Consider the following 121,896-nt stretch of genomic DNA (forward strand, 5'->3'; position numbering starts at 1 on the left):
TGGTAAGGAACATTATCAAATAAATATTGGGTGCTATACTAATAATTTTTATTTCCTTCCAGCAAAACTCTTAAAATGTGCAATGACTGGAATTATATAAATCTTATTTCTAATCTCTGGAGTTTAATTTCATGAAGTTAAAAGAAGCTAATTTTTCACTCCCCCTAAGGAATGGACAGTACAGTTCATCCAGAGATCAGAGTCTCTTCAGAGATTTCCTATAAAACTTTACTATGATGCCAAAATCGGTTTGGCTCAGTGGATAGAGCATCAGTGTGCAGACTGAAAGGTCCCAGATTCGATTCCAGTCAAAGGCATGTACATTGGTTGCGGGCACATCCCCAGTAGGGGGTGTGCAAGAGGCAGCTGGTTGATGTTTCTCTCTCATCGATGTTTCTAGCTCTCTCTCTCCCTTCCTCTCTATGGAAAATCAATAAAATATATATTTTTTTAAAACTTTACTATGATAAAAGTTGGCCTTAAATACTTAAAAAACTGAGTCTACACCTCTAACTCACTCTAAAGAGATCTAAATAACGTATTTAAATCCTGTCTCTAACTTTAATGATTCAAGTTGGTCCGAAGGTTGTGTTGTGGGTTATTGTTAAGTTGATTAACTTTCATGATTCATTTTTAAATCTCTGTTACGCAGATATTTTCTTATGAAATCATGAACTTCCCCAAACAAACTCATTCTTTTGTGATGCCATACATATTGTATCTTCTCACTGCCCATTCCAGGTTGAAGCCCTAGGATAAGATTAACATGTGATGTTACAAGGGGATGATACAAAGAAATATGCAAAGGAAGAATGAGTTGTTACTCCAAGGTGGTAGGGCAATGCCTGGTGTCATAAAGGGTGTGGCCAGGTAACCTTCAAAAGAGAAGGGGAAGAATGTTGGTATAGTTCAAGATATCACAAAGAGAGGGGTAAAACTAGATGCTTAAAGGGATGGGCAAACTCTGAAATCACTAGAGGGTGTGGGAAAATAGTATTTCACAAGAGGAAGGAGGTAGAACCTATATCTGGGAAATCACTAATGTCAAAGATGGGACATCCTTCATTCCTTCAAGTATTACATCACATAAAACTGGAAAAGTTTTAAGACAAGGTCACAAACGGTGCCCAGGGGTAGACCCAGCCCATAAACATGTTTTGTTAGCCAATCTTTGGTTGGGTTGTTTTTTCCCCTCCAATTAGTTATCAGATAACCACAATTTCTGGCTTCTCTTGAAAATGTTGGAGTTCTGAGAACCCTTGACCTACATTCCTATTTGGCAGTGACTCACTGGAGCAGAGGAACAACTTCCGCCTTTGGATAGGGCAGATACTCTTAGTTTACCTGTCCTTACCTAGTCAGCTTTACTCATATCCACCTAGCATTTGAAGGCATTTAAGCTTGTGTCACTGTTTTGGGAATTTCATATGACAAAGAGGTGAGTTTATGTTGAGAAAGTATGTTGTGGGAGGGGAAGGCAATCTGTGACACCAGAAAGTATGCAGACCTTGGAAACTCGTTGTGATGATAGAAGCTGCAGGATTTTATATCCTGCCATTTTTATCCCAAGAACATTCTTGCTGATCCTGCCACTCTGAACTTAGAGCATTTTGTCCCTATTTTGTATTTGAGAACTTTGCAGTCTATGCATTAATCAAGGAATTAATTCATAAGATACTTTCCAAAAAATTCACTAATATTAGCCTAATTCTTATTATGTGTTTGTTTTCAAATATCCTTGGTATCAAACATCCCTGACCAGGTTTAAAACAAATCTCATTATCCCCAAATGGTATAAACCATTATTTCTTCGAAAGATAAGATATTTCATAACATCAACCAGCTATTTGTCCTTGGAGCATCCTATTCTCCTTACAGCCTGTATGCCCTAGCTCAGGCAGCTTCTTTTCTTAGAATCTCTTTCTCTCTCACTACATTCCTAGTCATTCTATAAAGAACAAATGGAGAAATCACTTTACCTAACCATACTCTCCTATCTTTAAGAAACAACTCCTGCCAGGTGGTGTTGCTCAGTGGTTGAGCTTAGACCTATGAACCTTGGAAGTTTTTGGTTCGATTCATAGCCTGGGGCATGCCCAGATTTCGGGCTTGATCCCCAGTGTGAGGCTTACAGGAAGCAGCCGATTAGTGATTCTCTCTCATCATTGATGTTTCAATCCCTCTCTCCCTTTCCCTTCCTCTCTGAAATCAATAAAAATCTATTTTAGAACAAGAAACAACTCTTCCCTTAGGCTGTCATAGAATTTTGAAGATATATTTAGTATAGAACTCCTTTATTACAAAACTGCAGTAGGTTTTCTTTTCTAATTTATTAACCTCCTTTGGTAAAATTCAAGAATGTGAGTTACTAAAAGAATTTTTGTATTTTAAGGGCCTGGCATCTAAAGACATTTAATAAATATCTGTGCATGAATGGTCATCAGCAGGTATAGAGATTGGCCACGTCGGAAGGTTATGGGGTGGGGCTGTGATGGGACATTCTATTATGCAATAAAAAACTGTCATAAGGGGATGGAGCAGAATATGATGTCATGAGAAAAATCTATGAAATTTTACCTAATGCCACTAGTCGGAAAGTGTTGGGTACAACAGGAAGGGGAGCTGGACCCTAGAGTGACACTATTTAGACCACTAGAGTCATACCAGTCTCTTGGGAATCCTCCCATGTCCAGATAAACATTAATATCCACCACAGTTCTCTCAGTTGACGACAACAATGTTGTCTTCCTATGTCAATACAACTTTGGGTAACATGTTGTATTGAGATGGTATTGGCTGGGATTCTGCCTGGACTGTAAGCCAGTTTCTGAACTGATATGCTTGGACTGGTCAACAGGTCAAATCTTAGATATGGGTCCCTGGCTATGAATTGGTTTGGCATTTTTCTTGGCTATGAAATAATCCTTTAATTGAAATCACGAGCTACGGCCGAAACCCGTTTGGCTCAGTGGTAGAGCGTCGGTCTGCGGACTGAAAAGTCCCGAGTTCGATTCTGGTCAAGGGCATGTACCTTGGTTGCGGGCACATCCCCGGTAGGGGGTATGCAAGAGGCAGCTGGTCGATGTTTCTCTCTCATCAACGTTTCTAGCTCTCTATCTTCTCTCTTCCTCTCTGTAAAAAAATCAATAAAATATATATTTAAAAAAAAAAAAAGGAAAAAAAAAAAAAAAAAGAAATCATGAGCTACTTCAAACCACAAACTGATAAAAATTCAAGGATAAAAGAACTAACCCCATGCTGGAGCCTTGATCTTGGACTCTCCAGACTCCATAACTATAAGCAATAGATTACTGCTGTTTATATGCTACCGAGTCTGTGTTATTTTGATATAGCAACCCAAATGAACTAAGACAGTGGTCAGCAAACTCATTAATCAACAGAGCCAAATATCAACGGTACAATGATTGAAATTTCTTTTGAGAGCTAAATTTTTAAAACTTAAACTTCTTCTAATGCCACTTCTTCAAAATAGACTCGCCCAGGCCGTGGTATATTGTGGAAGAGACACACTCAAGGGGCCAAAGAGCCACATGTGGTTGGAGAGCCGCAGTTTGCTGACCACTGGACTAAGAAAATACAAGTCAAGTAAGTTTAACTTTGAAGTTTTTATCTTGTATTATGCTCTTTAATATTTTGGAACAAACTAACACCTTACTAATGTTTATGGCATTAGTTCTCTCTCACGTAAATGAAATCAAAGTTGTTTTATTTTTAATATATTTTATTGATTTTTCACAGAGAGGAAGAGAGAGGGATAGAAAGTTAGAAACATCTATGAGAGAGAATCATAGATCAGCTGCCTCTTGCACACCCCCTACCGGGGATGTGCCCGCAACCAAGGTACATGCCCTTGACCGGAATTGAACCCGGGACCCTTCAGTCTCCAGGCCAACGCTCTATCCACTGAGCCAAACCGGTTTCCGCGAAATCAAAGTTATTTTATAATAATACTAAGATGTTATTTATGTTAACATGCAATGGATTCATCATTGCTAACTTTAAATAAATCAATTAAAATGTCTTTTTTTAAAAATGCCTTTAAAGTTTTCTTGGTTCAATTTCCAATATGAAAGTACAATATAAGTGTAAAGGAATCTGAAGATCAAAAATCTGAGAATTTCTACCCTGGCCAGTGTGGCTCAGTTGGTTGGCCACTGTCCCATGCATGGAGAAGTCCCTACTTTCATTCCTGGTCAGGGCACATGTCTGGTTTTCAGGCTTGATCCCCAGTGGGAGATGTGCAAGGGGCAGCCGATCTATATTTCTCTCTCTCCCCCTAAAATCAACAAAAACATATTTTTTAAAATCAAAGACTGATATTTCCTTTCTGGAGAGAATGTTGAAGAGAAACTAAAGGAAAAGCCGAAACCGGTTTGGCTCAATGGATGGAGCGTCGGCTTGGGGACTGAAAGGTCCCGGGTTCGATTCTGGTCAAGGGCATGTACCTTGGCTGCGGGCATATCCCCAGTAGGAGGTATGCAAGAGGCAGCTGATCGATGACTCTCTGTCATCGATGTTTCTAACTCTCTATCTCTCTCCATTTCTCTCTGTAAAAATCAATAAAATATATTTTAAAAAAAGAAACTAAAGGAAAGGCTAGGGTCAGAGGAGTCTCCAGCTATAAAAACTAGGTTTGGGTTGTTTTATGTTCAAAGTTGAGGGTAATGGGAAAAGTCAGGGAGCAACTGCCATGAGGGTACTACTACTACAGGGGACAGATAGGGAGAGGGAAGTTTAAAGATCTTTTTCTCTTTGCCCTGGCGGGTGTGGCTCAGTTGGTTGGGTGTCATCCTGTGCCAGTTCAATTCCCAGTCGGGGCACTTGCCTGGATTTTGGGATCAGCCCCCCAGTAGGGGGAATGCAGCCAATCATTTACACTCTCGCATCCATTACACTCTCCTTCTCCCTTTCTCTCTCTCTAAAACTCAATTTAAAATATAAATAAAGATATTTTTCTCTGTGTTCTTTCCACTTCTAATTATATTTTGATTTATATATTTGTGGGGGGTTTTTGTGTGTGTGTGTGTATGTGTTTTTTTAATATATTTTTATTGATTTTTTCACAGAGAGGAAGAGAGGAAGAGAGAGGGATAGAGAGTTAGAAACATCGATGCGAGAGAATCATCGATCAGCTGTCTCTTGCACACCCCCTACTGGGGATGTACCCGCAACCAAGGTACATGCCCTTCACTGGAATCGAACCCCGGACCTTTCAGTCCACAGGCCAACGCTCTATCCACTGAGCCAAACCGGTCCCGGCTATATATTTGTTTTTTAATATATTTTTATTGATGAGAGAGAGAGAGAGAGAGAGAGAGAGAGAGAGAGAGAGAGAGAGAGGGAGGGAGGGAGGGAGGGAGAGAGAGAGAGAGCAATGATGAGAGAGAATAAGTGATTGGATGCCTCCCCCACACTGGGGATTGAGCCCACAACCCAGGCATGTGCTCTGACTGGGAATCAAACTGTGACCTCCCGGTTCATAGATCAACACTCAACTGCTGAGCTACACTGCCAGGCTATATTTGTTTCTTATAATGTGGCACTCAGAGATCAGACCAACTCAACCAGTATGAAGCCTCATTCGCTCAACTAGACCATGTAAGATTGTTTTTGCTGGCTTACTGAAGTCAAAACACTAAATTCCTGATGTGGTAAGCATTCATTAGATGGTTGTCGTAGTGAACTGAATTGTGTCTACTCCAACTTTCTCACTTGATAGCAGCATGTTTCTGTACAAGTTTTCCTCTCTGGGCATCAATTTTCTCATCTGTAAAATCTGTAAAATTTACTTAAGTAAATGACAATTTGTAGGCCTATATTGAAAGATTACTCTCTCCCAGGTACTAAGTTTTACATCCACTGTCCTGTGTAATTCTTACAACAATCTGAAAGATAGTACTATTATTGTTTTCATTTTATGCATGAGAAATTTGCAGCACAAAGAGGTTAGGCATCTTGCTCAAGGGTTAGTGCCAGGATTCAAAGCCAGGTAGTCAGCCTCCAAAGGTCCCCTACCACTAACACTGTGATCTCCCCGTGGTGCCTAAACCAATTACAGCACCGTGCCCACTGCAGCTGAAAGGATTTTCTATGGCTTCTCTTTTGTTTATCATTAGCTGCAAATTCCACAGTTTTTAGAGTGGGAAGTGACTCAGCCTCCCTCAAAGTCTCGCCAAGGTTCCCCTAATACAAGAAGTGGGTCCAAAAGCCAAGCAGCCAAAAATACAACTGTCTGCTCTCACCGCTTGCTTTGTGGTCTTTTAAGGAGAAGGGAAAGTGTGGACTAGGGAGAGAATTACCTGGGCTCTGCCACTTACTACTTCTATGACCTTGGGCAAGTTACAAAGCCTCTCTGTGCCTCAGTTTCCTACCATAGCACATACCTCAAAGAGTTATTATGAAGATTAAATGATAATATTTATTTGGAAGGTACTTCTAACAGTGTCTGGCATATGTTAAGTGTTATATAAAAATTTGTGAGTAACACTGGCTGGTGTTGCTCAGTGGTTGAGCATCAACCCATGAACCAGAGGTCACCAGGTCTATTCTTGGTCAGGGTACATGCCCGGTATTGCAGGCTCCATCCCTAGTAGGGGGCATAGAGGAGGTAGCCAATCAATGGTTCTCACTCATGGATGTTTCTCTCTATCCTTCTCACTCTAAAATTAATTTTTTTAAAAAAGATATGTGAATAATCTCACCATCTAGCATATCTATTTTCAAGCAGTATGTTCAGAAACACTAATGCTAAGTATAAAATAATGTTATGAATTTCTTAAAGGAAGAAGAGTGGGGAGGGACATGGTATAATATTTTAATAATAAAAAAAAGGATGGGGTGCTGTTGATTTTCACCACCACTGCCTTCTACATTCCATAGTTGTACGGAACTTCTATTGAGAACACCTTACATCCTTACGTTGCCTGCACAGAGGATGGACACTTGTTCAGGTTCCATTGTAAAATCTCTCTACATAGCCTGCTTTGCTCTCCTAATGCTAAAGATCTGCTCCTTTGCTCCCTCCCTGCCCCCGCTAGCCATGCACTAGTGGGAAGATTTCCTAGCTGCCCAATGCCTGGCTTACTAACAACACAGTTCTGCCAAGCATGACTTCTGCCCTCAGATCACTCACAGACCAAGAGAATGAGTACTGTGTAATTCTGAAATCAGCTATTTTGGTTACATATGAAAACTTGACTTGCTTTCTTGTGGTTCTGTAGTTTAAAACCACATCTCTGACCATATCAGTCAGTTATGACTTGTGTCAAACCACCAGAAAAATAATTTCCTTAGAGGAAATTGTTATACCAACATCTTCTGTGGCTTATTTTGGTGCATTTTCATTTTGGTTTATTCTGGTGCAGATTCATTTAGATAGAATTTAAGTTGCATTATATTGTAGAAAGTATCCGTAGCTAGAAGTCAAGCATCATGGGAGTTTAATCATAGCTCTGCCCTTATGACAGAAGGGATTCCAGGCTCGATTCTGGTCAAGGGCATGTAACTTGGTTGCAGGCTCCTCCCTGGTCTGAGCCCTGGTCAGGATTCATGCAGGAGGCAACCAATCGATGTGTTACTCTCACACTGATGTGTCTCTCTCTTTCTCTCTCTTCCACTCTCCCTTAGAGTTAATGGAAAAATATATTTGGGTGAGGATTAACACACACACACACACACACACACACACACACACACACACACACTATGTGATGAAGAACTGTACTCTGTTGTTTGCTAGACCCCAAGCCATTGTGTGCCTATTGGTTACTATGTAGTAGCAAACAATAATAGGCTTAGTTAACAGAATTTTATTTCTTGAAGTGATTTACTTTGAGGGATTACAAGATTTTATCTTATGTTGTTGATTGTAATAAACTTTGAACAGCTTTAAATATTATTTGTGGGATACAGAAAATATAACTTTCTGAAAGATGAAAATGTTTTAATTTAATAATTCAACAAGACACTTAGCAACACAGAAAAAAAGGGGGACATTCAAGTGTGTTTAGTACTTAAGAATTATAACAGGACTAGAGGCCCATTGCATGAGAATTCATTCAATAGGCCTTCCTTCCCCTGGCTGCCAGCACCAATTTTCCTCCAACACCCGGGACCCAGGCCTTCACTGCAGCCGGAGGGGAGAAGCCAAGCCTCTTCAGTCGTCTTCATTCTTCAGTCTTCAATCAGACTGGAGCCTTCAGTCTTCACTCTGCACTTGCATATGCAAATTATCCCATCACCTTTGTTGGGTTAATTTGCAAACCCACTCCTGATTGACTTGTGGGTGTTGCAGAGGTACGGTCAATTTGCATCTTTTCCTTTTATTATTGTAGATTTCCTTGAGAGAGAAACAATAGGAATAAGTTTTCAAGACTTCAAGGTTTTTTTTTATCACTAAAACAGTGGTACTTAATTTTCTTCTGACATGTTGCACATCATTCTTGTGTAACACCACTCCTCTAAAGATTATAGATGAGTTTTAGTCTTGTCTACAATTAACTTTCTTTCTTTTAAAAAAAAAATATTTTATTGACTTTTTTACAGAGAAGAAGGGAGAGAGAGAGAGCTAGAAATGTCGATGAGAGAGCAACATCGACCAGCTGCCTCTTGCACACCCCCTACCGGGGATGTGCCCGCAACCAAGGTACATGCCCTTGACCAGAATCGAACCCGGGACCTTTCAGTCCGCAGACCGACACTCTACCAATGAGCCAAACCAGTTTGGCTACAATTAACTTTCAAATAATCCATTTATTTTAATTTTTCCCCTCAGTTTTTCAGATAAGCAAATCAAAATTTTCAAAAATAAGATTCTTTCAAAAGCTCTGCCTGCCCTTTATTTCAGCAAATTCAAGTCTGAATAAGGCTTCTAAATGGCCTCTGATTCAAATCTAGCCTTGCCTGTAACAGGAATGATGATGCTATCATGCTAGCCACCAGTTCAGAGTCTACCAGATAAGATGAGGTCTCCTAGCCCCAGAGAAGTCATCTACCACCATCTCTTCATCACCTCGGTTTCTCTTCCCACTCACCCAGCCAATTTCCCTTCAGTTCCCCTGCTTTGCTTTTGGGCTGCTTAGGACCTGTGTTCAACCACCCTTTTCTCTCTCTCTCAGCTTCAGTCTACCTCCAACAGGATACCTAGCTTAAGCAGCAGTTTAGCCAGTGCCCTTACTGGACCTGCTCTGGACTAGTGGAGGAGGGGATTTAGACACCCATTTTTACCTCATCCTGACCTCTGTCTAGGTATAAGGGAACAAAACAAAGGTTTGCTCCAGTCCCTAGATGTGTATGGAGTGCTTGGGCAGCAGGTATTAGGTCCTAAATTGGAAATTTATAGCCCCCAAAAGAAAAAGGGATAATAAATATTATTGATGAATCCCTGTTAAAAACAGAGGTATTCCTGGAAGTGGTTGTGTGTTGTCTGCAGCTTTGCAACGATAAGTGTGGTCTAGGGACCTAGAGAGTCAGCATCACCTGGGAGCATCTCGGGCCCCACCCCAGGCCTGAGAATCGAAATCTGTATTTTAAATAAGACAACTAGGTACTTTGTGTGCATGCTGTCTAAGGGTAAGTCTGGATTTATCTGTTGTTTCTTTTGAAAGGCCTCAGAATGACCAGGGCCTGAAAGACAGACTTGGACTACCCAAAATGCATAGAAGTCAAATGCTAATTTAGCCATCCACAGAGAGACACCACTGCCACAGGACTTGCATGCTTGAAGGCTGAAAGCCAACTCATTTCTCCCTGTTGGCAGACGTAAGCCAGGAGGCTAAGTCCTCCTCAGGTTGCCAGGTGAACTGGGAATGTTTACTCTCTCTCCTAAATGACCCTTCTTTCCCTAGGTACACGAACGACAGCTTGAGAACTCTTCGGTCTTCTTTGCTTCTGAAAAACAATATTATTTTCCTCATTTTTTCAAGTTTATACTCTGACCAGTTTGGTTCAGCGGATAGAGTGTCAGCCCAAGGACTGAAGGATCCTAAATTCAATTCTGGTCAAAGGCACATACCCCGACCATGCTGGAGGCAACCAACCAGCCAATGTTTCTTTCTCACATCAATGTTTTGTTTTGTTTTGTTTTGTTTTGTTTTGTTTCTGTTCCTTCCTCTCTCTAAGCATGTGAGAATTTAAAAACAAAAAAGGCAGAAACTGATATGATAAGTAATGTGTTCAAGGTCACACATTTAGTAGTAGAGGATCAGAATTCTAGCTGGTTCCCAAGCCTGCAATATACATGCCACCTGTTTGGCCTTATCCTCAGGCAAGCTGGGAAGCTGCTCTGCAAGTTATTTTCCAGATGAATAACTGATTCATTTCCTGGATCTTTCATGTGGTTCATGTGTCACGTGTCAACCTCTTCATTGTGATTACTGTCATTTTCATCATCATCAATTAACACTACAATTTTAATTCCCTACATGCAGTTTCTCCTCACAAACTCTTCCTTTTTAAATAATCACTTTGCTAAGAATATAGTATTTCCTTTTGAAAGTCTGACGAACCACAAGCAGGTGCTGAGGTTATTTGTTTTAGTGCTGGAAGCTGGAGAAAAAACATGAGCTTCGGTTATTCACCATACACAAAATTAGAACAATGGATGCCCTGCTTTCATACTTCATGCCTAATGGCTACAAAGATCAAGATAAATCCTTTCAACCAGAGAAACAATAAGTCCAAAGGAACTTAGTCTGTGGTCTATTACTGCTCAGTGTTGAATGCCTGTGCTTTTATTCTATTCTGATTTTTTCCCCCAGATTTCAAAATGCTAAGATTTATTGTTGAAATTTAGAATTTTGATGCCTAAATTTAAGATCATGGATATTTATATCTGTCAGTAAATAACAATGGAGAGGTAGCCAGTCCTATATTTGAATTTTAGTTAATACACTTACCAGCTGGGTCACTTCATGAATGCAGCTGGGTTTCAGTAAAGATAGAAGCAAAGCCAGAGTTTCTTTCCATGTTGGAGTCAGGTCCAGTACAGCATCAGCCTAGCTGCAGTTCATCAGTCCATTGCGTGTGGGGTCCACATGCTTTGTGGGGGAATGCAGGGAAGCAGGAACAAGAGAGCCTACAAGCCCAGTCACAGGAGTCCCAAGAAAGCCAAGAGAGCAATTCCTAGGGGTTTATATATATCCCAAATCTTTGCACCCTTGCAGTGGCCACACTCATTCTGACCAACCATCTCTGCCTCCAGGTGTGAGTGACAGGCCAGTATCTTCCCCAGTCTCCCCAACTTTACTGGGTCTGCATCTATCTAGTATCCTTCCCCCAATGTTTTGCAGGGAACATGCCTATAATGTCTGGCCTTCCCTTTGCTACTTTTCTGTTTTAATCCTAGTAACTAGCTAATTACAATGGTATCAGTGTCATACAGAATAGTTTCACTGTTCTAAAATTCCTCTGTGCTTTGCCAGTTCATCTTTCCTGTCCCCCTAACCCCAACGACCACTAATCTTTTTACTCTTTTCATAATTTTTATTTTTCTAAAATGTCATGTATTTGAAATTATGTTGTATGTAGTCTTTTTAGATTGTCTTCTTTCACTTAGTGATGAGCATTTAAGGTTACTCCATTTTTTTTAAGCCTTTATTTTCTCCATTTTTTTTTTAAACGCCAAAGATAGAGGATGCTTTGGGGCCACACAGTTTTGTGTGTATGTGTGAGTATGTAATTGATTTTTTTACAGAGAGGAAGGGACAGGCATAAAGAGTTAGAAACATCGATGAGAGGGAAACATCGATCAGCTGCCTCTTGCACACCCCTACTAGGGATGTGCCTGCAACCAAGGTACATGCCCTTGACTGGAATCGAACCTGGAACCCTTCAGTCTTCAGGCTGATGCTCTATCCACTGAGCCAAACCGGCTAGGGCTGTTTTTTTTTTTTGTTTTGTTTTGTTGTTTTTTTTTGTGTTCATTGATTTTAGAGAGGAAAGGAGAGGGAGAGAGAAATAGAAACATCAATGATAAGAGAGAATCATTAATTGGCTGCCTCCTGCATGCCCAGCAATGGGAGTCGAGCCCACAACCTAGGCATGTGCCCTGATGGAAAATCAAACCATAACCTCCTGCTTCATAGGTCGATGCTCAACCACTGAGCCACACCAGTTGTTCTTCATGTTTTTTAATGCATATAAAAAATACTCAATACAAAGCTGCACTTTTTCTGCGACTAGACTAAGGGAAACAAGATGTACTTCCATGGAAATAAAGTTTTCTACCATATTTCATCCTCCCATGGGGACCCCAGAGATGCTTCTTCCAATGGTAACCCAAGAGCCCTACTTCCACTGATAACAATACTATAATGATAAATGCATTAAATGCATATCATTATAAATTTGTCCAAACTCATAGAAAGTATAACACCAAGAGTAAACTATTATGTAAAACCGTGGACTTTGAGTGATTAGGATGTCAATATAGGTTCATCAATTATAAGAAACTAGAGGCCCAGTGCACGAAATCATGCAGGGGGGGTGTGTGTTCCTCAACCCAGCCTGCACCCTGTCTAATCCGAGATCCCTCGGGATGTCCAACTGCTGGTTTAGGCCCAATCCCATAGGCACTGCTGGCTTCTAACCGCTCACCTGCCTGCCTGATCACCCCTAACCACTTCTGCTGCCTGATTGCTCCTAACCACCTCTGCCTTGGCCCTGCACCCAGGACCCAGGTTTCCCTCCCTCTGGCTGGCCACAGGCACCCAGGACTAGGGGCAGCTTTGCCTAAGCTGGCCACAGGTGCCAGGGACTAGAGGCAGGCAGTTTTGCCCAGGCTGGGACCGCAGGCGGGTGGCTTCTCCTGGGCCTAGCTTTGTCAGGAAGGACGTCCAGAAGATGTCTGGTCTAATTAGCATATTACCCTTTTATTTACCACTCTGATGTATTTGTGGAGGCAGGGAGGTATATGAGAACTCTCTGCACTTTCTCAATTTTACTGTGAACCTAAACCTACTCTAAAACAAAATAAGTCTATTTAAAAAAAAGTTTATTCTCAATCAGAAAATATGCATGCACCCCTATGTTCATAGCAGCATAATTTACAATAACTAAGATCTGGAAATAGTCTGAGTGTCCATCCATAGATGAGTAGATGGTAAAAAAAAAAAAAAAAAAAAAAAAAAAAAAAAAAAAAAAGCTGTAGTACATTTATATTATGGAAAACTGCAGCAGTAAAAAAGAATATCTTCCCTTTGAGACAACATGGAGGGACCTGGAGAGTATCATACTAAGTGAAATAAGTCAGTCAGAGAAAGACACGTATCACATGACCTCATTTGCATGCATATATGCATAACCCATGGATGCAGAATATGGGGTGGTAAAGGCCTTGGGTGAGAGTGGGGCAGGTTGGAGGGTATCAATGAGAAAAATAAGGGAATATATATAATATTTTCAACAATGAAGACTTATTTTTTTTTAAAAGGTTTATCCTAACTCAGTAATAGACATACAAATTAGAACCACTGAAATGTTAGCAAAAACATCTGATTAGCAAAAAACAGGAAGTATGATAACATAGTGTTAAAAAAGCTATAAGAAAACAGACACTTGCTTATATTCCACTAATAAGATTGTCCAGCCGAAACGGGTTTGGCTCAATGGATAGAGTGTCGGCCTGCGAACTGAAAGGTCCCAGGTTCAATTCCGGTCAAGGGCATGTATCTTGGTTGCGGGCACATCCCCAGTAGAATTATAGATATAGATATAGATATAGATATAGATATAGATATAGATATAGATATAGATATAGATATAGATATATAGATATATAGATGTAGATATAGATAGTCCAGCTTTTTAAAATATATATATATTTTATTGATATTTCACAGAGAGGAAGAGAAAGGGATAGAGAGTTAGAAACATCGATGAGAGAGAATCATCAACCAGCTGCCTCTTGCACACCCCCTACTGGGGATGTGCCCTCAACCAAGGTATATGCTTTTGACTGGAATTGAACCTGGGACCTTTCATTCCACAGGCCGACACTCTATCCACTGAGCCAAACCAGTTTCGGTGATTGTCCAGCTTTATAACCCCAGAACAGTTTGGCAATATCTCTCAAAATTAGAAATCCTTTGACACAACAATTTCATTTTGGGAAACTAGCTTAAGGATGTGCTCTTCCATGTGTGAAATGATGCACATACAAAGGTATTCGTTGCAATGATTTTTGTGGAGGCAAAAGGTTGAAAATATAAAATGTACGTCATTAAATAAATAAATTACAGTTCAAACAAAACTGCCCTAAGAATGAAGACGTTCTTTAAGTACTGGAACAGAAAGATCTCCTAGATGTATTAATAGAAAATCAAGATGCAAAACTTCATGTTTATCTGTTTATAAAGAAAATCCACGAAGGAGAATATGTTCACATTCCTATGTATCGCCTAGATAAAGAGTACCTCTGGGCAGATACACAAGAAACTAATAATAGCAGTTACCTATCAGAGAATGTGGGAATTGAGCAGATGAGGGAGAAAGGAGATTTTTCTCTGTACACTTAAAAAAAAATTAAACCATGTGAATGTATTTCATATTCAATAAAGGAAATAAATACATAACCACAACAAAACAAAATATAGCCCATGCCCAAGCCATAAATATATATGCACTCCTAATTAAATGGAAAGCATGCCAAATATTGGTTTGCTTTTGTTTGAATTTTAGAGTTATTAGTTTAATACATGTGCTCACATGTGCACAGTGCATAGAGGTAGGTATTGAGAAAAACAAAAGCAGTTTCTGACATCCAGGGGCTGACCTGGCACTACCAGCTGCTGGGCCTTGGATTGCTGTGAGCTGGCCTAGCACTCACAGCTCCGTCTTGATGTTCTTTTTCACACGAACTATTGTATTTCACAGCACATCAACATTAAACAAGGCCACTCTGTGACCATAATGGATCTGGACAAAAGCAAGGCCACTCCATAATCATGTCTGAATACAGACAAAACCTGAACATTTTTCAAGTCATAAAATTCCACACATTTTGCTATCCTAGCTAATGTGACTGATGCTTTGCCAAGTACAGCTTTAGCCTCACTCTAGTCTTTCCTTCCTACAGATAGGATTTATTGATGAAATTGTCCCCACTTTCTAACAGCACCCAATCCAGAGCATACCTCCTCCTCTTTGTACCTTCCTCCAGATCACCCAACCAAAGCTCAAGTCCTAAATGAGTCCTTTATAACACCTTCTTACTGAGATGCCCTGTGGTTCCCTGTGGTATATGTTCTCTCCTGCTGCAATGAGCTATAAACCAAACTTGTTCAAATACAGGAGGGACCCTAGGTCTTCGGCCGAAGGTCATTGAGAGTATTTATGACATAAAGGTTAGATAATTTTTGGTTTAGCTTGGCATTTCATCACTAAACTCTAGGTCACATGTGTCAAACACAAGGCCCGCGTGCCAAATCCGTCCTGCCAGGCCTTGCAATGTGGCCTGCACCGCGCTGTCATCACTGCACTCCGCTGCGTTTCCATCACAATGACAGTTTATGACTGTTCAGTAAACCATTCGGCCCGCGATTTAGGCTGGATTTTAGATTTTGCCCCCTTCTCTGATTGAGTTCAACACCCCTACTCTAGGTAAACCTGAATTCAAATCTCTCCTAGCCCAGTCAGCCCAAGACCACCAGGAATAAGACAAAAGGTGACTGACTCCTTACTGTAAGGGAGATAGCACACGATACACTGAGTGGCCAGATTATTATGATCTCTGAACGCATAATAATCTGTCCACTCGTGTGTGTGTGTGTGTGTGTGTGTGTGTGTGTATTAGAGGCACGGTGCATAAATTCATGCATGGGTGGGGTCAGGCCAACCTGGCCAGGGGGAGGGGACATGGGCAATTGGTCGGCCTGCCTGCTAGTCGAACTCCTGGTCCAGGGGACAATTTGCATGTTAGCCTTTTATTATATAGGCTATACACTGAGTGCCCAGATTACTATGCATTCAGAGATCATAATAATCTGGCCACTCAGTGTAGAAACTATGGAGCATCTCACCAAACAGAGAAAACTATAGATTTGAGCAAAAGGCACACTTTTAGGTACAATTGAGGGGAGCAGTGTTTTGATGAGTTCAAAGTGAAACAGAGCTATTTGTCATAGGTTTCCATCAAATTTGGACTGCTAATGGACCAGGGGACCTGTTTCCTGGAATATTACAAAAGTTAATCTATCTACGAAATGTTTTAGACAGAATTTATTTGAAACTCCTCACCTAGCGTGGAAATCAAGGCAGGCTCTCTATATCGAAGTGACTTAAAACTAAGATATTTCCTTTTTACTGATAGAATTTCAAACAGCAAAGTTTCTGACACCCATGGCATATCACAAGTCAGGGGGATCAGCACAGATGTGGGGGTTCAGAGGGGGTGGGTGTTTAAATAACAGCTCAAAAGTGTCAAGATTTCTCTTTCCCATGCCGAAGCTGGTTTGGCTCAGTGGATAGAGCATTGGTCTGCGGACTGAAAGGTTCCAGGTTCAATTCCGGTCAAGGGCATGTACCTTGGTTGCGGGCACATCCTTAGTGGGGGGTGTGCAGGAGGCAGCTGGTCGATGTTTCTCTTTCATGGATGTTTGTAGCTATCTTTCTCCCTTCCTCTCTGTAAAAAAATCAATAAAATATATTTAAAAAAAAAAAAAAGATTTCTCCCTCCCTTCTCCCCCACCAATAAGGAGGCTCCAGTAGAGGCCCCTGAGGAAAGTCATAGATAAAGAAACTTCCAAGTAAGGCTTCTGGTCTAGAAATGCAGATATGCTTAAGACCATGGCCTGCCTGCAGGGGGCCTGGATCCTTGATTAACGCTTCCTTCAGAGACTATAGTATGCATCAAGTCTAGTGGGAACAGCTTTGCCCTGTGAGGCCTGCCAAGTAATAAAGCCTTTGTAACTGCCTGCAGTTCGGCCTGAAAAAATCACAGGTAGATGTTGGGCCAGGAGCTCACACACACACACACACACACCAAGCACTCATGCACACACACAAATACATATATTCACAAATACATACACACACACAATCAACAACCCCAATAGAAAAATGGACAAAGGTTGTGATCAAATGGTCCACACACACACAAAAAAAGAAAAGTTGAATGATTCTTAAATTCTTTTTTTTATTCTTAAATTCTTAAACACATGGAATGATGTTCAGTCTCACTCCTAATAAGAGAAATGCAAATTAAACCTTCTCTAAGATAGCAGTTTTTCACTTAACACACTGTGATGGTGAAGGAATGGAGAAAGAGACGCTCTCTTATATGAGGGGGTATACATCAGTACTGCCTCTACAGAGAGCAATTGACAACTTCTATCAAAATTACAGAAACAGATGTCTTTGACCAGCAAATATATTCTAGGAATTTATCCTGTAGGTAGACTAGCACACGTGGGGAATGACATGTACATAAGAGTTTGATTCACTGCCATTTATTTTTTATAATAGCAAAAGACTAGAAATCACCTGACAATAAGGGCCTGGTTAAACAAAATATAGTACATCCATACCTAGAAATACTATGCAGCCATTCAGAAGATATATCATTAGGTTTCAAAAGCAAATGCAGAACAGTGTGTGTAGTATACAGTTTGTATGATAGTACAGAGGAAATACTTTTAAAATTGATTTGTAGAAGGAAGGGGGAGAGAGAAACATCCAATTAGCTGCCTCCTGCAGGTCCCCTACGGGGCATGTGGCCTGACCAGGAATCAAACCGACAACCTTTCAGTGCACTGGTAAGGCCCAACCAGCTGAGCCACACCAGCCAGGATCATATGTATTTATTTATTTATTTATTTATTTATTTATTTATTTATTTAATAGGAGGGAACATAAGAAACCAATAGCATCAGTTTTCAGAGAGAAAACTGGGTGGCTGATAACAGGCATGAAAAAAAAAGACTTTTCATTGTATACTGTTTTAAACCTGAATTTTGAACCATTTTGAATGCATATCAATTTTAAAAAATAAGAAGAGAAAAGATAACAAGCAAACCAACCAACCACAAAAACACGGGCTCTGATGTCAGACTGCTTGGGTGTAATCCTTTCACCATTGCGAAACAGTTGTGTGACCTTAGGCAAATTACTTAACCTTGTTCCTTTCCTCATCTACAAAATGGGTATAATGGTATCATCAACTTCAGAGTTTGAGAATCAAGGGAGATAAGGAAGATCAAATATTTAGATTAGTAGCAGATACTCTGGAGTCAGACTGCCAGGGTTCAAATGCTGCTCCATCCCTCTCAGGTTGCATGACCTTGGGCAAGTTACTCAATCTCAGTTCTCCTTAGTTTCTTCATTTGGAAATGTGGATAATAATCAGATTGTGTGGAGACTAATTTAGTTAACGCTTGTAAAGTGCTTAAAACTGCTTTGTAATATAGTAAGTGCTATATCAGTGTTTGATGAATTTTCGATATTTACTAGCTTAACACAAATATTAGTTATTATGGTTAACTATAATCCTACATTGTTGAAATAAATCACACTTTCTAGAATTACCTTACCTACCCTCAACCATGCTCCTCTCCTATCTATAAATCTGCAAACACACTGCACCTGTTATGTGCTCATATTATTCCCACAGCCTGAAATGCCAATTCCAATTGTGATTGACTGATGAATGCTAACTGTTTTTCAAGATCCAATTCAAGGATCTCTTTCTCCCCAAAATGGGCTGCTCTCTCCTGTTAGCTTTCCCATCACTGACAGCTAGTCTTACCCTTTTCCTACTCTGCCTATGTCCCTTCTTCCCCTAGACCAGCAGGCTAAGTAGGTAGCAATTCAAATTTGTCTGGATAAATGGGTAAATGAAATACTGACGTTTTTGTACCTTCAAAGGAATAAAAAATTAAGTTTTCTGTTGTACCATGTTTAACTTCATTTTTATGTCCTCAGGTCTCAGATAGAGATGAAATAAAGAACTGTTCAGGGCCACTAAAGGAAGGTGGGAATAGAATAATTTGGAAATTAGAAGGGTTTTTTTTTTTTTTTTTCAAGTAGTTGTTTTGGTTTGGGGGTTTTGTTTGTTTATTTGTTTTCTTTTTGGGGGGGGAGGGTTGGTTTGTTTTTTATTTTGTTTTTGCCTTTAGTCAGCATGGACCTTGCTCCCCCTGCTGGATCTAAAGTAAAATGCTGCTTCAAAAATCCATTTATGGAAAGGCTGAGGAAGCAAAACCTGTAGCATATTTAACTTAGTATCCAGCCCTAGCTGATTTGGCTTAGTGGATAGAGCATCGGCCTGTGAACTGAAGGGTCTCAGTTTCAACTCCAGCCAAGGGCACATGCCCGGGTTGCGAGCTCGATCCCCAGTAGGGGGCGTGCAGGAGGCAGCTGATCAATGATCCTCTTTCATCATTCATGTTTCTACCTCTCTCTCCCTCTCCTTTCCTCTCTAAAATCAATAAAAAATATATTTTAAAAAATAAATAAATTAAATAAAATGGTATCTAGAGCCTTTCATCAAGCTTCTTATTACAGATGGCATAGTTGTAGCTATGACATTCCAGAATTCCTATAATGACTAACCACATAACAATTACAGTTACCTCCTATACATGGAAGGAGAGGTATGATATCTACATTCTGGACTACAGGCCAGAAACTCCTGAGAATAAATCCAGCTTTGATGACAACTGCAAAAAGGGACCGCTGGCAAATCATTTAGTTTGTTTTTGTGTTATTACTTTTTTTATTTGGGAGAGAGAGAAATATCAATTTGTTGTTCCACTTATTTTTTTTAAATATTTTTATTGATTTTTTACAGAGAAGAAGGGAGAGGGATAGAGAGCTAGAAACATGGATGAGAGAGAAACCTCCACCTACCGGGGATGTGCCCACAACCAATGTACATGCCCTTGACCGGAATCGAACCCGGGACCCTTCAGTCAACAGACCAACGCTCTATCTACTGAGCCAAGCCAGTTTTGGCTGTTCCACTTATTTATGCATTCATTGGTTGCTTCTTACATGTGCCCAGACTGGGGATTAAACCCAAAATTTTTGGCATATCTGGATGATGCTCTAACCAACTGAACTACCCATTCAGGGCTATTAAATTTTATCTTACCTTCTGGGTAAGGGCATAAGAATGCTACTAGCTTCTCATTACCATTGAAGCACTTGAATGATACCAATAATCAATTGAGTACCAAATGTCTCTTATGTGCACAATCACACTCAGGGCCCTGGGGGATCCAAGAACACTGTGATATTCCTGCCCTCAATTCCTTTGGGTCTTCAGGAAATGCGGAGGCTGTGTACAATCCTCCTAATGGTGCGTGGCATATATTATAGTAAGCTCTCAACAAACGTTCATACGCTTTGCCATTCCACCTCTGAATCTGGTTTCTGCCCAGGGCTGGAATCCACAATTCCAGGACTTATAGAACATTTCTGAAATGGATTCCTTCCAGCCTTCACTAAACTGTCAATGAAAACAAGGACCAGATCTTGTTTGGGCTCTATTCCTAGTGCCCAGAACTATGCCTGGCAAATGAAATGTGCTCAGTAACGCTTCCAAGGCAACATTCTATTTTTGGGTTACCCTCATTGTTTGAGAAGTGAGCCAATTCCACCTCCTATCACTTGCATTCACTGGTTCCTGTCTTGCCTAATCTCAGCAGTTCTCAATACATATAAACTTCCTTTCTACCTCCTCCTCTTGCTCTTCTGTCATCATTGCCTTCATGAACAATCACAAAAGACTATTTAAAATCCTTGCTGAAATCCACACACTACTAGCTGTACCTTCAGTGTTCTTCTAAGCATTAGCCAAATAATTAAAAACTCACAATGAAGAAATCCATCATAAAATATGGAGCAAAGAGGATTCAAAGCCTTTAAATGCGGTAAGGGATTGCAGTTAGACATGAGTAAATTCAGGAGGTCAGAAAAGGTACCTATTCTTATGTATGAAAGAGATGTTTTTGCAGTTCTTGGGCTGGACAATTCATTCATCATAAGACCTAGATGAAGCACAGTCCTTCCCTTCACAAGTTCAACCTCTAAAGGAGGAGACAGATAAATAGCAGGTGAGCTAATAAAATAAGACAGAAGGTGGTGTTATGAAGAAATAAAGCAGGAAGCCATGAGGGAGAATAATGAGGTGGGGTGGGTAGGGGACAAACGTCAGCTTTGGAGACAGTGGGGAATCTGGAAGCCTTTCTGAAGAGCCATCAAGAAGTTGCCAGTCAGGCTGAAACTGGTTTGGCTCAGTGAATAGAGGTTATGTATCTTGGTTGTGGGCACATCACCAGTAAGGGGTGTGTAGGAGGCAGCTGATCGATGTTTCTAACTCTCTATCCCTCTCCCTTCCTCTCTGTAAAAATAAAATAAAATAAAATAAAAAAATCAATAAAATATATATATTTTTAAATGTTGCTGGTCAGAAAGAACATTCCAGGCTGAAAGAACATCAGGATCTGAAATCCTTGGAAGAAGATTTGGCAATGAGCAGAGGGGTGGGGAAGAGCATAAGAAAAAGCAAGGGTGGAGAGGAGTTTGCACATGGATTGGCTAGATATTAAAAGCAATGGAGCCAAAACCGGTTTGGTTCAGTGGATAGAGCGTCGGCCTGTGGACTAAAAGGTCCCGGGTTCGATTCCAGTCAAGGGCATGCACCTTGGTTGTGGGCACATCCCCAGTAGGGGGTATGCAAGAGGCAGCTGATCGATGACTCTCATCAATGTTTCTAACTCTCTATCCCTCTCTCTTCCTCTCTGTAAAAAATCAATAAAATATATTTTTAAATAAATAAATAAAAGCAATGGAGTATAAGGAAAAAAACAAATTCCAATGCAAAATTAGCTTTTATGAAAAATATTCAATAATAGTATTCAAGCAAACTTCTAGCTCAAAATCTTTTGTTATTCCAAATGAGCATCTTTCTAAATATATATATATATATATATATATATATATATATATATGCAAATACATTCTCAAACATGTAACGTGTATATGTTCTCAAAAGGATTCAAAGCAACTTCTAAAAATATAGCAGGAAATAAATGGGTTAAGTAATTGTGGGGATGTCAGAAGTGAAAGCAAACAGGAGAGGAAAAATAAAGTCAACTATTTGGATTGGCTTATAAAAGTGTGTCTTATACACTTTAATTCAGTTTTAAACAATAGCTGCATCTGGGCTGCATATTTGATTCTGAATTTCCAGGAAGGAAATAATAGGAAAACATAAACAACTATGAAATGTAGTGTCCCTGTGATCAAAACAAAGTAGTTTTTAAGAGAAATGTAGCTTCCTGGTATAAGATCTGGAGAAATGTTCCTTTATGAAGTCACTCTGTGACATAATGGTAAAAGCCCTCAAAATATCCCTACAATAATTACAGCAGCAAGATTCCTGGGGCCATCTCTTAAACTAACTTTAATGCATAAATCCAAAATGCAACTCAATAAAAGCAATTCAACAAGGGTCCAGAGTCAATCCAGCTACAGAGTTTATTCTAGCAGCTGTAAATCAGAAATAAACTTAGAATGTCTAGAGAAATGGTTGTATTATGTATATCCTTCAAGTAATCCTCCATGAATAGTACTTCTTTCCTTTGAGCTTTTGAAATTAATAAATTCATTTTTAAAAATTACTTCCCAGATAACTTTATAGTTTATTTGCTGTATAAGTCTTTTGTCAGTAAATCAATTAAATATTGAAAGACATCTACCAAAAACAATATCTGAATGTCAGAAGAGCTGATCTCAAGCCATGCTTTCTGACAATAACTATACAGAAGAATTTTGTAATTGTTGCGGGATAATAACACCATATTCTCAGCATAAAGACAAATAATCATCTTTCCCTTTTTTATTTTATTTTATTTTATTTTAATATATCTTATTGATTTTTCAGAGAAGAGAGAGGGATAGAGAGTTAGAAACATCGATGAGAGAGAGTCATCGATCAGCTGCCTCTTGCACACCCCCTACTGGGGATGTGCCCGCAACCACTGTACATGCCCTTGACCGGAATCGAACCCGGGACCTTTCAGTTCGCAGGCAGACGCTCTATCCACTGAGCCAAACCGGTTTCGGCGCATCTTTCCCTTCTTAAAAAAAAAAAAAATTGTTGCCCGGCTGGTATAGCTCAGGGATTGGGCATCAACCTATGAGCCAGGAGGTCAGGGTTTGATTCCCGGTCAGGGCAAAAGCCCAGATTGTGGGCTCGATTTCCAGTATGGGGCATGCAGGAGGCAACTGATCCATGATTCTTTCTCATCATTAATGTTTCTCTCCCTCTTCCTCTCCCTCTCCCTTCCTCTCTGAAATCAATAAAAAAATTTTTTTCTAATTTTCATGCACTATGCTCACAAAGAGTAGTTTCAGTCCATTAAAAAGCACATTTTGGGCCCTGGCCTGGAAGCTCAGTTTGTTGGAGTGTCTTCCTGATACGCCAAGATTGCACCCCAGTCACTGCATATAGAAGAATCAACAATGATGCATAAGTAGAACAACAAATAGATGTTTCTATCTCAGTCTCTCTCTCTTTCACCCCCCTTCATCTCTCTCTTTCAAATCAATATTTTCAAAACGTAGCATAATATTATTATAGCAAATGAAATATTTAATATTTTGAGAACTATATTTCAATGTCACTGACTTCCAATTGTATGTTAGCTTTGTATGTAAAAACGTTATTCTGAAAGAGTAGTCTATAAACTTCACCCGAATGCCAAAAGGATCCATGGTACAAAAAAGGAATACCTTTGGGTTACTGGGTTTGACTCATGCCTCCACACCCCTTGTGTTTTTCCTTACTTACCCTCTTCAAAGGGGACAACAGTGGTGACAAGCATTCGGACTCATTGACATGCCATCCTCTAAATCAGCATGGTAGATGATTAAGAACTTGGGCACTGGAATCAGGTTGCCCTGCTCCACCACTTATTAGCTGTGTGACCCAGGCAAGTTACTTAACCTCTCTGTATTTTATGTCTATAAAATGGGAATTACAATTGTTCCTTCCCCCATAGGAGGTGATTGTGCAGCATAATGAGTTAGTCCATCAAATCTCTTAGAGTCTGACACCTATTATATTAAGCTCTCAGAACATGTTAGCTGCTTTTTAAAGTACCTGTCACTGATACTTTTTTTTCTTCTTCATAGTATTTACAGGGAGGGGAGAGGAGGGGAGAAGAGAAAAGAGTAGGCTGGCTCTTTCTTTTCTATTCTATTCTTTTCTTTCTTTCTCTCTCTCTTTCTCTCTCTCTCTCTCTCTCTCTCTCTCTCTCTCTCTCTCCTTTCTCTCTCTCTCTCTCTCTCTCTCTCTCTCTCTCTCTCTTTCTCTCTCTCTCTCTCTCTCTCTTTCTTTCTTTCTTTTAAACAGAAGTGGTTCTGCTTTTAGGGGAGAAGGTACCTGCCTTTTCTTTTTCTTTATTTTATTTTATATTTTTTTCCATTACCATTTATCCCTCCTCTACCCTTCTCTGCCTCCACCCACTTCCCTACACCCCTAGATTGGCTATTTCTCTTGAGTCATATCCTACAAATATTGTTTTTATGATGCTCACAATGTATATCCTTTTTTAAAGCACATGAAATAGAATCATCCAAAAGGGGGTGGTGGACCTAGGCTGCGGGGAGGGGGTGGGGGACAAAGGAAGAAAACACTTGATAGTTCTTCTTTGAAAAGTTTGCAACTGAACTTTATGTTTTATGTATAACTCTCCATTGAATCTTTAAGATACTTCAGTGGCAGTACAAAGGCTCCTCACCCTTGGTTTACAAAGCAGGGTTTTTTAAAAAAAATAATATTTGTCTTTCATAATTTATGCTCATTTTTAAAATCTTGAGGCTTGGCTATGTCTTTTTAACTGAGGAGAGGATATTAAATATAAATAGAAGGAAATGTATTCATTCATTGAACAATTATTAAGTTCCTGCTCTGTGACAGGCCCTGCTCTAAATGTAGATAAATTCGTGGTGACTAAATCCTTGCTGTCATGAGCTTACATTCTAGTGTGGAAGACAAGCTGTGAACTAAAAAGTTTCAGGAGTAATTGATAGACCATTAAAATAAATTGATGTTCTATACATAAGAACCAGATGATTATTTTAGATTAGATGATTCTCAGAAGGTGACATGTAAACAGAAATCTGAATGACAAAAGAAACCAACCTGTTTCTTTTTTTAAATCTTTATTTTTGTTGTTGTTAATCCTCACTGGAGGAAATTTTTTCCATTGACTTTTTTTAGAGAGAGAGTGGAAGGGAAGAACGGGGACTGGAGGAGAGGGGGAGGGGGAGAGAGAGATGTGAGAGAGACACATTGATTGGTTGCCTCCCACAGGCACCCCACCTCAGGTGGGGATGGAACCTGCAAACCAGGTATGGTGCCCTTGACTGGGAATTGAACCCGACTCTTCAGTGTGTAGGGCTATACTCTAATTGCTGAGCACACCAGCCAAGGTGCCAGCTTTTCTCTTTTCATTTTTCTTTTTTCTTTTCTTTTTTTCCTTTCCTTTCCTTTCCCTTCATTTCCTTCCTTCCTTTCTTTTTCTTTTTTTCCCTTTTTTTCTTTTTTTTTTTCTTTTTTTCTTTTTTGTCAAGTGCCATGCAAAGTTAATAGCTAGTGTGAAGTCATAAGAACCTGACTGAGCTTAGCTTACCTGTTCCTATCTGTTTAGGAGTGAAAAGAAGGTTACTGCTTGTTGTTGCTGGAACATAGTAGGCAAAGAGCAGAGCCATAAAGGAGACATAAACAGGAATCAGACAGTGTGAAGCGTTGCAAGTACAAAGTTTATTCTCAGTACAATTCTCAGGGGTAAGGTTACCTGATTTACCATTTAAAATCACTCTGCTGCATGGGGAATGAACCTAGAGGGGCAAGACTGGATATGGAAAGACATGTTAGACTGTGGCTTAGGCCAGGATTATAGCAGTGAGATGGCAAGGAAGGCCACCTTAGGTATTAGGGTATATTTTGGAGGTAGAGCCAGTAGAACTTATTGATTGGGATGTAAGGAAATAAGAGGAATCAAGATAATTCCTGCCTTTTGGCCTATGTAACTAAGCTGATAGTACCAATTGTGGAGATAAATCCTGGGGGTGATGAGGGTTTAGGTAATGAAGAACAGATATGAAGTTGTAAATTGAGAATACTCAACTTGTGCTCATCTTAATTTTGAGTTGCCTATAAAATATCCAAATGGAGATATGGGTTAGATAGTTGTATGAGTCTAGAGTTCAGAGGAGAAGTCAGGGTTGAAGATATAAACTTGAGAATCATCGGCCAAGGAATGGTATTTAAAACCATGGGTTCGATGAGCTCATCTAGTTAGACATTATAAACAAAGGAAATAAGTTGACGACTGTCTTAGAGTGCTCATAACTTTGAAAGTCTGATAATGGGGAAGTTGATGATAAAAGACTAAGAGGTAACCTGGAAAGCAGAAGGAAAATAAGACGGACCTAGCATCATAGAAGCTTAGAGAACAAAGCGCTTCTAGGAGGGAGTGATTACTAATGTCAAAAACTGCTTAGTGGTTCAGAAAGATAAAGACAGAGGTTGACCTGACTTTTGAAAAATGTGGTCAACACTGACTTAATTGGAGACATTTGAGTGTCTTGAGGGGATTAAAGCCCAGTGGGTTAAGATGTAGTCAGCAAGTATAGAAAGTATAGCTTTTGAGCTCTGCTAATAGGAAACAGAGAAATTAGACAAAAGCTGGAGGGGATGTAATGTCAAGGGAAAATGGGGAATTATGCATGTAGGAGGATTAAAAGGAGAGAGACAGATAGTGAAGCTGGGAGAAGGGAAAGCATAGATCTACTCTGGTTTCTGCCCTCAGGGAGTTTATGATTTTGTCTGAGAAAAGTTGAGGATAGCAGTGATATAAAAATTTTAGGCTTTGGATTAAATAAAACAGCATTTTAATGCTGAGTACAATGCCATACAGTAAAAACTCAATAGATGGAAGGAAGCTATAATTACAAAACAAGTTAAAAACACTCTAAGGCCCTGGCCAGTTTGGCTCAGTGGATAGAGCATAGGCTTTCAGACTGAGGGGTCCTGGGTTCGATTCCGGTCAAGAACATGTACCTTGGTTGCGGACACATCCCCAGTAGGGGGTATGCAGGAGGCAGCTGATTGATGTTTCTCATCAATGTTTCTGTTTCTCTTTCCCTTTCCATTCCTCTCTATTGAAAATCAATAAAATATATTTTAAAAAGAAAAAATATATTTAAAAAATTAAAATAATAAAAACACTCTAAGATTACCCAGCTGGTGTGGGTCAGTGGTTGAGCGTTGACCTAAGAACCAGGAGGTCAAGATTTGAATCCTAGTCTGGGTTGTGGTCTTAATCCAGGAGGTATGCAAGAGGCAGCCAATCAAAAATTCTCTGTCATCATTGATGTTTCTGTCTCTCTGTCCCTCTTCCTTCCTTTCTGAAATTAATAAATATTTTTTTAAAATATTATCCAACTGCCAAAACTGGTTTGGCTCAGTGGGTAGAGCATCAGCCTGCAAACTGAAAGGTCCCGGGTTCGATTCCGGTCAAGGGCATGTACCTTGGTTGCGGGCACATCCCCAGTAAGGGATGTGCAGGAGGCAGCTGATCAATGTTTCTCCCTCATCGATGTTTCTTTTTTTTTTTTTTTTTTTTTTTTTTTTTTTTGAACAGGCGTGTTTCCTTTATTGGAGGTGGAGTCACCCAGCACAGCGCCACCTTCGCCAAGACAGTGCCAACAGCAGCTCTTGCCACCTTTCAACGGGCATGGGGGCCTCCGGGCCCCTGGGCCCGCGCCGCCTCTGGGCCTCTCGCTGCGCAGACGCCACGGGCAGCAGCACAGGTGCCCCCGCCGTGCGGCGAGCCGGGCCGTCTGTCCCGCGGGCCCCGCACCCCGGACCCGAGGCCGGGGGCCGGGTAGGGCCAGCAGCAGCCCCGTCAGACTGGAACAGGGGGTCCTCGCCGTGAGCAAGTGGCTCCATCTTGTCCGGCTGCCGCAGCACCAAGCTCCCAACTTCCCGCCTGGGTCCTGCGCCGGCTCCTGCCTCCCGCACGCCCCGGACCTCCGCGCCGCTCCCGCCGCCGGAAAGCCCTCATCGATGTTTCTAACTCTCTATTCCTCTCCCTCTCTGTAAAAAATCAATAAAATAAAAATATTCTCCAACTTTTTTGGAAGGGGCCTTATCAGGCGCCTAACTACAAATGGACATCTGTCCCTGTCTCTGACACCTCTGCCTACCACAGACACCAGACACCTCAAGGATGAGAAGCCATTGACTTCAGCAGTAGATTGCTATCCCAAGAGACTGACAAGGCCTGGTACTTACGGATTAATGTTTAACTCAAACTATTTTGTTTGATTGTCTTTACTTGTCTGCCAATAATATTAGTTATAATAATACTTATGCTTGTTCTTTGGGTTTTTCTATATAGTACATTTGTTTATTATTACTGATATGTTATACCAGCTGCAAAATGTAGAAAAATGAGACATAGCAAAACTCCAATAATGATAGTTCACAGCATAAAAATGATCCAATGTTTTTCTCAATGAAATCCATAAGGCCTGGCTTCCATTTACCTGCCCCTCCTTTTTTTTGGAAAAAAATCAGTCTCAACTCACCGATGGTTATGGTATTGCCCCATTACCAGTGGTCCACCATTTCAACCACAAGACTTCCTAGCACTGTGAGACCATACCATCTAACCAAAAGGTTTGTAACCAATGCATTCTTCAGATTGATTTTTGACCAACAGGGGAAATTACGGGTGAAAAACGTGTTCTATAGAAAGTAACCTCACAGGGAGATCTGGTTATAAATTTGTAACGGTGAGTAGTCATACTCCAGGAATATAACTTTAATAAAACATTTATCTTTGCTGTAAGCAAGCCCTGTGCATGTAGGTTACCACAACTTTGAAATGCCAGTAATCCTTTTTTGAAACTTCTGGAAACAAAACCATCCTCAAGAGGGCACATAATTTTGTTAACTATCCTCTAATCCAATCCCTACCTTGCTTTATCCCACCTTCATGTAATCTTCCTTTGTTCCCTCCTTAATTCCAAATGCATAAGAAACTGCAAAGTGTTATTCTAAGAAGCATTTTTCTCAGTCTGTTGAGATTTTGCCTTCAGGTATATTCTGTTTTGCTCAAGAAAATTTTTATAAAATTCTCTACGGTTTGGACATTCTTACATGACAGATGTCAGTGGGAGAAGGCAAAGGAGAAATAGCTGCCAGCTATGTTCTATTTGGTTTCAAATGATAGCAGCACCAGCATGCATTTTCTCCTGGGAGTCTGTTTCTGTTGTTTATACATGAGTCTTCACGTGCCCATTGCCAGGCAGATAAGATATGCTAAGAGAGTTCAGATTTTTGATACCTGGCAGTTTAAAAGCTACTCTTTCGAGATCTGAAGAAACACCAAACCCTTTTTCTCCTCCTCTTCCTCCTCCTCCTCCTCCTCCTCCTTCTCCTCCTCCTCCTCTTCCTCCTCCTTCTTTTTCTTCTTCTCTTCCTCCTCCTCCTCCTCCACCACCTCCTCCTTCTTCTTTTTGCTTATAAACAATAGAAATTTATTTATCACATTCCTAGAGGCAGGAAATCTTATGAGTACCAGCTTGGTTGGGCAAGGGTCCTTTTACAGATCTAGTGTTAGGGGCAGAATAGAATAGCTACAATTATAAGAAATATGAATCATGCTCTGTTAACTGTGATTTTTCTGTTCTGATTAGACAAAACATATTCTAACCTGGCTGCGAGTTATATGCCCTGGGACATGGGAGCTAACATTGGAATGCAGTCCAATCTCCTTTCCTGAGAACTGCCTACCATCATGGAATGATTTATAACCTTGCGGCTGAAACAATCTAGTCCCAGAGGCACCCTCCAGCCTGTCCTTTGCAACCCTCAGCCCCTATGGCCTGTAATCTGGTGGTGGTGGTGGTGGGGCAGAGGTGCCCGCCCTCTACAACCTTCCCAACCTGCTGCCTTGCCTGTGACCTATAACGATTACGCCATGCCTACTTTTCCATGCCTGTATTTCTTACTTTCCCACAAATCTTTGTCCTTCTATCCAATATAAGCAGCTGGCATATGGGAAGGACAGAGCAGATTTTTGTGGATGACCTGCTGCTCTCCCATACTGCCAGCAGTATTGGAATAAATGCTCATATATGATTCAAACCACCTCTGCTTAATTGGCTCAAGCAGTGACAGGCAGCCCGGACCCCTGGGTTGTCTGATTACATCATCTGGCAACTCTGGTGGGACACAAGTGGGGAGTCCTCTTGGGTGACTACTGGGGATCCACTTGGTGCCTGGACTGCGGTTTCCCAGAGCTGAGGCATGGACTCTTCATTTTCAGCACTGCCAGGAATTTTCCTGTTTTGAGTCCCAGCAATCCCCATCATTTTACCTAAGAACTAGGTTGAGCCAAGCACTCTGTAATTCTGTAACAGGGAAGTCAGTTGTCTGTTACCACCCTCCATCCCACTTCACCCTCAGTCTCATGAGCCTGATCAGTTCCTAGTTGCAAATGGCCTCTCCTTGCCTTGGCCCCACACCTGAGCCTGATCTGCTCAGGGTTGAGACAACATTATCTGGCTGTGCACGGTAAGGTCTGGCTCTGCACGGTAAGCCACAGATGGTTGTCTATCTGTTATGTGCACTTGTAAATACTGTACATTAGGGTGCTTTTTGCCTGGTGTAATTTTGCCTGTAATCTTGCTTAAATTGTTCAAGGATGGGTGCTGGTTACTCAATCCAAAAAGACACTCCATTGGAATGGATCTTGTGGGGTTGGGTAATTGGCTGAAACAATCTAATCCCAGAGGCACCTACCCGCCACCCTGCATTACCTGTAACCTGTAACCATTATACCTTGTCCATTTTCCCATTCCTGTAATCTTACTTTCCCATGTAATCTTTGCTTTCCTACCCATATAAGCAGCTGGCTTATAGGAAGGGGCAGAACAGATTTTTGTGGATGACCTGTTGCTCTCCCATACTGTCTGCAATACTGGAATAAATGCTCATATATGATTCAACCCGTCTCTGATTAATTGGCTCAAGCAGTGCTGTAATGACTGAAACAACCAGTCGCTATGATGCCCAGTGTAGCCAGCCAACTGCCCCATCAGAGGGTGGGGCTGCCGGCCAATCCCCTCTCCCCCCCTCCCCACCAGCCCCACTCTTGATCAAACCCCCCCCCCCCCCCATAGGAGGCAGGGTGGCCAGCCAACCTTATCTAGCCCCACCCCTGGCTGGTCCCGCCCCCAATGGACCCCACCACCATGATGACCAGCAGCCCCCCCCCCCCCAATAGGGGGTGGGGTCCACTGGCCAATCGCCTAGGCCCCTTCCCCCAGCTGTCAGGCCTTGACTGGGTCCTGATTGAGGCAGGACAGCCAGTCTCCTACCATCTCCTCTCCTACTTCCCCCCTCCCCCACAGGCCCAGCCCCAATCTGCCCCAATGGGGACCGGGCAGGCTGGACCCCACCCGTGTAGGAATTGGTGCACTGGGCCTCTAGTAAGTAAATAATGAAAGTGGAACCACCAAGGAACTCACTCAAGCAAGGGTCCTCTGCTGTTGCAACCCAGGGAAAATATTTCTCCTAAGAAAATTTTAAGAAAAATACAAGTAAGTCAAAATTAATCTTCCCCCAAGATACAGTGTTCTCTCAAAGTCTCTTCCTTCTTTTCTGAAGGTACACTCTGTTCTGGAGCAGAAGCTAGGACACCAGTTCCAAGATAAATGGGGTTCCCCCTCTCCATTTAATCTTATGAAAGAGCTGCCAATTCTCAAAATTCCTCCTTTGATGAGAAGATAAAGTCGAACAATGCTGTGAAACTAAGGGAATTCCTAAGGGACATTCCTCTAGGGTGTGTAAAGCCTGCTTGGAAGTGTGTGTGCTTAGAGGGGGTTGGACAGTTAGGAATAGGAAGGGTGGTGGGACTGGAGTTGGTAGTCAGTTGCTTCTAAACTTTTCGCAGAATAACAACTCGATCCAATCTCATCTCCTGGGAGGTGTAGGCACAGCTATTACAGCAATTAGAGAACTGCATCCACTTCAAATCCTCAAATCCTCCCGGCTCCCCAACCGCCCCTCAAGAAAGAAAGAAAGAAAAAAAATTAGATTTCTTTCCTATTATGTGTTGGAGATAAGCTTCTCCTTATAGACTTCTCACAAATTTAGGGGGGGGGGGGGCGCTCAAACCACTGTACCACATTAGATTGTGAATATCTGGAAGGAGCAAACACCTTTCTCTTACGGTTTAAGGGAAATATCTTGTAAAAATGCTATGGATTGAAGTTAGTACCCAATTTGAATCGTGTCCCCCGTCTCATCATCTGTACATGTGGATAAGTTTCCTACCTGCTGGACATGGTTATGTAAATTTTGTCATCTAACATTTGAGGGCACACCGCTTTAGACGCATTCTCTCATTCAGTGGTCATAAGAAAGGTATTCTGGAGATTGTATGTGAAGATAGTTGGTTACGTAGAAAAGAAACCACTGGCTGGGACTTACTGGGCTTCTTATCTTTACCCGGCTGTGGTGAGGATTAAATGAGCACTTTATTGGCCCCCTAACCACACACCCTACCAGCACCCGCTCCGCCGTGAGAAATCAGTAAGTGTTATCTGGTCTGTTCCTTTCAGTCTTCCGACCGCAAACTAATCTCGGCGCGGCCCGGGGTGGAGACCGCGAATCCCGCAGCCGCCGGGACGGAGAACCAGCACGGAGTCCCCGAGAGGGCGCGGACACAACCGAGCACGTCCGCGGCTGGCGGGGCTTTGGAGGCCCGGCCAGAGTCCGCGGAGGCCCCGCTCCGCTCTCTGGGGCCGAGGCGCGAGGCGTCCAGAGTTCGCGCCACATTCCCGGGTGGAAAAGCCAGACCCAGGCTCCCACTCTCCGCGCTGGCACCTCGCAGGACGCGCCCAAGCCCCGCCCCGCTGCCTCAGGTAGGCCGTCCGCACCAGCCAATCCGCAAAGCCGCCCGACCGGAAGTGACGTTTATGCTCGGCTGGCCGCGGAGTCCGCCGAAGCTTTCCGCGGCGGCTGAGGCAGCTGAGCGGAAAATGGCTCGGATAGTGGCTGCGGAGGCTCGGGTTGTGGTGGAAACGGAGGCTCAGGCAGCGTGAGGTGAGGAGCGGCGGGGGCGGCGGGGGCTGGTGCCTGGGTGGAACCCAGCTCCGCCAGGGCGGCGAGGCCCCCCCACCGGGGATTCCGGGATGGAAGGGTCCCTGCCGCGGCCGCCGGTCCCGCGGCTGCCCGCCTCTTGACCCTCCATCCCGCCCTCTGGACGCTGCCCCAGCCCGACTCACCTCCCTCCGGGCCTGGCTTCCACCCGGGCCATCGCCGACTGCCCCGCCGAAGGTGCGAGGGGCCTGCGCCCCTCCCAGGCCCTCTGATCGGGACCTGGGGCGGGGGGCTGGGAGTTAGGTTAGCCCCAAAGGGAAGGAAAGGCCGCCCCTTGTCCCTGGGGACCGGGCTGGAGTGTCTGTGGTTTTCCTCAACGAAATGTGAAGTGGTTGAGCCTTGCGACTTGTGTATTAATTACACTTCTCGCTTTATGTTCTCTCCCCTCTCCCCCTTTTCACCTTGTTGTCCCTCCCACCTCGGGCTTTGAGGGCTAAGGATTCTTCTTTTTTTTTTTTTTTACCCCACTTCCCCGAGATTGCCCCCCCCCCCCCCCTTTTTTTTCTTTTTCCTTTTTGCGCGAAACCACTTGCTTGGGGGAAGACTGTTTATTTCAGTGTGTATTTAGCGCATCGTCTTTCTGGGAGGGCGGGCCGACGAACTTCCTGAGTGACGGAGGAACAATAAATAATTGAAGGGGGAGTGGGGAAGCGGCACATACTTATTTCCCTCACTTCATGGTTTGGCTTTAAGAGGAGGTTCTCTGGCTGTGGAATTCTTTTCGGAAGTGGCGAGCTGGGCTTGAGAAGGGAAATGAGGAAGGAAGTAAACTGAGCGAGGAGGAAAGTCTGGAGATAAGGAGCGTGGAAGAGTCTGCGGTAGTTCTTTCCCTGGAGTCTCCTGAGAGAAGGGGAGGCTGCAATTATATTTTTATTTGTAACCGTGGGCGTTGAGGGTCAGGAAAAGAGGCCTTCCTCTTTGAACCAGATTACCTATTAAAGAGATAGCCTGAAATCTTTCCAGGCGGTGTTAGGCAATTGGGAAGATTATTATTATTATTAATATTATTTATTTATTATTTATTTACTTACTTATTTAACAAATCGGGAGCATCCAAGCCATAGGTGAGAAGAGATTCAGACAAAAGAAAGCTGTTGGAAGAGGGGCGAAGACAGTTTAAAGGGGGAAGGCTGCACGTGAGGAGGTCCCGGAACACCGATTCCAGGAGAAGCTGTACCTTTGCCTCCTTGACTTGTGGCCAGGCCTCCCGAGGAGAGACTTAGCAGCTCTGCCGTAGCAGTTGAGGTTGGTGCTCTTATTCCTGGTGGCAAATTAGACCGAAGCGCCTTAGTTGAGGTCATTGAGCACTGAAAAGCATTATGACTGAATGAAAATAGAAATTTTATTAGCTAACTCAAACTTAATTCGAAAGTGATTTTTATGTCGGTACAAAGCACATACAGAGATTCCACAAGTTATTTTTTTGCCTAAGTTAACAGATTCTAGAGTAATTTTTTAAATGAAAATCTCTGAATCTCTGTTGCTATTTGTATGGTGCTTGCCATTTTTCTTGGCAAGCAATAGATTTTAATGTTTTCAACCATAAGTTTCACAGTTTTTTCTTCTGTTTTATAGAATATGAAAGTTGGCACGCTTGCAATTAGGAATTTTAGAAACTATTATGTAATTAGCTGTCTATTAACATATGATTGTTTCTCCCTTCAGCCATCAATGGTTCCAGAATTTTAAATTAATTGAAGATGGTAGTATCAGTTCCCAGGTGTAGGAATCTTTCTTTCATCTTGCACAATATTCTTACTTAATAAGCTCATTCAGTAAGCGAACTTATACCTAATGAGGGTGTTGGATTTCCCAAGAGCTCAGACTTCTTATCAGAGCATCAGACCAAACTTTTCAGAGCAGTAGTGCAGAGCATTTTTTTAATGCTTTATAACTTGCCTTGTTTTGATAATACAAATTAACCATTTTATTATAAATTTGCCATATTCTAAAAAGCACTTAAGACAAGTAAATGATAAAGGTGAATGTGTTAGTGCTGTGCATTCATATAGTACATGTTTTGATTTGTTAGCAGTAGGGCTGAAACTACTCTGTGAAAGATCTTATTGTTTTCAGGGGCCCTTTAAGGGTGCCTGGCACTCCAGTGGTTCCAGGGATAGAAAAATGAATGAGACAGTGCTCGTTCTCAAGTTCTCTAGTTTATCTGGGGGAGACAAACACCCAAATTATAACACTATGGTTTTAAGGACAGTAGTAGACCCAAGCAGTACTACTAAAAAGGATATGATCACCTGACTGGGAGATGGAGATGGACTGAGTACATTCTTTGTAAGTGTACATTTTACACTTACAACACATTTCATCTGGGACCATCCACATTTCAAACACTCAATAGTTGCACATGGTTCATAGCTATCATATTGGACAGTGCAGATCTAAAGTATAAAAATTCTGCTTTTCTATTTTAGATTCCTGCTTGAAAAGCAAAATGTGAAAGTCATTTCTAATTTGTAATCATTTTGATAGTATTCATCCATGATGCTTTTTTTTATTGGCATTGTGGTCATATTTGGAAATGATATTGCTGTAGGGTGTCTTTCAGGTTGTTCATATGGAACTAGAAGAAACTGTTTACCTTGTCTCTGTGAAGGAGTCACATTTTTTATATCTTTATTTTGTGCCTTTATATTTTGTATCTGTTCTTTACAACATGTGATGGATTCAAAATACAATAGGAGTGTACACATGGACATTTTAGGCAGTTAAGGAGATATATGTAATTTAAACGACCTTTTAGTCCAGCTAGCCCAGTGTTTGAGCTTCAATCCATGAACCAGGAGGTCACTTGGGTTTGATTCCCTGATCAAGGCATATGCCTAGATTGCATGATTTACCCACAGTTGAGGGCTTAAAGGAGGCAGCTAACAGATGTTTCTCTCTCATGGATGTTTCTATCCCTCTCCCTTTATCTCTAAAATCAATTAAAAACACCACCCACATATTAAAAAAAAAAAAACACCTTCCATATGTCTTAAAATTTTAAGTTCAGCTATTTAGTTATAAAAGGGAGTGAGATTTTTAAACATTCTTGATTTTTATTAATTTGAAGGCTTAGCAAGTATTTCTTTTTTAAGCATTTACATAAGATACTATATAATTAGCATCCTTACTCTTAAGCATATATATTAGTATTATATATTACAACAGTTCAATTATTTATGTAAATAATGTACAATGTTGATACACTTAATTTACTAATCATTGAGTTTGGTTTAAAAAGCACACACACAAAACACCAGAGCCTTATGTTAAACAAGTACCTATGACTAACAGTGATAAAGTAAATAATATCCTGGTATTTTTATTGATTACTGATTATAACTTATCTGATGCGTTTTACCTTCACAGACTTTATTTTCTGTGAGTAAACAAGGCAAGTCTTTTACAATTATTTTTTTTAAATTTTTATTGATTTCAGAGAAGAAAAGAGAGGGAGGGGGAGATAGAAACATCAGTGATGAGAGAGAATCATTGATTGGCTGTCTCCTGCACACCCCCTATTGGGGATCGAGCCTGCAACCTGGGCATGTGCCCTGACCAGGAATGGAACCATTACCTCCTGGTTCATAGGCCGATGCTCAACCACTGAGATGTATCAGCTGGGCTTTTTTCTTTTTATATCTTTTATTGATTTCAGAGAGTAAAGGAAAGAGATAGAGAGAAACTTCAATGATGAGAGAGAATCATTGATTGGCTGCCTCCTGCACGCCCCCCACTGAGGGGAGAGGGGTTGAGCCCACAACCCGGGCATGTGCCCTTGGCCAGAATTGAACCTGGGACCTTTTAGTCCGCTAGCCAAGGCTCTATCCACTGAGCCAGACCGGTGAGGGCCCAGCTGGGCTTTTTTCTCATTTTGTTAAAGAGGAAAACGAGGCCCAGTGAGGTTGTAACTATTTAGCATAATACATTAGAGGCACTGCTTAAACACTGTCTTACAATATTTTTTTCAGTGCATCTCTTCATATACTGTAGTACTTCATTGTTTAGTTGCATAGCACTTACCAGATTTTGAAATGTATAAAATAATGGATACTTCCTACCTTTTGGGAGTTTATATTCCACTTAGAAGAGACCATCTACAAGTAGTTATAAAAACTTTTTAATGGGAAACAAAAACTATAAAGGGATAGTATGGGTACTTTTTAAAAAGATGAGAGTTAACGAGGCAAGATTTTTTTAATAACGAATTTAGATTTTTTTAAACATATATTTTTATTGATTTTAGAGAGGAAGGGAGGGAGATAAAAACATCAATGATGAGCCAAAACCGGTTTGGCTCAGTGGTAGAGCGTCGGTCTGCTGACTGAGGAGTCCCGGGTTCGATTCCGGTCAAGAGCATGTGCCTTGGTTGCGGGCACATCCCCGGTGGGGGGTGTGCAGGAGGCGGCTGGTCGATGACTCTCTCTCATCGATGTTTCTAGCTCTCTACCTCTCTCCCTTCCTCTCTATAAAATAGCAATAAAATATATTTTAAAAAAAAAAAAAACATCAATGATGAGAGACAATTATTGATTAGCTGCCTTGAGCCTGCAACTCAGGCATGTGCCCTGACCAGGAATGGAACTGTGCCCTCCTGATTTTTAGTTTGAGGCTCAACCACTAAGCCATGGTGGCTCTGACAAGAATTTAGGTCCTAAAGGGTTGATGTAGGAAAAGGTGATGAAGTGTCAAGGACAGAGTTATTTCAATGCACAGAGAACAACTTGGGGGGAAATTTAGATAAGAGGAAATAAATAAGGAAGGATATGCAAGCTTTATTTGAAAAGATAAGGACAGGACATAGGTGAGGTAAGAGATGAGAATAAATAGACATCTGCTATAAAAAATTTAGAGGCCAATGGCACGATTTTATATTATCTGGATGATTAGGGAAATCTTAGCACAGGCTTTGAACTCGTGGCTTGAGTAGTATGGAAGACACGGTTAAGAGGACTAAAGGAGAGATCAGTGACTATAAATGAGAAGCAGAGTGTTGCTTGCTCCTATTGTGAAATAAGTAGGGATTTGATAAGGAATTTAGTTGTGAGAAGAGAAAGGAATAGTAGAGTTAAGAAAATTGGTTTATATTTTGCAGTACTGAAGCAGGCTCTTTAAAAAAAAGTATTTTCCTATAAAAACAAAAATTGGCAGTTTGCCTTCAGAAAATAACAGAAGAAAGCAGGACGATATTAAGTATTGTTACAGTTCTGCTGTGGAATGAGAGGAAAAAGCAAAGACAAAAATCCTTTCAAGATAAAAGGGTGCAGAGAGAGGACAATAGAGAGCAATCAGTGCAGGTACTTACATTCTGGTGAGGTGTTGGGGGAGAGGGGGTGGGGAGACATGGATGTTGATGGGGGAGATAGACAGACTTAGGAAAATACCTGTCTAATTAGGGGACAGGAAAACACTTTTTTAAATGTTCTATTTGCAGCTTTGGTAATTATGTGAAGCCCGCATCTTTCTCCCCCTCCCCCCAAAAGATAAGCACTAAAGGAAATCTAATTAAACCAGTCAACAAAACCATATTGCTATGAATGGCCATAGCCAAATTGATTTATTAAGTTACTTTATATGTGTTTCTAATGTAATTTATAACTGTTCTGACTCCTCTTTTTAGTTTAGTGTGTGTATTTTATTTTTTTTTAGATCATAGTGCATGACTTTCATGCACCGTGCCTCTAGTTATATATATAATTTTATTTAACCACACAACACAATGGCATGTGATCTGTTTACAGGTGTGAAAACTAAGACAAAGGCAGATAAAGTAGCTTGCATAAGATTACACAGAAGGAAGTGTGATATTTGAGCTTGGGTCCATAATTTTCTCTTATCACTGTTCTACAAAACTAGCAATTTCATGCAGTTGGTATGTGAAATCAAGATTTTGTTAACCATAGAAATTAATGGAATTTGGGGGCAAAATTCCAGAAGTGTTCGTATCAGTTTTTCATTATTATTATTATTATTCTCTATTTGGGGTTTCTCAGTTGCTACTCAGTTTTATTTCTTCCTATCTTAATTCAAGTTGGAATGGAGGCACATACCATAGGACCTAGCACAAAAGGTTTGTTACTTATCATGTTGGAATTGGGTGATGTTAGAGTGTATTTAGTTATTCATGTTAAATGAATGAACAATAAAGTAGTCCAAAGTTCAGCAATTATCTCCACAAAGCAGTACTACTTGGGTTGCTGAGTTAGAATGAAAACTACTTTGTCAGTAAAATGTCTTTCAACAGGAACCTCTTGCTGTGACTGTATCTCCCCTTTCCTTGTCCCACTCCTAAACATATACACATGTATAGATATAGAAAGTTATTCTGGATTAATGCCCTGGTTATGAATATTTTATGTGTGGAATGTTGCTTCAAAGGGTTGAAGGTAGTATAATGACTGTCAGTGCTAATTAGACAACAGTGTAGCTATTGCTTTTTCTCAAAAAGGGAGAATCAAGCCCTTTATTAATTGTTTGTAGTATTTGGGCAATGCATAATTTTATGTGTGGTGTGGAGGTTAAAGAAGGCAGAAATCACGCTAGACTCATCCATTTTTAACTTGTGAAAAAACTGAGAAGCCTCTTATGTCCAGCTTATGGTTTCAATTTCATTTTTTCCCTAATAGAGAAAATCCTGCTATCACTTATTTATCAGGTGTTGTTTTTTTTTTAATAGTAAAGCTTGCCAGTGATAAAATATTTGAAAGTCTTTTAAAGTTTAGATAATGAAAGGTAAACATACTTTCCACCATTGGCTTTTCCCCACTGCCAGTCATCCATTGTTTTCTTACCTTTATCACTTCAGTGTCCTAAGGTATCGCTTTCTTTACAAGTGTTTTCATCTGTGCTTCGGATTCCGTTATTTACCAAACCAGAATCTGAACTAGTATTTATGTCCTACTATTATACCTTTTAGTCTTTGTTCCCTGAATCCTTCTCTTCAACCTACCATGTGTTGAAGTTCTTTCCCACTTTGTTTAAGAATATTTTAAAAAATATATTTTATTGATTTTTTACAGAGAGGAAGGGAGAGAGATAGTTAGAAACATCTATGTTTGAGAGAAACATTAATCAGCTGCCTCCTGCACACCCCCTACTGGGGATGTGCCCGCAACCAAGGTACATGCCCTTGACCGGAATCGAATATGGGACCTTTCATTCCACAGGCTGATGCTCTGTCCACTGAGACAAACTGGTTTCGGCTGTTTAAAAATATTTTTATTGATTTCAGAGCAGAAGGGAGAGAGAGATATAGAAACATCAATGATGAGAGAGTCATCGATAGACTGCCTCCTGCCACCTCACACTGGTGATCAAGCCTGCAACCTGGGCGTGTGCCCTGACTGGGAATTGAAACGTGACCTTCGGGTTCATAGGTCTACACTCAACCACTGAGCCATATCTGCTGGGTATTTCCCACTTTAAGCAGTCATTTCTGACACTTCTTCCACTCTACTTGACCAAAAAGGATAATGTGTCTCTGAAAACCAATTCTGAGAATATTCACAAATGATTGTCCTGTCTGAGAGAAAGAAAGTAATGGTTTATTATTTGATATAGGTAAGATGACTTCCAAATACTTTATATATGTGTGTAAATATATATATATTTTACTTTTTACAGAGAGGAAGGGAGAGAGATAGAGAGCTAGAAACGTCGATGAGAGAAACATCGTTGATGAGAGAGAAACATCGACCAACTGCCTCTTGCACACCCCCTACCGGGGATGTGCCCGCAATCAACGTACACCCCCCTGACCGGAATCGAACCTAGGACCTTTCAGTCCACAGACCAACCCTCTACCACTGAGCCAAACTGGTTTCAGCAGATGGGCTTTATTTTTTTAGGCTTTAACATCAATGAGAGAACATCACTGATTGGCTGCCTCCTGCATGCCCCCTACTGGGGATCAAGCCCACAGTCTGAACATGTGCCCTGACTGGGAATTCAACCAGTGATCTTTGACACTCAATCACTGAGCTACACTGGCCAGGCTGAGTATGTTCTTTTGTTTCAGAATTTGAACTTCTTTGTTAAAGAATTGATGTCTTAAGTCCTCTAGTTGTTGGTGCATTCATTCAAGAACTTTGGCAGGTTTGTGAGTAGAGGATGAATAAAATAAGAATTCATGCCCTCAATGAAATTATAAACTTGCTAGTCATCTGGTAATAAAAAAAAATTAACCAGTAAGTTGATACATGTTATAACTAACTAGCAGTAATAACTATGTAATGGTAGAATTAAAAGAAACAACAAAATCTATTAGTGCATATAGATTAAGGAAGAAACTTGATATTTATAATGAATAAGGTATGTTTAGACACTTAATGATTCTCTAGGTAACTGTTAATATTAAAATATATCATAGTGAATTAGAACTGCCTGAATTTGAGTCCTGATTTCACCACTAGCTGCTATGAACTTGGGCAGATTATATAACTTGTGTGCTTAAGTTTCATTTGCATACTTGGGATAATAATAATAGCTACTTAATAGAATTTGTGAGGATTAAATTAGTTAATATGATGCTTAAAACAATATTTGGCCTGAGGTATATGTTTACTACAAATTTTTTTTTAAATACCTAAGGAATTTTTTTTTTTGAGAGAAAGAGAGAGAGAGAGAGAAAGTGGAAGAGATAGGGAAAGACAGAGAAATATTGATGTGAGAGAAACACATTGCCTTGTGGCCTCCTGCACAAGCCCTGGGCCTAGGCTGAGCCTGCAACTGAGGTATGTGCCCTTGACCATAATCAAACCTGGGACTCTTTGGTCCATAGATGGACTCTATCCACTTGAGCCAAACTGGCTAGGGTGCTACAATTTTAATAAATACTTTTCATAGTTATTATAGTCTTCATAAATTTATTTTTAGTGGTGGCATAATATTCAATTCCAGGGAGGTACAAAGATTTATTTTTTCTTTCATTGTAGACAAGATAGATTTGTATTGTTGAACTTAAATAATTGTTTCTCCATATTCTTAGATGTTTGTTTGCTTTTTAATTTTAAGATGGGAGAGTATTTAGATGGATAGCAGGGCTGGCTTGCTTTATTTTTTTCCTGAGATTTAAATTTAAATTCTAAATGAATGTCTACCACAGAAGAAGCCAAGAGCTTTTAAACTAATTCTTTTGGTATCCAAAGTTTAACTGAATAGCTTAATTGCCTCTTTTGAAGAATTTAAAGTAGCTATGGCCTTGAGTTCATTACTGGGTTACTTTATGTTGGGAAATTTTTGGCAGATGGCATACAGTCATCATTCAAACACTACTTATATTGTCTTTCCCAGTTTGAGTTAGGAGAACATTAGCATTGACATTTTCATTTTGAATTAGCATGCAGGAAATTATTCCCTGCTAAATGTTTGTCATCAGATGAAGTTTCATTTTTAAAAATTAATGGAGCATGTCAGTATAGCAGCTCCAGGAAAATAGCTGAAGCACAGAATTACTTTTGGACAATTTTTAAAGTCCTTTTTACCACTTAAGTATTCATATGGAAAACTAAAGTATAGTAATTTAGCTGCTAATAGATCACTATCACTGAGTTGAATTTGCTTTAGAATATACTTACTTTTGCATACTATTTTGTATACTTTAGCACACTATATTGGGTTGGAACCAGGGATTGAGCAAGCAAATGAATTGATAATGTGAAACACCACATTCATTATTAAAATATATTTCAGACTATTTTATACTTTTGTTAGTAAATGAGCAATAACACTAATTTGAAATACTTGCAATAAGTATATGTTCTCCATCGAATAAACTGTATCTCAAACTCACTTAAAAAAATCCACATCCCATTTCAGAACTATGTAATATTATTATCAAATATGGGAGCCAGGAGAATACTTAAATAACAGCGTCATTATGCTTGTGAAAGATGAATCTTTATCTCTTTGTAAATTGTTAATTTGTTCTTATCCACCTGATTTTGTGTGTGTGTGTGTGGGGGGGGAATAGGCAATGTGTTGTGGTGTTCAGTAACAGGCAATTTACACTTGACTCATTTTTACAATAAAGCCTCCATACTCTTGTTTTATCTGAAATTCCTTTTTCAATACTTTTCATCAGTCCTATTCCCTCCTGTTAACACATATTCATTAAATTTAGTTCCAAATTTATTAAGCAAGGTGATTTTAAATGTTGTAGGGAAGAAAAACATGAGCAAAGTAGGCCTCTGTACCTCAGAAGCATATTTTAGTCAGTTAGGTGAACATGCATATTACAGATTCTGTGTTAATAAAGATATTTTTGGTTATCATGGCAGAAAGTAATTTTAAAGTAGCTAAAGCAAAGAGTTATTGCCTCACATAAATGAAAAGACTGGCCTTGAACATGGGTTAGATCCATATACTTAATGTAATATCCAGAATCTGCCTCAATTATCTTTGCTCTCTTCTGGCTTGGATACACATTCTCAGGTAGCATCTCCTCAAGTGGAGGCAAAGATAGTGACAGCAGTGTTAGGCTTACACCCGTTCAGCTTAGCAACCTCAACGATGAGCTTCCTGTACAAAGTTTCAGAAGTCCTGGGTTTAACTCTGACTGGCTAGTCTTGGATCCTCTGGAGTGGTTGGGGTGTAAGTATGGTCCAGCCCTATTCAAACTAGATGGAATAAAAAGGAGATAAGTAGTTTCCAAAAAGGACATTATAGATATCACTACCAGAAGAAAGGATGCCAAGCAGGCAAAAGCAGCATAAAGTCTGCAAAATAAAGATTTGAGTTACTAGTAAAAAGATGAATTCTGCATTAAGAAAAGCTTCAGGCAAAAAGCTATACTTGAATTGGGCCCTAAAGGACAAGTAGATTTTTTTCTAAGACAGAATGAGTAAAGAAAGGACTTATTTGAGAAGTTGGGCCCTGAAAGGAGAAAATGGAAATGGAAGCTACTGGAGTCTAAAAGAGAATGTTGAGAAAATTTCCCCTCAGTATGGAGAAAATTTGAACACTTTCATGGCAGAGGAGCAGAAAAGCAAGTAAAGGAGAAATTAATAATGCAAAGGAGGCAATCATAAAGAAGTAGGGAATTTAGTGGGATTAAGGATAAAGAAAGGGAGCAGCTTTAGAAAGGAAAAGGGAACTGTTCATTCTCTGAATTGTAAAGGGAAGGTAGTGGTGGTAGCTGTCCTGGTTAAAACAGGAATTTATTGTTAAATAGGTAAGTAACTTTAGTTTTGTGTTCTAAAAGTAAAAATAAAAGGTTTATCAGTTTTTATTGCTGTGTAGCAAACCATTGCAAAATGATATTGTGGGTTAGCAGTTAGGCTGGAACTTAGGCTGGGTGGTTTCTTTTGCTGGTCATGCATGTGGGTCACTCATGTGGGTGTGGTCATTTGGACTATGGATGGATGGTCTAAGAGGGTGACTTCACTCACATGTTTGGTGGTCAGTGCTGGTTATTGCCTGGGCCTCTCTTTCCTGGCTCTCATTCTTTATAAGTATTCACATGGCAGTGGCTACACTCAAAAGAGGAAGAACTGAAGCACTGGCCTTTTATGACCCTAACTGAGAACTCCCACAGTGTCACTCATTTCTTTCATATTATCTTAGTCAAAGAAAGTCACAAAACCAGCTTAGATGAAGTAAAGAAGTAGACCCCACCTCCTTATGGGAGGAGCAGTAAAGTCACATTGCAAAGGGTAATGTATACTGGAATAGGAGGAATTTGTGTCTGTTCCCTCTGCACTCAGCATTTTACAATATTTGGGAAATATTCAATAATCTAGCTAAGTTGAAACAATTTCAAAGTGACTACCAGTATACCTACCACCTAGACTTTACTGATAACATTTTCCCTACTTCCCTTATCACATATTCATCTATTATCTCTCCATTAATCAATTCATCTTATTTTTTGATGCATTTCAAAGTAAATTGTAGATATTAATACTTTCCTCTAATTCAGTGGTTCTCAACCTTTTTAATGCCACGACCCTTTAACACAATTGCTCATGTTGTGATGACCCCCAACCATAAAATTATTTTCGTTGCTACTTCATAAATGTAATGTTGCTACTGTTAATGAATCATAATGTAAATATCTGTGTTTTCCAATGGTCTTAGACTCTTCCATTCTCAACCTTGTGACCCACAGGTTGAGAACCTCTAGCAGGGTTGCCTAAAACTATCGGAAAACATAAGATATTTACATTACGATTCATAACAGTAGCAACATTACAGTTGTGATGTAGCAACAAAAATAATTTTATGGTTGGGGGTCACCACAACATGAGGAACTGTAAAAGGGTTGTGGCATTAGAAAAGTTGAGAACCACTGTAATTACTTTGTGCATATTTAGCAAGAGTCAATATTTATGTTCAGTTTTTTTCTTTTGATAAAATATTTACATACAATGAAGTGTACAAATTTTAAGTGTACATTGTTCCTAGTTTGTGGTCTACCAAGAAGGGAAAAACTTGGAATAGCTTTCCAGTGAAATGCCTCAAATTCAGCTATCCGACCATTAGATCAATCACTATGACCCACACTGACCATTAGGGGGCAGATGCTCCGATTGGTAGGTTAGCTTGCTGCTGGAGTCTGACTGTTTGGGACTGGGCCAGTAGGGAGACAAGTCAGACACACCCTAGAGCCCTCCTATGGTCCCTCCCAAGCCGCAATCATGCACTTGTGGAGTCCTTCGGCCTGGCCTGCGCCCTCTCACAATCCAGGACCCTCAGGGGACCCTCAGGCCAGTTTCCCTATCTCCCGCAGGCCAGGCCGAGGAACCCCACCAGGCCTCTAGTAATTGTATAAAAGAATTGCAAAGGATGTCTTCCTTGGATACCTCTTTCTTCATGTTCTCATCACTAATACTTTTTTAAAAAAAATTTAGTATTACCTCAACACTTAGGATTTTCATTTGTGTTATATTAATTTGAATTTGCTTTGGGTATTTTTCTATGTCCTTTCATTAAATATTTATTACCGTATTTTTCGGACCATAAGACGCACCGGACCATAAGACGCACCAGTTTTTAGAAAAGGGAAATGAAGAAAAAAAGATTCTGAAACAAATAGTGTCCTAAAATATTTTATGTGCATTAAAACCCAACATCACAGTCATAAACACATGTAATCAACCCTGTAAAGTAAACAGCAGCATTTAGAACCATTTTAGAGCCGGGCAAGCACACAGAGACCACACAGAGCCGGGCAAGTAAAAAAACTTTTTTTTAAAAGTATATGTGTAGGCTATATTTGGACCATAAGACGCAGGGACTTTTCCCCCCCACTTCTGGGGGGGAAAAAGTGCGTCTTATGGTCCGAAGAATACGGTAAGTGTATACTGTAGACAGGCACTATGCTAGGAAAAGGGTGTAAGCAGGAACTCTCTTGCTTTCTAAGTCTTCAAATTAGGTATATCTCATACTAGATTAGATCAGTAATAGGTGTCATTTATTTAGTGCTTATACTCAAGGCCACTGGTAAATACTTTGAGTTGCAGTGTTTCATTTAATCCTTATAATTTAAGAAGTAGATACTTTTTTCATTTTAGAAGTTAGGAACCTAAAGCATGGAAAAGTTTTCATTTGTCCAAGGTCTTACCGCCTCATAAATCAAGGTGGTCTGACTCCAGAACCCACACTTAACACATGTATTATTTTGATTAGAAGCATAAAATGTGTCCTCTGTTGCATAGTAGATAACTAACCCTTTAATTGATCCTATTCACAGGTAATCTCATCTGAATTAAGTGTTTCTCTTAAACAGAGAAGTATAAATTAAAAAAAAACTGATCTTTGAGAAAGTTTAATAAGCTGTCTTCTGAATAAATATTTTAGCAATTTGAAAAGGAGAAATTTTAGTATTATAACTATTTTAATTAAAGGTAATCAGAATAGAAGTATGATAAAAACTGATAAACTTAATAGTTTTTCATATGCTATTTTGATAGACTGTTAGTTTCTTAATTTTATTTACTAGGTATTGAGTACTTTTATTGCTAATTGGCTTTTGAGTAGTTTAACAAATAGCAAAAGATGAAATTCTCTTTGATTTGCTATTTACATAACAGTAAAACCTGTTGGAATTCTTGCAAATAGTGACTAGCATTTAAGCCATTTCATGTCAAGAATTCTGGCAGAAGTTTATGGGTAGCTATTGTGAAGCTGAAGTGAAAGCTTGTTGAGTTCATTTATTGTTGTAGCTTTCCCGGGAATGGGGCAGTCGTCTATGTCTAAATATCTTCCCTCATCTAACAGTGAGTGTATAAGAAATTTTAAGTGTTCTTTCACCCTAACTTCATTTTATTTTATTTGGTAATGTGTTTGTACGTGGCTTTAAAGCCTAACTAAATTATATGAACTAGATTAAAAAGAAAACGTGTTTAAAAATTTTAATCGAGTATTATGTTTATTTTTGTGTACAGGTCTTGCTTTTGGGAGCTACAAGAAAAAAACAGATTAGAGGAAGGTTGGTCTGTTAAGTGGATATGGCTCAGATATCCAGCAGCAATGGATTTAAGCAATGTTCATCTTCACATCTGGACCCAACAAGAACAAAAGATGTGGACAAAGAAGAAGCGTTACAGATGGAAGCAGAGGCTTTAGCAAAACTGCAGAAAGATAGACAAGTAGCTGATAATCATCGAGGCTTTGAGTTGTCAAGCAGCACCACACAAAGAGCACAAGATTATAACAAACAGGATTATGACCTCATGGTGTTTCCTGAATCAGATACCCAAAAAAGAGCAGTTGATATTGATGTAGAAAAGCTAACTCAAGCTGAACTGGAGAAACTATTGCTAGATGACAGTTTTGAGACAAAGAAAACACCTGCAATGCCAGTTACTCCTGTTCTGAGCCCTTCGTTTTCAGCACAGCTGTATCTTAGACCTACTATTCAGAGAGGACAGTGGCCAACTGGTTTATCTGGGCCTTCCACTTATACTTTACCTTCTATTTATCAGTCAACATATAGTAGTAAACAGACTGCATTCCAAAATGGCTTTAATCCAAGAATGCCTACTTTTCCAACCACAGAACCTATATATTTAAGTCTTCCAGGACAGTCTCCATATTTTTCATATCCTTTGACATCGGCCACACAGTTTCATCCACAAGGAAGCTTACCTATCTGTCGTCCAGTAGTCAGTCCTGACATGGCAAAGCTGTTCGACAAAATAGCTAGTACATCGGCATTTTTAAAAAATGGAAAAGCAAGGACTGATTTGGAGATAACAAATTCAAAAGCTACAATAAGCAATCTACAGGTATCTCCAAAGTCTGAAGATATCAGTAAATTTGACTGGTTAGACTTGGATCCTCTAAGTAAGCCTAAGGTGGACAGTGTGGAGGTATTAGACTATGAAGAAGAGAAAAATGTCCCAGGTTTGCTAGCAGAGGATCCTTGGGATGCTGTTCTTCTTGAAGAGAGATCACTAGCAAGTTGTCACCTTGAAAGAAAGGTGAATGGAAAATCTCTTTCTGGGGCAATGGTAACAAGAAGCCAATCTTTAAATATTCGAACAACTCAGGGCCAAATATCTCAGGTACAGTTTTTTGTTTGTTTGTTTTTAAATTAACTTACCAAATTTAGTAGTAACACAAAATTCATATTTGTGTGCATAATTTATTAGGTAAAGTATTTTTCATTTTGAATCTTATTTTCTTGTTCTTAAGTGTGCTGTGACTCTTAAACTGTATGGTAAAGGATTAAATGTGTTTTGGTCAATTGAAAGATTGCTTGCTGTTACTGTTATTTTTTCAAGGATTATAAATTGAAAGAACTTCCAATCAAGAATCTGACTATCACTGATAGGCATTTAAAATGATTTTTATCTGTTTCTCCATGTCTTCTTTTATGTGGTCCTACTTTTCCTTATCTCTTATTTTTTCAATGTAAAACAAGGAATTGTGGTTTTAACTCCATTATAAAAATTCTCATTTTATTTTTTATATTGTTATATTGTTCCTCATTATATTGTTTTATCACTTTTAACCATGAATGAATGGCAAAAGAAAGAGAAAGAGGATAACCCCGGAGAGACAGGAGAAAAGCCATTTAAAGGACTCTCTTTAATCACCTATATAGATAAAAAGGAGGAGTGTAAATATAATCTGCTAGAGGCCCGGTGCATGACATTCATGTACAAGGCTGGGGTCGGGGGGTTGTCCCTCAGCCTGGCCTGTGCCCTCTTGCAGTCAAGGATTCCTTGAGGGATGTCCGCCAGGGGTCCTTAGTGCTGCCTTGGAGGCAGGAGAGACTCCCACCATCACCCTTGCACTAACCAGGCCAACCATAAGCCCGGCTTCTGGCTCTGCTCCTTCTGTGAGAACACATTGACCACCATGGGGCAGCTCCTGCATTGAGCATCTGCTCCCTGGTGGTCAGTGCACATCATAGCAGCTGCTTAGTTGATTTGCGGATTATTCGCCTTTTATTATGTAGGATTATATGATGTAGTTGTTGAATTCATATAGTCTTACTGTATTGGAAAAATTATTAAAGGGTGGCTGGGCAGGATGTCTTCCCTCAGAAGAGAGACAGCACTGTTTAGACTTTTCCTTTCCAAATATAATATATCTAATTGCAGATTTGTATTTTGCTTTTATAATTACAATTTGTTTTTTAAATTTTACAGAGAGGAAGGGGAGGGGGGGAGAAAGAGAGAGAGAGAAGAGAGGAGAGAGGAGAGAAAGAGAGAAACATTGTTTAGATGCCTCCTGCATGTGCCCCAACCTGGGATCAAACCTACAACCTGGGTATGTGCCCTGACAGGAATCAAACTCACTACCCTCTGGTGTATAAGGCTATGCTCTAACCAACTGAGCTACATAGCCAAGCTCATAGTATTCTAATAAAGATAAAATAGTGATATACTAAAATTTTCAATACATTATATTAAGCATGTTACTTTGTGCTACATTAAATAGCAAGCATTGTGTTTCATTTTAATAGAGACAAGTGATAGCAGGTGCTGAAAGTTAAATATTTTATAGAAAACTTGAAAATTAAGCAAATCTTATTTGTTTATATATTTCTCTGTGAATTGAGAAATTCAATTTAGTAACTTAATTTTAAATTTTATTGTCCCTAAAAGTAAAATAAGGGAAGAAAATACAGGGAGGCAGGTATTATAGGTAAATGTCAACAAAGGTATTTATAAAAGTAGCCAATAGGTTGTTAATGCACAATTACTGAAGGCCTTCAATCAGAAGTTTGGTGTGCACCTATTACAAATGCTGTAAAAGGATTTCTATATTTAAAGAAAAATTCTAAGCCCTTTTATTAACACAAGATTTTATCATTTTCTTTATGTATAAGAAGATAAAGTTTGGTTTCATTTAGGCCAAAAAGGGGAAGGCAAATAGAACACTAGTAGTGTTGGAAGTTTGTGGTACAAATATTAGATGGAGCTTTTAATTTTTCATACACTATTCATCTCTAATTAAAAGCTTTCCTCTGAGGTTTATATTTTTTGTTGGGAAATAAGATTGTGAAGTCTGTTCTTTTTAGTTACTTTATGTACTTAATTACACTTTTGAAAGCTGTTAGAATTTTATGCTTTGTGGTGAAAACTCAGAAGGGTGTTTTCTTCTTACTCAGCAAGCTTACTTCCTATTTCCTTTAAGTGTCTTGTTTTGTTAATAATAATCTAAATACTTTAGTTCAAATGTTTTGTGAATAAAACCAAGAAAAGGAATACTACTTAAAACTGTCTTATGGCAATTTAAATTTAAATCGGATTTTGAGTTAATAGCTATATATTTAGCTATTTTGAGCACATTTCATAAATTTGAGTAATGAATTAAATTATTTTCATAGAAGTGGTTCTGCAAAGTTCTGATATTTACTCATTCTAAAAGTTAATTATATTAACATTATAAACTTATATTCCCATTGTCTATTATTAATTTTAAAGGTGAGGGAAACTTGAACAAAACATGATTTTCATTATCTACTGTAGTTGAATGTAGTACTCTACTTGGATAGGTTACTGCAGTCTTTTCTGTAACAATTAAAAAAAAAATTTCAATAAGGAAGTCCAGCTGGTGTGGCTCACTGATTGAATGTTGACAAATGAACCAAGAGGTCACAATTTGATTTCCAGGGAGGGCTCGATTCCCAGTGAGGGTGGCCAATTAATGATTCTCTTTATCATTGATTGTTTTTATCTCTCTCTCCCCCTCCTTTCCTCTCTGAAATAAATAAAAAATACATTTAAAAATAAAGGATAATAAAAAATCTTTTTTTTTTTTTTAATTCCAATAAGGAAGCAACCAAGTTCTAAATAGTAACTGTTATATATATTTAATGCTTTCGGTATATTTATTAAAAACTTAGTATTGTGTTTATCTAATTTTGGGGTAATATGGCATGAACCTTGGACTTTTGTAGGCATAAAGCTTTCCCATTCTTATAACTGCTTTACAATAATTCACAAAATGATTCACAAAATCATTTCACTGCTTTTAAATGATTCACAAAAACTTATCAGTATATACTGTACTGATAAGTTTTTGTGAATCATTTCAAATCTTCACTGCTTTCCTTAATCCCCTAATTAACCCTTTCTACCACTCTTCTAGTAAATGACCTCATTACCTTTTTTTTTTTTTTTAATGTTGAGGTCAAGGCTATTCTTTGTATGTACTTCCCCATCTCAGATCTGTCCTTCTTTCTGGATTGAGGAAAGAGATATTCCTTCCCTTTCCTATTTCCTCCAAGTATTTTCTACCATTATTTTTTATAAGGGAATTTGTACTTAACTGCCTTTCCAGTCTCTCTTTGTCCTCTATTGTTCCCATCATATTGCAGAAACTTACTTCTGGTAATATGACTATTCATTGCCAATCTACTGACCACATTCACTCTCCACCCCTTTTGTTTCATTTGCAACAATTGACTACATCCTTTTTTTGAAACTTCTCTTCTGTTGCCCTAGTCATGCTTCCTACTTTTTATCCTATAATCTTTGACTCCTTTTCTTTGTCTAGCTTCTAAACTTAGGCATTTGCCTAAAGTTTTGTTCTTGGCTATCTTTAATGTTTGTTACCTGTTTTCTCTTGTTCAGTGCTTTATTCTTTGGGCTCCAAGATACAGAATTTAAAAACTACTGGTTTAGACTTTCATAGTGATGTGACTTTGTGGGTCATTATGGTTGAGAGGCTGTGATGATTAAGTTTATGTGTCTACTTGACTGTGCCATGGGGTGCTTAGGCATTTGGTCAGACATTTTGTGTGTCAGGATGTTTCTGGACAAGATTAATATTTGAATCAGTAGATTGAATAAAGGCATATTGTCTTTTTTAATATCATGGGACTTGTCCAATCAATTGAAGTCCTGAATAAAACAAAAAGGCTGATCCGACTGCCTTTGAGGAACTCCTCCTATCTAACTGCCTTTGAGCTGGAACATGGATTTTTTTCCTGCCTTCAGATCCAAATTGAAACTTCGGCTCTTAATCTTTGGCCTGACAGATTCAGACTGGAGCCTTTGACTCTCTTGGATATCCAGTTTGCCAACTGTGGTCCAGTCTTGTTACTCTCTATAATTCTATGATTTAATTTCATATAATAAATCAATCAATCTCTTAGTGTGTGAGAGAGAGATGTCCCAGCTTCATTCCCAGTGAGTGCAACCCTTAGCCTTCTAAAGAGACTGTATCCTTTTGATGGAACTTGGACCCAAAACCCCTTTGGCTGGGATATTGCCCTCTCAGTGCTCCTGATGAGGCTGACAGCGATTAGCAGACATAAATATCCCTGTAGGAAATTGCAGAAATTGGATGAAAGATCCTCAAATCTAGATCTTTAGCTCTGGAATAGAATTTCTAGAATAAAATATTTCTAGATTATGATAAAAAATTTCTAAGCCTAATATATTTACTAGAGGACTCAATATCTTCCACAACATACTTTTTTTTTGTTCCATATATTGGATGATAGCATTAGCAGTTATTTTCTTATTGATTATCATTTGTCTCTTTCATACATTGAAAAATATTTGAGGCTATACCTTGTGAGGTTTACAAATATCAATCATTTGCAGACCTCATTCTTCTTCTTTTTTTTTTTTTTTTCCAGACCTCATTCTTAAAGAATTTGAGTTAGAAGAGGGAGACAGGCTGTGTGTACATATAAATTGCAGTACAAAATACAAAGCCTTGAGTGCCACATAAAAGTGTGCAAGATCAATGGAGAAAAGAGATACTTTGATGCTTAGGTAGGTTGTTTGAGTAGAGTGGAGAGAAGAGTTGGGGCAAGAGCTAAGAGACTGTGTGTAAAATTGAAAAACAATTTTTTAGAAAGAGTAGAGAGCCCATCTGGTGTGGCTTGGTAGCTGAGCATCAAACCTATGAACCAGGAGATCTGGTTTAATTCTCAGTCAGGACCCCATGCCTGGGTTGTAGGCTCAATTCCCCAGTAGAGGGCATGTATGAGTCAGCCAATCAACCATTTTTTTTCATCATTGATGTTTCTGTCTTTCTGTCTCCCTTCCTCTCTGAAATCAATAAAAAAAAATTTTTTTTAAAAAAAGAGTGAAGAAAAACAAACAAAAATGCTAATGTTAATGTATGAGACAAAATCATTGGCAACCCAGCTATATTTTACTTTGTGGACAGAACTTTTGAGTTAACTTTCCAGAGCCTATTATTACCTTAATGTATGACTAGAGAGTTAGTTATTATAATCTATTTCTGTCACTGTCCATTGAAACTTATAACCTGCTTGAAAGAAAGAATCTCATTCATGAATGGCACTGTAAAAAATGCAACATTTGATTTTTGAAAAATCTAGAAATGTCGCTAAGGATTCAAAATCTGTTAAGTAAAACATGCAAAATAGTTAAAGAAGGAAAGATGACTATTGGGTCAAGCAAAAATAGAGGTTTTCTATAACATTGCTCCTGCAAAGGTCATATGTTTTTCTCATTGCATTGATTTTTTATTTATTTTTTAATTTTATTTATTTATTTTTTTTTTACAGACTTGAGAGATAGGTTGGTATGTTAATTAAGTATGTGATTCTGAAGCCAGGATACCTGGGTTTAGCTTCTGTCTCTGAATATATTGGTTGTGTGACCTTATGTGAGTTAATTAACTTCTCTGAACCTCATTTTTTAAAAATCTGTAAAATGGGGATAATAGTACCCTCCTACTTGGACTTTGTTAGAAACAAATATTACATACATATCTACCAGTAAATTGCTTACAGCAGAGCCAGACATGTAATAAATTCTCAATACTCGCTAAATATTTTTTCAATTGTGCTAAAATACAAGTAATAAAATTTACCATCTTGGTCTTTTTTAAGATTACAGTTCAGTGTTATTAAATACATTTATATTGTTGTGGCAGTCATTACCACCATTTATCCTTATAGTAACTCTTTTTACCTTGTAAAACTGAAATTCTGTACTCATTAAACAACTTCTCATTTTTCTTCACCCAAACTCTTGGCAACTACCATTAGATATATTGTCTTTTTTATTGTTGTTAATCCTCACCTGAGGATATTTTTCCATTTATTTTTAGAGAGAGAGAAAGACAGAGAGAAATATCAAATGTGAGAGAAACACATTGATTGGTTGCCTCCTGCACGAGCCCCAACCAGGGTCCAGGCTGGGTAGGAATCTGCAACCAAGGTACGCGTCCTTGACTGGCATTGAGCTGGGACCCCTTGGTCCACAGGCTGATGCTCTATCCACTGAGCCAAATCGGCTAGGCCATTTTGTCTTTTTGATTTTTGAATTCTCTTAAGTGCCTCATGTAAGTGGAGCCTTACAATATTTTGTGTGTGTGACTAGCTTATTTCATTTAGCATAATGTCCTCAGGTCCATCCATATTGTATTATATTTACATTTTAAAACAATCAAGAACAGACTTTCTGGCAAAGAGAAAGTATTAGTAATATAAGAAAATATTAAGGAAAACACTGAAAATCTTGCTGAAGTGTTATTTAGTAAAAATGATAGTTGGATAAGTAGCTTTAATAATGGCTTCATATTCCACAATGTTAAGCTCTCTCTGGTGAAGCAGTTAATACATTAACTGTTGTGAAGACATTTTCTTTGCATTAATAACTTTGTTTATTGAAGAAATCATAGTCTAGATGATATAAGTGAAGAGGCAGGGACTCCAGGATAATGCTAGGTACAAATTCAAGTGGAGACTTAACTGTACTAGTATTTTTTTTTTAAATATATTTTATTGATATTTTATAGAGAGGAGGAAGGGAGAGAGATAGAGAGCTAGAAACGGCGATGAGAGAGAAACATCGACCAGCTGCCTCTTGCACACCCCCTACCGGGGATGTGCCCGCAACCAATGTATATGCCCTTGACCGGAATCGAACCTGGGACCTTTCAGTCCACAGACCGACGCTCTACCACTGAGCCAAACCGGTTTCGGCTGTACTAGTATTTTATAAGGTTTTTTTTTTATTGTGTTAGTTGGGGTTTTGGTTATAAAGTTACAATGATTTTGAGTAATCAGCCTTAACTCTGTTTTTCTCATAAGCTTTGTTATTTTTAGTTGCAATTTTCTGGAATTCAAGACTTGTTTGTTTGTTCCCGAAATGCTCATATCACATTCTAGTAGAAAGGGCTCTGCCACATTTTAAAAAAGAAGAAAATTCGTGAAGGAATTTTGCCCTAAGTTTTCAGTTTAATTTTCTGACAAAATGTTTATTGAAAATTATTACAACTCTTGATATTTATACCTGGTACTCTGATTCACTTACTTTTTAAAGAAAAAAATTTTTTTTTATTGATTTCAGAGAGGAAGGGAGAGAGAGAGAGAGAGAGAGAGAGAGAGAGAGAGAGAGAGAGAGACAGACACGGGGGGGAGGGGGGGAAAGAGAGAGAGAGAAAAACATCAATGATGAGAGAGAAGCATTGATTGGCTGCCTCCTGTATGCCCCCAGCTGGGGATCAAGCCCAAAACCCAGGCATGTGTCCTTGACTGGAATCGAACCCAGGGCCCTTCAGCCTGCAGGCCATCGCTCTATCCACTGAGCCAAACCTGCTAGAGCTGATTCACTTAATTTTTAATTGTGGAATGTTCTAATTCTAATTTTAATGGAAATTTACATTTGAAATTTGTGTCAAATTAAGTATTTTTATGTAATAACCAAAATGCCTCTACTTATGAACTCTGCTATTTGGCTTTGCTTGGGTAGTGAATTTATCTCCTAAAAGTTGCACACAAATTTCAATCAGATATAACCTTAACTTTTGAAGGACTATCGGGTTGTTTGTATAAGTTTATTATCACAGAAAATGTCCACTGGTAGGTCTCATTTTCTTGTATAAAAAACCAGCTGCTTTGTTGGAATTGAAGGCCTAAGTTTAAATACAGAGTGGGGCAAAAGTAGGTTTATTGTCGTTTGGATGGAAAATAATACAAGAATAAACTCTGTTTTGTGTACTCACAACTGTAAACCTGCTTTTGCACCACCCTGTAAATAGAATTCTGATTTACTAGGGAAGTCTCAAATAGGGTTCTCTCTTCGTTTTAGTGAAATAAGGGCTAGTCCTTTAATTTCACTCAGCTATTAAATTAGTATTCGTTTCAGTGAAAATAATTTTAGCATTCCATTTTTAAAAATATATTGTTATTGATTTCAGAGAGAGAGATGGAAACATCAATGAGAAACATTAATCAGCTGCCTCCTACTGGGAATCCAACAACCCAGGCATCTGCCCAATAGAACCGGGGACCTCTTGGTTTCTGGGTCAATACTCAACCCCTGAGCAACATTGGCCAGGCTAGCATTCCATTCTTACTAATCAACACAAAGAACAGCATCTTTCTACTTTTTGAGCAAATAAAACCAATGAATTTTAAAATAAAACTTAGTTGGCATTACTTTTCTGGATAGAAAAGTCCGTAAATTAAAACTGTTACTAATGTCACTTATTTTAACTCCATATCTTTACAAAAATGTGTTTGTACTGTGCTGCTATTTAGCATTTTGGGGATCTTTTACTTTTAAAATAAAAATACTGTTTTGATTACAGAAAGACCCAAATGGGACCAGTAGTTTGCCAACTGGAAGTTCTCTTCTACAAGAAATTGAAGTGCAGAACGAGGAAGTAGCAGCTTTTTGTCAATCCATTACAAAGTAAGGAAATTTCTTTTCTAAATGAAATATTATTTTTTACTAAATGCTTGCTTAAAAGTTTATTGAAAATTAACTTAGAGCTAATAATTCTAAATTCTTTAAGTTTTTAATCATTTTATCCCTGTGGTTTAAAATTTTAATTGGAACATAAACTACAGTTGAATCTGTATTCTTATCTCTTATGTTTTTGAGTATTTAGAAGAAAGGTTGAAGTCATGCTATAGATGTCTGATAATCTATTAACCAATGAAACTATGACTTAAACATTCAAGTTTCAGTACACTTAGATAATGCCTTTTTTGTTTTGTTTTAGGGACACTTTATTTTGCTACAAATTTTCTACCATTCAAAATATTGTTATACATTTATGTAAGAGATAACAGGCACCATTAGAAGAACAAGTATATTTTCTGAATATTAAAAAATGCATTTCTAAAACGTTCTTTTAATCTTAAATCTGTCTAATATTATTTATAGATGAGGGAATTGAGACTCAAGAGAAGTTACCTACCAAGCTTACCAAACTAGTCCTCCAGGTTTCTTTTGCCTCTGGTTCAGTATTTTTTCTTTCCATTATATCACTGGATTAGCTGGACTTCCATTATCCTATATAATAAAAGGCTTATATGCAAATTGTCCCCTCGAGAGTTTGACCGACTGAGTTTGACTGCTTGCTATGACATGCACTGTCCACCAGGGGTTGGGCGTGGAATGAACGAAGGCCCCAGCTGTCTGGCAGCCAGCAGCTGGGGAAGGAAGGCCCTGATCGACCCTAATCACTGGCCAGGCCAAGGGACCTTTCCCATGCACAGATTTTGTGCACCGGCCTCTAGTAAGTACTAAAAACCCATCTCAAACTAGTTTAAATCAAGAAAGATTATGTATTGGTTTACAAGCCAATATAGCAGAAAGAGTAAGGATGGGACAGAGCTACTAGCAAATGACAGCCAGATCTAGGAATTCGTATACTGAAAGGACCCTCCTCCCTTTGGATTCTGTTTTCTAATTTTCTATCCTATTTTCCTTTTCTTCCACTGCAGATGAGGTTGTTGTGAAGGCAGGAAATACAACCATGATAGGTTAGATTTCACAATCTAATGGTCTTACTAGTAAAGACAAAATGGAGTTCTCTCAGCCAACAGCAGATAGAAAAAAACCCTGAAAGGGAAAAGTGTAAGTGGCTAAGGGCATGAGATATGTTATCAAAAGAAGGGAAAGTAGATCACCATCATGGGAATTTATTCTGAATCCCATATTTTCCCCAGTGTGATTTACTTTAAGCAAAGCAGAGTTTGGGATTTCCAGATAATTTTTGAGTAGGTACATTATTTTAATGTTAATTAATAGATTTAATATTCAACTAGATTTTCTAGAGTATTGGTAATATTTCATTAAAACTGCCTTTCTTTATGTTACCTTTTAACCAAAATTTCTGTTCTGCAGAATACGGCGGGGAGGGGGGGGGGAGAGAAGAAAAATATCAGTAGAGCCACCTTTTCTTCCCTGCAGAGATTACTATTACTCTTAACTGGATTTTTAAAACTCGTATTTTTCACTGGGCATATAAAATAGGAGACAAGCCCTGACTGGTTTGGTTCAGTGGATAGAGAATCAGCCTGCGGACTGAAGGGTCCCAGGTTTGATTCCAGTCAAGGGCATGTACAATACCTTGGTTGTGGGCACATCCCCAGTAGGGGGTGTGCAAGAGGCAACTGATCAATGTTTCTCTCTCATAGATGTTTTTAACTCTATCCCTCTCCCTTCCTCTCTGTAAAAAAATTATATATATATACACATATATATATATGTGTATATATATATGACACTTTGGATGACTTAGTATGCAAATTGCATTTATTAGATTACCTATGCCATTATATTATTATGTTTGTGTGGTTAATAATTTGGGAATAATCTTTTACTTTAGTGGTTTGGAAATGCTCTGTTAGGTGTTCGTCTAGTCCCTTAATTCTCTCCAGAAGTCCTATGTGTTTTCTATGAAACTGTTGAATGACTATTGCATTTAATTTAAGAAATTAGGCTCTCTGTGATCTACCTTTTCTCACTACTTGAATCTTTGAGTAATTTACAAAGACTACCAGTAATCTACAATGATTTTTTGGGGGGGGTCAAACATTTATTTATTTATTTATTTATTTATTTATTTATTTTAAATATATATTTTATTGATTTTTTACAGAGAGGAAGAGAGAGGGATAGAGAGTTAGAAACATCGATGAGAGAGAATAATCGATCAGCTGCCTCTTGCACACCCCCTACTGGGGATGTGCCCGCAACCAAGGTACATGCCCTTGACCAGAATCAAACCAGGACCTTTCAGTCCACGAGCCAAACCGGTTTCGGCATTTATTTATTTATTTACTTACTTATTTATTTACTTATTTATTTATAATCCTTATCCAAGGATATTTCTCAAACATTTATTTGTTTGTTTGTTTGTTTGTTTATAATCCTCATCCAAGGATATATTCCCACAGATTTTTAGAGAGAGGGAAGCACAGAGAGAAACATTGATGTGAGGAAAACACATTGATAGGTTGCCTCCTGCATGCTCCCAGCCTGGGGAGGAACCTGCAACCAAGGTATATGCCCTTGACTGGAATCAAACACAGGACCCTTTGGTCCGCAGGCCCACGCTTTATTAAAATGATTATTTTTTTATTTATACACACACAACACACACATACACACACACACCCTGGCTTGTGTAATATGAAACCCTAAAATGAACTAAAGAAAGAGTGAATTCTTCTTGTAATTTTATTTTCTTTAATAGAGTATGATTCCAACAAATATTTCAGAGCAGTAGAATGCAGACGTGCACTTTTTGTGTTTTTAGGCTTCACAAGTGTGTGTGTGATCCTTGGACAAGGGCCATGCTAATCCTCTATGTTTTAGTACATGTGCTGCCAAAGTGAGCACTGAAATAGAGGTGTTTTTGAAACCATTTCTAGGAACTTCTCTTGTTCCCCTGTGACCTGGGAGGTTGAAGTCAGGAGGAGATGTCCCTTTAAGAAATGAATGGCTCTTTTTTCTCCTGTGATTTAATTGTTTTAATCTCTACAGAAGCAAATAGGCAGCACTTCCAGTATTCATTTCATTTATACTCTGTGAAAAAGTAGATTGGAAGATTGGAATTCATCTTTTAATTTTCAGAAAAATGTTGAAAAGAAGTACCTTAGTTTAAAGAGGGCATCAAATCCTCTTTTGTCTTCTGATAACAGAAGTACTGTCTGGAGATGAGCTGTACACCATGCTCATATTTAAATTTAAATGATATTGCTCCTTTGAATATCTATAAATGTTATGAGTACTTTTATAGGAAATTCCCTGTGTTTTAGAAATTACTTTGAGGAAATCAAGGCCTCATAGCACTATGTTTGTGTTTGTGTGTCTGTGTGCTTTTAAATCATTGTCTAACAACCAGAAACAATGTGTAGGAAAAAGAATCTTAGAAAAAAAAGATGTTTTAAAAGACAACAAACCTTTTATTCCTCTGGCAGTTACAATTTAAGGCTACATCACCTATATTATCAGTATTAGTTAAAAATGTACCATTTTGTGTAATTATACTGTGTAGCAAAAGAATCTGAAACAGAGCACCTCATTTAATGCTATGTGTCCAGTTAATGTTGATAATGCTACCAAAGACATCCTGGCAGTATTTAATCTCTTTCCTTGAATTCCTTTGATTTAAAAGGCAAATTCTGGTATTTGGAGTTTTGACAGGGGTCCATTCATTGCAGTTCTCATGAGCTGCTCTAGAATTGAACAAAGGCACAGAATTGAATAGCTGTAAGCATGCAAAGCCTTGTTCAGAGCTCAAATAAATGCAGCTTAAAAAAAAAGAATTTAATTTCTTCTTTCTTGTGAACAGATTAAAGACCAACTTTCCATATACCAATCACTGCACAAATCCAGGCTATTTGTTAAGTCCAGTCACAGTGCAAAGAAATTTATGTGGAGAAAATGCTAGTGTGAAGGTCTCCATTGAAATTGAAGGATTTCAACTACCAGTTACTTTTACATGTGATGGTAAGTTTGTAGTTCCAACCATCCTGTTTTGCTCTGATTAGAGAGGAAGTGTTTAAAATGTTAATAATTTTCATTCTCTTAAGAAACCAACTCTGTTATTAGTATTCTTCTTAAAAAATGTGTGTGTGTGTGTAAGGTAAAATACTTAACATTCATTAGTTACTCTTTCAAAAAGTTAGCATTTCATTTGGATACTTTCTTGGTTAGGACCAGTGGGAAAACAGTTTACCTTTGTAACGACTGTACATATTTCTCTGAAAAATGCTGATTAACTCTGGTTAATGAGTGGCTCTTGGCCAAGGCCCAAAAACATTAGATAAAAAGGCCAATCGATAGCTAATAAAATAGAAAATCAATTTTTAAAATATATATTTTATTGATTTTTCACAGAGAGGAAAGGAGAGGGATAGAAAGTTAGAAACATCGATGAGAGAGAAACATCGATCAGCTGCCTCCTGCACAACCCCCACTGGGGATGTGGCCGCAACCAAGGTACATGCCCTTGACCAGAATCGAACCCGGACCCCTCAGTCCGCAGGCCGAAGCTCTAGCCACTAAGCCAAACCGGTTTTGGCAGGAAATCAATTTTTTAAAATTTTTTTGTTTTATGGCAAGAAGAATGCTTGCTTATAAAAACTGTCAGTAAAATTGAAATTCCAGTTATCTTGCTCAGCTCCTCTCTTCTAAGGCAGTGATTTTCAACCTTTCTTCATCTCATGGCATACATAAAAATATATTGCCAGTCTGCAAAAAAAAAAAATGTATAATTTTAATTCATTCACTCCAGATGACTATTGTGTTGGTTGTTGTCATTTTCTATTTTTTCTTAAACATTTTTTATTGATTTCATAGAGCTGTGGTCGGCAAACTGCGGCTCGTGAGCCACAAGCAGCTCTTTTGGCCCCTTGAGTTTTTAGCAAAAGGCCAGCTTGGGAATACCCTAATTAAGTTAATAACAATGTACCTACCTATATAGTTTAAGATTTAAAAATTTGGCTCTCAAAAGAAATGTCAATTGTTATACTATTTATATTTGGCTCTATTGATTAATGAGTTTGCCGACCACTGTCACAGAGGAAGGGAGAGGAAGAGAGAGAGAGAAACATCAAAGATGAGAGAGAATCATTGATGGGCTGCCTCCTCCACGCTTGCTACTGGGGATCGAGCCTACAACCTGGACATGTGCCCTTGACCAGAATCAAGCCCAGGACCCCTCAGTCCGCAGGCTAATGTTTTATCCACTGAGCCAAACCGGCTGGGGCATCATTTTTTAAATTGACAATTTAAGGGAAAAGAGGTCAGTGCCTCTGACTAAATAGTCAGGTATGGCATATTTTAAAAATTCTTGCAACACACCAGTTGAAAATCTCTGCTCCAAGTAGAAGATATTTTTCCTTTAGTTCTAAGTCTTTCTTCAAAATTTGATATAGGAAATTTTTTGTTATAGTTTTAAAAACTACTTTTATTTTCTTTCATAGTTTATTGCTTTTCACAATGTATATTATTTTAATGGGATTCCAATAGTAGAATAAGATCCTGTATTTCTATAGCACTTTAGCCTAAAAATTATGCTATTTTTTTCTTTAATGGTTATAACTCAGAATATGTCTAATATTGGATACTTTGTAGCTTTGTACTTTTCAAGGCCCTTTGAAAAAATCATTATTAGCCAACTGTGAACAGTCATTATTTAATTTCTAAAGGAAGAATTATTTTAAAATATGCCTCACATTTTGGTTAGAAAAAACATTTAACTCTAAGTATGCAGTAAGAATTAATACTAAAATTGAAGAAAATAAAAAGACAGTAGGTCTCTTGATTGAAATAAGCATGAGTATCAATGCTTACACATTGATAATAAATGTTTTAATTTGTATAACATTTTGATTTGCTATATCAAGATCTGATTGCTTAAAAATTTTTCAAATGCCTAATGTTTGGTTCTTCATAGATGCGCACATTTATAATGTACATTTCTGTAAAGAAATGTAACTATATTATGATACAAATAGTTTTATGTTCAAATGATACATGTTACCACATACTTAACTATTCAGAAATGTAGCCATTATATTAGATAGAGGTTTTATGGCCTTTTCTGTCAAGCGGATAATTTTCATGAAGTTTATTTATTTTATTTTTTATTGATTTTTGTAAAAGTATCTTCTCTAGTCTTCTTTTAAATATATTTTATTGATTTTTTACAGAGAGGAAGGGGGAGAGATAGAGAGCTAGGAACGTCAATGAGAGAGAAACATCGGCCAGCTGCCTCTTGCACACCCCCCCACAGGGGAAGTGCCCGAAACCAATGTACATACACCCTTGACCGAAATCGAACCTGGGACCTTTCAGTCCGCAGACCGACGCTCTACCACTGAGCCAAACTGGCTTCGGCAATTTTCATGAAGTTTTAATGTAATCAGTGTCTTCTAAATCAAACATAGGAGCTTGAAGTATAGACATAGGTTTCTTTAAAGGCTACCTTTGTTTTAATGTGTTGTGATCTTAGTATCCAGCTGTTGCCCAAAATGATAATTGAACAATTCTTTCTACTTGCTAGATTTTTATTCCTTATCAGAAGATTTACCAGGCAAATGTCAAACATTTAAAATGGTGATTCTTTTTCTTAATGATGGTTTAAATTAGGGGTGTCGAACTCAATCAGAGAAGGGGCCAAAATCTAAAATCCAGCCTAAATCGCGGGCCGAATGGTTTACTGAACAGTCATAAACTGTCATTGTGATGGAAATGCAGCAGAGTGCAGTGATGACAGCGCGGTGCGGGCCACATTGCAAGGCCTGGCGGGACGGATTTGGCCCACGGGCCTTGTGTTTGACACATGTGGTTTAAATCATTGTTTGCTAGATACTGCTAAATGCCATCCTTTTTGGAAGTGTCTGTAGTAGGGAGATAATTAGCTTAGCTTAGATCTGCCCTAAGATAGTAATCAATAGCCACATGTGGTTATTGAGCACTTGAAACATGATTAATTTAGATGTGCTGTAAGTGTAAAATACACACTGGGTTTTAAGAGAATATAAGATATCAGAAATGTCAAAATCTGGATATATTAGGTTAAGTAAAATATGGCTTCACCTATTTTTTTTTTTTTTTTATCTTTTTCATTGTGGCTACTAGAAAATTTTAAATTATAGATGTGACCTGCATTATAGTTTATTATATAGTGCTGTCTTAGGGAACAAGAAATACAATCTGAATTAATGTATACTTAGAGTTAAATAAGCAAAATGAAAATGATGACTAACTCTTTTACAGTGAGTTCTACTGTAGAAATTATTATAATGCAAGCCCTTTGCTGGGTGCATGATGACTTGAATGAAGTAGATGTTGGCAGCTATGTTCTGAAAGTTTGTGGTCAAGAAGAAGTACTGCAGAAGTAAGTTTATTCATTTAACTACTGAGCAACATCATTGGAAATTACATTTTTAACAGCTTAAATTAGAAAAATTTCAAGTTCAGTTTATAATTCAGTAACACATTGGGTCCTACTAAATTGATTAATTGTATCGATAAACTTGTATGAGATTTATTTTTTCTAAGAAATCCTGTTGGGCTAAGACAGTGGAGGGATTTCAGAGATAATTAAGACATGGTATTTCCCTTAAAAAGCTTATATTTTCAGCTTTGGTGGGAAGCTCAGTTGGTTAGAACGTCATCCCAATATACCAAGTTTGTGGGTTCAGTCCCCAGTCAGGGCACATAAAAAGAGTCAAGCTGTGAGTCAATGCATAAATAAATGAAAAAATAAATCTGTTTTTCTCCTCCCCCTATCTAAAACCAATAAGTTAAAAAAAATTTTTTTTAAAGCGCTGTAGTCTCAGATGGGAAGAATAGTGGGCATTTGGTTGATAAGTGAATTTAATGTTTTCTTTCAGCAAAGGGTCATATCATTATAGACTCCACTTTCCTTTTGTAGCATGCATTACTTATACACAGTAGTCTACTGTGGTTTCTTTTTTTATTATATATTTTTATTGATTTCAGGAGGGAGAGGGAGAGAGAAATAGAAACATCAGCGATGAGAGAGAATCTTCAATAGGCTGCCTTCTGCACGCCCCCCACTGGGGATGGAGTTCGCAACCCAGACATGTGTCCTGACCAGGAATTGACTGTGACCTGGTTCATAGGTTGATGCTCAATCACTGAGCCACACTGGCTGAATAATAATATTATTATTACTGAAATAATCATATGAACCAAGTAATTATTGCATCTGGAATTTAGTCTAGTTAGTTATATTACAGATTTCATTCTCTTAAGCTACTAAAAATGTCCTGTCTTTATTTTTCTTATTTTCTTCATCTTTCTTTTTTGCTTTGATTGTCCTCAAGTAGAATTACTCCTCTACTTAAATGCTCACTCTGCTTAAAAAGCTTTCTCTGTATTTTACCATTCTGTTTAATTTCTGATGCAGATACAACTTTGTATTTTACTCTCACCTCTATAATTTCTAGTTTGAAGAAAATAACATTGATGAATCATTAATATATTTTAACAGTAATCATTGCCTTGGAAGTCATGAACATATTCAAAACTGTCGAAAATGGGACACAGAGATTAAACTGCAACTTTTGACCTTAAGCGCAATGTGCAAAAATTTGGCCCGAACAGTAAGTGTTTACCTTATAACTGTATTGCATTTGATTAAATCTGAATAATTCTGCTAATGAGCCAATTTGCAGTTTGCATATTCTCCAAGATTTCTGGGTTGATCTGGAAATGATGAACCCTGTATCTCAACAGATGTGTGAGATTTTTAATCATGGAGGTGTAGTAGCATACTACTCAGAATGGGGGACCTATATGAAAATCAAAGTGGAGAGATTAAAAATTTGATTTGTAATCGTTTTACACAAGAATGAAAACAGTAGGATCCAGCCAAGGAGAAATGAGGAAGAAGGAAAGATTTTGAATACTAAATACGGTTTGAGGGGAAGGAGGGAGGGAAGTAGAGATTTATATTGACCTTTGCATCAAACTGAAAAAATTACATTATTTTTCACCAAATAAAAACTAATTCTGTGTTTTAAAGTACAGTTAGGGAGAAGAAGATAGTGGGAAGGGCATGTGAACAAAAGCACACAGATGTGACACATGTGCTGGAAGTATAAGCAATTATGTAATAGAGTACAAAATGTGAAGTGAAGATGACATTTGGAGAAAGCTAGACATAATTTACGATGTTATTCAAATAGCATGCAGAAAATGAGGCCATTTTAATACTGTATATACACTTGATGAATTTTAATGTCTAAGGAGAATTATTCATTTGATAGAATTTGGGGTGGGAAAATAATCAGACATTTCTACGTTCTCTTCTTTATTCTCTTAAATTCTACTGTTGTGTTAGGTAGAATTGATTAATTGGGTGTAAATTATTTCACAAAATTCAGTACATTTTAGCAATCATTAGTAACTTATCTTTTCAGTTTCTTAAGGAATGATATTCTTGAGTATATTTGCATAATAAGGACTTATTGTAGGAGAGACCAGTATTTCATTTATTGGAGGGTTAGGTGGAAGGAAACTTGATAATCATTAGAAAGAAAATGGAGAAATTCAAAGATCTCTTCCCCATCTGGCTCTCTCTCTACCTTCATTTGGCTGTCAGCCATCTTTAAAAGTATTTTTAGCTTCCTAGTCTCTGTATAGAACAGAAGTAGTTTTTGCTTTGGGAGCTATTTATATATGAAAAAATGAGACTTAAAAGAATTTGTTTATCTATTTAAAAATGTTTTAGAGAGTTGCGGGGGGGGGGGGTGATGGAGACATTGGAGGGATAAGGACACTTATGTAATACCTTAACCAATAAAGAAAAAAATGTTTTAGGGTATTGATTCACTGTTTTGGAGTCCATTATAAATAATAGTTTAGCCTCAGTTCTGAAAAATCACTTTAGTTTCAAGAATAGTACATTCAACCATATTTAATTTGGCAATAGAAAGACCAAAGAATGGATTTGATTTTTTGGTAAACATTTGTGTATATATGTTTGTTTAGGCAGAAGATGATGAAACACCTGTGGATTTAAACAAACACCTGCATCAAATAGAAAAACCTTATAAAGAAGTCATGACAAGGTGTGACATCTAAAGCATTAATTGCTGGTTTTTAAACTTTGCTTTTGAATGTGAATACATTGATTTTGATAAATAAAACAGTCATTTTTGTATATAGTTTCCTTCAGCCACAATAACTAACTGTTCTTTATTTTAGGCACCCTATTGAAGAACTCTTAGATTCTTATCACAGCCAAGTGGAGCTGGCTCTTCGAATTGAAGTACGTCTAAATTCACAGTTCGGCATGATGAGTTAAAGATTCTTGTCTCTGTTCTCATTTATTTTTTATTTATTTTCTTTTTTTTTTTTCTGTCCTCTTTTAAATTCTAGTGTTGGCTTTGGATGAAATGTTTACGAAGAGCTACTTAAATTATACTCTTGACGTTGATGTTCAATGACTTGTATTCTGACCCATCTTATTAACAAAAGTTGTTGATAATGCTAAGTCAACATGTCTATTCTCACTTCAGCTTTATTACTAAGAGGAACCTTCATTTCAATTCAAACCATTTATTGAATGCTTACTATATGCTAATTATTGGAGTTATGAAAATGAAAGACCTAGTCTCCATCTACTAGGGATTTGAAACTAGTGATGGGGGATTTAAACAAAATTTTAATATTATTGTAAATATAAAATAGAGGTATGGGAGATCAGAAAAGGACATGTCTCTCTACTTAAGGATACAAGGAAGGCTTCTAAGAAGGGATGTTGCCTGAGCCACCTGTTAAACAGCATGAGTTAGGGAGAAGAAGATAGTGGGAAGGGCATGTGAACAAAAGCACACAGGTGTGATACATGTGTTGGAAGAATAAGCACTTATGTAATAGAGTACAAAATGTGAAGTGAAGATGACATTGGAGAAAGCTAGACATAAGTTACTACCTTATAATACATGCTAAAGAGTTTTACTTTATCCTCTAGATCAGAGGGCTGTATCTAGTCTACTTCCTGTTCTTATAAATAAAATTTTTTTTGGAACACAGCCATATCCATTTGTTTATATAATTTTCTATGCTTGCATCTATGCTCAGATACTAGAGTTGAGTAGTTACGACAGAGTTTGTATATCTTGCAAAGCCAAGACTATTTAGTTTGTCATTTTACAGAAAGATTTTGTTAATCCCTGCTCTAGCCATTTGTGGTATTTTTAGCTGGGAATAGGAAATGGGGTGGGGTGGAATAGGGTGTGTGACATGGTTAGTCCTGAATTCTGAAGTCACTCAGGCTATACTGTAGAGATTAGATTTAGGGTTGGCAAATTTAGGAAAAGTATAGGAATGCTACTTAGGAAGGTTTTGTTTGTATAGTAGTCCAGAGAAAAATAATGACTATGGTGAAGGTTGAAAAGGAGGGAACTGATTAATAATTCTTAAGAGATACAATTGATAAGGTTTTTTTTTAAAAAAATGCATATTTTTATTGATTTCAGAAAAGGAGAGAGAGAAATATCAGTATCAATGAACAGAAAGAATCATTGATCGGCTGCCTCCTTCATGTTCCCTCTCCCCATGGGGACTAAGCCTGCAACCTGGGCATGTGCTCTTGACGGGAATGGAACCCGAGATCCTTCAGCTCTATCCACTGAGCCAAACCAGCTAGGGCAGTAAGGTTTTGATAGGTAATGAGATATAATAAGAAGAAATAGTGTCAGATATCTTTCATATTTCTAGCTAGTAGTACATTCTTATCAGCATACTAGAAGCCCGATACACAAAATTTGTGCAAGAGTAGGCCTTCCTTCCCCTGGCTGCCAGCACTGTCTTTTTGGCGCCCAGGACCTGGGCTTCCCTCACAGGCCCGGCTTCATCCAGAAGGTCGTCAAGAAGGACTTCCTTGTCTAATTAGCATATTATGCTTTTTTTTAAAAAATATAGATACACATCTTTATTCAATAAATGTTTAATGAGTATCTCATTGCGCAGAACTGTTATAGGAACTAAGGATTCGGGAGTGAACAAAAGAAACTGTAATCCCTTCCCTTTAATTCTAGTTGGAGGAGACAGACAATAAAATATACTAACAAAGTATATGTGATATCAGGTAGTAAGTGATACAGAGAAAAATAAAGGAGGAGAATAATGTTGCAGTTTCAAATAAGGTAATCAGAGAAGGCCTCCTTGAAAAGATTTGAGTAAATTTCTGAAAGAGTAGAGAAAGAAATTACTGGTTATCTGGGGGAGGTTTTTTTTTATTTATATATATATATTTAAGGTCCACCAGGTCTTTATAGCTGGAATAGAATGAGAGAGGAAGGCAAGAGTAGAAACAGATCATTAAGAAAATGTTTTGTTAGCCTCGGGAAAGATGGTGATTGCTTGGACCAGAGTGTTTATAGTAGAAGTGGTAAGAAGGGGTTGAATTCTGTGATATATTTTGAAGTTTATGCTAGGATGATTTACCCAAAGGTTGGATGAGGAACATAAGAGAGAGGGGAAGAGGGAAAGGGAAAGAGGGAGGGAGAAAGAAAGATTGAAAGAAGAGAGAGCGCACGCACAGAGTGAGCATTTGGAGCTTTGGAATTGCCTTTTAGTGAGATGTTGAAAATTATAAAAAGAGAAGTTTGGGCAAAAGATCTGATACTCAGTTTTGGATATTATGTTTGATATGACAATTATTCTTCCAAATAGTGATGTTGGATATAAATCTGAAATTTAATGGAGGAGGTCCAGGCTGGAGATGATGATAATTTGAGAATCATCAGACTATAAGTGGTATTTTTCAGCTATACGACTGGATGAGATGATCATTGCAGGTAGAGGTGTGGGGGCGGGGGGAATAAAAAACAAGCTATAGGACTGAGTTCTGTATATCTCTCCCATCTTGAGTAAAGTCCACATTTCCCTGCAGCAGCCACTCCACTTCTCTGTTCTCCTTGCAGCAGAACTCTTGAAAGTTAGTCTGTTTTGCTGCTTTCACTTCCTCTCTTCCCATTCTCTTACTAACCCTCTCCAGTGAAGCTTTCAATCTCAGGACTATTACCTCTAGATTGAGGAACAGTGGGTAGTGAAGGAACTTTAAGAACTTATGATAGAGCCTCCCCCCAACTTCATAATTTATGGCTGTCACAGGAACACACAGGTAGCCTATGGCAAAGAAACTTGCCTGAGTTGTCAGATTGGGAGAGTTTGGCCTGAGGGTGCCTGGTCTTTAAGGATCACTGAGCCACTACCCTGAATTTAAAAATGGAGGTCTGGAACCCTGATGAGACCTTCATGCTGCTATTGCCTGCTAGTGTCCCTTTGGTGCCCTCTATTGACAAATCCTAACATTGTTCCAGTTGGCAAAAAGTGTTGTTTATAGGGTCTAGCTCCAGTACCACAAAGGAGACCATAGAAGAGTGGATTTGAGACTAATATATAACAATTTGATCATTGGGACATAAAAAAATGATGAAGAATAGTATAGGAAAATGGCACGAGCCTCAAAACTGGAAAGGTTTTGCATGAAGGTGGAGGAATAAAAGTAAGCAGAAATATAAATAAGTAAAAATAGGGAACTAGATAATAGACCTTCAGCCCATGAGGACTGCCAGGTAATCGGGTATTTGAGAAAATAAGGTGGCTTCATTTAAGCATGAAAGTGAAGGGAACATTCAGTTTATGGTAGCCAAGCTTCAAGAGTGGAAAATTTTAAATTTTTAAGGGTGGTACAGTACTGAGTTTCAGTCCATTCTTACAGTACTTGGCATGTAAGTTTGGCATAAATGTTTGATGAATTAATGCATTATATAAGAATGTTTCTTAATGAGATAATGTACTTTAAAACAACGATGGGGGAGTGGAGAAGTATTTTTAAATCATTAACATCAGGTAAATGATTTTATTACATATTTGTACACATACTTTTGAATCATGGTGAATAAACTATACTTGAATATAGTTCATAGGGATTTTCCTCAAGGAAGTTGTTCCTTCTAACGGAATTTTTTAAATGATGGTTTTATAAATGCAAATGATGCTTTAAAATTGGCTAATTTCTAGTAACTGTTGTTCAGTGTTATTAATATGTAACCAGCCTGTAAAGAACTTGGTTTTTTATACCAAATTTTCATAGGATGGAGAGAAGGGTTATTTTTTTTTTTTTATGTGGAAATTATTCCCAAAGAAAATAAAAAAGATCACTTTTTTTTTTAGAGATTTAGTAATTTGTTAATAATTTATTACTATTATTTTTATTCTAATATGAAACTAATGGTATTTGCATATAAATAATTGTTAGGCAAATGAAAACTAACCAGGCCTGCTTTTTTCTACTTTAAAGTAAACTATATCATTGAAATGCTGGTTTGTTTGTTTTTTCTTTTTCACCACAAAAGAGTAAAGAATATTTGTTCTTAGGTACATCAGAAATATCTAGTTTCTGGCTTCATGTCTGAAATTGATCCTTTAAATTCTATGTACTTATGTTTATTTTACTTTTTTTTTTTTTTTTTTTTTTTAAGAACCAGCACCGAGCAGTAGATCAAGTGATTAGAGCTGTAAGAAAAATCTGTAGTGCTTTAGATGGTGTAGAGACTCCGGCCATTACAGAATCAGTAAAGAAGCTAAAGAGAGCAGTTAATCTTCCAAGGAGTAAAAGTGCTGATGTGAGTATTTTTTAGTAACTAGCATTTTATTACATGCAGATATGTAGTACTTAAGTGATTATCTACTGCTTATACTGGCAGGTTTTTGCTTCTACTAAAAATGTTATTTTAATTTTGGCTTTACTCTTTTTTGTGTGTGTGTGGGGGGGTTGTTAATCGTCATCTGAGGATATTTTTTCCATTGAATTTTTATTTTTAGAAAGAGAGAGATATGAGAGACATCAATAAGTTGCCTCCCACACACAACCCACCAGTGGTCTGAGATTAAACCTGTAACCCAGGTACATGCCCTTGACTGGGAATTGAACCCGAGACTCTTTGGTACACAGGCTGACACTCTAATCACTGAGCACACCTGCCAGGGCTTTGCTTTACACTTGATTGGGTGACTTACCTGGTAAGGTAGGAATTCCTAAGAGGATAGGGCTGCCTTGGAAGTTTTGTGACAGCTTTCATAGAATAGGTGGATGCCAAACTGTGAACCTTTTTTATGTAGAGCGGGAACTCTCTACATAAATGATTTGGTTGGCATGAAGGACCGAGATGGTAGAAGGTACCATTTCTCCCTTTGGATGGAATGTTTATGACTGCCAATGGGGGAGTCCTATTTTGGACTATATCTCCTTCTTGTTGAGAAGACCCAAATGTCTCAATAATACTGACTTACTATCTCAGTGGAAACCGGGTTAGGTTCCCTCTTTTGATAGGATACTGTTGCTTTTAGTAAAAGTTCTCCCCAGCCTCTCTGTTAATAGGGATGTTCGTAGCTTTTACTGAAAGGATGAGAGAAAGTTGATTGCAAGACACAATAAGTTATGTTGATAGTTAAAAGTTATGTTAATAGTATGCCCCTCAACATATATCTAGGACACATGTGTCAAACACAAGGCCCGCGGGCCAAATCCGTCCCGCCAGGCCTTGCAATGTGTCCCGCACCACGCTGTCATCACTGCACTCCGCTGCGTTTCCATCACAATGACAGTTTATGACTGTTCAGTAAACCATTCGGCCCGCGATTTAGGCTGGATTTTAGATTTTGGCCCCTTCTCTGATTGAGTTCGACACCCCTAATCTAGGAGTTAGCTCAATCCATTTATTCTCAGAGATCTTGTCCATATGGTAAACAGAAATTTGGGTATATCCAAATTTTCTTATGTGCTTGTTTTAAAAAATTTAAAAATAAATTAAAAATCACTTAGAGGTGATCAACTACCATGGTCTTAATGTTTGAAGTTTCTGTTTGTTATATTAATGAATAAAGAAGCAAAGAGTATGAGGAGAGCTCAATTTAAATCATTATAAGAGCTATTTTGAGACACTATAGTTTCAGTTTTCTTTTTATATTTTTAAAATATATACTTTTTAATTCATTTCAGAGAGGAAGGAAGAGGGAGGGAGAGATAGAAACATCAATGATAAGAGAGAATCACTGATTGGCTGTCTCTAGCATGCCCCCACTGGGGATTGAGCCCAAAATCTAGGCATGTGCCCTACTGGGAATCGAATTGTGACTTCTTTGTTCATTGGTTGGATGCTCAACCACTGAGCCATGCTGGCCAAGTGAATTCTAGTTTCTTTAAGACTATTCTTATCATGCTAATAATAGAGCAACTAATGGAAAATAAGATACTGTATTAGAATATTTATCACTTTGGGTTTCAAATTTTAATCTAGTTTAATGAGGCAGATTTTGTTGAGTTTATATATTTTGCAGTAATTTTCAGTTACTCTGAATTTTTTTAATTGAATATATTAGGATGACATTGGTTAATAAAATTATACTATGATTTTCTTGATACCAAAAATTATCTGTTATTTGGTTGGAAGATTTTACTTTTAAAAAATATATATATTTTATTGATTTTCTTTATAGAGAGGAAAGGAGAGGGATAGAGAGCTAGAAACATCGATGAGAGAGAAACATCGATCAGCTACCTCCTGCACACCCCCTACTGGGGATTTGCCCGCAACCAAGGCACATGCCCTTGACTGGAATCGAACCCGTGACCCTTTAGTCCGCAGGCCAACACTCTATCCACTGAGCCAAACCAGTTTGGCAGGTTTTACTTTTTTAATTTTTTTTAATTAAAAAAAAAAAAAAAAATATATATATATATATATATATATATATATATATATATATTAATTGAGTTTTTACAGAGAGGAAGGGAGAGGGATAGCTAGAAACATTGATGAGAGAGGAACATTGACCAGCTGCCTCCTACACACTCCCTACTGGGGATGTGCCGGCAACCAAGGTACATGCCCTTGACTGGAATCGAACCTGGGACTTCTCAGTCCGCAAGCCGATGCTCTATCCACTGAGCCAAACCGGTTTCGGCTACTTTTTTGATTGATTAATTCTGCAGACATTTTTGGGAGGTTTCCCCCTGGGAAAGGTTTCTTTGATATAGCATTTAATGTATTGAAGTGAAAGGTAAACATTTTATGTTATGTCATAGCAATTGTTTTACTAATTTGTATGTGTAAACAGGTGACTTCTGGAAAGGGAGACCCTAATAAGAGTTCAACTAGGGGTATGTATGTCTTTAAGTTCTTTATATTTTAGCAATAATTATTGCTTTTTCAGAGAATTATATTAATAATTTTTTTACATCTAGGCTCACTGAATCCTGAAAATCCAGTTCAAGTAAGCATGGGTCAGTTAACTGCAGCAATTTATGATCTTGTGAAACTCCATGGAAATTCTGGTAGGAGTTCTTTGGATTGGGCTCAGAGTAACAGGAACACCAAGGAAGCATGGACTGCAACAGAACAGCTCCAGTTTACTATTTTTGCCGCACATGGAATTTCAAGTAACTGGGTATCAAAGTAAGTAACTGTTTAAAAGAATATATATACAGCTTTACCTAGAAATTAGTTCTAGTCTTGTAAAATGTCAGCATCCACTGTCATCTTGGTATTTACATGGATGAAAAAAGAACCACCAGATACCATAGTGGATTTTATAAAATTACAGGGATTTTTGAAGCTATTCTATTATAGTAAAAAAATATCACTCTCACTATATGCAAAAAAAAGGGGGGGGGGTTTAAGAAAATGTTTAAACTTACTAGGGCAAATGTTGATTAATAAATTGGTCTAACTTATGACGAATTCTTTTGCCTTTCCTTTAGAACCACGATAATTTGGAACAGTGTAATGGGATTAGACTTTTTCTTCTTTTTAGTAGTTTATTGATTGCTAGACTTTGAAGTCAGCAAGAGCAGATTTCTTAAAATTTTTTGTTTTTATCTCACTTGAGGACATACTCATTGATTTTTAGAAGGAAGGGAAAGGCGGTGGAGGAGATATTGATGTGAGAGAGAAACATCAATGGGTTGCCTCCTGTACATGCCCTGACTGCAGATTGAGCCTGCAACCCAGGTGTGTGCCCTCACCGGGAATGGGTGTATGGGATGACATTCTATTTAATTGAGCCACACTGGCCAGGGCTCTATTTTAATTTAGGTTTTTCCTTTCTGATTTTTTTGTCAATCCCATGATTGACTAATTTATTTGCAAATGACTAATAAATTGAAAAGTCTGAACTGAATATTTAAAATTAAATTGTTTCATAATAGCTTAATTTTATAAAATAAGGTAAAACCTAGTAAAGAGGTACCAAACATATGCCAAAACCGGTTTGGCTCAGTGGATAGAGCGTCGGCCTTCAGACTGAAAAGTCTCGGGTTCAATTCCAGTCGAGGGCATATACATCGGTTGCGGACACATCCCTGATACGGGGTGTGCAAGAGGCAGCTAGTCAATGTTTCTCTCATCAATGTTTCTAACTCTATATCTCCTTTCCTCTCTGTAAAAAATCAATAAAATAAAATATATTTTTTTAAAAAGAGATACCAAACATAAATTCTGCTTAAGTTGAGCTTTATATAAAATAAAAAAATGAAATATAAAAAAATAACAAGTTGAATGTGGTATATTAATTCATTCAAGAAATATATACTGAGCGCCATCTCTGGGCAGTGTTATTCGTACTACTAGAGATGCAGCAGTAAAAAGGCAGGCAAACCCTGCCTTCCTGGAACTTGCATTTAAATGGGTACTGCCATGCCTGGGTATTTCAGTTGGTTAGAACATTGTCCCGATATGCCAAGGCTTTAGGTTTGATCTCTAGTCAGAGCACATACAAGAATTAACCATAAATAAGTAAAACAATAAATCCATGTTTTTCTCTTTCAAAATCAATCAATAAAATAAATACTTAAGAAATAAATGTATACTATTGCTGTCTGAAGATATTTCATTCTTTTAACTAGTTACAGGGATAATACCCTCCATATCTTACATACACACACAAATAAATTTAGGGACACTATTAAGGAGAACAAATACTTAGTAGAAGACAATACAGAAAATGACAATGATAATTAAGATAGAAATAAATGTAATAAAGTGGTATGAGGTTGAGAAAAGCAATCAAATCATTAGCTTGGGATGTTTTGTGAACCAATGAGATTAGATTTAAAAAATATTTTATAGCCCTGGCCATTGTGGCTCAGTTGATTGAGCATTGTCCCGCGCACCAAGAGGTCACTGGTTCAGTTCCTGGTCAGGGCGCATGCCTGGGTTGTGAGCTTGGTCCCCAGTAGGAGACATGCAGGAAGTAGCCAATCAATGTTTTTCTCTCATCAGTGTTTCTCTCTTCCTCTGTCTCTCTTTCTCTCTTTTTCTCTCTCTGTAAAATCAATAAAAACATATCTTTAAAATGTTATATTTATAATACATATATTAACAAAATGGTTAATGTCTAAGCCTGTAAGTTAGAATACTAGTACAGTAGTTTTATTGAACCTAAGACTTCTACAAGATTGCCTTATTATATGTAACCAGTTACTTGTGGCAATTATGAGCTAAATTGTTGCTATGTAATTCGAGAATATAACAGCATCTGTCTGTCCCCATTGATAGAAGCCTTGTAATAAAGACTGACTCAGTGCAAGTCAAACCAATGCACTGTTCATATGCTTAACTGACTATTTCAGTGCCTTAGCCAAGGAAAATGGCAGCTAGGGATGATAATGTTTGTGCTCTGTCTTCCTAGAATTTATCTAGAAATGAAGAATTGCTCAGTCATTCAACTAAAATCTAAAGCTTATAACTAACCGAGCACAACATTTAGATAAATTTTCCAGCTGGTATCATTTTGCCCCCTTAGACTGGCAGGTAGGGATACATGTTCCCTTCTGTATATACTTTGCTATGCCTCTATTTTACAGAATTTGTAGTAGTTAATTTCAGATTCAGATTTTTTTTTAAAAGTTCAAATGAATGATGACCAAATTATTTCAAATAATAGTCATTTTTAGGAAGGATGGCTAATTCGATCTGTATTATCAAGTAAACTTTATTAGTAAATTAGTTAACTTGATCTGTATTATCAAGTAAAATGAAATTAAACTTTTTTCCCCCTCAGTTATGAAAAATACTATTTGGTATGTTCCCTGTCTCACAATGGAAAAGACCTTTTTAAACCTATTCAATCAAAGAAGGTTGGCACTTATAAGAATTTCTTCTATCTTATTAAATGGGATGAACTGTAAGTAAAATTTCTGGCTTTTTATTTATTTTTTTTTTAGTATAGCCTGTCTACTTTTTTTTCCATGTATGCATCCTAGTTTTTATTTCAATTTTCATAAAATGCTTACTGACATCTTAAAGTCTCTTCTAGATATGATTCTGTAGAACAGACTGAAATTCTGATTTCAAAAATCTGAAATACTCTTTCAAGTCTACATGCTGTTATATTGTAGAAATACGCCATTCTTCCTAGACTTTGTCAAGTTAAAAACATAAATTTATGAGTAATCCTAGAAAGGTGTTAGGTATGTTATAACATTGCTTAGTTTAGTATTTATTCTATAACACTGTATATGAAGCCTTGTTTTTGGTTAACAGATAAAATTATCTTGAGTCAATGTATAAGATGATATTTGCACTATTAATATTTTTTAAATATTAAGGAAATGCTTTTTATTACTTAGGCAGATAGGCCATTGCAGAGCTTTCTATTTTTTAGTCTGCATTTATTAAATGTTTTCCTATTCTTTTATTTTTTTTAATTATAAAAATAACACACATCTGTGAAACTAATCATATAAAACAAAATGCATATAGGTGAAAAATTTCACTTTCTTTTCAACACTCAACCATGTCATGGCTCCTCAAAGTGACTACAACTGACCTTATGTGTCCTTTTAAACTAAAAAATAAAACACCAAAAATATTGGTAAACATCTACATAGTCTGTTTATGTATGTATAGGTGCACACATATATCCTGAATCAGAAATACTCAATATTTATCTGCTTTTTCCTAAAGGAAATAAAAATGACTTACTATTTTGCCTAGAAATTAGTATTGCAAGTCTTAAATAAAGGTGCTAACAAATTTTTGAAGAAATAAATGCTATATATTTGAAATTTTAATAAAATTTGTTCAAGGTTTTTATATAGTATATTTTGGCCAAGCTTGCTACTTAAGTAAAGGAGACTGAGGATTAAAGATTATTTGATACATCAAATAAAATACCTAAAATTATCAGTTTTATTAAAGAATTAATCTTCATGTTCAATCTAATTTATTTTTTTCTATTAATACCTTTTCCTCCCCCATAGAATTATTTTTCCCATCCAGATATCACAATTGCCATTAGAATCACTTCTTCACCTTACTCTTTTTGGAATTTTAAATCAGAGCAGTGGAAGTTCCCCTGATTCTAATAAGCAGAGAAAGGGGCCAGAAGCTTTGGGCAAAGTTTCTTTACCTCTCTTTGATTTTAAACGGTAAGTGTTACTGAGTTGTGGTGGTGAGTTACTGCAGACACATCTGCAGTCTCAAAATTGGCTAGAGAACAGGGTGGGGAATAATGAAAAACATGAGATAATGAGCTGCCTCAATTTTTTCAGTGTGATAAAAGGAGGTCAGATAAGAGGAAACCAAAGTTATTCTACTATGGTTTGATCATATCTATATGGGTATTCATATCTATTTGTCATTCATTGTTTAGGATAAAAGCGACAATCAGTTTACTGTCATTTTATGCAAACACTATATTATTAACATAACTAGTGGCCCAGTGCATGAAATGCATGCACAGGGGAGGGAGTGTTCCTCAGTCAGGCCTGCATCCTCTCCAATCTGGGACCCCTTGGGGGATATCCGACTGCCAGTTTAGGCCCGATTCCTGTGGAACAATCCGGGACTGCTGGCTCCTAACCAACCGCTCACCTGCCTGATTGCTCCTAACCACTCTGTCTCTGGCCTCGTCTCCACCTGCTCCTCCTCTCCCCCCCCATCCCCCGACAGCCTGATCACCCCCAACTGCCCCTACTGCCAGCCTGCTCGCCCCCACCTGCCCTCCCCACCAGCCTGCTCACTCCCAACTACCCCCCCCCCCCCACTCCCGCATGGCCTGATTGCTCCCAACTGACCCCCACTGACGGCTTGCTCATCCCCAGGTGGCCCCCACCCTGCTGGCCTGCTCACCCACAACTGTCTTTCCCCCCAACCCCCTCCAATCACCCCCAGTGGCTCCCTCCACTGGCCTGATCACCCACAACTGCCCTCCCCTCTTGGTCCTTGACTGCCACTACCTCGGCCCTGCCACCATGGCTTTGTCCAGAAGAATGTCTAGAAGGTTTCCTGAAAGGTCTCTCAGTCTAATTAGCATATTACCCTTTTATTAGTATAGATAGAGGCCTGGTACATGAGTGGGGGCCAGCTGGTTTGCCCTGAAGGGTATCCCAGATCAGGGTGAGGGTTCCCTTGGGGGGCAGGGCAGCCTGAGCGAGGGGCCTATGGTGATTTGAGGCCGGCCATGCCCCCATTGGTGTGGAGTCCCGACTGGGGACGGTGCTGGCCTGTGCGAGGGGCTAGGGCAGTTTGCCACTGAGGGGAGGGGAGCGTGGCAGGCTGGGTGAGGGGCTGAGGACTGTTTTCAGGCTGGCCACACCCCCTTTAGGGTGGAGGTCCCTGCTGGAGTGCCTGGCCAGCCTGGGTGAGGGGCTGATGGCTGTTTGCAGGCTGGCCATGCCCTCTAGCAGGGACCCTCACCCTGATAGTGGTATGGCCAGCCTGGGTGAGGGGCTGAGGGCTATTTGCAGGCCTGTCCCTTGGCCACTGGCCTGGGTGACCCAAGCCTCCCGCCCTGTGCCTGCTGCTCACAGGCCCTTCCTTCAGTGGCTGGCCCAGGCAGGCGGGAAGCTTGGCTTTCTCCGTCGTTGGGGGCAACCCAAGCCTCCTACCCACTTCTGCGGGCTCCGTGGCCACCACCATCTTTGTCCCACTCATTTGCATATTCTCTCTTGATTGGCTGTGGGCATTGTGGAATGAGGGTCAATTACCATATTTCTCTCTTATTAGTATAGATACTATGGTCTTTTCAGTATGCTTGCTATTACTAAAACAATTACACTTTCCTCTTCTCATCCCAATTCCATACTTCTAAAATTTCAGGGAGTTTACAGCTGAACATTATTCCCTTCTCTTTCCCTATCTGCCTGACTGATATATCCTTACTGCTATGTGCCCCTGGTCTTTAATCACCAAAGGTTCTACATGGGTACAAAAACTTAGGGGAAAGGAATTCCTTTTAAGCTTTGTCTACTAACAGTCAGTAGGAATAGTGTAATTGACCTGACTTTTCAGCTGACAATTTTAATTATGTTTTAAGTAACAGTATGTTTCATGAGATCATAAAGAGTCTTCCTAAATGGGAAAAAAATGAATTAAATAAAGTTTGAGATATGTTTCATACAATACATGGTAAAATTTTGGAGAGCGATAATGCATGTTAGTATATTAAAGCAGAGACTTTGCCAAGCAGTGTAGTCTAGGTAGTGTTAGTACTTAACATTAAAAAAATACTCAGAAATTAAGAGGGAAGAGGATTTTATGTTAATACATACACCGAAACAAAGTGTCAGTTCTTTAGTTCAGTTAATGTGCTATAGTATGGTAATCAGAAATCCTGGTCTTGAAATTATTTTTAAGTAATTTGTGTTAAGGTGCAACTTGCATACAACCTGATGAAGTCACTGTCATGAAAGCCAAGTGACTTAGAGGCATTTCGGTCAGCCTAAGTAACAAATGAGTTCTTAACTAATTTTTAAGTAAACAGGCATTTAACTTGCCCTTCCTTTACAGATCTCAGGGTTACAAAATAATTGATGTGAGAATGTGCTTTATAGAAACATCTCAGCTAATTATTGCAGAGGGAATGGTAGAATATCACAATTTTGCAACTCTTACTGAAATAATTTAGGTCAGGGTTAGATTTAGGTCCGTCTTGGCACTACTGATATTTTGGGCCAGATAATTGTGGGAGATTGTCTGGTGCATTGTAGGATGTTTGGCAGCATCCTTGGCTTCTGCCCACTAAATGTCAGTAGCACCCCAGTTGACAACCAAAAATGTCTCCAGACATTGCCAAATGTATACTGGGGACAAAAATCACTCTTGGTTGAGAACCATAGATTTAAGTAGGGAATATGAATGCCTGCTTAAAACCATTAAGTGATTAGCTTTTCTGGAACTTTATAATGGATGATTTAGACTAAAAGCATCTAAGTAAACTGATTATATTAACCCCAAAGAAAAAAAAATAAACCAAGCATGTTTGCCTGTTTATTTGAGGCAATAGAAAGTAGTATACAATACCACCTATAGAGTATTAACTATTCTTGCCAGATAACTACACCTGAATCAGATCAAGCCTCTCTAGATCTAACTTTTTTTTTTTTTTCTCACCTGAGGATATTTTTCCATTGGTTTTTAGACAGCGTAGAAAGGAGAGAGGAGGGGAGAGAGTAAAACATCAACGTGAGAGAGATGCTTCAATTGGTTGCCTCCTATTCACACCCTGACCAGCCTGGGAATGAAACCCTAAGCTCTTTGGTCTGGGAGCCAGTGCTCTAACAACTAAGATAAACTGACCAGGGCTACAGAAAATATGGTAAATGACCAGAGTAATGCAATTAGTAAAATTCAGGATAAGGAAAATTCTCAGAACAAAAGACCTGGTTTCTTCAACAAACAGCAGGGGGAAGAAGATAGGAAGAATGTATAGATTAAAACAAGAATTGGCAAACTTTTTCTGTAAAGGGGACCAGATAGAAGTCATTTAGGCTTTGAAGGTCATGTAGTCTCTGTCACAAAGGCAAAAGCAGTGATAGACAGTATGTAAGTGAATGTGTGGCTTTGTTATAATAAAAGTTTATTAATGAAACCAGATGATAGGCTGAAGTTTCGTTGACTCTTGAATTAAAAGATATTTAAAAAGACATTATCAACCACATGCAAGTGTTGGACCTTGCTTGGATTCTTACTTGAACAAACCAGCTATAAAAAGAACTTTGAGACAGTCTGGGAAATTTGAATACTAGATAGCTGATTATTTTTTATTTTTGTTTTTTTAAATTTCTTTATTGATTAAGGTATCACAGATTTGTCCTCATCCCCCCATTCCCATCCTAAACCCCTCCACACGCATGCCCCCACCCCCTTGTTGTCCGTGACCACTGGTTAGGCTCAAATGGATGCACACAAGTCCTTTGGTTGATCTCTCCCCCTTATCCCCACCCTCTCCTACCTTCCTTCTGAGGTCTGACAGTCTGATCTATGCTTCCTTGTCTTGGGTTTGTTCTTCATTAGTCTATGTTGTTCGATAGCTGATTATTTTAAGTAGTTATTGTTAATTATTATAGGAGTGGTAATGGTATTGTGCTTATTTTATAAATTTATTGGGTGACATTGGTTAACACGAACATACAGGTTTCAGGTGTGAGTTTCTATGTTATAAGATCTGTATATTGCACCATGTGCCCACCACTCAAAGATTATACTTATTTTAAAATAAAGCTGTTTATCATTTTGAGATTTATAAAAGTATCTGCAAATGAAATAATGGGATAGCAATTTACTTTAACCTAGTTGGGGATGAGAGTGGTTCTAAAAGAGACAGAATATAATGTGTCAGAATTTTAAAGGTTAACCTGTAAGAGAAAACATTAGGACTAGAATCTAGCTTTGGAAAGGATATTTGCTATTTTAATAAAATGAACAAAATTTAATGCAGCTTGAAGTTTTCTGCTTTTATATATACTCATGTTAGCTTTCAGATATTTCTTCTGTGTAAAGATACGTCAGTATCTTCATTGCCATAAACTGGTTGTCTCAGGCAAATGTCAGCATACTACAGTTTACCTCCTGCTTTTTGTAAATGCAGTATTGTTAGAATACAGTGCACATGTTTGTTTAAATGTCGTTCATAGCTACCTTGCACTATAATAGCAAAGTTGAATCTCTGCAACAAAGATTGCCCATAAAACACAGGGTATTTACTGTCTGGCTCTTTAGAGGTAAAGTTTGCTGACCTCTGGTCCAGGGCACTGATAAAAATTCTCAAATGATTGGTGCTGTCACAAAATAGGTACTGGTTTTTTGGCATATATTTTTGTTCTTATGATAAAAGTCAGGGCACAGCTGAGTAATACAAATTTCCTTTGTAAATGATCTTCAAAGAGTAGCCTTCAACCCTCGTATTTATAGAATTGTTTTGGAGACAGTACGTTCTGTTTTATCCTCAATTCCCCCTTAGATATGTTCATTCTCTCTTCCTTTGTTCTAATTCCCACACTTTAACTCATTTACCTAAAGATTAGTACACTATGGAAAGTGATTCCTCCTGATAAGTTTTTAAAGACTTTTTTTATATAGAACATGATTAAAAAATGTTTGAATACTAACATTTCAAATTCATTACTATGTGTTGTGAGTTTTGAATTTTTAAAATAAAAACCACAGTATTCTTCTATTTACATTGTGTAGGTTTTTAACATGTGGAACTAAGCTTCTATATCTTTGGACTTCGTCACATATAAGTCCTATGCCTGGAACAATACCCAAAAAAGGATATGTGATGGAAAGAATAGTGTTACAGGTAATGGTATTATTGTTATTTTTTTTAATCTTCACCAGAAGATATGTTTGTTGACTTTAGAGGATAATGCTACTTTTTGATATATGGTGAGGTTTAAATTTAAATTTCTTTATAAAAAGTGTATGTATACCATGGTATTGGTTGTTATTAAAGAACCCTAATCAATCTTGTTTCAACTTTAGAGTCTATTTTAAATTTAAGTGTCAATAAATCATTTCCTATTTCTGAGAAACAGTAAAATATGCCCTTGTACCCATCCCAAGCAATATAGGTGCTATTGAGAATTACCAACAATGGTAATCACTTTCAGCTAAAGGACATTGATTTACAATATACAATCTAAAATTCACCCTGATGGCTAAGAAAAAATAATTTTTTCAAAAACAAATTAATTAATGTGGTAAATATATATATGTCCTATTCAGCTGTAATTTGATCAACTTCTATTTAATTTTTAAGGTTGATTTTCCTTCTCCAGCATATGATATCCTTTATACCAGTCCTCAAGTTGACCGAAGTATTATACAACAACACAACTTAGAAACATTAGGAAATGATATAAAAGGGAAACTTCTTGATATTCTTCACAAAGACTCATCATTTGGGTATGCTCCTTTGATTCTGGTTATCTCTTACAATGTAAAGCTCAAGTTAATGGTTTATAAAGTGTCCTGATTTAGTTCATGAGTTAGCAATATTTTTGGTGTGGAAAGATTTCTATATCTGTAACAACCTGGGCATGTGCCCTTGAGCAGGAATCGAACTGGCAATCTTTTGGTGTGCAGAACTATGCCCAACCTATTGAGCCACACTGGCCAGGGGTAGGTTAATTTTCTTAAATGTATAAAGAATCTTTTCATACCAGTAGAAAAACAAACAACTCAGTAGTAAATTAGACAAAGAATGTTAATAGGTAATTCTTTAGAAAAGAAATACAGCCAAACTGGTTTGGCTCAGTGGATAGAGCATCGGCCTGCGGACTGAAGGGTCCCGAGTTCCATTCCGGTCAAGGGCATGTACCTTGGTTGCGGGCACATCCTTGGTAGGGGGTGTGCAAGAGGCAGCTGATCGTGATTCTCTCTCATTGATGTTTGTAACTCTCTCTCCCTCTCTGTAAAAAAAAAAAAAATCAATCAAATATATATTAAAAAAAGAAAAGAAAAGAAATACAATAGCTTTTAAACATTTTAAAAATGTCAATTTCTCAGTATGTGGAGAGGCTTAAATTTAATCAAGGAAATGTAAATTAATACAAGATACCATTTCATACACATCAGATTGTTGAAATTAAAATGTCCCATCATAGAAAGTGTTGATGAATATACAAACAAGGGATTATATTGTTGGTGGAATTCTCAAGAGCTTTTGGGGCAATTTGGCAAAATCTATTAAGGTCACAATGTGTATAGTCTGTGACCTACCAATTCCATTTCCAGTTAGTTATATATATTAGAGGAAAGAAACACTTTTATATTTACTTATTGAAATAAGGATGCTCATTGCATTTTAATTATTATAAAACTGATAGGGAATGTCCCATCAATGGGGGTCAAATTATGGTACATTTATCTAACAGAGTATTATGTAACTATTAAAAATGAAGTTATAGCCGAAACCGGTTTGGCTCAGTGGTAGAGCGTCGGTATGCGGACTGAAAGGTCCCTGGTTCGATTCTGGTCAAGGGCATGTACCTTGGTTGCGGGCACATCCCCGGGAGGGGGTGTGCAGGAGGCAACTGGTCGATGTTTCTCTCTCATTGACGTTTCTAGCTCTCTATCTCTCTCCCTTCCTCTCTGTAAAAAATCAATAAAATATATTAAAAAGTAATAATAATAAATAAAAAATAAAAATGAAGTTATAGCGGGGGGCAATGGTAAGATATGTACACAGATAATAATTTAATTAAAAAAAAGTGAAGTTATAGCAATGTACTAATATGTCAGATGTGTTAAATGAAGAAAGCAAGGATATAGTATAATATGTTACCATTAAAGAAAAAAGATCTACATACACCCATGTAGATGCTTCTATATAAAAGGACTCTGATAGAATATTCAAGTATAGGCAGTTGCTACTGGGAGGGGAATTAGAAGAAGGGAGACCCACTGTGTACTTTTTTTCAATATTTGAAATTTTTTCAGTATTCCATATTTCAGTGCGTGTATTATATATACAAATGGATGGGTAATAAAATAGTGAAATTATTCATTCACATAAACATTTGTTATTAGTGTTAAATTGGAATCTCCAAAACAAGTCTTTGTCTTTTTAAATATTCCTCAATTGAGCTATATAATCAACTTCTAAAATTTTATAATGCATTGGGTGTTACATGACATTTCATTTTACTTGTATAAAATGGATAAAATCCTTGCTCATAGGGCGGATTTTGCTTATCCAACTCTGATTTCTAGTGCATGGCATCTGATTAGAGCTTAATAAATACTTATTGTACTGAATTATCCTTCATTTTCATAAGTAAGACTCTCTTATTAAGTCAAAATGATTTCTTTCTATTCCCCAATTAGGGTAAATTAGTGGTGTTTGTTGTACATTGTGTTTTTCTATCCCAAATTAGTATTAATGATGCTACCAAGAAGTGGCCACCCTAAAATAAATGAATTTCTCCTTTGCATTTTAAATTGCTGAAACTATAACTATTATGATATCAGTGAGGAGTAATGTAGTTCTGTTATCTATGCAGACTTTCTAAAGAAGACAAAGCTTTTTTGTGGGAGAAACGTTATTATTGCCTCAAACATCCAAATTGTCTTCCTAAAATACTAGCAAGTGCCCCAAACTGGAAGTGGGTTAATCTTGCCAAAATTTACTCATTGCTTCACCAGTGGCCTCCATTAGACGCACTGACTGCATTGGAACTTCTTGATTTGAAGTAAGTCAACTATGAATTAATTTATTTGCTTTATTTATTGTTAATTTTTTCAGTAAAGTATTATGTTGCAGGAATACTTCCCTTTGTTTCAGCATGAAAGCAATTCAATACAATATAAGTGTGTAAATGTGTATTTCTACTAACATACCTTTTCATTGAAGTTATTAAAAAGGCATGTCATATTTAAAACTAACCTAAAGAGAGGATAAAGTAAATTTATAATAATTCATTACATTTTATGATGTGGACCAAAATTAATTTTCATAAGCTTAAAGTTTCTAAACCAGTCCCCTAATAAAATTTCAATAGCATGGTTTTTTTAGGAAGATTTTCTTCCTAAAAAAAGAAGAAACACATTGCTTTTAAATAAAGAGCTGTTTTTGAGCATTCATTGTCAGGAATAGATTGAGATTGTGTTTTCAGGAAATATAGCTTCATTAGAAGTTACCGTCAAATCTTGATTTTTGTTTTACTTTTCTAGATTTGCTGATCAGGAAGTGAGGTCCCAAGCTGTGACCTGGATAGAGGCTATTAGTGATGATGAGCTGACAGATCTTCTTCCACAGTTTGTACAGGTGTATTTTTCATTCCGTTTCCTACTCTCCCTACTCTTCCCCCCCCCCAGTTTTTATGAGTAGGGAACTTGCTAAGGGATTCCCTTTTCTGTTTGGATAAAAAGTACTTCTCGAGACCGGTTTAGCTCAGTGGATAGAGCATCAGCCTGCGGACTGAAAGGTTCCAGGTTCGATTCCAGTTGAGGGCATGTACCTTGGTTGCAGGCACATCCCCAGTTGGGGGTGTGCAAGAGGCAGCTGATCAATGATTCTCTCATCGATGTTTCTAATTCTCTATCCCTCTCTCTTCTCTGTAAAAAAAAAAAAAAAAAAAAAAAAAAAAATCAATAAAATATATATATATTTTTAAAGTACTTCTGTAGTAGGTATGTTGAGGTACATTACATTTGGATTTAGTATGAATTTTGTTTCTACTATTATCAGCTGCTCCACTTGAATATTTTATGCACACACACACACACACACAGAGTGGCCAGATTATTATGATCTCTGAATGCATAATAATCTGGCCATTCAGTGTACTTCTCTTGAGTACCCATTTATTTGGTATCGAAGTCACTATAAATCATGCACCTGATCCAGTTTTCCCCTTTGCACTGGCTGAGGGCAAATAGGTGGTTGATCTCCCACAAAAGTCTAGAATACTTTTTTGTAGTGAATCCCTTTCTTGTCCCGCATGGTTCAGGATTTGGGCTCTGGAGGAGGCCACATGCAAATGAAAGAGACTAGAAAATATTAATTTGGAAATTTTGGGGGCTAGGTGGGAGCCCAACTCAAGGGGAAGGACTCCACCCCCCTCTGGCCTTGCTATCCCCTTTATTAAGACTATGAGATACACCCATAGCCTTTAGTCAGGCAATTCCAATAATAGCCAATCAGCAAGAAATTACATTAAGACTAAAACGTGGGCCAAAACCGGTTTGGCTCAGTGGTAGAGCGTCGGTCTGCGGACTGAAAGGTCCCAGGTTCGATTCCGCTCAGGGGCATGTACATTGGTTGCGGGCACATCCCCAATGGGGGGTGTGCAAGAGGCAGCTGGTTGATGTTTCTCATCGATGTTTCTGGCTCTCTATCTTCTCTCTCCCGTCCTCTCTGTAAAAAATCAATAAAATATATTAAAAAAAAAAAAAAAAAAAGACTAAAACGTGGATGTTGCTTTAGCTATCATTGTCTCAACTAGACAGTGGGTGGTTGGCTCTGACCTTTCAAAGCTTCAACGTTGACCAGCCTTCCAGGTTCCTTGTCCACACCTCTCTGCCTGTGAGGACAATGGGTGGCTTCCAACATCTTTTGGTACCCATTTGAAATACAAATACACTGAGTGGCCAGATTATTGTGCGTTCAGAGATCATCATAATCTGGCCACTCAGATTATTAAAAATCTGGATTTTTAAAAAATAAGTTTTTGATTTTTACAGAGAGGAAAGAAAGAAACATCCATTGGCTGCCTCCTGCACGCCCCCTACTGGGAATCAAGCCTGCAACCTGGTCATGTTCCCTGACCAGGAATTGAACCAGTGCATGGGATGGCACTCAGTCCACTGAACCACACCGGCCTGCCTGTACCTGGATTTTTAATTGTTTAACTTTTTAGATTCTCAGAATAAATTAGACTTAAACTTTCCTTTTTCTTTCCTGGCCATTTAAATACAGCTAATGGAAGTAATGCCCAGGTATATACTTTTCTGATTGACTTTATTAATTTAGCCTAAGTTAATTTATATTTCATTTTTGTCAGTATCATTTTTCATCAGTAAGAATAAACTTTATATAATTTCTTTTTTGATAATTTATTCCTAACAGTGTAGTATGTGTTTGACCACTAGTAATTCTTATTTTTCTTTTATGGATAGGCTTTGAAATATGAAATTTATTTGAACAGTTCATTAGTACGCTTCCTTCTGTCAAGGGCGTTGGGAAATATACAAATAGCACACAGTTTATATTGGTAAGATTTACGTTTTCTTTAGTACTTTATTTCCATTCCTAGTATTTATACTCTGATAGAATGGTATGACCAGACAGCTTACTATTGATGCCAGATGTTTTATAAATGCATTATTATAAAGAAGCTAAATATTTATGTTCTTAGAAATAAAACAACAAAAACCAAACTAAGATATTTGGCATGTTAGAGCTCTATGATAATGAATGAACTTTTACTTGCTTATATGACTTAAAATAAATTTCTGGATGACTAAAATTGAACCTGTTGAATTGATTTTTGAGAGATGTTCATCCAGTTTTCAGAAGTGGCTGATAAATATTTGCTCTGTTAGGCTCCTCAAGGATGCCCTGCATGATGCACAGTTTGGTGCCCGGTATGAACATGTTTTGGGTGCTCTCCTCTCAGTAGGAGGAAAAGGACTCAGAGAAGAACTCTTGAAGCAGACAAAACTTGTACAGCTTTTAGGAGGAGTAGCAGAAAAAGTAAAGCAGGCTAGTGGATCAACCAGACAGGTATGTACCCATAAGAGGGAACATAAATATTCTGATATTAAAGGATCTTTACAGTGCTGATAAGTGAAGTTGTTATTCTTTGTCAATAAATAGCCAATATGCTCTTTGGGGCAGATGAGTTTCAAGGTACTTTAGGAAAAGATTTCACAACCTAAATAAGAAAATCAGTGCTTTTTAATTCCCATGCTTATTAATTCCTTCTGGTTAAAATTGCTCTCTCGAGTTTTTCCAATTATTTTGCTTTTTAACTTTTGTAACTGTAAAAATAATAAAACTATGACTGGGTGCCATTGTTTAAAAAATCCAAATAATGAAGAAGTTTTATAGAATACAAAAATTAATTTTTTTCAGATTTATTTTCTCCTTGTAATTATCTATTTTTCAGTTTGCTGTGTTTCCTTCTTGATCATTTTTTTTTTTATTTACACATATATACACTTAAGTATATATAAAATTTGGGGGGATTAAAAATACTTTTACAAAAATATGTGTATATATTGTTGTTGAGGTGAGTTTTGCACAACATAAAATTCACCATTTAACCATTTTAAAGTGTATGATTCATTGACATTTAGTACATTCTCAATGTTGTACGATTATCACCACAATCTGATTCCAGGACATTTCCATGTACCCACTGACTACTCACTCCTCATATGGCATGAGATAAGGGTCCAACTTCATTCTTTTACATGTGGTTGTCCAGTTGTCCTATCACCATTTGTTAAAAAGGCTATTTTTTCATTGAATGAGCTCAACATACTTTTGAAAATCAGTTGACCATAGATAAATGGGTTTAATTCTGAACTCTCAATTTTGGTCCATTGATCTATATGGCTATTTTATGCCATATTTTCTTTACTGTAGCTTTGTCGTATATTTTGAAATCAGGAAATATGAGTTTTCCAACTTAGTTCTTTTTTAAGATTGTTTTAGCTCTTTGGAAGTCTGTAGCAATTCCATATGTATTTTAGGGTCAGTTTGCCTATTTCCGCAAAAAAGCAGTTAGAATTTTGATAAGGATTGTGTTGAATCTGTAAATTGATTTGGGAAATACTGCAATCTTAGTTTCAATTCATGAATATGGGATGTCTTATTACTTAGATTTTTAATTTCTTTCAGCAATTATACTTTTTTTTGTGAATTGCTCTTTTTACTTTATCTTGGGGAATTCACGTCAGTACATAAATATTCATGTTTCTTAATAGGTACACAATATTACAAGGTACCTGTAAAATAAATTATGAACCATTAATTTCTCTTTGTAGGTTGTTTATATATTTTCTTTTTTTAAGCAGTCCTGCAATGCACTTTAGTGTGTTAAGTTTTTGCCCTTTGCTAGTATTTCTATCTCCCTTTTGTTTAATTTCTGTTCATTTGGCTTGTAGTGAGTTTTAACTAATATGTTAAATATGAATATACACACTTTCCCTCCTATGTTTATAACTTTTGCCCATTCTAATTTTTTTTTTTATAGTAAAAATTAAGCCTCTTAGCAACGTTTTACAAATGGGCATTTTAAAAATTAGGTCTGCTTCTTAATTTTGTGTCTTAAAAATAGGCCTTCATTTTCGTTATGTACATACAGTATCAATCTCTTTTTCCTAGGTTGTGCTCCAAAGGAGTATGGAACGAGTACAGTCCTTTTTTCTAAGAAATAAATGTCGTCTCCCTCTCAACCCAAGTCTTGTGGCAAAAGAATTAAATATCAAGGTAACAAATAAAATACTTATGTAAGTTCATATTACATTTCAAAATATGTAAGAAGAGAAATGGGCAGGTATGCTTAAAGCAAATGAGTGTAAAACCTGCATAGATTGATGTTTTTATTGATTTTTAGAGAGAGGGAAAAGGAGAGGGAGGGGAAAAAGAGAAACATTGATGGGTTGCCTCCTGCATGTCCCCTACTAGGGATCAAGTCTGCAATCCGAGCATGTGCCCTGACCAGGAATAGAAACAAGAGACCTCTCGGTAGACAGGATAATGCTCAACAGGCAAGGGCTTTAAGCACTTTTTAGAGCCATGAAAAAATAATTCAGTAAGCCCGGTCAGTGTGGTTCAGTTGGTGGTTGAGTGTCTTTCCGTGCACCAAAGGTAGCCAGATTAATTCCTGGTCAGGGCACATGCCCAGGTTGCAGGTTAGATTCCCAGTAGGGAGCCTTCAGAAGGCAGCCCATTGATGTTTTTCTCTCTCCCTCTCCCTCTCCCTCAAATCAAGAAAAACATATATATATATATATTTTTTTTTTATTATTATTTTTTTTTTAAATTAAGTAAAGTTCAGTGGTGGTCAACCTTGAGTAATTGTATTTTGAACTGGGCTAATAGTAATACAAATAGTGGCTTTTCTCTACCATGAGTTCAGCAAAAGCAACCAATTCATTCATTCATTAGAGTTTGTGGTTTTGAAAGGCCACACGGTACAGCTATCCTTAATGAAGTTTCAGAGTTGAATTTTTGTTTTGTTTTAGTTGACATGGCTACTCTTCATTGAAATTTAACAGTGAATGCCTGACTTGTATAATTATGTCTTTTGGAGACAGAATGATATTTTCCCCTTTGATTTTGTTGTATTGTTTATCTTTAAGATGGGCTCACTGTCTTTTTTTTTATTTTTTTTTATAAGATATATTTTTACTAGAGGCCCAGTGCACAGGTGCACAGATTCATGCACAGGTGGGGTTCCTCGGCCTGGCCTGCAGGGATTGGGCCCAAACCAGCTTTCTGGCATTTCCCAAGGAGTCCCAGATTGCGAGAGGGCACAAGCCTGGCCAAGCGACCCCACCAATGCATGATCAGGGCCAGGGAGGGACTGCAGGAGGTTGGCCAGCCAGGGAGGGATCATGGGAGGGCTCCAGGGCATGTCCGGCCCATCTCTCCCAGTCCCAATTGGCCAGACCCCAGCAGCAAGCTAACTTACCAGTCAGAACATCTGCCCCCTTGTGGTCAGTGTGCGTCATAGCAACTGATCAACCAGTCGAACGAATGGACACTTAGCATATTAAGCTTTTATTATATAGGATTGATTTCAGAGAGGAAGGGAGAGAGAGATAGAAACATCAATGATGAGAGATAATCCTCAAATTTTTAATAATAATAAGTTTAAGTTTTTGTCTTAAGTTATTATTATTTTTAATCCTCACTTGTGGATATGTTGAAAAAAAGAGAGAGAGATATGTAGAGATCAATGTGAGAGAGAAACATAGATTGTTGCCTCCTGCATACACCCCGGCTGGGAATAAGAATCCACAACCTAGGTATGTGTCCTGACTGGGTATTGATTTTATAACCTTTTGGAATATGGGATGATATTTCAACCGAGCCCATGCCAAGTGCTGTCTCAGGTTTTTAAGATTTTGCTTCTCTGCTCAAAAAGTAGTAAATAATCTTTTACTCATATATGCTATGTTTAAGTTTCAGAAAGTATTTTTATATGCCGCTTATCTGCCAGATTATCTAAAAAGCAAGTCTCCTGTGTTACTTCGTTTGCCATAATTCAGAGAAACAAATGAAAGGAGAAATGCCTAGGCAAATATAAATCTTACACTATTTTTATTCCATTGTTATATTTCTAATACTCAATGTGTTGCATTTGTAGTCGTGTTCTTTCTTCAGTTCTAATGCTGTGCCCTTAAAGGTCACAATGGTGAATAATGATCCAATGGGGGAAGAAATTAATGTCATGTTTAAGGTGAGCAAAATAAGGTTACTTTATTTTTTTTCAAATTCCTTTTCCATAATTACAAAAGTAATTTTGTTTATTTAATATTTAATTAACTTGAATAAGTATGTGTAAGATTGTCACTGACATAAACTGTTCCCAAACAGATTTGGGAATAAATGTATCTGTAGGCTAGAGCTGCTGCTATTCTGGCTGAGCACATCATAATCCCAGGCAACGTCTTTCACACAGACTATGTGAATGGTACCCCTAAAGCTGTGTAGTGGGAAACTGCAACACCATGAGCAGCCGGGCATGTGCCCCTCACCACAATTGAACCTGGGACCCTTTAGTCCACAGGCCGACACTATCCACCTAGTCAAACTGGCTAGGGCCATATTTCTCTTTTTAAAAATTGAATATAATTCATAAACCATAAAACCCAACCTTTGAAGTGTACAGTTAGGAAACTTAGACATGAAGAATTTAAGTAACTGTCTCTGAATGCTGCAGAAAAATTATTAAAAGGCAGTTATGCTAATCTCATTCTTTAAAAAAAAAATATTGTTGAAAATATTACATATGTCCCCTTTTCCCCCCTATTAATGCCCTCCAGCCCCACCCTAGAATCTTCCCTTCACCTCAGGCCTTCACCACCCTATCATCTGTGTCCATGGGTTATGCATATATGCATACAAGGTCTTTGGTTGATGTTAATCTCATTCTAAACCCTTTTCACTATTCTCCTCTCCTTTATAGTATGTGAGTCTTTCAGAAAGGTACAAGTTTCATTTTGTTTTCTTGATTTTAAGGTTGGTGAAGATCTTCGGCAGGATATGTTAGCTTTACAGATGATAAAAATTATGGACAAAATCTGGCTTAAAGAAGGACTAGATCTGAGGATGGTGATTTTCAAATGTCTCTCAACAGGCAGAGATCGAGGTAAACTTGTTAGCTGTGTCCTGGTGTTGTGTTTTTTTCTTCATGAACTTAACTCAGTGTCCCTTCCCTAAGGAATCTGATGCTGGTGCACTATGATCTGTTATTTCTTACGTTAATTTAGTGTTTTTTTATTGATTCATTTGCTCATGATTAAATAATTCAGTGAGTAGCCCTAATAAATGCTTTGCAGTAACCAAAGGTGTTTATTTGTTGACCCAGTAAGAACTTTATGGTCTTTAGTTTTTGACTTATAATTAAGGCCATGTCTAAGATAAGCCAACTTTGATTTAATTACTACAAAATGAAATAGTGGTTACAAAGTATTTTTCTACTAAGAAGAAACTTCATCTTATTATTTCTTGAATATGTTTTCCTTTCCACATATGTTAAATGTGAATAATAATGGTATTACACTCATAGAAGCATTGTGATAATTAAATGAGATAATGAATGTAAAATACACTAGTATCTGATGCATATTAGATTAATAAATCACAGCTATTATCATTATTCTTATTCAGCAAATGTTTGTTGTGGATCTACCATCTGCAGAATGCTATTGGCAGGTAGTGCTTATATTTTAGAGGGAAGCAATTGAAGACATGCAAGTAATTAGAAAATGCTTTAATAAGCTAAAAGCTCTAAAAATAATTACAGAGGCAATGCTGTGGGTTTTAAAGGAGAGAAAGCTCACCTATGGTTAATGGAAATGAGAAATGCTTTTCAGATTCTAATCATAGCCACTAGGGAGTCACTTGAAAGATTATCTTATTTAATCATCTTTCTAATATTGGCCATTCAATTTATGCCTATAGTGAAGGGAATTCACTGTATTTTAAGATAGTCCATTATGTCCTGGGTAGCTCTCATAACTGTAAAATTCTTCCTTGTATTCAGATAAATGGGAACTGAGTCCTGATTTCCTCTAACCCAGTTCCAGTTCTATTCATAGGCTTTCATGTAATCCTTCTTGGTGATGACCTGTTGTGATCCCGAATTTCGAGTTCTTCAGCGATTTGTTATATGTGACTTTAAAGTACTTTATCACCTTGTTTTCTTTGTAAAGGGCTCAAGTGATTGATTTATAGTCTCTAAGAATGACACCTAGATTTTGTAAAATGCTGAATGGGGGCAAATTGTTACTTAAATGGAGCTTATCCTGTATAATAAAAGGCCAGAGGCGTCATGACGGAAACGACCAGAGACAAGACCACCACGGTTCCTCACAGCCTGGGCCCACCCCCCCTCAAGGAAGTGGTTAGGGGCAATCAGGTGGGCAATCAGGCAGGCAGAGGGGTTAGGGGAGATCAGGTAGGCAGACAAGCAGTTAGGGATGTTCAGGTAGGCAAGCTAGTGGTTAGGGGCGATCAGGTAGCCAGACAGTCCCTTGCAGGGCTGGCCCCCCCAGCAAAGGAAGAGGGAGGCCCAGGTCAGCCAAGCCATCACACCCCAGCCTGTCCTCTGCAGAGGGAGACCACCAATGGCAACGGCGGGGTTGAGGGCAGCTGCTTGCAGCTGGGGGAAGGAAAGCCCCGATAGGCCCTGATCTCAGGCTACATCTAGGGGTCCTACCCAAGGGGTCCCAGATTGTGCGAGGGTGCAGGCTGGGCTGAGAGCCCCCTTCCCAACCCACCCCGTGAACAAATTTTCATGCACTAGGCCTCTAGTTAACTAATAAAACCATCTCCTCCTAAACCATGTCTTAGCTATTCTGCTCTTGTACATTTTTATTCTTAGACCCAAGTATAGGACATTCACTATTAACTTTCTATTATATTTGATCTATTACTTTTCAACCTATTGTTTCTTTTTAAAATCTGAGTTTTGTTATGTCATTGAACCTCTTAGCTTGTGTTATGAATGGATTTGAAGAACAGATATTTTGTTGCTTTTGCTAAGTCATTTGAAAACATGTTTACTAAGAAAGGGCCAAGCACCAGCCCTTGTGACAGAGTCACTAGAGATTTCCCTTCAAGTGATTGCTCAATCTGTGGGTATTATATTTTATTTGGTTACTTACTGATTTGGTTGTGGTGTCAACCACTCCACATTTCACCATTTTATCCATGAGGGCCACATGAGAGCCTTGTAACTTTCCCCCCTCAGGTTAGGATGTACAAATTTTGTCTTGTCAAAAAGGAAATCCAATCAATTTAAGAATTCTTGCTGTTTGTTTTTCATATGTCTTGTAAGATGGAAATTTTATCAAGTAAAATTCTTCAACAATAGCCTACCATCTTAGTATATTAGTTTTTCTGTGACACACTTATTGCATATATGTGAACCTCTTTCTGTTTATGGAATTCCATGTAACTTTGGAGACAATCTAATTGTTCTTATTTTTTTACTAGAGGTCTGGTGCATGAAATTCATGCACTGGAGGGGGGGTGCGGGGTAGGTGTCCCTCAGCCCAGCCTACGCCCTCTCGCAGTTCAGGACCCTTACCACCCACCTGCTCACTGCTCCTTACCACTAGGCTCGTTGCTCCTTATCACTGCCCCGGAGCAGCTGCCCTGGAGGCAGAAGAGGCTCCTGCCCCGACACTACACTCACCAGCCTTGAGTTCAGCTTCTGACTGAGCAGCGCTCCCCTTGTGGGAGTACATGACCACCAGGGAGCAGCTCCTGTATTGAGCGTCAATTCCCTGGTGGTCAATGCACATTATAGCAACCAACTGCTCTGGTCCTTGCACCATAATGCTCACTTAGGCTTTTATTATATAGATATTGTTTCTAAGAAATGATTGAGTGCTTACTTTGTGTTCTGCTCTGTGCTACGCTTCTTAAATATATGTGGTGTGTGTGTGTGTATGTGTGTGTGTGTGTGTGTGTGTGTGTGCGCTCGCACGCGCGTGCATTTTAAACAGGAATGAGGGGAAGAGGGGAGAGGGAGAGATAAAAGCATCAGTGTGAAAGAGTATTACCAATCATCTGCCTCCTTCATGCCCAGGGATTGAGCCAGTAACCTGGGTGTGTGCCCTCACTGGGAATCAAACTGGCAACCTTTCGCTGCATGGGACGATGCCCAACCAACTGAGCCACACCAGCCAGAGCTGAAAGCTATAAATATTTTAAAGGCTTACTTTTGGAAGATATTTTCACATAGCTTAATGTTTTGTTGTTTAAGGCATGGTGGAGCTGGTTCCTGCTTCAGATACCCTCAGGAAAATCCAAGTGGAATATGGTGTGACTGGATCCTTTAAAGATAAACCACTTGCCGAGTGGCTGAGGAAATACAATCCCTCTGAAGAGGAATATGAAAAGGTGATTAGCTTGTCTCCTTATTCTAAATAGCTTTGTTAAAAATGTATTACATGGGTCTTCAGTGCTTTTCTTTTCAGCTCTGGTGTCAGCCATTTAGTCTAAGGTATGAAACAGTATATATTCTCTAAGTACAGAGAAAAATATAAAAACAGAATGCATTTAATGACAGGAATTTGAGTGAATTTCCCAAAAAACTTTCCAAACATGTATTTAGAGGGCAGTAAGACAGCTATTTTCATAAGCCAAAATGTTATATTTCACAGAGGTTTTGGGAAAAGTTATGGAAATGAGTAGAGTGGCTGCATCATGTGGTCATTAGGAACAAGATTATGGGTCAGACTTTCTGGCTTGAATTCAGGTCCCAGGTCACTCACCAGCTATGTAGCCTCGGGCAAATTATTTAACCTGTTTGTGCCTCAGTGATATCTCCTGTACAGTATTATATTTTTGTGGTATTATAGTATGTATCGTGGCTGTAATAAAACACCATAGGTTATTATGATAACTAAATGAATTAAGATATATAAAGTGTCGATAGACTACATTCTATAACTATAGCTGTTATTGGAGGCATGATTTTTTTGTTTTAGTATGCATTTGTTTTACATAAGAGGAAAGGAAAATCTCTTAGGACATAAGGCCTATAATGATCCTAAATTGGCTAAAAGAAGACTCAAGAATACTTTCAATGGTGATGTAAGAAGATCCCAGTTAATGTAATTTGCCTGCTTAGTTTATGTCAAATAATTGCTAAATCACGTTTGCAGATAAATAGCTACAAACGTTATCTGTTGACTAAGAAAGTAAAGTAGAGGAATTTAGTTGGTCTTTTAAAATGTCTAAAAACACTTTCTTTTCTCTATGGGTTGGGGAAAGCAGTGCATCAGATGCCAGTACTTGTTTATGGTAATGCTGGTTTTTTGTGTGATTCTGGGTAAGTTGTTTGACACAAAATAATGGTCAAGTAACGTATATTGAGTGTCTTTTATGCATTTGGCTCTTTTATTTGGGGAATATAATATAGTGGAGTCACATTGCCTGGGTTTGAATCTTGGCTCTGCCACTTAATAATTATATGATCTTGGGTAAATAACTTCTCTGTGTTTCCGTTTCATATGTAAAATGTAATAATAGTCTCTACATCACTGGTTTTTAATGAGTTGATGTACACATCCATTCATCCATACATACACATATGCACACGTATACTGTGAGTGTGGCGCAGGAGGAGAAAGAGAGTAGTGCAGTGCCTGGTTTGTGATAAGTGCTATGTAAACATTTGCTATTATCATCACCATCAGTAATGATTTCTTGGTGGTTATGGAATAAAATTAACCACATGGCACTGGCCTGTATTGCTCACTGGTTAGAGTGTCGGTCTGTACACTGGACTGATTCCTGGTCAAGGGCATGTACCTGGGTTGCAGGTTTGGTCCCTAGCCCTGGTTGGGGCATGTGTGGGAGCCAACCAATCAGTCTCTCTCTCTCTCTCTCTAAAGATTAACAACAACAGAATTAGCCATGTGGACATGTAGAAGCAAATGACTGCTTCATTGAGAAATGTTGTGTTTTGAGAATAAACTAAATGCACACGCTTTAGATTAAAATATTCGTTGTGTGCATTTTGCTGTATCCTGTAGGATATTATGTTAGTAATTTAATCCCAGAAAAGGCAGGACTAGTGTCCAACTTTGAGAAATGTAACAGATGAACATAAAGAGTTACCAACTGGGCAACCAAATACATTAATTATATTATTGGATGTTTAAAGATATAAACTGACTCTCTTTACACATGCCCTCCCTGGAAGCTTCCTCCCCCTCAAAACACACACACACACACACACACACACACACACACAAGAAAAATATTCTTTTGTTCAGATTAATCTTTGTGTAAGCAGCAGAGCCTGTGAGGAGCAGGGTTCCACAAACACGATGCTTAAAAGATGTTCAAGGGCAGTGCATATCCTACATATGTCCTGCTGACATCTCTGCTTGTGACAGGGCAAAGCTTGAGAGAAGGGGCAATAACCAACTTTAGAAGGGTGTTTCTGTTTTTTGAATTTTTGAAAAACTGGCCTTTTTTTTTTGAACCATAATTAAACTTATTGGCTGTTTAGAATGTGGATTACAACAGTGATTTCAGAGAGGGATGAATTACATTAATCTTTGTAACCTTGCCTCTTTTAAAAATAATTTTTTTCCCTAAAATAATTTTCTATCTTTATTATAGGCTTCTGAGAATTTTATCTATTCTTGTGCTGGATGCTGTGTAGCCACCTATGTTTTAGGCATCTGTGACCGACACAATGACAATATAATGCTTCGAAGCACAGGACACATGTTTCACATTGACTTTGGGAAGTTTCTGGGCCATGCACAGATGTTTGGTAGCTTCAAAAGGTACTAATACTGTTACCGTTATTACTGAGGAAAAGAGAGCCACTTCCAGTTTTACAAATTAATGTCCTAAGCCTTCCTCTTTTCTTTCTAATCTTTGTCTTGTAGCTCTTTTTGAGCAAAACTAGGGCCGGGACCAGTTTGGCTCAGTGGATAGAGCATCGGCCTGCGAACTGAAAGGTCCCGGGTTGGATTCCGGGCAAGGGCATGTACCTTGGTTGCGGGCACATCCCCAGTGGGGGGGTGTGCAAGAGGCAGCTGATCGATGATTCTCTCTCATCGATGTTTCTGACTCTCTATCCCTCTCTCTTCCTCTCTGTGAAAAATCAATAAAAAATGTTTAAAAAACACACACACAAAAAAAAAAACTAGGGATAAAAAAGTCCTAGAAGAATGAGTGTGTATAACCTTTGCTGAAATGAATTAGTTCTATTATATTTTATTTTGTCTAGCTAGCTATACCTAATTGGAAATGTTCCCATTTGTATCATGTCAATGAGTACCAAGTTTTTTTCTCTGTATGTTTATAACTATAACTATGTTTGATTTCTGAGTGTGTGGATTTATAAATATCACCTTGGGAAAGATTTCATATATAATTTCTATCTAAGTGATGAGGTTAGATTATTACTTTCCTGAAAATGTGAATTTTTAAGAATTAAGGAAATTCAAAACTGTTTTATACCAAGTTTGGAAATTGCTATGGCTCAGATAGCTTAGTTCAATAACCATGTAATAGCAATAACACTATTTGACTATCTTCTATAAATAACACTTTGTATGTACTTTCCTTTTAAATAGGGATCGGGCTCCTTTTGTCCTGACCTCTGATATGGCATATGTCATTAATGGGGGTGAAAAGCCCACCATTCGTTTCCAGTTATTTGTGGACCTCTGCTGTCAGGCCTACAATTTGATAAGAAAGCAGACAAACCTCTTTCTTAACCTCCTGTCACTGGTAATTGTTCTTTACAAGCATGTAATTACTTTTACTAGTATATTAATATTTCTGTATTTCAGTAACTACAAAAAGAATATAGTGATTTTGGAGTAAAATTTACTATAGTCTCACATGTCAGATATATTATTACCAGCATATTTAAAAATTGCTACAGTGTGAAATATGCCAGAGATCCTTGTTAGAAAATATTTTTTTTAAAGTCGCAGGTTACTTTGCAAGTGAGGAGTAATAGTCACAGAAAGGGATGCTGGTAGATGTATTGTGTCTTATCTGGGGGTGTTCAGATTGTGAATATTCATTAAGCTGTACATTTAAGGTTTCTGTACTTTTCTGGATATATGCTGAGTGGCCAGATTATTATGATCTCTGAACGCATAATAATCTGGCCACTCAGTGTATATCCTATATAATAAAAGGCTAATATGCAAATTGTTCCCTTGACCAGGAGTTCGACCAGCAGGCAGGCTGGCCAACCGCCCATGTCCCCTCCCCCTGACCAGGCTGGCTGGAGCCTACCCATGCACGAATTCATGCACCGGGCTTCTAATATATATACACACATACACACACACACACACACACACTAGAGGCCTGGTGCACAAAATTTGTGCATGGTAGGGGTTCCTCTGCCCAGCCTACACTATCTCCAATCTGGGACTCCTAAAGAGATGTCCAACTGCCCGTTTAGGCCCAATTCTGGTGGAATCAGGCATAAATGGGCAGTCAAACACCCTTCTCACAATCCGGGACTGCTGGCTCTCAACTGCTCGGTTGCCTGCCTGCCTGCCTGCCTGCCTGCCTGCCTGCCTGATTGCCCCTAACTACTTCTGCCTGCCAGCGTGATCAACCCCTAATCACTCCCTTGCCAGCCTGATCAACACCTAACTGCTCCCCTGCAAGCCCAATTGCTCTAACTGCCCTCCTCTGCCAGCCTGGTCACCCCTAACTGTCCTCTTTTGCAGGCCTAGTTGCCCCCAACTGCCCTCCCTTGCTGGCCCAGTCACCCCTAACTGCCCTTCCTACCAGCCTGGTCACCTCTAAACTGTCCTCCCCTGCAGGCCTGATAACCCCTAACTGCCCTCCCTGCGAGCCTGATCACCCCTAAATGCCCTCCCCTGCGGGGATAAGGGCCTTATCCCTCCCAATTGCCCTCCCCTGCAGGCCTTGTCCCTCGCAACTGCTCTCCCCTGCAGGCCTGGGTTGTGTTCCTCCCCCCCCCCCCCCCCAACTGTTCTCCCCTGCAGGCCTGGTCATGCCTAACTGCCCTCCTCTGCAGGCCTGATCTCCTCCAACTGCCCTCCCCTGCAGGCCTTGTCCTTCCCAACTGCCCTCCCCTGCTGGTCTGGGTCCCCCCCCAACTGTCCTCCCACTGCAGGCCTGGGGCCCCCCCCCCAACTGTCCTCCCCTGCCAGCCCGGTCATGCCTAACTGCCCTCCTCTGCAGGTCTGATCACCAACTTCCCTCCCCTGCAGGTCTTGTCCCTCCAACTGCTCTCCCCTGCAGGCCTGGTCCCCCCAATTGTCCTCCCCTGTCCTAACTGCCCTCCCCTGCAGTCCTGATTGCCCCCAACTGCCCTTCCCTGCTGGCCATCTTGTGTCCACATGGGGGCGGCCATCTTGTGTGTTGGAGTAATGATCAATTTGCATATTACTCTTTTATTAGATAGTGTGTGTGTTTGTGTGTGTGTGTATGTGTGTGTATATGTGTATATATATTATTATGCATTCAGAGATCATAATAATCTGAGTGGCCATTATTATGCATTCAGAGATCATAATAATCTGGCCACTCAGTGTATATTAAGTAAAAACAAACCAAAAATACCACTATGATTATTGTGATTGAAATTAATATAAAAAGAATACTACACAAAATTGTCTGGATTTTACAATTTATATTCCATAAACTGACTTTGTGAATTCTAATAATTAACTTCATTTCCTCAATTTTTTTCAATAATAAAAGAGACTCACTTAAGTTTTAAATCATAAACTCCCCAAAACTGTGATTGTTTTTGTTCACTTTAGTTCTGATTACCTGGATAGCTTTTAGGGAAGAATGGGGAACAGACTTTTAAAAACATTAACTCACAGACTTTTTTCCCCCTTTCTATAGATGATTCCCTCAGGGTTACCAGAACTTACAAGTATTCAAGATTTGAAATATGTTAGAGATGCACTTCAGCCCCAAACTACAGATGCAGAAGCAACAATTTTCTTTACTAGGTAATTCATGCTTAAATATATTAGAGAAGGCACACAATTTAGCTTTGATTTGTTTTCCTTAGTATAAACAAATGCTATACATCAAAATTCTGATTTTCAGGAGAAAAATTGATTCACAGTATTAGCAAATAGTAGGTTGTCAAGTTTATTTACTGAATAAGTATAAAGGATTTGCAACATTAAAAATAAACTTATTTCTCTCAAGGTATGATCTCAAGTTTTATTTAGTATATGATTTCAATTATAAAAATCCTATTTATGAACTATTTCTGTGAAGCATATTTTCTGCAGTGCCAAATACAATTTTTATGGGTCTCATAAGTGCTTAAAACAGCATCCTCTGCAACACTGCTGTAGTAAATTGTTTGATAGCATGTGAACTTGTCATTATTGCTATAAAGACAAATATGTTCTAAATGTCTGGTGACCAGGTTGGTCAGTTCTCTCCTTGTTCTCTTGCCTTCTTCCTCTCAGTGGAGAAGAGGTAGAAAACACTGTACTGAATTTCCTTAGTATCAAGAGTCTGGGCTGAATTGAATTGAAGGAAACTGACTTTTGTATAGCCTTCTAAACTAATCCTGATAATTTAGGTATTGATGAGTTTTATTTTTTTAAAGAGTTTCGTAGGCTCCTCTGGGTAAAGCTATACAGCAGGCATATATTAGTCTGCTTGATCTGCTTTGGCAAAATACCATAGGTGAGGTAGCTTAAACAACAGAAATTTAATTTCTCATAGTTCTGGAGGCTGGGAAGTCCAAGATCCAGGTATCAGTTGATTTGCTTCATGGTAAGGGCTCTAGCTTGCAGACTACTATCTCATCACTGTTTTCTCCTGAAAGAGAGAGATAGATTAAAATAAGATTATGAGAAGAATAATCCTGCCCTGACCGGTTTGGCTCATTGGAGAGAGCGTTGGCCTGTCTCAAGGGTCCCAGTTCGATTCCGGTCAGGGGCATGTACCTCGGTTGCGGGCACATCCCCAGCGTAGGAGGTGTGTATGAGGTGTGTAGGAGGCAGCTGATCGATGTTTCTCTCTCATCAATGTTTCTAACTCTCTATCCCTCTTCTTTCCTCTCTGTAAAAAATCAATAAAATATATATCAGGGCCCTACCTTTAACCTTAATTTCTAACTCCATAAAGGCCATACCCATTGGAGCTTGAACACATGAATTTTGGGAGACACAATGTTTAATCCATAGCAAGGCAAACATAAAGATTGTGAGGTTTTCTCATTTCCCTATTGAATCCTTTTTCTCTTTCTGGATTCCTTTATTCTGGTTCTGAAACTTCTTTTTCCTTCGCTTGCCTACAATGTTTTATCCAGGTCTGCCTTCTGAATTGATTCTCACCAAACTCTCCATCCTGTCAAAACTTATTTTCCCACCCAATTGAGGGAAGTCATGATTATCTGAAGGACTGTGATAGTAGATTCTACTATTTGATAAAAGAGATTTATTTTTTTAATTTGAATTACTCTGGATTCTTCCTCCTATACCTGTTTAGCTGTCACTGTCCAGATTTATTACAAGGGACTAAATAATAAAATCATCTTTTGGCATTATACCAGTCATCTTCTATCACTAAAAGCTTTTAATTAGTATTGGACCCCAGAAGGCTCAAGAAATAAAAGCATCATTTCTTGGAGACAATGGGATTGAGATTCTTGTGCTAACATTTTTGTTGGGGTGAGATGTATTTTAATGGGTTTTTGGCTTATAGAACAAAGAGGATCTTTGACAGAGTGAGAGTCTGCTTAATATTTTAAAAGGAATGAAAATATTTTTCATCTTTTATTATGTTAAAAGAATTGAGCATGTGTTCTCATGGACATTTACTGTTAACACATTTTCTGTTTATTTTGTAGGCTGATTGAATCCAGCTTGGGGAGCATTGCCACAAAATTTAACTTCTTCATTCACAACCTTGCTCAGCTGCGTTTTTCTGGTCTTCCTTCCAATGATGAACCTATCCTTTCATTTTCACCCAAAACATACTCTTTTAGACAAGATGGTCGAATCAAGGAAGTCTCTGTTTTCACTTACCATAAGAAATACAACCCAGATAAACATTACGTAAGTTTGGTTTGATTTGTAGAGACTGGTGCCTGCATTATTGTCCTTTTCCACTTCTTTCATTGACTCTGCTGAAGTTTCAAGCATTTGTTCTTTTCATACTTCTTTCTTCCATGGATGGTCCAAAAATAAATAAATGTACTTGGGGCTTCCCTAATTGTTTTTTGGTATTTATTTCTTGGTAGATTTGCTCCAAAACCATGAGGGACAAATGATATTCTTCTTTTCAGAGACAAGACTAAAAGGGTAGTGCTTTTTCTCCTTCCTTATCTTCAATTCGTTCTTAATTTCAAAGGTAAAGCTTGCTCATTGTAACAAATTCAACCAATATAGAAGCATGTAAAGTTAAAATCATTTCTAAGTTCTTATCCTACTCCTCAGGAATGATCAAATGTTATCACACACATACAGTTTGTTTTTTAAAGGCAGTACTTCAGTGTGCTTCCTCCCTAATAGTATATAGCACTATCATCATTTTACTGTTTTATTCACACTTGTGCTAATAATTTTGTTGGGTAAAACTTTGTGGCACTGTGAGTCTTTAAATTTTTGACAGATTGATAAATTTCAGAAAGCAACTTTACTATTATTTAAATTTTAAGCTATTTTATTAATTTTTGTATGTTCACTGGTCATTTTACCCTAACACCATTTATTGAGCAGTCCTTCCCCTACCCCCAATGATTTTTCATGCCACCTTTAAATACACTAATTTTATACATATTTCTTCGGTAGCTGTAGCTAGCTCTGCACCAATATTTTGCTCTCTAAAGTACTCTGATATAATAGTTTAAATATCCAATAAGATATGTTTTCCCTCATACCCTAGCTGTCATAAATTTTGCTTTTTTTCTTATTTACTCTTTTAAATGAACTTACTAATATTTTCATTGAAAATGTACTATATTTATAAATTTGACCAATAAATTTATTTTATTTTATTCTGGAAATAAAATGACTTCACTTTCCAGTTCATGTTTCTATAAGATCGCTCTTAGAATGTTGTTAGATGTGCTATAAATGAGTTTTATATTTGCTGTTTTCTATTGAGGACATATATTAACAAGCTAAAAGCACTTGGATTATACACTAAAGAGTCCAGATTATTATTATCTCTGAACGCATAATAATCTGGCCACTTAGTGTGTTTGTGTATATATATATATATATATTTTTAGAGGCCTGGTGCATGAATTCGTGCTTGGGTGGGGTTCAGACAGCCTGGCCAGGGGGAGGAGACATGGGCAGTTGACCAGCCTGCCTGCTGATCGAACTCCTGGTTGAGGGAACAATTGCACATTAGCCTCTTATTATGTAAGATATACACTGAATGGCCAGATTATTATGTGTTCAGAGATCATAATAATCTGGCCATTCAGTGTATAAAATGATCAAACTCTTATTTTCTTTCTATCGGGAAAGATTTTATGAATCTAATGTGTTTGGGTGTGATTTCTTCAGATTTATGTAGTCCGAATTTTGAGGGAAGGACAGCTTGAACCATCATTTGTGTTCCGGACATTTGATGAATTTCAGGAACTGCACAACAAGCTCAGTATTATTTTTCCACTTTGGAAGTTACCAGGGTATGTTCCTATTCATGTACATTAATCCTTTTTTATAGAAAATAACTTATTATTAAGTGTAGGTTAAAAGTTTTGTGTTAATACTTAGTAAGATACTATGAACCATATGTGACTTATTTTCCTTTTATATCACAAGAGCCTAATACAGTACTAGATTAAAGCAAGGAACTGTAAGTTTTTTATTAATGAGTTAACAAATTATCAAAATCTGAAATTGCCCTGGCCAGTGTGGCTCAATTGGTTGGGCATTGTCCTGTGCAACAAAAGGTTGCCAGTTTGATTTCTAGTCACATGCTCAGGTTGTGGGATCCCCTGCAGAAGGCAGCCAATTGATGTTTCACTCTCGCCCTCTTCCTCCTTCCTCTCTAAAATAAATCAAAAACATATTTCTTAAAAATAAATCTTAAACTTAAATTTTGGGATTTTCCAGTTTTCTAATTATAACGTAAGCTTTAAATTTGCTATCTCTACCATAGTAAGCAACATAAGATAATAAATTTTGGAATATTGGTGTTCAAGAAACAGATTTTAAATAACTGCAGAAAAAAATCTGTTATGATCATACGGAGCTCATCTGGATAAAAAAGAGCTAAGGCACTGAGATTGTTAGTCAGAATCTTAGTGTTTAGTTTTGTATCTGATACCGTTTAGAGACCCTCAGTTTTAATTTAGCTGAGTTTATTTCCATGTGCAATACTAGATTCAAACATTTTTCCACTGCCACCAAACTAAGCAGTTAAGATTATCTTGATATGGGGCCTTTGTCGTTGGTGAATTTTACTGGTCTCTACAATAGCTGTGGCTGGTTAATGATTATTTTAGAGGTTAAGATCTGCATAAAATATCTGTGAATGATTAATCATGAGAAGAAATAAGTAGAAAATAAGTTTAAAATACAGAAATTAGAAAAACAACAAATCTTTTGTGCCAGGGTTCTTAAAAGAATAATGGAACTGTTTCATCTCCAGTACTTTGAAGAGAAATCGCAAAATTTACTTTATAGTGGATTAAGAATCCAGTTTGTATTTAAGTATATAAAAAAGTGTATTTCTAAGTAAATATTGAACTTGATTCCACAAATACTTCCAGATGAAATAATTTAAATCCCACTTATTACTGTTTTTCTTTTGTAGCTTTCCCAATAGAATGGTTCTAGGAAGAACACACATAAAAGATGTAGCAGCCAAAAGAAAAATTGAATTAAACAGTTATTTGCAGAGTTTGATGAGTGCTTCAACGGATGTAGCAGAGGTGATTGTCCTAATTGAAAAATAACATACATTTTTGTGCTACATAATGCTTAAGCTAATGGATCTTTTTCTCTTCTTTCTTAGTGTGATCTTGTTTGTACATTTTTTCACCCTCTACTTCGTGATGAGAAAGCTGAAGGAATCGCTAAGTCTGCAGGTGAGAATATTGTTTTCTCTTTATTGATAGATCACAGCTTCCTATGGCCCTCAAGTCTGTAACTAATCCGTGGATGTGGTGGAATCATGGTGGGGTTGCAAGCTGTAGTCCAGTGTGATGAGAGGAGGTATTCTTTCTAAGCCAGTCTGTTTCTAGATAAACTTAATTTTCCTAATAGAATGTAATTACTAAAGAAATATAGATCCTATGGCCTACCAGGTTCTTTGCCCTTTGTTACTGCACATTCACATGGTCCTGGAGTTAAAGCAAAAATTTTTTTGTTGTGGCTTGATCCACTGCAAGCAAGATAAAAATATGGTTAACATATTTATATTTTCAGGTGCGGGACCCTTCAGTCCTACTCCAGGCCAAATAGGAGGATCAGTGAAATTATCTGTCTCTTACCGAAATAGTACTCTTTTCATCATGGTGATGCACATCAAAGATCTTGTGAGTGATTACAAATACTGGTGGTTGTAGAGGAAACCCATTCCTTGGTAGGAAGCATTACTGTTAAAGGAATGCTTTTCTTTGTAGGTTACTGAAGATGGGGCTGACCCAAATCCATATGTCAAAACATACCTACTTCCAGATCCCCACAAAACATCTAAACGCAAAACCAAAATTTCACGTAAAACTAGGAACCCGACATTCAATGAAATGGTAAGTTAAAATCATTTCTAAAAATGTCCTTGATTTGTTGTTTTGAGATTTTAAACTTAAAATTTTTAGGTATTGGTTGTTATACTGGTAAAGTAAATCAGTAGCAGCCCAATGGTATTGAACAAAGTGGTGCAGCCCTAGCGGTTTGGCTCAGTGGATAGAGTGTCGGCCTGCAGACTGAAGGGGCCCTGTTTCAGTTCAGGTCCAGAGCACATGCCTGAGGTGCAACTTGATCCCCGGTAGGTGGTGTGCAAGAGGCAGCCAATGATTCTCTCTCATCATTGATGCTTCTCTCTCCCCCTCCCTCTTCCTCTCTGAATCAATAAAAAGTTGTTGTTTTTTAAACCCACAAAATGATGCAGAATTGAACCCTCAATCATAGACCCTAGGTTTTAAGAAGATCTTAGGGGCCATTATTCAACTACCCTTCTAGCTTGAACCCCTTCTACATTTTCAAAAAGGGGGGCGGGCTGTTCAGTCTGTACTGAAGTACTTCCAGTTTGGGGCAGCTCCAACGCTCAGATTATTTTTTATGCTGAGATGAAATCTTCCCTCCCTAGAGTTTGCACCTGTGGGTCTCACCTCTCGGAACCACACAGACTATTCTTTTCCTCCTACATGGCAGCCCTTCAGATAATTGAAGTTTAAATGCCCTGTTTATTCTTTTAAAATATCTTCAGTACCTTAACCTTTGCTTGATAGGATGTAGTTTCAAAATCATCTTCCTTCTAACTAGTTTCAGCAATCCTCTTGAAATAGAGTGCTTTTAACTGGAGCAGGCGTCAGCTAACCAGGATGGAGCAGAACTGTGACTGCTCGGCTACTCGTGGCCAACTTGTAAAATTCCTCATCTGTTAGGACCCACTAACTCTTAGTTAACTGCTTCTTTAGAATAAACACTACTTTATTTGTGCACATTAACATTGCATCCACACAAAATCTCTATCTAGAGATTTGAAATAGTTCTGAATTTTCATCAAGTTTATGAATTTATTAAAATCTTAGCATATCCTTTCAGTCCATTAAAAGCATATAAAATGTTTTAAGTGTTAAATGTAGTATTTGAAAGAGAGTAGCTTTTCAACACGCCAGATTTTCTGTGAATTACATTGTAGTTGATGAGTTTGCATTGGATTATGGATAATTAGAAATTATCATTTCATGGTATATAAAATCCAAAAGAAAAAAAAAGACAACAAAAGAAAATTTTAATACCTTGAGTTTTTGGTTTTTTTGTTTGTTTTTTGTAAAATACTTATAATTATGCTGTCTCAACTTGCTTCCTTCTATTCTCATTAGATCATCTTAGTGCATGCTGCCTTTCCCCATACTCCATCTCAGAAAGACCATGTTTTTAGTTTTAAGCCATAATAACTTTCTTTTTTTTGTTGTTTTATTTTATTTTTATTTTATTTTTTTAAACATATTTTATTGATTTTATACAGAGAGGAAGGGAGAGAGATAGAGAGCTAGAAACATCGATGAGAGAGAGTCATCGATCAGCTGCCTCTTGCACACCCCCTACTGGGGATATGCCCGCAACCAAGGTACATGCCCTTGACCAGAATCGAACCCGGGACCCTTCAGTCCCCAAGCCGACGCTCTATCCATTGAGCCAAACCGGTCCCAGCCATAATAACTTTCTATGTTGTGCATTTCTATGTCAGATTTTCAGAGGACTGATAATACAATTCAGGACCCCTGAAATATAAAATGTGTATCTAAAGCATGAGAAAAATTCCACCAGATGTGTCATAATCAATGTCAATAATTTAGTCACTTTGACTAGTGACCTCACTTGTGTTTACTTAATAGGATTATTATTAACTTTCTGTTTTCTTTTTGCCTTTGCTGTAGCTTGTGTACAGTGGATACAGCAAAGAAATCCTAAGACAGAGAGAACTTCAACTAAGTGTACTCAGTGCAGAATCTCTGCGGGAGAATTTTTTCTTGGGTGGAATAACCCTGCCTTTGAAAGATTTCAACTTGAGCAAAGAGACGGTTAAGTGGTATCAGCTGACTGCAGCAACCTATTTCTAAGCTAATGAATTTCTGAGCTTTGGAAGTAGAATAGTTATAAACACACACACACTTGAGAACTTTGTATAGTATTTTTATACTTGGATAGAAAATATAAAGTAAATGTACTTGTTGCATTTCAATACACATGTTGGACCAACAGTCACATAACTAACTTTTATGAGTTTGTTGAAGCCATTGCTGTTTTAAAGTTATTATGTAGAATGCTGTAAACCCTAAACTTAATATATAATAAGTCTTCAAAAGACTTGAACAATTTAATCCTCTCTTAAGTAATTCAGATTAATAGCTTTAGTTTGGTCTTTTTTTCATTGTTTCTTACATAGACACAGCATGTTTGTTTTCCTGTTTTGCACCTTCTATAGCCTTTACCACTGTGCATGTTTGCAAACACCAAAGGAAAGGAAAGGTGCAGATGTTACAGACAAATGCAGCTGCTATTCACAGGGCCGAAAAGCAAAGCACAAATTATAGATAATTATGTTAAAAACTACTAAGTAGTTTATAAACATAGGGGGAAATAACATTGCTTTCTATTTTTCATGTCATTAAAGCCTTTTTCAGAATGAAGTTGTAAATAATGGTGCCTTAACTTCATGTCTGCCTGACACTTCATTCTGACTTTTTCTGACTTGATAACTAATAAGTAGTTTTCACTCACTTTCAGCTTACTCGAGACAAAAAGTTATTTACACTTACTAGTGTTTTTCCCACAGAAAGATCATTTTCTCTACTTCTGATATGTGACTTAGTTAAAGTCAGCCATTTAATTTATGCTTGTGTTATCCAGTAATTGAATGAGATCCATCAATGTAGCTGTACACTAAATTCCATCATTCCATTATTCTAATAGTCCTACATTTATTCCCAGGAGTGTGAGTTTGGTAGTTTCACTTCTATGTATCTATACTCCACTCCTTCATTAAATAAGTGAAAATTGTTTACCCATGTACCCATTCCTATTTGGTAGAAGAACTCCAATGAATAGGGCAGACTCTTCCCAGTGGGCCCAGGACAAGAATTCTAGGGTCCATACTGAATTAAAATGTAGACATTTATGGCAGAGTTGATTTTGTAAGTGTCTTACTTACATTTGTAAACATTGTACATTAAAAAATTATTTTCCTTAATATAATGTGACTTAGAATCATAAGGGACATGATTGAAATCATTTATAGTAACCATTAAGAATAAGATTCATTTTTATTAGTTATTCAACTTCACAAACAGTTTTGTGTTTAGTTTGGATAAATATGTATATATAATATTCTCATGGCTAAAATAGAAAGTCACTTTTTAAATGATAATAGATTGTAACAATCTCGGTGCTGTGAGATAACTGACAAAATATGCATTGTAGAAAACCAACACAGAAAGGACAGTCTGCAAGTTAGTTGTCCAGAACAGAATTTTTATAAACTGTGCAAATATTTAATATACAATACATGGTGATACCTGCAGAGCAGAAATAGATGAGTCGATGATACATCAGTGGGACAGGCAAAAATAAAAATAAAAACTTGAAATTTTTGGTGCCTAACACTAATGGTCCATTTGTAGGAAACCCCATGAGTATGATATATGAATGTCTTTTTTAAATGTTAAATGTGTCGTCTATTTAATACAATAATTAAATGCACATCAAAGCACCACTGTTTTTTTTTTTTTCCACAGATAGCATGTGTAAGTAGCTTTTCAAATGTAAAGAAGTAATAGATATTTTCACTTAAGTTTTTGATACCTAATTCCATTCCACAGCCACTGTAAAAGTACTGTTTTGGTTAAAGGTCATTGTTAATTAGACTCGATGTATACTGCCTATTTGCAGTCTGTTACTGCAGTGCCTCTTAGCACAAATATCAATAATAGAGCTAGAAAATGGGGTCACTTTTCAATTACAAGAAATCTGGATTTTTTTTTTTTTTTTGAAATCTGGATTCTTATCTGAAAGTGTATATTATGATTAATATTGTACAGTTAACCAGAGTTCAGAACAAGTGGTGATGCTTTCTCTTAATTTAACTCATTCTGTGCCTTCTTTGGTCATTAAAGCACCACACACATACTTTACATATATTCTAATATAAGTTATTTCTTTGTGAAATGCTCATCTTCAGCCCTTACCAAAAAAGGGACTGGGGCACCTCTTTGCACTGCTACTATCAATAGATTTTTAAATCAGTTGTTTTTTAATCATTTTTTAAAGCTTACATTCAAGTAAATCAAACAAAAGTTTAAACAAGCTAGCCAATACACTAATTTGTATGTATAATCACGTTTTATATCTGTCTTTATTGAGTAAAAATAATTAATTACACTATACGGAAGTCCTGCACCAGAAGAATTCTTTCCTCTTGGAGTGTTTTGGGATTTGAAAAATAATGGTTTACTCCCAGAACCTATTTTCTCTACTGAGGAACCCAATGTAGAACTTGCACTGATAGTTTTATCACTGCCTTTAAAAGAATCAATAGGTATCTAAATGTTAAGGCATGTATGGTCTTTGGTAAAGTATTTTATCTTTTCAAATTAATGTTGAATAAAAGTTTCAATATCTTGCCTTAAGTTGGTTAATGAGTCTTTTCTAGGACTCCAGTACTATGGCATATAAAAAAAGAAAACATTCAATTTTGATATTTAGACTGCACATAAAAAAGGACTGAAGCCACACTACTATAATTTATAGATTAATTTACATGCTGTTTGACTAGCAGTGCAAATATGAATGAATATGGTAGTTAGTCTGATCTATAAGAACCAAATACTTTAATTATGTTAAGGTAGTGAATAAAGATGTATAATTTTTTTTTATTAATACCTTGAATATATTCAGTGGATTGAATGTGACTTCATAACTGTACTATAATTTTATTAAAATATTTCTGGAATAAAGGAATTCTGCTATCAGTTCTTTCCTCGTCACCATATTACTGTTTTTGGTTCCAAACTTTGAGCTCACTGTTGGTTCTTTGCATTTTACCCAGGAGTTTATTATAATAGGTTCATATAATCCTGAATTTCAGAACTGATTTGTCAGGTTACCCTAAAGATGTTCAAATAAAGTGTGTCTGATTTCTAAGTGTGGTCTTTGAAGGTCTGGATTGCCATTTGCCCAGAGTCCCATCACCATTTCACAGAACTGAAATGCTTCTGTGAGTATGGTCCCTGGCCTTTGGTAGTTTATTTAAATGCTAGAGGCCTGTTACACGAAGATTTGGGCAATAGGCCTTCCTTCCCCTGGCTGCCAGCACTGGTTTTCCTCCGGCACCTGGGACCCGGGCTGCAATGGAGCCAAGCCTTCCGTCTTCAGTCTTCGCTCAGTGCCTGCATATGCAAATTAATCCTATATCTACACACTCCTGATTAGCTGGTAGGTGTCATAGATGTATGGTCAATTTACATCTTCCTCTTTTATTAGTGTGGATTAAATAGGGTGGTAACAACCATGTTATAGACATACCTACACAACAGGAAAATGTAGATTCTTTTAATACGCAGAAACCAGGAAAAGCAGTAACTTAAACAATCAGAGCCAGTTTGGAGGGGGTGATAAATTCAATTTCTGTCACAAAACCTATTTTATTTCATCCCTACTCTTTCAAAACACTTTATCATACAAATTTTAGACATACAAAATTAGACAATAGTAGAATGAATTCCATGTATGATTCCATTATATACCTACTACAGTTACTACCTTAGGTCTAATCTTATTTGATATGTATTAACTAGGAGGTGCCTTATATGTAGATACCTTTTCTTTCTTTTTTCTTCCATTTTAGAATTCTTAAATCTGTGAATCGGTAACTTCAGTTCTGAATAATTTAGTATGATTTCTTCAATTATTACTCACTTCAACTGTTTGACCCATTCATTGAGTTTTAAATATTGGTGGTTTATTTTTCATTTCCAGAATAACTATTTGTTTTTTGTTTGTTTTTTAATCATGAAAGACATTCATAACACTGACAAGATCAATGGGGAAAGAATTGTTTTTTCAACAAAGTCAATTAGATAACCATATGCAAAAGAACTCTTATAACATATACAAAAATTAGTTCAAAATGGATCAAAGACCTAAACATAATTAAAATTATAAAATTTAGGAGAAAACAAGTGTGCATCTTTGTAACATTGGACTAGACAAGGGTTTCTTAAGCATGACACAAAAAGCACAAGTGTGCCTTGGTTGGAGTGTTATCTACACACGAAGGGGTGGTGGGTTCAATTCCTGGTTGGGGCACATGTCCAGGTTGCAAGTTCAATCCTTCATCAGAGCACAGCTGATCAATGTTTCTCTTCTTTCAAAAAAAAAAAAGCAACAAAAGAAAAATAATCTGGGCTGCATCAAAAATTTTTTTAAACCCACCCCCCCCCAAAATTTGTTTTTAATTTAAATATTTTATGCATCAAAGGACACTATTAGTAAAGTAAAAAGACATCTCACAAAATGGGAGAGAATAGTCACAAATCATATATCTGATATGACACAAATAGACAAATGAGTGAATACACATTCCTCCAAAATGATCAATCACATGAAAAGATACTTAACACACTAGCCAGTTTGGCTCAGTGAATAGAGCATCGGCCTGTGTACTGAAGGGTCCCAGGTTCGACTCCGGTCAAGGACACATGCCTGGGTTGTGAGCTCAATCCCCAGTAGGGGGTGTGCAGGAGGCAGCTGATCAGTGATTCTCATCGATGTTTCTATCTCTGCCTCTCCTTTCTCTCTGAAATCAGTAAAAAAAAAAAAAAATTATATATTTGAAAAGGTGCTCAACTTTATTAGTCATTAGAGAAATACAAACAAAAATTATAGTGAGTTACTAATTCACACCCCCTGGGATAACCAGAATAAAAAGTTTGAGGGCCTCATTTATTCCTGGTGGGAATGCAAAAACAGTGCAGCTCCTGTGGAAAATAGTTTGAGAGTTCTCAAAAAGTTTAACATAGTTACCCAGCAATTTATATACTGTGTGAAGATGTATATAAAACCTCAAGAATTGAAAACAGGTACTCAAATACTTGCACACACATGTTCACAGCATTATTCATAATGACTAAAAAGTACAAATAAAACAACTTTCCGTCAACCAATGCACAAATAAAGTGATATATCCATACAATGGAATATTACTCGTGAATGTACTAAAAGACTGAATTATAAACTTTAAAATAGCAAATTTTATAGTATGTGAATTTTAAAAGGCTATACAATCAATTTTTAAAAACCATTTAATTATGGTATCTGTGCTAACTGAAAATTTTTTAGAAAAGAATTTCCCCCCTTTTGTCTTTAAAAAATCAGGTTCCAATTTATGAAAGTTCTTAAAAAAAGCATGCCACGTGTAAAGGCAATAAGGATATGACATCATTTGATTAAAGTTCAACACACATTTAACTAACTACATATTTTACTTCGATATTATTGATACAGACATGGCCAGATAATGTGAAAAACTAGTGGAGGGCTTAAACATGATTATAGAAATCTTGAAATAACTGTTAGTTTCTATTCCATAAATAAATATTTTAGTCAACATTCCTATATCCTTATTAGAAAAGTACTGATTTTTTTCTTTTTTAACCATAGTGGAATTCTCAAAATAATCCAGCACCGGGGTTGGCTACATCATAGACATCTCTCAATATTTCCACTACAAGACATAGCTGGGATGTCAGGGGGCTGCTGAAGCGATACTTAAGAAACGCACGTGTAATTAAGTACCTACGTAATTGACCTGACCCAAATTCGCTGGGGGCGGGAGCGCGGATAAAGACCTTTCCTAGCGTAGGAAAAGCCCACCAACCACTGCAGCTGTCTCCAGGCCCAACTCCTAGTCCGGATTCCAACCTGCGCGCTCTTGACGCCGGCACCACCCTCAGACGCGCGGTCCCGGCTGCAGGCGGACTTAATTTCCGGGTCTGGCCTCGAACCGCCTCAAAGACAGATGCATGCCGGGATGTGTAGTCCTGTTGATCAGGAATCCACTACCGCGTTGAAGTGCATTTCGGGATATGTAGTCAGGCGGACGCTGAGGACTACGCAGTGTGGCTCCGCCTCCCGCGTGCGAGGAAGCGGGGACGTGTGAGGTCACTTCCTGCGTGCTGGGTGGCTTCCTGCGGCGTTTCCAATTCACGCTCTTTTCCACAGCCAGTCCGCCGCCATCATGGGTCGCATGCACGCTCCCGGGTGAGCTAGGGTTTCCCAGAGGGGTGCAGGGCTCGGCCGCGGGGATGGGGGCGGGAGAGGGGGAAAGGACCAAGTGTGGGCAGCGGGTCGAGGGGATGATGGCCTTGGCTGCTGTGGCCCAGAGCGCCCCTTCATCCCAAGTCCGCTTCTCTCCGCAGGAAGGGCCTGTCCCAGTCGGCTCTGCCCTACCGCCGCAGCGTCCCCACCGTAAGTAGCTTGCAGGGATCGGGGAGAGGCGCACCGTTTGTCGCTTTGGGGAGGTGGCGCGGGGTGGGGGCCATGTGTGCGCGGGGAGCGCGACTTCCCGGGTGGAGGGACCGCCCTGTTTCGCTGCCATCCCAGGTCTGTGATCCTAAGGCCGCTTTCTTTTCTGCAAACAGTGGCTGAAGTTGACGTCTGACGACGTGAAGGAGCAGATCTACAAACTGGCCAAGAAGGGCCTGACTCCCTCACAGATCGGTGCGTGTTTTTGTCTAATGTGGTCCCTTCCCGCCTGCCCTCGTGTAACTTAACCGGAAGGAGTGGTGGTGGTGGTAAATGCGTCCCAAATGTGCTTGAAAACTTTTTATCCTTTTCCTGACTTTACTGTGGATGACCCAGATCTAATCTTCATTTGTGGAACACTGAAGTTCTCTTGGTCAAGTTATCAAGACGTTCTCAAGGTTTTAATGAGTATTTACCGTGAGCTACTCCACAGAGTGCATGGTTCTGAGCACTTTGCATATCCTGGCCTGTCGTTTCTGACAGCAGTGCTTTGATATATTTTTTTAATTGATTTTGTACAGAGAGGAAGGGAGAGAGATAGAGAGCCAGAAACATCGATGAGAGAGTGTCATCGACCAGCTGCCTCCCAAGGTACATGCCCTTGACCGGAATCGAACCTGGGACCTTTCAGTCCCCAAGCCGACGCTCTATCCATTGAGCCAAACCGGTCTCGGCTGACAGCAGTGCTTTGAAATAAACTAGTAGTTTTCCCCATCTTACCGCAGAGGAAACTGAGGCACAATGTGGCTGTATAACTGGCCTCAGATCACACAGCTATTGGCTACTGTCACTTTCTCAGGTGCAGTTCGACTCTCAGCTGTGTGTGACTTTGCAAGTGGCTTTACATTTTTAGAAGAATATCTCATGTTCTTAATAAACATTAGATGTTTTTAATTGAGCACCTATACATAGTTAGAGTCTTTATTAATAGCTTTGATGTCCTTGAATCTAGCAAGCTCACTATGATGATGGTCTTCCAACATTCGCAGTTTCCACCAGAAGGGTTTTCCTTAGTGTTGGGTAAACCTTCCTTGGATGTCTGAGTGAGCTCTGCATGAATTCTCACATTGGTGTCTGTGATGCATAAATATAAAAGTAAGTCCCGTTTTACAGACAGGAAGCTTGAAAAGCCACTTGATCTTAGAACCCGGATGTCACATGCTCCAGGATGTGTGTTTGGTGTGGGAATTTATGATATACTAGGGGCCTGATGCACGAAAATCGTGCAAAATAGGCCTTCCTTCCCCTGCCTGCTGGCACTGGTCGCTCAAGACCTGGGCTTTACTTGCAGCCCCGGCATAGTGGGGAAGGTCCAGAAGGACTTCCTGTCTAGGTAGCATATTACCCTTTTATTATATAGGATTGTTCCCTTTACAGGTGTGATCCTGAGAGACTCGCACGGCGTTGCACAAGTACGTTTTGTGACCGGCAATAAGATCTTGAGAATTCTTAAGTCTAAAGGACTTGCTCCTGATCTTCCTGAGGACCTCTACCATTTAATCAAGAAAGCTGTTGCCGTTCGAAAGCATCTTGAGAGGAACAGAAAGGTAAGAGAAGTGCTTGTGCTAACTTGTTTAATGAAATGTAATCTGAATTAGATAAGGTGGTTTAGAGTTAAAAGTCTGCCAGGAGAGACTGGTGGAGGAGGTTTGGCTCTCCCAGTTACAGTCTATTCAGATGGTTGGGAATGTTGAGCTGTTGGTTGAGTTTTTGCTTAGTCTTGTGGAAGGAAGCCTTCAATTACCTTAAGGACTTAATGTGCCACATGAACATGAGCTTGTTCTCTATTGTTAAAAGGTTTTGAGTGAATGAACATTTGAGTAAAATGAATTCTATCCATTTTTATTTTTAGGATAAGGATGCTAAATTCCGTCTGATTCTGATCGAGAGCCGTATTCACCGCTTGGCTCGATATTATAAGACCAAACGAGTCCTGCCCCCCAATTGGAAATAGTAAGTATCAATCTTATTTGTTATAAGAGCCAGAGTTAGCCAGGTTGTAAATATAGTAAAAGGACTGATAGTAGTGATGTTTTAGCTCATGGCTATATGTTCAACTGCTTTTTCAACTCTGCCATTATAACAGGAATACAGCCACAGTGATACATAAAGAAATGGATATGCCATTTCCCATTGAAACTATTTGCAAAGACAAGCTAAGGGCCATAGTTTGAACCTCTGATTTAGAACATGAACAAGCCCCATGAATCTTTCATTTATTTTACTTTTTAAAATACGTTTTTATTGGTTTAAAAAAAATATTTCTTTATTTTATATGATTTCAGAGAGGAAGAGAAGAGAGTGATTGAAACATCAATGATGAGAATCATTGATTGGCTGCCTTTTGCACACCCCTTACTGGGGATCAAGCCCACAATGCAGACATGTGCCCTTGGCTGGAATCAAACCTGGGACCATTCAGTCTGCAGGCTGCCACTCTATCCACTGAGCCAAGCTGGCCAGGGCTGTTTTTATTGATATTTTTTAGAGAGAGGGAAAGGGATAGAGAGAGAGAGACATATCGATGATAGAAACAACATCTATCGGCTGCCTCCCTGTAGGGCCCCCATCTGAGATCGAGCCTGCATGTGCCCTGCCTGACCAGGGATTGAACCGACAACCCCTTGGTTTCTGAGCCACACCAGCTGGGCTGAATCACTCTCAGGTGGTTGATAAAGTTTCAGTTGGTGCCACTGACCCTAGGTGTTTATGTTGTCTTTATTTTTGCATCATTTGCTCACTATGATGATTGATTTCCAAACATTCGCAGTTTCCACCAGAAAGGTCTTACCTTATGTTGGCCAGTTCTTCCTTGGATGTCTGAGTGAGCATCTTTAATTCATTATACTTGAGCCACAATAAACTGACTCAAGAACTCAGCAGTTTGGTGCACTTTACACATTGGGATTGTTTTAGCTGTGAAGGTGTATGAATGAATGTGGAGGACCTGTATTAACCTAGTCTTTTCCTCTCCCCCTTTTTCCTTTTCAGCGAGTCATCCACAGCCTCTGCACTGGTTGCATAAAATAATCTATGTACTCGAGCAATAAAACCATTGTTTAACTAGAAGCGTGATTTGTGTTTCTTTCCCTTAGAAAATTGTGTATCAGTGATTCACACATGTTGATCTTTTGATATGGCAGTGTTTTTGTGGAGTGAGAATTGTGTGGTTCCACAGACAGCTGTATGTATCCATTGCTTCTCATACATGCCCTGACTGGGCATCAAACCCACCACCCGTTGGACAAAACTCCAACCGAGTACTCTGGTTGGGGCTAGGATATGGCTTTTGTTTGTTCAAATTCTGTATATGTGAGCACATAAGATTTGAAGGTTTCCTTTAAGAACTCCTTTCTTCATTTAAAAATCAAGTGGCAGGTGTTAAATTGAATTTTAAATTGAAGCTATGCATATATACACTGAGTGGCCAGATTATTATCTCTTAACATAATAATTTGGCCACTCAGTGTATATCCTATGTAATAAAAGGCTAATATGCAAGTAGGCTGGTCAATTGCCATGTCCCCTTCCCCTGGCCAGGGTGGCCAGACCCCACCCATGCACAAATTCATGCACTGGGCATTAAATATATGCACACACTGAGTGGCCAGATTATTATGCGTTCAAAGTCATACCAGTTTATAAAACTGAATTAAGAACAGTCCCTTTTGCAGTCTGAAGTCTAGGGAAACTACAACTTGGCTATTTCTCTGACATGCATGCCTTCTGAATAACGTTTTGTGGGGGTTTTTTTTGTTTTTGTTTTTTTCAAGAAAAGGTGAAGCCGGCACCGGTTTGGCTCAGTGGATAGAGCGTAGGCCTGCGGACTGAAAGGTCCCAGGTTCGATTCCCGTTGGGGGCATGTACGTTGGTTGCGGGCACATCCCCAGTAGTGGGTGTGCAAGAGGCAGCTGGTCGATGATTCTCTCTCATCGACGTTTCTAACTCTATCCCTCTCTCTTCCTCTCTGTGAAAAATCAATAAAATATAAAAAGAAAAGAAGGTGAAATTCACATAAAATTCACCCTTTTTTAAAGTGAATAATTCAGCGACATTTAGTATATTCATAATATAGTACAACCATCACCCCTTTTTAGTTGCAAATTCATCACCCCAAAGTAAAACTCCTTTAGTCATAAAGCAGTTACTCATTCCCTACCCCATGTCCTGGCAAACCACCTATCTGCTTATCGTTCCTGTGGGCTTAGCTATTGGATATCTCATGTAAATGGAATCATACAATAGGTGGCCTTACTATGTCAGGCTTCAACTTAGCATGATGTTTTTGGGGTCTATTCGTGTT

General features: G+C 38.2%; 2 protein-coding genes and 2 non-coding genes across 6 annotated transcripts; all 4 read left to right on the forward strand.

The window, feature by feature from the left end:
* The first annotated feature begins 32,999 nt into the window (after positions 1-32,999).
* Positions 33,000-112,635, forward strand: PIK3C2A (phosphatidylinositol-4-phosphate 3-kinase catalytic subunit type 2 alpha). 3 transcript variants are annotated; one of them, XM_036426314.2, is made up of 33 exons: positions 33,000-33,151; positions 47,593-48,714; positions 57,191-57,294; positions 61,193-61,350; positions 64,627-64,747; positions 65,870-65,981; positions 67,372-67,451; positions 67,588-67,651; positions 71,877-72,020; positions 74,515-74,557; positions 74,642-74,852; positions 77,458-77,580; positions 78,659-78,826; positions 83,871-83,982; positions 84,442-84,587; positions 86,687-86,875; positions 87,357-87,450; positions 89,304-89,398; positions 89,730-89,910; positions 91,519-91,623; positions 93,509-93,601; positions 94,384-94,513; positions 97,640-97,776; positions 100,012-100,181; positions 100,980-101,136; positions 103,255-103,364; positions 105,230-105,437; positions 106,899-107,023; positions 108,157-108,274; positions 108,358-108,430; positions 108,771-108,880; positions 108,968-109,093; positions 110,951-112,635. In XM_036426314.2, exons 2-33 carry the CDS (start codon positions 47,656-47,658, stop codon positions 111,131-111,133), a joined length of 5,049 nt encoding a protein of 1,682 aa, XP_036282207.1. In that variant the 5' UTR covers positions 33,000-33,151; positions 47,593-47,655; the 3' UTR covers positions 111,134-112,635. The 3 variants fall into 3 exon arrangements, 2 of the variants coding, with proteins under 2 accessions (XP_036282207.1, XP_045433993.1); XM_045578037.1 differs by having other exon boundaries at positions 33,024-33,146; positions 47,587-48,714; XR_004986064.2 differs by lacking the exons at positions 108,157-108,274; positions 108,358-108,430; positions 108,771-108,880; positions 108,968-109,093; positions 110,951-112,635 and adding an exon at positions 105,623-105,732.
* A 4,575-nt stretch (positions 112,636-117,210) lies between these two features.
* On the forward strand, positions 117,211-120,662 carry RPS13 (ribosomal protein S13). Its single transcript, XM_036426333.2, has 6 exons — positions 117,211-117,329; positions 117,488-117,536; positions 117,710-117,788; positions 118,971-119,140; positions 119,446-119,546; positions 120,585-120,662. Exons 1-6 carry the CDS (start codon positions 117,307-117,309, stop codon positions 120,616-120,618), a joined length of 456 nt encoding a protein of 151 aa, XP_036282226.1. The 5' UTR covers positions 117,211-117,306; the 3' UTR covers positions 120,619-120,662.
* On the forward strand, positions 118,551-118,640 carry LOC118713882. The gene has a single exon (XR_004986428.1). It is a non-coding gene; the product is annotated as a small nucleolar RNA SNORD14 (small nucleolar RNA).
* Positions 120,331-120,421, forward strand: LOC118713881. Its single transcript, XR_004986427.1, has one exon. It is a non-coding gene; the product is annotated as a small nucleolar RNA SNORD14 (small nucleolar RNA).
* Positions 120,663-121,896: the final 1,234 nt, after the last annotated feature.

This window comes from Pipistrellus kuhlii, unplaced genomic scaffold, assembly GCF_014108245.1.
Source record: "Pipistrellus kuhlii isolate mPipKuh1 unplaced genomic scaffold, mPipKuh1.p scaffold_m20_p_9, whole genome shotgun sequence".
NCBI lineage: Eukaryota > Metazoa > Chordata > Mammalia > Chiroptera > Vespertilionidae > Pipistrellus > Pipistrellus kuhlii.

Excerpts from the sequence above, each read along its gene's own strand:
- PIK3C2A (XM_036426314.2), top strand. The coding sequence starts at position 47,656 with ATGGCTCAGATATCCAGCAGCAATGGATTTAAGCAATGTTCATCTTCA. Across the intron at positions 64,748-65,869 it reads CAAGAAGAAGTACTGCAGAA|TAATCATTGCCTTGGAAGTC; the intron begins GTAAGTTTATTC and ends ATATTTTAACAG. Across the intron at positions 67,452-67,587 it reads TATAAAGAAGTCATGACAAG|GCACCCTATTGAAGAACTCT; the intron begins GTGTGACATCTA and ends TCTTTATTTTAG.
- RPS13 (XM_036426333.2), top strand. The coding sequence starts at position 117,307 with ATGGGTCGCATGCACGCTCCCGG. Across the intron at positions 119,141-119,445 it reads ATCTTGAGAGGAACAGAAAG|GATAAGGATGCTAAATTCCG; the intron begins GTAAGAGAAGTG and ends TTTTATTTTTAG. Across the intron at positions 119,547-120,584 it reads CTGCCCCCCAATTGGAAATA|CGAGTCATCCACAGCCTCTG; the intron begins GTAAGTATCAAT and ends TTTCCTTTTCAG.